This window comes from Ornithorhynchus anatinus, chromosome 1 (genome assembly GCF_004115215.2).
Source record: "Ornithorhynchus anatinus isolate Pmale09 chromosome 1, mOrnAna1.pri.v4, whole genome shotgun sequence".
In the NCBI taxonomy this organism is placed as follows: domain Eukaryota; kingdom Metazoa; phylum Chordata; class Mammalia; order Monotremata; family Ornithorhynchidae; genus Ornithorhynchus; species Ornithorhynchus anatinus.
Window position 1 is genome coordinate 32,647,304 of NC_041728.1, and position 144,179 is coordinate 32,791,482.

Sequence of the window (144,179 nt, forward strand, 5' to 3'; positions counted from 1 at the left end):
CTCTTTCCACTAAGTCATGCTGCTTCTCTTTCTTCATCCCTTTCTTACCCTTAATCACTTAATTATTCTCAACCCCCTCACACCACTTATGTATGGCAAGCAGTATGGCCTACTGGGACGTGCACAGGCCTGGGAGTCATATGAACTGGGTTCTAATAATAATGTTGGTATTTGTTAAGCGCTTACTATGTGCCGAGCACTGTTCTAAGCACTGGGGTAGACACAGGGGAATCAGGTTGTCCCACGTGGGGCTTACAGTCTTAATCCCCATTTTACAGATGAGGTAACTGAGGCACCAAGAAGTTAAGTGACTTCCCCAAAGTCACACAGCTGACAAGTGGCCGAGCCAGGATTCGAACCCATGACCTCTGACTCCAAAGCCCGTGCTCTTTCCCCTGAGCCATGCTGCTTCTCAATAATAATAATGTTATTTAAGTGCTTACTATGTGCAGAGCACTGTTCTAAGCGCTGGGGTAGATACAGGGTATTCAGGTTGTCCCACGTGAGGCTCACAGTTAATCCCCATTTCACAGATGAGGTAACTGAGGCCCAGAGAACTGAGGCCCTAACCCTAACCCTAACCCTAGCCCAGAGAAGTGAAGTGACTTGCCCAAGGTCACACAGCTGACAAGTGGCAGAGCCAGGATTCGAACCCATGACCTCTGACTCCCAAGCCCGGGCTCTTTCCACTGAGCCATGCTTCTAATCCTGCCTCTGCCACTGGCCTGCTTGGAGATCTCGAGCAAATCACTTAACTGCCCTTTGCCTCAGTTACCTCACCTGTAAAATGGAGATTAAATCCTCCTCCCTCTGATTTAGAGTGTGAGCCTCATGTGGGACAGAGACTGGGACCAACCTGATTATCTGCAATCTACCCCAACAGTTAGTACAGTGTTTGACACATAAGAAGTGCTTAAATACAATAATAATAATAGCGTGGCTCAGTGGAAAGAGCCTGGGCTTGGGAGTCAGAGGTCATGGGTTTGACTCCCGGCTCTGCCACTTGTCAGCTGTCTGACTGTGGGCAAGTTACAACTTCTCTGTACCTAAGTTACCTCATCTGTAAAATGAGGATTGACTGTGAGCCTCACGTGGGACGACCTGATTACCCTGTATCTCCCCCAGCTCTTAGAACAGTGCTCTGCACATAGTAAGTGCTTAACAAATACCAACATTATTATAATGATAATAATCAAGACATTATATACATCATTAGTTAAGGACTACCTGGTGAACATATCAACCTTTTTCTTCTTCCTCCTACCTGTAATTTATTTCATGTCTGTCTCCTCGATTAAATTATAAGCTCCTTGAGGGCAGGTATCATATCTATTAGATGTACTCTCCCAGGTGCTTACTTCAGTGTTTTACACCTAGGAGGTGCTCAATACTATTGACTGATGAACCCAGGAAATCAGAGACATTTAACAGCCCCTATTTATTCAGTTGCAATATCAATACCACTCTTGCCAGTGCCCAACATTGGCACATCGATAACTTCAAGCTCTTTCACCGACTTATTTAGGTCAACATATGCCTATAAGACCGTAGAGGCAGGTGAGCTGAGACCTAACAGCAGCACCCACGCTGTTTGGGTCAGCTAAACTCCCCAGAAAAACACTTCGCTCAAGTCTGGATGCATCTACCACAGAGACTGGAAGTCTGCCACTCTGGTTCCCCAGGATCTTAGGAGGGAGGCTGTTTAAGTGTAGCAAAATACCCAACTCCTTCAAGATTGTGCTTCTACCGACCCCTGCCTTCCGAGAAAAAGTGAAGGAAACCTTAAAATAACTCTCACAAAAAGCTTTTAAGATTCGGAAAAAAACCTCATTCAGCATGTCAGCGAGATTAAGCAACAGTTTTGGAAGGTCTCAGAAAGTATTGACTTACTGCGAAATTGCCAGCACTCAGTTTTGATCCACCAGAAATGGCAGGGCAGAGAACAATCCCAGGGGTGAAGAGAGGCTGCTAAATGAAGCTGGCTGCAGAAAAAAAAAAGAAAAAATACACTAAACAAATATCCACCAATGAACGCAGCTTATAAAAAAGCGGGTTAAGGAAAAAGCTGATTTATGTTTGTAGCATTAATTATGAATTGATATATCTAATGCCACACCACACAACTCCAAAAGTCTGGAAAATCAATAGTCACAGCTAGTTTGACACACCATGTAAACCATTTTGGACCTTTTGTGGCACAAGACCATGGATGATACAGTTGTGAATCAATTCACTGGTATAATTTTAAAAGACTTTATAGAGGGTATTCCAGCCACTGTTCTCAGGGTAAACCAACCTTTCAAGATGAGCTTAATCATAGTCAATTAGCCCTATAATCAATCAATGATATGTATTTGTTTTTTAAAGGTATTTGTTAAGCGCTTACTATGTGCCAGGCACTGTACTAAGCACTGGGGTAGATACAAGCTAGTCAGGTTGGACACGGTCCATGTCCCAAATGGGGTTCACAGCATCCCCATTTTACAGATGATGAAACTGAGGGACAGAGAAGTTAAGTGACTTGCACTGTTCTAAATTCTTGTCTTATGCCGTCAAGTCATTTCCGACACATAGCGACACCAAGCACACATCTCTCCCAGAACGGCCTGCTCTCCATCTGCAATCATTCTGGTAGTGTATCCATAGAGTTTTGTTGGTAAAAATACGGAAGTGGTTTTCCATTGCCGCCTTCTGCGCAGGAAATTCCAGTCTCCACCCTCAACTCTCTCGCACGCCGCTGCTGCCCAGCATAGGTAAGTTTTGACTTTTAGCAGATTGCCTCCACTCACTAGCCACTGCCCACGCTAGGAGTGGAATAGGTATGCCTCTGCTTGACTCTCCCTCCTGTAGGTGAGACTGGTAGAGTACTGGAAATTCCCCAGTTGTGACCCTGACAGGGGCCTAAATTCTTAGGAGAGTACCATCCGAGGTGAGGTGGTAGATATGTTCCCTGCCTATTATGAGTTTACAGTTTAGAGCAAAGGAATGGAAAGTCTCACAAAAAAAAACCCAAAACACACCCAAGAAACAAGGTTGCAAACCCAATGGACCAGTTTCTCACTATTTTAGTTTTCCATCAGTCTCTTCTGGGCCAACGGTTCATTCTGAATACAAAATGGCCTACGTTTCTGTACAAGAAACCCCCAATGTACTATGCAGTTTGGTCAGGACGTACCCTGCAGATCTGGGGATGCATGAACCTATAGTATGCTTATTGAAACTTGGTTATTTGGCTAGTGCTTCCTTTAGTTTGCAGAGCTTATAGGGAAACGGGCAAGTAAGCATTGACCTTTTACTCTTATTTCTGCTAAGAGCTCAGGTTCCTGAGTCCAGGGTAACGCCACAGGATCAGAGGTAGCACTACCTAGAAAAAAACAATGTAAGCTTCTTGTGGGCCGGGGGCAGGGGGGAGGAGGACATGTTTACCAACTCCGTTGTTCTTACTCTCCTAAGCTCTTAGTACAAACCTCTGCACACTGTTAAGAGCCCAATAAAGGCCACTGATTAACTTTTTTAGTTAATTTTTTTTTTTGTTAAGCGCTTACTCTGTGCCAGGGACTATACTAAGCTCTGGAGTAGATGCAGGATAATCAGGTTGGGCATAGTCCTTGTCCCATATGGGGCTCACAGTCTTAATCCTCATTTTACAGATGAAGTAAGTGAAGCACAGAGAAGTGAAGAGACTTGCCGAAGGTCATCCAGCAGACAAGCAAAGGAGTCAAGATTAGATCCCATGCTCTCTGATTCCCAGGCCCATGCTCAGTTTATTAAGGTCTTACTCTTACTCTGTGTCAAGCATTGAGCTAGGTGCCAGGGTATGCACAAGCTAAACAGACCAGAGACATTCCCTTTCCTACATGGGATCTATATCCTACACATAGTTTGAGAGGAAAAGCAGATATGCTATCCCCATTTTACTGATTAGGAAACTCAAGCCCAGAGAAATTCAGCAATTTGCCCAGTCTGCCTGTGCAGGAGGTAAATGGCAGAGCCGGAAACCAAATCTCGGTCTGACTTTTAGTCCCATGTTCTTTCCACTAGGCTTCACTGCCTCCTTCGCTCCTCAGAGTCCTTCCACTTATGGCCATTTTAGGCTGGAGTTTAGATGGAGAGGTCACAGCTGAGACCAGGTGGGCCCCTACAAATATGCAGAGGTGTTAGTTTAGACTGATGGAAACACTTGGCAGTGTACAGCAGTACGAGAAGAAATGCCCTGAACTACTTCCTGAGCCCTTTGAGACACTTCCAATTTGGCATGGTACAGGCAGCCCTACTGGATACAGTAATTCTTTAGGTCAGACCAGCACTGGGTCAAGTCAGACCAGGCTGGGACTAAAAGTTTCAAGAGTCTCCCACTGAGGTTCTCAAACACACACACACACACACACATACATACAAACACACTCTCTCTCTCTCTGTCTCTCTCATACCCCTAGCTGGACATTATAATAATATAGCCACAATGTTAGGCAGAAGCTATAGAACATGGCAGGCCAATAAAAAAGCAGAAATAGCAGAAGCAGGTGATGAGAAGTGTGGCCTGGTGGAAAGAGCACAGATCTGGAGTAGTCAGAGCACCTGGAGGACAAAAACCCAGATGATAGCGAACACACAAATTGAAACCGTGTATTATGGAAAACAAAAAAAGACTCAAAGTTACAACACACAGGCATGCTATTGATGGCTTTCATTGCTAAAATAAAAGCTCTGATGCATTGCGCACCTGAATTTGACCCAAATTTTAGATCAAATATTCTCTAGATATTTGATTCAGCTTGGGAGTTGTTCATTTCTTTTCCCCCTGAAATGGACACAGCAAACAAATGAACTGCAGATGTCTCATAGCAAGGCACATTTTGATGCCTCGCTGAAGCACTGGGAGTCTGAAATAGTCCCTCCCAGATTTATCATCTGATAATATTGCAATGGGAAGAACCAAAGAATCAGCTTATCTTATAAAACGATGAATACAGATCTGCAACATACCCTAGTATTTTTCTTGGACAATGAAAATAAAACTTTTTTTCATATCTCTTGGGGAGAATGGGTTAGTTCTAGAAAAGGGTTGAACAAAATTGCCTTCCATCTTGGAAAGGGATTTAATAAGACGAAAGGAGCAAAGAGTTTTGGGAATTTCTGGGACTGCTTTGCAAGGAATCCTTAACTCACCTTCAGGTAGAATGGGCAAAAGAGAGTTACAGAGGGCAAAAACATTATATTTTCCCCAGCAATGGCAGTCAGTGAAAACGACAGATGGCATTCTCCATAGCTCGGCTGAACACGCCTCCTATCTGCAATAATGAATGAGACCTGGTCCTGAGACTTCAGGACCTGCCAATCATAGACCACTAAAGCACAGAGTGTAGCATGCAAACAGTGGGTAGCAGTTCAACGCATATTGTGCAGCGTATGTGTGGTCTTCACCCTTGTGAAGAAACTAGGTCTGATCCCCAGAGCTGGGTTCATAGCGCTTTAATAATTGGAAAGCTCTTACGATCTCTATTATCTGGCTGAGAAGCAAACTGGCATTTCACCAACCTGCCAGCTTCCAACTGACAGACAAATCATAAAATGTAATTCAGAACATGTATGATCAATATATGCCTTCTACTACCTTTGCCAATAAATGCTTAACAGAATGATTCCACTCTTTTGGGTGCTTCTACCTCTATGTTGATTTTAACAACACTGAATCTGGATAGAGTCGAGGGTGATATTTCCTAGGTCCTTAGGCCCTTAGTTCCTGTCATGTACATATGGAGGAAAAATTATGTTGATACTAAGACACAATTAAAGCTTGGAAGTTGAGATCTCACAAGAAACGAAAGCAGAACTAGAACTAAAAACCAGTGCTATGTTCCACTTCTCTTAGCCTCAGCTAGTATTTCTTGTTTGATGATTATTCTTTTATATTCCTGCTATTCAGGAGACAAAGGAAGAAAAGGACCATGACAAAGAGCTTCCGCTATTCACCTAAGTGGTTATTTTCTTTACTAGAAAAAACAGTGAGATACTGCAGCACCTGGACAGTTTTAGAAATTTTAAATAATTAAATTGCCCTAAAGAATGATTTATTTCTAAATAATCTAATCATATTAAAATATGAATTACAGCAAGTCATGGAGGTCAGGACTAACTCCACTCTTATTAAACACCTTCATTAATGATCTGGACAAGAGAATAAATGGCAAACAAATTCAGGGACAACTAAATTAAGCACTACTAAAAACACTTGAAAGGGCAAAGTATTAGTGCCAAAAGGCCCAGGGAGGTTAGAAGCATGGACAAAAATAATAATTATGAAAAGATACTTCTTTTATTCATCTCAATAAATGTCCTGATTTTTAGAAGTTTGCAAAGGGATGAAGTTTAAGATGTTAGTTTTCATATATATATTTACGTGTGGGTGCACATGTGTAGATTAACTCAAAGATGTCTTCTGTCAATGAGGGATACCTTAGAGTCATTTCACACAGTAAGTGCTCAATAAATGTGACTGAATGAATTTTCAGATACAATATTTTCTCATAACCTGACTGACTGGAGTTATGTTATCCTTTGAAACTTGGGAGGGCACCTTTCCAGACTGCAAGTCTCCCTTCATTTCTCTCCCTTAATCTCTCCTGCTGTTGGACCAACAGAAGCAGCATGGCCTAGTGGATAGAGCATGGGATTGGGAGTCAGAAGAAACTGGACTCTAATCCTGCTTCTGCCACTTGTCTGCTGATTGACCATCACTTTTCTGGGCCTCGGTTAACTCAACTGTAAAATGGGGGTTCATTCAATAGTATTTATTGAGTGCTTACTATGTGCAGAGCACTGTACTAAGCGCTTGGAATGAACAAGTCGGCAACAGATAGAGACAGTCCCTGCCATTTGACGGGCTTACAGTCTAATCGGGGGAGACAGACAGACAAGAACAATGGCAATAAATAGAGTCAAGGGGAAGAACATCTCGTAAAAACAATGGCAACTAAATAGAATCAAGGCGATGTACATTTCATTAACAAAAATAAATAGGGTAATGAAAATATATATAGTTGAGCAGAAGACTGTGAGCCCCATGTGGCCAACCTGAATAGCCTATATTTACCTCAAGGCTTAGTATAGTCCCTGGCACACAGTAAGTGTTTAACGAATAACATTAAAAAAAAAAACCCACTCAGAAAGAACAAAGTTCTAGTCCCAGTTTTGGCTCAGGGCATAACAACATGGGTGGGGTCCACACATACACTTTGCCAATCTTATGCCCAAAAGCTAATGGTTTTTCCATCTCTCCATCCAAAAAGCTACTGTCACTTGTCATAGCCCACCTTGATTACTGCATCAATCTCCTCCCTAATCCCCCTGCCTTCAGACGCTCCCCTAACCAGTCCACATTTCAGTCTGGTGTCAGGATCATTTTCCTATAATGTTGTCATGCCCACGTCTCCTCCCCATTCCTCAAAAGCATTCAGTGGCTCCCCACTCCTTTCTGCATTAAGCAGAAATTCTGACTACTGGCAGTCAATCAGCAATCTCTCTCCTCTACTTACCCACCCTCTTCTTGCACACTTTGTTTCACTCAGGATAACCCATTCACAGTACCTCTCTTTCGCCCGCAACCTCTGGCTCATGGCCTCCCTCCTATCTGGACCATCCTTTCCCTTAGATGCAATAGAGCATAGTTAATCCCATCTGTAAAATACTTGTGAAATCCAATTTCACCAGGCCTACTGCAATTAATTTCTCACCTACCGCAATTAATTTCTCTTCTCCGAAAGTTACATCTCCCCAAAAATCACCATGACACTTCTGAGCAAACTTTACTTACGTACTCACAACCACCTGTTGTACTTCCGTAGATACTCACTTATACATCCTTTTACTTAACACTACACCCACTCCCTCACAGAACTCATCACTCCCACGGCTTCAACTACCAGCTCTATGGGGATGATTCTCCAGCCCTGACCTCTCTCCTCCTCTGCAGTCTTGCATTTCCTCCTGCCTTCAGGACATCTCTACTTGGATGTCCCGCTGACACCTCAAACTTAACATACCCAAAACAGAAATCATCTTCCATCCAAACCCTGCCCCCCACCTGTCTGTCCCATCACTGTAAACAACATTACTATCCTCCCTATCTCACAAGCCCATAACACGAACCCACAACCCTGGATCAGCTCCACAGACCGCCCCCTTTGCTCTTGTGCTCGAGTCGCAGAGCACTACCGGCAGAAATCTAAATATCTGGCCAACTTCATCCACTTCAAGTTTGTCCTTGCAAACTTTAACTCTGCCCTCTCCTCTGTCCGGCAAAACTATTGACCCTTATTGACACCCATAGGCTCTCTGTCCCCCCCGCCATCCCTCCACCCCCAATCCATTGCCCCCAGTGACCTGGCCACCTACTTTATGAAGAAAATTGCCACTATCAGTCGTAAGTACCCTAAAATAGCTCCTGCCTTTCCCCAGTCCTTCCCTCTTCTGGCCTCCTCTTCAATTCTCCATTTATTCCCAGAAATATCTCTAAAGGAGATATAATAATGTTGGTATTTGTTAAGTGCTTACTATGTGCAGAGCACTGTTCTAAGCGCTGGGGTAGATACAAGGTAAACAGGTTGTCCCCCATGAGGCTCACAGTCTTAATCCCCATTTTACAGATAAGGGAACTGGGGCACAGAGAAGCTAAGTGACTTGCCCACAGTCACACAGCGGACAAGTGGCAGAGTCGGGATTCGAACCCATGGCTTCTGACTCCCAAGCCCAGGCTCTTTCCACTGAGCCACGCTGATATCCTACCGCCTCTCAAAAACCACCCCCTCCATCTGCAAATCCAACCCCATTCCTTCGCACTTTATCAAAATATTCACATATGAGACCACTATTCTCCCCACCTTCAAAGCCTTATTAAAATGACATCTCCCCTGAGACGTTTTCCATGAATAAGCCCTCATTTCCCCTACTACCCCTACCATCTGCATCGTTCACACACTCAGATCTGTACTCTTTAGGCACCTGATGGTCACTCTACTTTCAGCCCCATTAGCAGTTATGCAAATATCCATAATTTATCTTAGTGTCTGTCTCCTCCTCTAGACTGTAAGCTCCTTGTGGGTAGGGAATGTCTATCGCCTGTTGTAGTGCACTCTCCCAAGGACCTAGTACAGGGCTGTGTACTCAGTGAGCAATCGAATAACTGACTGACTGATTGATCATTCTATTTATCCACTTTTCCTTCGTCGTCCTCCTATATATTATTTTAGGGTCTCTCTCCCCTGCTAGAATTGTAAATTCCTTGGGACCAGGGATTTTGTCTATTATTTTACTCACGCATGTGCTTAGTAAAATGTTCTGCTCACAGCAGATGCTCAGTAAATACTACTGATTAAAGAACAAATAGTATAATAATGATAATGATAGCAATAATGGCATTTGTTAAGTGCTTACTATGTGCCAAGCATTGTTCTAAGCCCTAGAGTAGATACAAGGTAATCAGGTTGTCCCATGTGGGGCTCACAGTTTTAATCCCCATTTTACAGATGAGGTAACTGAGGCTGAGAAGTTAAGTGACGTGCAAAATCACACAGCCAAGTGGTGGAGCCAGGATTAGAACCCATGATCTCTGACTCCCAAGCCTGTGCTCCTTCCGCTAAGCCACGCTGAGACACAATAATAATAATAATAATGGTATTTGTTAAGTCAGGCACTGTATTAAGCACTGGAGTGAATACAAGCTAATCGAGTTGGACAGAGTCCCTATCCCACAGAGGGCTCACAGTCTTCATCTCCATTTTATAGATGAGGTAACTGAGGCACAGAGAGGTGAAATGGCTTGCCCAAGGCCACACAGCAGACAAGTGGTGGAGCCGGGATTAGAACCCATGACCTTCTGACTCCCAGGCCCGCAAGGAGCATACAATCTAGCAGGAGACAGAACACTAAAATGAATTACAGATAGGGGAAGTAATGGAATTTAAATATGTGTACATAAGTGCTGTGATTGAATATTATGACCTTCCAGAAGGCTGCTCCAAGGAATTCTCCTCATGATTAATTTCTGCCTGACAGGCTGACCTGTCTGGCTATTAACTCCTAAATGCCCACTGTTATTCCACATATTTTGAGTTTTTGATGTATTGAAGCTTTAATACTGTACTACACCCCATTTTTTAATGGTATTGGTTAAGCCCTACCATGTGCTAGGCACTGTACTAAGCCCTGGAATAAATACAAGCTAATAGGTTGGACACAGTCCATGTCCCAAGTGGGGCTCACTGCCTTAATCCCCATTTTATAGATGAGACAACTGAGGCCCAGAGAAGTTGAGTGACATGCCTAAGGTCACATGACAGACAAATGGTGGAGCCCAAAAAGATCCCAGGTCCTCCGACTCCCAGGTCCATGCTCTTCCCACTAGGGCACCCTGCTACTTATCTTACCACAGAGCAGTTGCATGAAGTCATCCCACAGCAAAAGAATGTAAGGCAAAACTAATCCAGCTCCTTGTCAGCAGGGAAAGGATCACTTCTTTGTTTTTTGCTTCCCAAGCATCTATTACCTCCTCAACACTTGCTTGGCTTTCTACCTTCTTGCTTACTATCGATTTTGGACAATGTGCTACCAGATGACTAATTTCAGTTACCACATTCAACTCTTATTGCTGTTGAACCTTGGCTGTGGGAGAGCTGGCCAGCTGCAGCCTTATACATAATCTCAACCTTATCTGATTCTAACAAACCATTCTTAACTCATCTGCATGTTTTCTCATGCATATGCTTCCCAATCCACCAGTGGTATGTACTGAGCTCCTACTGTGGACACAGTACTGAACTGGGGTATAGTGTATATGAGGCAAAAGGCATGCTCCTCTTCTTCAGGGGAATTATAATCCAATATGGTAGACAGGCAGACATAAGTAATTTATACACAGATGGAGCAGTGTGGCCTAATAAGGAACAGCTTGGCCCAGTTGAAAGAGCCTGGATCTGGGAGTCAGAGGACCTGGGTTCTACTCCTGGCTCTGCATTTGCCTGCTGTGTGACCTTGGGGAAGTCACTTAAATTCTCTGTGCCTCAATTTCCTCATCTGTATAATGGGGATTCAATGCCTATTCCCTCTCCTACTTAGACTCTGAGCCCCAAGTGGGACAGGGACTAAATCTGACTTGATTAACTTGTATCTACCCTAGTGCTTAGAAAAGTACTTAACACATAGTATTTGTTTAAAAACACAATGAAAATTACAATAATAATAATAAGGATAACAGTATACTAGGCAGTAGCCAAGCATGTCAGGACAAAATAACTGAATAAATAACTGGATAACTGAACATATATACATATATTCACACACACAAGTGAAGTGAGATGATGTGCCCAAGGTCACACAGCAGACAAGCAGAGAAGCTGGGACAGAAGCCAGGTCCTCTGAAATCCCAGCCCATGATCTTACCACTAGGCTATGCTGTTTCTAGCTGTATGAGTGCTTCAAGGACTCTTTATGATGCTCTCAGACTGTTGATTTGAAAGAGTTTTCCAGAATTCCCATACCAGCACCCAACTTCTTTGTTATCTCTTCAAGCATGGCAACAGGAAGAGTTTTTTGAGCATGGACCTAGAAGCTAGACTTGCTTTACTCCATTGGTGATGAGGAAAGGATTCATTCAATCATATTTATTGAGCACTAACTGTGTGCAGAGCACTGTACTAAGCACTTGGAGAGTACAATTGGGCAACAAATACAGACTATCCCTACCCAACAATGGGCTCACAGTCTAGAAGGATCTGATGTCACCAGGCATATTATTGTGGAGTAGTTTCCAGGTCCTGATGTAACTTTTCCATTAGCTGACAGGAACAAAGTCTACTACACGGTGTTACATACTTCTGTGTAGTCTAAATACACACATAAGGATCCTTAGGTTGCTTGTTGCATTTCTGCTGTGGCCCACGTGCAGCAATGTTCATTCCTGCTAGGCCGCTGTAGCCTAAGGCCATAAAAGCAAATATTTTGAAAAAGATCTTCAAAACTTACTGACAGCAAATATCTTGCCTTGAATGTGTTCCTTACATAGAGCAAAGATTTGTCTCGAGAGTATATTCACTTATTCATCCACCTATAATACCAAATACTTTTTCAGTTGGCTTTTCCCTACCCATTTTCATGTGGCACTGAGCTGGGTGAGGATAATGGACCAAACCAGCTGGTTAGGTCAGAGAAGGATATCGCTCTGGTGGGAGGAAAAATTCCCTTTTTTCTGCTCTTTCTTCTCATTGTCGGCACAGTGAAATAGCTGAATCTTGAATAACACACTTAGTTACAGAAGTCATGCCAATTAGCTTCAACCCCACATAACCCAAAGTTGGAAAGCAATAAGGAGGCACATTAAAAAAATGGTTGTGGGAGAGTTAAAATGCCAATAAAAACTGAAATTATAACACACAATTACTGGACTTCTGGCTGCATATAATCACTGTTATAAGGTGTACCATCCCTATGACCTTTCTAGTTATGAGACGGTTCTGAGATAGTGTACTCCGACAATAGATTTTCGCCTGATTTACAAGGTTGAGATAAAATTTTTCCTCCTATTAAAAAGTTGAGAATTGCAAACCAAACTTGTTTTTGAATTTCTTTTTTCATTTAAAGGAAAAATGCCAGTTATAGATGAAAGGCATCTGGGGCCCAAGCAGGATCGACACAAATCTTTACAAAATGGCATGAACCTGAATCAGGTGTAATAACAGAAAGAGATTTGATCATTTTTTTTTGTAAAGGTATTTGTTAAGTGTTTATTAAGCACTGGGGTAGATACAAGTTAATCAGGTCGGACACAGTCTCTGTCCCAAATGAAGCGCAGTCTTAATCCCCATTTTATTCATTCATTCATTCAATAGTATTTATTGAGCGCTTACTATGTGCAGAGCACTGTATTAAGCGCTTGGGATGAACAAGTCGGCAACAGATAGAGACAGTCCCTGCCGTCTGACGGGCTTACAGTCTAATCGGGGGAGACGGACAGACGAGAACAATGGCAATAAACAGAGTCAAGGGGAAGAACATCTTGTAAAAACAATGGCAACTAAATAGAATCAAGGCGATGTACAATTCATTAACAAAATAAATAGGGTAACGAAAATATATACAGTTGAGTGGACGAGTACAGTGCTGTGGGGATGGGAAGGGAGAGGTGGAGGAGCAGAGGGAAAAGGGGAAAATGAGGGTTTAGCTGCGGAGAGGAAAAGGGGGGATGGCAGAGGGAGTAGAGGGAGAAGAGGAGCTCAGTCTGGGAACGCCTCTTGGAGGAGGTGATTTTTAAGTAGGGTTTTGAAGAGGGAAAGAGAATCAGTTTGGCAGAGGTGAGGAGGGAGGGGGTTCCAGGACCGCGGGAGGACGTGACCCAGGGGTCGACGGTGGGATAGGCGAGACCGAGGGACGGTGAGGAGGTGGGCGGCAGAGGAGCGGAGCGTGCGGGGTGGGCGGTAGAAAGAGAGAAGGGAGGAGTGGTAGGAAGGGGCAAGGTGATGGAGAGCCTTGAAGCCTAGAGTGAGGAGTTTTTGTTTGGAGCGGAGGTCGATAGGCAACCACTGGAGCTGTTTAAGAAGGGGAGTGACAGGCCCAGATCGTTTCTGCAGGAAGATGAGCTGGGCAGCGGAGTGAAGAATAGACTGGAGCGGGGCGAGAGAGGAGGAAGGGAGGTCAGAGAGAAGGCTGACACAGTAGTCTAGCCGGGATATAACGAGAGCCCTTAGCAGTAAGGTAGCCGTTTGGGTGGAGAGGAAAGGGCGGATCTTGGCGATATTGTAGAGGTGAAACCGGCAGGTCTCGGTAACGGATAGGATGTGTGGGGTGAACGAGAGAGACGAGTCAAGGATGACACCGAGATTGCGGGCCCGAGAGACGGGAAGGATGGTCGTGCCATCAACGGTGATAGAGAAGTCTGGGAGAGGACCGAGTTTGGGAGGGAAGATGAGGAGCTCAGTCTTGCTCATGTTGAGTTTTAGGTGGCAGGCCGACATCCAGGTGGAGACGTCCTGGAGGCAGGAGGAGATGCGAGCCTGAAGGGAGGGGGAGAGGACAGGGGCGGAGATGTAGATCTGCGTGTCATCTGCGTAGAGATGGTAGTCAAAGCCGTGAGAGCGAATGAGTTCACCGAGGGAGTGAGTGTAAATGGAGAACAGAAGAGGGCCAAGAACTGACCCTTGAGGAACTCCAACAGTTAAAGGATGGGAGGGGGAGGAGGCTCCAGCGAAGGAGACCGAGAATGACCGGCCAGAGAGGTAAGAGGAGAACCAGGAGAGGACAGAGTCCGTGAAGCCAAGGTGAGATAAGGTATGGAGGAGGAGGGGATGGTCGACAGTGTCAAAGGCAGCAGAGAGGTCAAGGAGGATCAGAATGGAGTAGGAGCCATTGGATTTGGCAAGAAGGAGGTCATGGGTGACCTTAGAGTGAGCAGTCTCGGTAGAGTGGAGGGGACGGAAGCCAGATTGGAGGGGGTCTAGGAGAGATTGGGAGTTAAGGAATTCTAAGCATCGATTGTAGACGACTCGTTCTAGGATTTTGGAAAGGAAGGGTAGTAGGGAGATAGGACGATAACTGGAGGGGGAAGATAGGACGATAACTGGAGGGGGAAGTGGGGTCGAGAGCGGGTTTTTTTAGGATGGGGGAGACGTGGGCATGTTTGAAGGCAGAGGGGAAGGAGCCCTTGGAGACTGAGTGGTTAAAAATAAAAGTTAAGGAAGGTAGGAGGGCAGGGGCGATGGTTTTAAGAAGGTGAGAGGGAATGGGGTCCGAGGCGCAGGTGGAGGGGGTGGCACTTGCGAGGAGGGAGGAGATCTCCTCTGAGGATACTGCAGGGAAGGATGGGAAAGTAGGGGAGGGGGTTGGTGGGGGGGAGGGGAGAGGCGGAGGGGTGACTTTGGGGAGCGCAGACCTGATCGTGTTGATTTTCGTGAGGAAATAGGTGGCCAGATCATTGGGGGTGAGAGATGGAGGAGGGGGAGGAACAGGGGGCCTACAGATGACGGAATTGAAGCATAGAGAAGTGAAGTGACTCACCCAAGGTCATAGAGCAGACAAGTGGCGGGGCCGGGATAGAACCCTGGGAGTCCTGAATCTCAGGCTCATGCTCTAATTATCCATTAGACTAGCTCTTATTAAAAAGGGGCTGTCTGTGGACCACAGGTGCCAATCCATGGGGTGATAGAGGAAATAACCTTCAGAGCTCTTTGAGCTACACTCCCAGTCTCCTTCATCCCAGCTCCTTGATAAGACCTGCTATTTTCGCATTTCAGCTGAAAAGATCCAAAATGCTGGTTTTCTGGCCTGTTCACTCTGAAACTTGGGCCGACCCAGTCCTCATTCCCTTACAATCATTCATTCATTCAACTGTATTTATTGAGTGCTTACTGTGTGCAGAGCACTATACTAAGTGCTTGGAAAGTACAATTCGGCAACAGATAGAGACAATCCCTACCCAACAATGGGCTCACAGTCTAGAAGGGGGAGACAGACAACAAAACAAAACAAGTAGACAGGCATCCCCACTTCATTTTCCTCCTCATACTCAATGTGTAGAAGACAAGAAGAAAAAAAGGGTCTGCACCTTCCACTCTGCATTTTGCACTAAATTGCACTAGCACAAGACCACCAAATCAGATAATGACAAGGAAGTCAGAGGGTTGGAAGGAATAATACGGAAATGGGGGGTTGTGCCTAGGTTTGAAGAGATATCAGGGACGAGTGGGAAGGGAGAGATAACTGGGAGTTGGGGTTTATAAAGCGCCCAGAAAATCTGGGAGGTTGGTGGGAGCTGAGAGCGTAAGGAAAAGAATTTCTGAAACTTAACTCAGGCTCCATATGGGCTAGGAAGGAGACCCCAGGCCTGAGCCAGCTAAAATCCAAAATTCTGCACAGGGCTGAGTATGGGGTGGTTAAAGACAAACTTCAAAGGACAGGAAAACCTCCTTAAGAAGTCCTAAGGTCAAAGCCATTTGTATTCCGGATGTCTTGCAGGAAAAGCATCGGTGAGGAAGAGGGCTGGGTAAGGTTCTCAATGTGGTTTCCTCTCTGATAAACAAAGTACATTACTACATGAAAGGTAATTTCATATACTAAATCAAAGCCCAAATTTTTAGCCTCAGGAGTTCTGATGTTCTAAAATGCCAGTGCACATCACTATTCCATTGATGAAGAAAGAGAAAAATGAAGCAATTTAAGTTTCTGATCACATCATCCAAAAAATGTGCCCACCCATAAAAGTGTGGTTCAGAATCAGAGGCAAAATACACATTTGAGCTAAGAATCAGATTCCCAGAAGTGAAAGTGATAAATTTTTCCATGGAAAACAGTAGGCTCCATACAAATAATTGCCTGAGAATCACCCAAGCTAAAATACCCAGATTTCCTATAGATTACACTTAGGAAAATGAGATAAAGTCAGTTCAATCCACTTAGAATACAGATGTCCAGAAAGTAGCAAACATGTCCCCTAAGCTTGTCAACATGCAAAGATTGAGGACACAAAACATACATGCATTGAAAGACAAATTCGAAGAAATAAACAGTAGATTTCTTTCCATAGGAAACCCTGATGAAATGTCTTCATCATTTTTCGAGTTCCTCTTGGCTTGGGAGCCAGATAAAATTTTAAGAATCCAAATGAGAATTTGCAAACACTGAGATATTATATCTCAAATTTTAGATCCTTGCTTTCAAGAGACACAGAGCTCCCATTTCAAAAACCCAATTTCTATATGCCCTTAGCCCTGCTTCTTCCCATTAGTAGTAGTTCCCTATATTGAGCACCTACTGTACTGAGCACTTGGAAATATACAACAGAATAATAATAATAATAATGTTGGTATTTGTTAAGTGCTTAGTATGTGCAGAGCACTGTTCTAAGCAGTGGGGTAGATACAGGGAAATCAGGTTGTCCCACACCTGAGGCTCACAGTTAATCCCCATTTTACAGATGAGGTAACTGAGGCACAGAGAAGTTAAGTGACTTGCCCACAGTCACACAGTTGACAAGTGGCAGAGCCGCGATTCGAACCCATGACCTCTGACTCCAAGCCCAGGCTCTTTCCACTGAGCCACGCTGCTTAGGATGACACATGTTCCAATCAACAAAGAGTTTATAATCTAACAGGGCAGATGGACATAAAAATATTCAACGTGGCTTAATGGAAAGAACCCGGGCTTGGGAGTCAGAGGACGTGGGTTCTAAACCCCGATCTACCACTTGTCAGCTGTGCGGCCTTGGACAAGACACTTAACTGATCTGTGACTCAGTTACCTCATCTATAAAATGGTGATTAAGACTGTGAGCCCCAGGTGGGACAACCTGATTATCTTGTATCTACCCCAACGCTTAGAAAACCTTAGCATATAGTAGGTGCTTAACAAAATACCATAATTATCATGATTATTCATTTGTAGTATCTGAAAATACATATCTAAATAAACATGTCCCTTTTCAGGAAGAAAGTCTTTATTTTGTTCTATAATCACCTCCATCCAAATTGTGCATTAAAGAGTGTGAAGGGAGGGGGTCTGAGAAAAAGATTTTATCTCCTGTAGCTTAAACAATGGCTTCCAGAGGGCATTCGATTGTGGGCAAGGGAATGGGTCTATCAACTCCTGTTATACTGTACTCTCCCAAGCAGTGTGCTCTGCACACTGTAAGTGCTTAACAAGTATGAATGATTGATTGATGAGACCAATAATCCAAGCATGTGGAAACAGAGACAGAAACAGGCAGATGCACAGGCAACAGGAAGACAGATATACAAATACCGGCACAGGCTGTCCTTCTGTTTGATGATAACTCAACTGATGTGAGATTTTAGCAATCAATCAACTGCATTTATTCAGTGCTTATTGTGTGCAGAACATTGCACTAAGTGATTGGAAGAATACAATGCAACAGAGTTGGAAGATACGTTCCCTGGCAACAATGAGCTCAGAGTCTAAAGGGGGAGAAAGATGATAATTCAAATTATGGATATGTACATAAGTGCTGCCCCCTCTCAGACCGCATCTGGAGAGTTTCCGGTCCCTACCGGTCTCGACTAGGGGAGGAAGAGTCAAGCAGAGGTCTAGCCACTCTATTCCTAGCTTGGCCAGTGGCTAGCAAGTGGAAGGCAATCTGCTATAAGTCAAAACTCACCTGTGCTGGGCAGCAGCAGCATGGGCGAGTCGAGGGTGGAGAATCTATGTGACTGCGTGGAAGGGGGCAATGGTAAACCATTTCTGTATGTTTACCAAGAATACTCTTTGGATACACTACCAGAACAATTACAGATGGAGATGGAACGTTCTGGGAGAGATGCGTCCTTGGAGTTGCTGTGGGTCAGAGACAACTAGACAGCATAAGACAAGACATAAGGGTGCTGTGGGGCGGAGGGAGGGGTGACTAAATGGTGCAAATCCAAGTGTAAGGGCAACGCAGAAGGGAGAAAAAAATATCATCCTAATTTTGTAAGGGTGCAAAACTGTGGCTGGCAAAAACCAATGGGGGAACCAGTAATGCCTTCCTCATCATCTGCAATTAAACACTGTACTAATCAATGGTACTGACTAAGCCCCTACTGACTTAAGTGCTGTTGTAAGTACTTGGGAGGGTTTAAGAGAAGCAAGATAATATCTTCCCTACCGTTAAGGATTTTAACAATCCCATGTTCCAGGGTTCTGTTTAACCAGTTTCTGGTGCCATTTTCATTCCTTCCTCTTGGTCTCATAACCTTCCTGAAGCGTCTCCTCCAAGAGTCAACCCACCTCTGACTGCTGAACAGGAAGTCAGCAAGACATTTAAGATGTTTTGAAAAAAGACAAAAGGTATTGCCAGCATTTCTAAATGTTTATCTTGCTTTGGTTTCACAATCCACTGATTTTAAAGTTGACAGTGGTGGCCTGTTTTATTCACCGGATCAAAGACTATACAGGAAGGAGGGTGGAGGGGGAAGCACACAGTAGTTGTGGGGAAATGTGAAAACAATTTTTAAAGCCAGGATGAGGGATGGAAAAAGTTTAAAGAGGGTGGAGGGGTTGAGTTTACAATCTAATGGGAGAGACTGACATAGGCTATTCACAAATAGTTGGAGAAACAGCCCTAGAGTTGCCGATAAAAAAGGATAAATAAATATCTCAGTTCATGTATACGCAAAAGTGTCAGAAGGAAGTGAATAAACAAGTCCTCAAGGAAGCTGGGGAATGGATGTGGTTTGGGAAAGTGGACCAAATTCACAGTAGGCCTCCTGGAGGAGCTTTCCAGGAAAGCTTTGAAGATGTCCTAAACTCTTGTTCTTATTTGGGACCTTTCTTCACAGGAACTCAGAGAAACAGAGCTCCTAATATCCCTACTAAAAGATCTGGGAAGTAGGCAGAGAGCTAGACTCAGCTCCCATTTAAACTCATGATATTCACACTCAACTCAGTGGAGAAGCCTGGATTGCAACCCGATTCTTCTAATTCTAGTAGTCTGAAGCTCCAACTCTCTTGCTGACGAGGACTTTTCCTAAACAGACATTTCCCGAATACAGGCCCAAAGAGAAGAGAATAAAGGGCATCCAGTGACTCGAAAACTGCCCCTTTCATCCTCGGTTCTTTGGTTTCTCAACACTGCTGACCTGGCCTGTGCTTCTCTGTCATCTCTGGAGCACTGATCTAAGACCCTTCTCAGTGGCCCTATCGCTAAAACTAAAGCATAGGTATTCTGGGAAGGGGGGTAAGGGACCGTAGGGAGACTATTACGATGATGAAAAACCTGAAGGTCACAAGGAAAGCAGCAAATCCTGGCACTCACACTGGAAATTTCCATGCAATATTAGATGAACTAGAGAGCAACTTGCCTGTCTCCTTTCCCTGGGCATTTTCTGCCTGTTGCAACAATTCAGCACCCTCATACTTTGGAAGAAAACCAAAACCGAAATGCATACTCACTTGCAATTTTATGTTGAAAAATGGAGGTATAGAAGCACTCAGTGTTTGTCAAATGGAGAAATCACTTGACACTGAACTTTTCAGGAATCTGTAACAAAAGAAATAGGTGAGATCCAGTCCCCTTCCCATTTCAGGGATTTAATTTCCCTCCATTTCTCTTCAGTGGCCATCAGAACTTGTAAGAACCTTCATGATAGTCTGCAATGGTCAGTCTAATCTAGCCTACACATGGAGACAAATGTCATTCACCCTGGCTTCTTCCTCCCAAAAGGGAGACACATTATTAACTTAGTGTCAGTCACTTGTCCGATGAAACGTCTTGGGACAAAACCAATCTCAGGGAGGAGTAGAGAAAAGAAGGTGAGGCCTGGCTAGGGGACAGACACCATGAGAAGGGAACCTCTTGGACCGTTTGGGTCCAAAGGTTTAGGGCCAGGGAGTGAGGCTCAATCACTCAATCAATAAAGTCTCTGGCTGCATCTGCAGAATTGAATGGGGCATCTTAGAAGGGCTGTGATCAGCAGAGGTTCTGAGTTGAATTGGGGGAGGACCAAGTCATCCCCAGGTTGTGAATGAATGGAAGCAGTACCTGGGAGATTCCTTTATTATTCCATCAATCAATTAGTGGTATTTATTGTTTCCCATGTGCACAGCAATATACTAAGAGCTTGGGAGAGTCCCCTATAATATATGTAGTCTATAATATAATAGATGCACTATTTTATATATAATACATATAAGGGAGGGGGCAACTGGAAAGCCATGAGGGTGGGAGGAATTTGTGGGGAAGGAATTCAGGGGTCCTCTGGGGAATTCTATAAAGTCTTCCCTTACCTCAGAAGTAAAAGATAAAGGCCCTGTATCCCTGGGAACACTACCAGGCATCCCAGCTCTCTTTCAAGTAGTTGCAGGGCACTGGGTCAAAATTGGGCTGGAAACCCTCTGAACTGCTTCATGATCAACTTACTGCCTTGGAGTAGGAGTCCCCCATTTTGTAGGATTCTTTAAGGGCTGCTAAAATGAGCCCATTTCTCAAATCCCCTTCAGAGGTCAACCCAGCTATATTTGCTTCACAGATCACAGTTCATCTCATAGCAGATTCCCTGCCAAACATTTTATTCCTTCACTTCCTCCATCCTTTCTCTTGCCAAGTGATCAGGAATGCTTCCTGGGCTAGTTCTCTAAATTTCCTAGCACTGAAAAGGTCTACCATTCCTAATACTAGACAGACTGTCTAAACAAGCCTTTATCTTGGTCCTGTACATAAATCTCTTATGAATACACCTTTGCTGTATTTGCTTAGAGACTTTTACTCAGAACAACATAATAAATTACCTTTAGTATTATTGCTTCAGTGCCATGTGACTATTATCTGTATTAAGATGTCTGGTGTCTGACTAATGACAACATAACAGTGGTGTGCAATTTATATGTTCTAATATAAGAAGTTGCCAAAAATGTTAGGAACATACCAAATTTTTAAGATCATCTGCTCCAAAGGCAACACAAAATCACACTCTGAAAAAATTCACAGATAATTGCTTTGATTTTCGTTTGGGTACCTTAAGAGGCTGGAACTCTCTCAGAATGTAAATATAAAAATAGGAAGCAGCAGCAAAGCCTAGTGGAAAGAGCTTGGGCCTGGGAATCAGAGGACCTGGATTCAAATCCCTGCTCTGCCAATTGTTTGCTGTGACCTTGGGCAAGTCAGTTAACTTCTCTGTACCTCAGTTCCCTCAAGAGTAAAATGGGAATTCAACACCGGCTCTTCCTCCTGCTTAGTCTGTGAGCCCCATGTGGGGTAGAGACTGTCCAACTCATCAACTGGACTTAGAACAGTGTTTGACATATAGTGAGCACTTAACAAATACTATAAAAAAAACCTTTACAACAGATAAACAAATCCTTTTCACTGAAAATTGTCACAACTACAACTGAGAGGAATTTGGATTAATTTGGGGGTGCTTTTTGGGGTTTTTTTTCAGTTTTTATGCAAGGCCAAGATGTAGCAAGGCCTAATGGGAAACAGCATGGTGTAGTAGATAGAGCACGGGCCTGGGAGTCAGAAGGACTTGGGTTCTAAACCTGGATCCTCCACTTGCCTGCTGTGTGGCCCTGGGCAAATCTCCTCACGACTCTGTGCTTCAGTTACGTCACCTGTTAAAATGGGGATTAAGATGGTGAGCCCCATGTGGGACAGGGACTGTGTCAACCCATTTTGCCTGCATCTACCCCAGAGCTCAGAATAGTGCCTGGTACATAGTAAGTACTTAAAAAATACCATTATTATTATTATTATCATTGGAAGGAGCAGTGGCCTGGGAGTCAGAGGACCTAGGAATCAGAGGATCTGGGTTATGAACCCAGCTCCACCACTTGTCTGCTCTGGGACCTTGGTCAAGTCACTAAGCCTTTTGGGTCTCAGGTACCTCATCTGTAAAATCGCCTACCTCTGGCTTAGACTGGGAGCCCTATGTGCCCAACCTGATTATTTTATATCTATCCCAGAACTTAGAACAGTGCTGGACACAAAGTAAGTGCTTAATGCCATTAAAAAAAAAAACATTTGAATCTAATTAAAAAGGAACAGGAAGTTCCTCTGGGATTTAGTTGGTTAGAAGTCCTCTCAAGTCTTTAACCTACCTATATTACTGAGTACTTACTGTGTGCAGAGTACTGTACTAAGAATTTGAAAGATTACAACAGAATTAGTACATGATATCTTCTCAGTGGCCCTATCGCTAAAACTAAAGCATAGAAGTTTTGTCAAGTACACAATCCAAGAAAATTGGCCTTTCTACTTGCAAACTATTATAACAGTAATAATAATAATAATAATTGTGGTACTTATTAAGCATTTATTATTCTTTGCTAAGCATTGTTCTAAGCACTGGGGTAGATACAAGTTAATCAGGTTGGACACAGTCCCTGTCCCCCATCCCATTATAAGGTCACTTATTTTCTAGTTCTTAAAAAGCATTAAGAAAGGTTCAGTCACACGGAATACAGAAGCAGAGCAGCATGGCATAGTGCTCTATCGAGCACGAGCCTGGGAGTCAAAAGGTCATGGGTTCTAATTCCGGCTCCACCATATGTCTGTTGTGTGAACTTGGGCAAATAACTTCTCTGTGCCTCAGTTACTTCATCTGTAAAATGGCATTTAAGCTTGTGAGCCCCATGTGGGACAGGGACTATGCCCAACCCAATTTGCATATATCAACCCCAGCACTTAGTACTTAGCACGTAGTACTTGGCACATAGTAAGCGTTTAACAAATACCACAATTATTATTAGCGTTTTTATTATTATACATACCCCTGCTGTTATTTCTCACTTCTCAGACACTTCTTAGTGTCCCTCTGACCAAACATCTTTCTCCCAATCTCCTTCCTTAATTCTGTTGCTTCTCTCCCCAACCCCTCACTTCCCAGATCTCTGGCCCCACTGCCTTAAGAGGAAATATAGTCAGTGATTACTTTAACAGAGGTGTGCTAGAAATGTTTCTAAATGAACCAGTGGAGCTCCTACACAAACCTGGAAGAATTGGTTTGAAAGGAATCTTAACACATTCATTACACAACCGCTCAGTTAACATTAAAATACAAAAGCAAAAATATCCTATTTTCCAAGTGTTCAACCCAATCAGAAAATCTCTGTTACCCTTCGTCCCAATTCTAAAAGTCTAGACAATGGCAACACATCATTTCCTAAAACAGTTTTAGGTAAACCCTCCATCAAACAAGCTACCGAGAATAAAAGAAAGGAAAAAGAAATGTGCCCTCAAGCTTTTCGATATCAGATGAAAAATACTGATGATCCAATGACACCCTCAACTCCACAAAATGCACAAATCGTTGTGGCTTACTCCTGCTCTGTGCCTATACTAAACAAGACCCCATAATCACGAACACCACTGCTCTTTGTGAATGTGCCAGAGAAAAATCTGGACCTCCAGGACCCAGCATGGCCTAGGGGATGCTGCACGGGCCTGTAAATCAGAAGGATCTGGGTTTTAATCCTGTCTCCACCACTTGTCTGCTATGTGACCTTGGGCATGTCACTTAACTTCTCAATGCCTCAGTTTCCTCATCTTCAAGATGTGGATTCAGATTGTGAGCCTCAGGTAAAATAGGGGCTGTGCCCAAACCTATTTGTTTGTATCCACCCCAGAGCTTAGAATAATGCCTGGTACATCGTAAGTGCTTAACAAATACCATAGTTATTACTAATTCTAGTTATGGCACTGAACTGATCGATAGCAGTTTAACAGCAAGACTTCACTTCTTTGGCTGAGAGTGCTACTCTGATCATCCCCAAGACTTTCCAAACTTCCACTGGCACAAAAGCAAATGGCCATCCAAATTCCCAGATGGTTACACGTTGAAATTCAGGAGGAAAAAGACACATGCAAGACAATTTGGAACTATATCAAAGCAGCCCCATTAAGGCAAGAGGCCCCAATTGATTCTACCAAGGTAACGAACAGTTGGATGAAGAAAAAACAGTAGCCTGGGAGTCAGCAGACCTCACTCAATCAAGCAATCAATGGTATTTATTGAGCGCTTACTGTGTGCAGAGCACTGTACTAAGCACTTGGGAAAGTACAATACAACAGAGTGGGTAGACACATTCCCTGCCCACAATGAGCTTCCAGTCTAGAGAAGGAGATAGACAACATAAATAAATGACAGATATGCACATTAAATGCCATGGGGCCAACGGAGGAGTGAATAAAGACTGCAAATCCAAGTGGAAGGGCAATGCAGAAGGCAGTGGGAGAAGAGGAAATATGAGGTTTAGTTGGGAAAGTCCTCTTGAAGGAGATGTGCTTTTGAGAAGCAGCGTGACTCAGTGGAGAGAGCACGGGCTTGGGAGTCAGAGGTCGTGGCTTCTAATCCCAGCTCCGCCACTTAGCAGCTGTGTGACTTTAGGCAAGTCACTTAACTTCTCTGTGCCTCAGCTACCTCATCTGGAAAATAGGGATTAAAACTGTGAGCCCCACGTGGAAAAACCTGATTACCTTGTACCTACCCAGCACTTAGAACAGTGCTTGGCACACAGTAAGCACTTAACAAATACCACAATTATAATTATAATTATTATTATTAAAAAGGCTGTGTTCTGTTCCGATCATTCCAGCTCTGCCACTTGTTTTCTGTGTGACCATGGGCAAGTCACTCAAATTTTCTTTGCCTCAGTTTCTTCATCTGTAAAATGGGGATTCAATACCTATTCTACTTCCCACTTAGACTGTGAGTTCCATGTGGGACAGGGACTCTAGCTTACCTGATTATTGTGTACCTACCTCAATGCTTAGTGAATAGTAAGTGCTTAACAAATACCATCATCCTTCCTATTATTACCAGGATATCTTTAAGATTCTATACGCTGTCCACCCATCAACCAGAATCATGGGACATTCTGTTCTCGAGCTGCCTCAGCCGAGAAACAGCCATTTTCTTCCCCTTCCCTCTTTCCCTGAGCTAGGATCTGGGTGTGGCCGACTAAACCCCAGGTGACAAAGACCCAGGTTCGGAGAGAAGGCTGCGGTCAGATGGAGGGATTTCAGAGTTGGTGAGTGTAGGGACTGTGCAGTGGTTAGAGACGATGAGATCGAGCGTGTGTCCAAATCAGTGAGTGCAGGAGGTGGGTAAAGCAGGAGGTCAACGGAGTTGAGGAGTGATAGGAGGCGGGCGGAAGAGGGATAATCAGGAATTACTCCACAGAGACCTCTCATCTCCTGACCCCATCCAACTCTCTCAACTCATCATGCCCCACTTCATACCCAATCTACCCACTCTTGATGACCAAATAGACGTTTTCAACATCACCCTCTCTACTGAACTTAACTCACTCGCTCCCTTATCCCTCCGCCACTCTCATACCTCTAATCCACAGCCTTGGATCACCTGCACATTCCGCCTCCTTCACTCTTCTTCTCGAGCTGGCAGAAATCTAAAAATCAGGCAGACTTTGTCCACTTCAAGTTTATCCTGCTTGCTTTAACTCTGCCCTCTCCTCTGCCTGGCAAAACTATTTCTCTTCCTTTATTGACACCCATGCCCATCGCCCAGGCCAGTTGTTCCAGACATTTAATTCCCTCCTCAGGCCCCGTATCACCCCACCTCCCTCATCCCTTGCCCCCAGGGACCTGGCCATCTACTTTCTTAGGAAAACTATCATCAGGTGTGAGCTCCCTAAAACTGCTTACCCCTCCTCAGTCCTTCTCCCGACCCCCTCTTCAACTTTCCTATCCTTCGCAGCAGTATCTCCAGAGGAGATCTCCCACCTCCTCTCAAATGCCACCCCCTCCACATGCTCAACTGACCCCATTCCTTTGCGCCTTATAAAAATGCTCACCCCTCTTCCTTCCCTCCCTAACAGCCATCTTCAACCGTTCACTCTCCAATGGCTTCTTCCCCACTGCCTTCAAACAGGCCCATGTCTCCCCTGTCCTAAAAAAAACACTTCCTTGACCCCACTGCTCCCTCCAGTTATCACCCCATCACCCTCCTATCATTCCTCTCCAAACTCCTTGAGCGAGTCATCTACACCCGCTGTCTCAAATTCCTCTCCTCCAAATCTCTCCTAGACTCCCTCCAATCTGGGTTCCATCCCCTTCACTCCGTTGAAACCACTCTCTCAAAATCACCAATAATCTCCTCTTACCAAATCCAATGGCTTCTACTCCATCATAATCCCCCTCGACCTCTGAGCTGCCTTTGACAATGTGCATATCTCCTTTCTCTTGGAAACTTTATCCAACCGTGGCTTCAGTGGCTCTGTCCTCTCCTGGTTCTCCTTTTAGCTCTCTGGCCTTTGCAGGTTCCTCCTCTGCTTCCTACCCTCTAACTCTGCAGGTCCCTTGAAGTCCAGTTCTAGGTCCCTTTCTATTCTTCATCTACACTCATTGAACATATTATGCATGAAGAGCACTGTCCTAAGCACTTGGGAATGTACAATAATAATAATAATGTTGGTATTTGTTAAGTGCTTACTATGTGCAGAGCACTGTTCTAAGCGCTGGGGTAGACACAGGGGAATCAGGTTGTCCCACGTGGGGCTCACAGTCTTAATCCCCATTTTACAGATGAGGGAACTGAGGCACAGAGAAGTGAAGTGATTTGCCCACAGTCACACAACTGATAAGTGGCAGAGCCGGGATTCGAACTCATGACCTCTGACTCCAAAGCCCGGGCTCTTTCCACTGAGCCACGCTGCTTCTCCAACAGAGCTGATGGACCACAAGGAGCTTACAATCTACAGGGGGAGACAGATGCCGTAATAACTGATGGATACTGGAAATAGAGGCATATAAGGATATGTACATTAAGAGCTATGGGAATGGAGTGAGTGTTAAAGTGAAACCATGAAGAGGGGTCAAGCTCCCAGATCTGGCAGTGAACCTCACAGAGAAGTCCACCCTCTGGGGTAATGGCACTCACCATTCTTTGAGCTGGACTTGCAGCCTCATTCATCCTAGGGTGCTTCTGGTCTGTTTGCTCTTGGAAATCTGCCACCCTTCTGGGTCCTGGGCCCCCCCAAATCCCTGTCCCTAGTACACCCCCACTCTAAAAAAGGGAAAAGTGGCACCTATGATGCCAGTAGGTATTAACAAATCCAAAGTGAATGTTCTGCTCAGTCACCTACATGGGACATGGGAACCTTTTTTTTTTTTTTTTTGCTATTGGTTAAGCACTTACTGTGTGACAGGAACTGCTGTACCGAACGCTGGGGTAAGTACAAGATACTTGGGTTGGACACAGTCCAACGTGGGACTCACAGTCTTAATCCCCATTTTACAGATGAGGTAACAGGGGGTTTCTGCACATTTGCAACAGGGAGGAAATGTCACTGGATTTTGAGGATGTCTCCCATTTTTACCATTTCTAAGAAAGAAAGGGAGAGCTGACTGGAAAAGATCAGGGGCTCTCAGTGCCTTCCAGTGCTGACAGGGCAATAATCAGAGTCTCCCAAGGCTGAGTTCTGAAAAACACCATTAACCACCCATTTCCAGAATCACAGCGTGGTTATAGACACAGAGGAACACTTCAAACACTATCTTTACTGCAAGCTAAGTACAGGAAAATCATTGGAAACAACTTCTCTAGACATATATGTGGTATTTGAAGACCTTACAAAAGTATTTGACACCATTAGCAGAATTGGACTCTAGCAACTAGAAAAGAAGTTTGGTGGTCCTGAAAATTTAATACAGATCCTAAAAGTTCTCCTCAACGACATGGCGGGCTGCATCAGAGTTGGATGGGGTTTTGGGTGTCCTCCTTTCCCGGCTACCACCAAAGTACATCAGGGCTATATATAAGTCCAATCTTACTTAGCAGTCTTATACCGCTACCCTCAAGGACACAATTAAGCAATCTAGAAGCTGGCAAGAATAGGATTTTGATCCCCTGGGGAACTCAACTTAGCCATTTGAGAGAATCATCCTGAATCACACCCTCAGACACTCCAAATGGAAACCCTCATTCCAAAAAAAACATTTCTCAGTTTGTGGAGCAGGTACAGATTTGGATCTTGCCCCAGCTAGGCTATGGCATCAGCCTCCTCACTGGTCTCTCAGCCTCCAGCTTCTCCCCCTTCTAATCTATACTACAGGCTGCCATGACATAGATACTCTACCTACAAAATCAGTTAGCCGGCATCTCTCCTCTCCTCCAAATCTACCCCACTGGCTTCCAGATCTCTCAGCATCAAATAAAAACTCTTCACAACTGACTTCAAGGTCTTTCACCATCTGGCCATTTCCAGGCCCTTCCCCACTATTTCCCAACTCACTGTCTCCATTCCTCCCAAGACGATCTTCTTGCTTTACCTTGATCTCAACTCCCCTTCCTCTATCCCCTCATTCACACTGCTCCTTCAGCTTGGAAATGCCTTCTTTCCCAACTGCAATAGATCCCAGCTCCCTGCACAATCAGAGCCCTCCTAAAATCTCAACCCCTCCAGGAAGTTTTCCCCAATTGATTTCGCAGCCTTCTGAGGTAAATCATCTCTTAAGCAAACTCTAGAGTTCCACTCTCCTTAGTGCATATGTATATATGTGAAGTCAATTATTTATTTTGAGCACTCTAGTATTAAAGATTTTTGTCGGCCTCCCACTGGGTAAAGGCCTTGTGGACAGAGAACTTTTTGCTTCTTTAATTGTGATTTTCCCAAGTGCTGAATACAGTGCATGGCATCAAGTGGATGTTCAGTGTATGTTACTATTACTACTCAGAATCAACAAAAGGTTATAGATGTATAGAACACTGAAGAGATTGGTCAATGGTATTTATTAAGCATAGCACTAAGCACTCAAGAGAGTTCAAAAAAGTTGGCAGACATGATCCCTGCCCACAATAAGCTTATGGTCTAGAGATGCCATAGGATCTATGAAAGAGAGGCAGAATGGCCTAGTGGATAGAGAACAGGCCTGGGAGTCAGAAGGTCATGGGCTCTCACTTCTGCTCTGACACTTGTCTGCTGTGTGACCCTAGGCAAATCACTTCACTTCTCTGTCCCTCAGTTACCTCATCTGTAAAATGGGGATTGAGACTGTGAGTCCCATGTGGGATGGGCATTGTGTTCAACCCGATATGCTTGTATCCACCCCGGTGCTTAGTACAGTGCCTGGCACATAGGAAGTGCTTAACAAATGCTATTATTATTATTAAAGGTGAAAGATAATAATTGGTGTATTTATTAAGCACTTATCTACTCCAAGCACTGCATTAAAACCTAAGCTGGGGTGAATTTACAAGACAATGAGGTCACTCACAATACCTGTTGCACAAAGACTATGGCAATTATGAGGATCCTCACCACTCTCCATTTCTGGCAAGACCCTACTAATTAATCAATCAATGGTACTGACTATTTATTGTGGAAGAATACAATAGCTGCATTTTGCAATTATATATTATAAATTACTGATTTTTATTAATGTCCATCTCCTGTCCACCAACTCTATTGTAAAATAAATACATAAGTGCTGTGAGGCTGAGGATGGGGTGACTACCAAATGCCATCAACAATAAGAGCCATTTATTCTAAGCAGTCATGCTATTTATCTATATTAATGTCTGTCTCTTCCTCTAGACTGAAAGCTCCTTGTGGGCAAGGAATAAGTCTACGAACTCTGCTATACTGTACTCTCCCAAGCACTTAGTACAGTGCTATGCACACAGTAAGAGCTCAGTAAATACCACTGATGATGATGATGATGTTATATTGATATCATTGATGCCTATTTACTTGTTTTGATGTCTGTCTTCCCCTTAAGACTGTGAGCCCATTATGGGCAGGGATTGTTTCTATTCATTGCTGAACTGTACTTTCCAAGCACTTAGTACAGTGCTCTGAACATAGTAAATGCTCAATAAATACAATTGAATGAATGAATGAATGTTAGAGGTCACAACAATAATCTTCACAGATGCTGGATCTGCTTCCACCCCACTAGAACACTCTAACAACACAGTGAGCACAGATGAGGTAACTAAAGCATGAAGAATTTAGGTGACTTGCCCAATGTCACACAGTAGCTGACAGGGCTGAGATAAGAACCCAGGTCCTCTTCTCCCAGGCCTGTGTTTTAGCCCCAAGTCCACACTGCTTCTTACTTTGACTACATTTCACTACACTCTAATGGAATCTATTAAAAATTCAGATTTATTGAACACTTACTATGGGCAGAGCACTCTACTAAGCACTTGGGAGAGTACAGTACAACATAATTAGCAGACATGTTTCCTGCCCATGATGAGTTTACAATCTAGAGGGGGAGGCAGACATTAAAGGGAAGACTGGTCAGTAAACTTCAAACCTAGAAAGCAATTTTTCTTTTATTTGCAGCAAAAACTTCTAAGTGCAGTCTATTTCAAATTTTCTATATCACTGATCATTGTCTAGTCTTCTGGGTTTTCATATGCAGCATTTTCAGTAGCACACATGAATATTCTGTAAATGTTTAAAACCAGAACATTGACTTTGAGCCCGGAGGTGACAATTAGAATGACAAAAGATATTTACTAAACAGAAGTTATGCGAAATGATTTTTTTTAAACAAACTCAATTTAATATGTTCATCTTAAAATGCAATTTTCCCCCACAAAAGAAATTACATTTATGCCAAATACACAGAAAAAATAACAACAAACAGGCAAGTTCAGGTCCTTCTCAGGAGGGAACCAGACTGCCAGTTTAGAAAATTCTGATAATGCCAGTTCAGCAAACCTCTAGACTCCCCTTTCACTCCTCTCACTCTTCTAGCTCTGCTCCCTTCTCTAGCTCTTCTCTACTTCCTCACTCCCTTTCCTCTAACTCACTCCTCTCTCTCAACTCCATTCCTTTCTCTCTTTCTCTTCTTTCCCCATCAACTCTGTAAGCTACCCTTTCTTCTCCAGTCTCTTTCTTTCCCCATTCTCTTCTTCCTTCTTTCTCCTACCCCTCTCCAAGGTCTGGCTCCTCTCCACCTGTCCTAGCCTTTCATCTCCTCCCTAAGCACTTATTACAGTGCTCTGCACACAGTAAGGGCTCAATAAATACGACAGAATGAATACCAACACTACCCTCCTCCATTGCAAATTTGTCAAACAGTCAACGGACCTCCTGCTGTACCCCAGTTCATTCACAAACCAATCTGGAGACACAGTTAATGTCAGCATTAGGAATAGCTGCCCTTATCACTTTCTGTCACTAAGGCCCTATACCCTGATCAAGTATCCCCACCTTGCAAAAACCCTTACAGAGACTGCAAATCTCCAGGCCTCTTCCATTTATGCCAAGCCCTCAAAAGCTCACCTGGACTCCCTTTCAACCTTCCTCTTTTGATGTGGGAATCCATCATCTAACTCAGCCCTTTCTGCCAAACTCTGAAGGAGAAGCAGGCTGGCCTAGGGCCTGGGAGTCAGAGTGACCTGGGTTTCTTTGTTTTATGGTACCTGCTAAGCGCTTACTGTGTCAAACACTGTTCTAAGAACACTGTTCTAGGGTTGGTTCAAGTTAATTAGGTCCAGGAGAGAGTCCCTTTCCCACATGGGGGCTCACAATCTTAAAAAGGAGGGAGAATAGGTATTGAATCCCCATTTTACAGTTGAGGAAAATGATGCACAGAGAAGTTAAGTGACTTACCCAAGGTCACACAGCAAGTAATTAGCAGAGCCAGTATTAGAATCCCAGGTCCTCTGATTTCCAGACCTATGCTCTGTCCACTAGGCCACACTGCTTCTCATATGGATCTAAGGGGCCTCTGAGGAGTTCAAGAGGTCTTGGGGGTGTACACTGAAGAGCTCTGAGGAGTCTGGAGGGGCTCTGAGGAGCCCTGGGGGCACCTCTGAAGAGTCCTGAGGGGTCTGAGGGGCTCTGAGAAATCGTGAGGGGTTTTGGGAGTGATCTGAAGAGTTTTGAGGAGTCTTAGGGGCCCTGTGGGAGGGCCTGAAGGATTTTGAGGGTGCTGAGGAGTCTTAAGGGGACCTAGGGGCCTCTGAGGAGCTCTAATAGGTCTTGGAGAGCTCCAAATTGTCTGGGGTTGTGGGGGGGGGGGGGGCGGTCTCTGGGTTGATAGGAGGGCTCAAGGTGTCTCTATGGAGCAGGTAGAGATTTCCCCTCTGAGAAAGAAAAGGAGTCACAGGCCTGGGTATACCCTGATTCGCCCAGTGAAACAATGCCCAGCCTCTGGCCACTGGCTACCAGTTGCTAGCCAAACAAGCCCTGAGAGGCCAGCCAGGGGTGCCTCTATAAGTCCAGAGAGTCCGTCCCCTGCTCCCTGTCCCCGACCCCACCCCCACCGTGCCGACCTCTGTCACTTGTCTTCTGTGTGACTTTGGGTAAATCACTTCACTTATCTGCCCCTCTTACCTCATCTGTAAAATAGGGATTACTATTAATAATAATAATACTAACAACAACAACAGTACTTGTTAAGCACTTACTATGTGTTCTAAGCACTGGGGTAGATATAAGTGAATCAGATTGGATATAGTCCCTGAGACACAGGAGGCTCACAATCTTAATTCCCATTTTGCAGATGAGGTAATTGAGGCACAGAAAAGTTAAGTGACTTGCCCAAGGACATACAGCAGACAAGTGTCAGAGCGGGTATTAGAACCCAGGTCGTTCTGACTCCCCAGCCTCATGCTCTATACACTAGGGCATGCTGCTTCACTACGCCATTTTGTGGTCCCCACATGGGACATGGACTGTGTCCAACCTGTCCAGCAGAACTCCTCATCTTCCCCACCACTTCCCACCACCATTGACAGCACCACCATCACCCCCCACGCCCCCCCGGTCTCAGAAGGCCGTAACCTCAGCATTATCCTTGACTCATCTCTCTCTTTCGACCCACATATTCGATTTGTCACCAAATCCTTTCAGTTCACCTTTCAAAACATCTCTCAAATCCACCCTTTACTCTCCATCCAAAATGCTACTAGGCTGATCCAAGCACTGCTATCCCACTCTGACTACTGCAACTGCCTTCTGGACTCCCTGCCTCTCACCCCCTTCAAGTCCGTACTTCACTCTGCTACCCAATTCTGGAAAAAAACACACAAAAAAACCCATTCAGTACATATTTCTCCACTTCTCAAGAACCTCCTGTGGTTGCCCATCCACCTCCACATCAAACAGAAATTCCCTACCTTTGGCTTTAAAGCACTCAATCACCTTGTCCCCACCTCTTTTATCTCATTGATTTCCTCCTACAATTCAGCCTGCTCAGTTCACTCCTAATATCATTTTACTCACTACCTCACTTCCGACCTCTCACCCACTTCCTGTCTCTGTAGAGCTCCCTCCTGCTTCATGTCTGACAATAACTCTCCCCACCTTCAAAGACTGATTAAACTCACATGTCCTCCAAGAGGCCTTCCACATCTAAGCTCCCATTTTCTCTTCTCCCTCTCCTTTGTGTGTCATCCTTGCAGTTGGATTTGTACCCTTTATTCACCCCACCCTCAGGTTCACAGCACTTCTGTATATATTGGTAATTAATTTTATCATGTCTCCTCTTCTATCCTGTAAAGCCCCTGTGAGCAGGAAACATGTAAACCAACTCTATGACACTGTATTCTCATAAGTGCTTAGTACTGTGTTCTGCACATAGTAAGCACGCAATTAATAAGCATGATTGATTGAGTACGCCTCTCGTTTCCGATGAACAAAATATTGCTAACTATGTCTGACCACACGCACTTCAGCAAAGGCAGGAATTCACACTCTTTCTTTACTTGGTTTGTCAACGCTGTTACTTAATGTTCAGAATCCCTGGACGTTGTTCTTTTTAACTACCTGTCCTACTTAGATTATTAGCCCTGGGTGGCCAGGGACCGTGACTGACCAAATCTTCCTCTATTTATCCCAGGCTTAGTGCACTATTCAGCATATAATAAACATGTAATAAATATCAGAACCAACCTAAAGGGGATAAACAGTGGGGGTGAGGAACAGAGAGAGAGCCTCCAGGAGCACATTGCGTTTTTCAGAGGGCCAAATCAATCAAGCAATTTTTATTCTGGCCCAACTATTACCAAGCTGATTTTCTATTTCCCTCAGGGACCCTTGTAGTTTTCAAAAATCTTGAAAAAAGTGGATTTATACTTGACAGGGCATATGGTTGATGAAATTTTGATTCCTATAATAGTTGACTATTTTGTTGGTACAGTACCATGCATTTTGGGGTTATTTTCTCAATAATTAATTTTGAATCAAAGCATATTCCCTCTCCAATGAAACTGAAGCCTATTAAAACCAATTTTATGTCACCAAAGCTAATAACTTCTTTCTTTGACTCTCAAAAAGTAAGCAACTTTCATCCTAATTTCATGAATCATAATTTAGTCTCAGAAGTGAAACACAATAATGTAATATCTTGAGCACTTTAAGAAACCAAATATTTCCTTCTATTTTAAGAGGGTAAGCCCTTGTGGAGGAAAAGAATTGTATACCTGAGGCAGTCCACACTTACAGTTGGTGAAAAAATCACAACCATTAGGTCCATTTTTTTTTTCCCTTGGGCAAGTTCTCTACATTCCTATCCTAAATTTCCCCCAAAATCTTTCCCAGCTGCCCTCAGCAATCTGGTAGTATGTTTTGTACAAATCTGAAGTCTCAGCTGAATCTGCCACTACTCCCCACCTCTCCACTTCCAAAAACACTTGCTCCCACTCCTCCTCCTTTCCTGCCATCTCCAGCCTTCCCAAATGCTTAGTACGGGGCTCGGCGTCCAGTAGGCACCCATTAAACACCACTGATGGATTCAGCCAGCCACACTCTGATGGTTTCCTGCCCTACTGTCTTAAAAGAGGCCCCATCTCTTCTATATAAAAGAAACCTTTTTGACGCCACAGCACCTTCTGGCTCTCTTCTCTGGTCAAACCTCTCCACTTTCACAACTTGCCTTCCCCACTCCTCCTTGACCCATGTAATCTGGTTAATTGAGACTGCACTCTCCAAGGCCACCTATAACCTCCTCCTTGCCAAATCCTGAGCTCTCACTTGCCTTTGACACAGTGGATCACTTCCCCCTTTGGATAATGCTACCTCACATAGGCTTCACCAATACTTCTCTCTTACTATTCCTCCTACCTCTCTGACTGCTTTCACTGGCGTCTCTTCCACTCCTCGCCCTCTAATTGTGGGTGTCCCTCACCACTCTATTTTTAGTCCCCTTCTCTTCCTACCTTACATTCACCACCACCACCATCTCCCCACGACTTCAATTAACCACAGTAATAATCAAAATATCGCTAATATGCTTATTACGAGGCAAGCACTGTACTAAACACTGGATAATCAATCAAGATAATCAATCATATTTATGGAGCCTTACTGTGTGCAGGGCACTGTACTAAGCACTTGGGAGAGTACAACACAACAGTATAACACATTCCCTGACCACAATGTGCTTACGGTCTAGAGGGAGAGGCCAGATAGAGTATCTGTCCAAATGGGGCTCATGATTTAAGTCAGAGGTAGAATAGGTATTGAATCCCCATAATACAGATGAGGAAACTGAGGCACAGAGAAGTTAAGTGACTTAACCAATTGACAGAGCTGGGATTAGAACTGAAGCCCTCTGAGTGACTCCCAGGTCCATGGTCTTTCCACTAGGCCATGCTGCTTCCCTATGCAGACGACTATGCAGATGACTCCCAATTTATTTTGCTAGCACCAGTCTCTTCCTAAATCTGAAGTCCCAGATTTGTCTGTAAGACTTCTTCAAATAGATTCCCCCCACACCTCCCCGCAAACTCCGTGGGGGAAAGGAAGAGCAGGTGATGCCATAGCAAGATTGAGAACGAGCCAGCAGACTGCTCAAACACCAAAGCCTGAACCACACTTGGGAGCCACTGGCTTAGCTAAGTAGCTAAACAATTAGGGTGAGGCCGGAGGGTGTGATCCCAACACCCAAAATGGAAAGTAACCACAAATGGCCAAGCACCAGCTCATATTTCCTCCCAGAAACCTGTCCTGATCACATCATTCAAAGAGACAGAAAAGTTTTCTGGGTTTTTATGTTGTGTTTTTTTGGCATCTAGCCACCTTCCTGGCCCTGACAGAATGGCAATATTTTGTACACTGGAATTCCATTTTTTCTTCCCACAGGAGAACAAAAATGATTTTTTTAAAAAAATAGAACCCATCTAAACGAAAGGAAAGGTTCCTTAATAAAAGGTAGACTCTTCACAAGAAGATTACTTTCATTGCCAGCTAAATGAAATATACTGCTTCTTGCCTTAACCATCAAGACTGGGGACAAGTTATTGGGGGGGACTTTTTATATTTCATGATCACCTTGAAATTGGACAAACTTTGAAACATTGTACTTGGATTGTTAACTATGGAGGAAACCCCTTCCTATGGATTTCAGAAAACTCAGCTATAGTGACATCTAATCGTGTTCCTCAATAAGATCATGACATTTTACCATCAGGCTGTGTACACCTGCCAACCCTTACATGTAGACACAGCAAACTTGTTTCAAAAGGAATAATTTGGGTAGAGGCGTACTGAAAAGCTGTTTTGTTTATTTTTGTCAAAGCTGCACAACAAGTGTTTTCAGCTGCTGTAACAACTCCCTCTTAGTGTTTCTTGTGTTGCAAAGCTGCTGAAAGACCACTGCTCTGGGAATCGGGAGCCCTGAGTTCTAGTCTTGTTTCTTCCTGCTGGGCCACTGATATCAGGACTGGCTGGTTTTTATCTGACAAACCACTTGGGCATTCCAAGAGATGGACAGGCCAAGGCAAAGAAATTCTGAAACAAAGCAGTGGGCAGGAGAGATTATAGGAGCTACCCAGGACTGCTGTTTGATCTGTCTGCACCTCAATTTTCTTAACTGGAAAATGGGGATCAAATACCTCCCTCTTAGATTGTGAGGCTCAAATAGAACAGAGACTGCGCCTGACCTCATTATCGTGTACCTATTCCAGTGTTTAATTCAGTATTTAGCTGCTGTAAGTGTTTGACAAATATTACTTTAGAAGCAGTGTGGCTTAATGGAAAGAGAACGGGTTTGGGAGTCAGAGGACAGAGGTTCTAATCCCGCTTCTGCCACTTGTTTGCTGTGTGACCTTGGGCAAGCCACTTAACTTCTCTGTGCCTCATCTGTAGTTCATCTGTAAAAATGGGAATTAAGACTGTTACCTTGTATCTACCCCAGAGCTCAGAACAGTGCTTGGCACAAAGTAAGCGCTTAATAAAGCTACTGAAATTTTCTGACCTGTCATGTGCTCACTCCCAACTGCATGTGATGTTTCTTTGTTTATTTACTTTTAAGCTTCAGAGGGTACCCCCAAACTAAATGTTGTGAGGTTTGGTAAACAGCAATCCTACGTGAACCGCCTCCACAATCACACCCTTAATAATTTTGTAAGCATCCATTATTGTCCTTTCTCAGCCTCTCTCTTTTGGATTGAAGACACAATCTTTAACACTGTCTTTACAAGCAGCTTCAACCTAGTACCAAACCAGGATAATCGTGGTGGGGTTAATCCACATTTCCTGGAGAGGAGCTTCGAGCCATCTAAACATAATCCAGATTAGAGAAGCAGCGTGGCTCAGTTGAAAGAGCACGGGCTTTGGAGTCAGAGATCATGGGTTCGAATCCTGGCTCGGCCACTTGTCAGCTGTGTGACTTTGGGCAAGTCACTTAATTTCTCGGTGCCTCTGTTACCTCATCTGTAAAATGGGGATTAAGACTGTAAGCCCCACGTGGGACAACCTGATTTCCGTGTCTACCCCAGCGCTTAGAACAGTGCTCGGCACATAGTAAGCGCTTAACAAATACCAACATTATTATTATTATTATTACTTCAGTCATTTCTCAAAATGCTAACAATTCCCCATGATATCATACCCAGATAAAAATCTGGTGGTGCTGTTCAGCCATCGTTTAGTTGCTAATGAACAACTTCCTTTAGTTTATACTTAGAAGAGCAAATCAAGTGATTTTAGGACCCAAGGGCAGTCCTAGAATTGTTCCAGTTTACTAGAAGATGGGCCCATAGCTCCACAGGACCCCAGGAGTAGAAGACTACCACAGGACATATTTGCTCACTGGCCATAGTGGATAGAGAACGGGCTTGGGAGTCAGGAGGTCATGGGTTCTAAGTCTGCTCTGCCACTTGTCTGCTGTGTGACCTTGGGTAAGTCACTTCAATTCTCTGCATTAGTTACCTCATCTGTAAATTGGGGATTGAGACTGTGAGCCCCACGTGAGATAAGGACTGTGTCCAACCTGATTTGCTTGTATCCACCCCAGCACTTAGTACAGTATCTGGTATATAGTAAGCACTTAACAAATACCACAATTATTATTATTATTATTAGTTATAATAATAATAATGTTGGTACTTGTTAAGCGCTTACTATGTGCAGAGCACTGTTCTAAGCGCTGGGGTAAACACAGGGGAATCAGGTCGTCCCACGTGGGGCTCACAGTCTTAATCCCCATTTTACAGATGAGGGAACTGAGGCACAGAGAAGTTAAGTGACTTGCCCACAGTCACACAGCTGACAAGTGGCAGAGCTGGGATTCGAACTCATGAGCCCTGACTCCAAAGCCCGTGCTCTTTCCACTGCGCCACGCTGCTTCTCTGTTATGCTACCTCACCTGGCTCTGGGAGGACCTTGATGGGTTTTGCTTGTTTTTTTAAAAAAAATAACTGATTGTAATTTTTTCTTTCCTATAATAAAATAAAAATTAGAGAGTAGCATTTTCCTCAAAAAATTCCAGCTAACATTGGAATCATGACCGCCATTTTGATATTATTACTCTTTGACCTTTAAGCCTCTCCTGCCAGTAGTAATAAAATGAAAACATAGCTTAGAGGCAGCTCTCAAACAGACAGAGTGACGATCATCAGTTCAGATCATCAGAGAAGCAGCGTGGCTCAGTGGAAAGAGCCTGGGCTTCGGAGTCAGAGGTCATGAGTTCGAATCCCGGCTCCACCACTTGTCAGCTGTGTGACTGTGGGCAAGTCACTTAACTTCTCTTTGCATCAGTTCCCTCATCTGTAAAATGGGGATTAAGACTGTGAACCCCACGTGGGACAACCTGATTCCCTTGTGTCTACTCCAGCACTTAGAACAGTGCTTGGCACATAGTAAGTGCTTAATAAATACCAACATTGTTTCCTTTCATACTCAATCCCAAACTGAAGGAAAATAAAATACTCTTTGGCCATTGGGAAGTGACAGTTATGTTTCGGGGTAGATTTTTCCATCGTAAATATCTAATTTGGGAACAAATATACAGGGGGGAAGACAACCCTCCAGCTCCAAATGTTTTGGGGACATGACGCTGTGCAGACAAAACTACTTGGGGAGGTACATTCCAGTGAGCTTGCCTCAACAGTACACCCGAGGCATCTGACCATAGTATGCCCTTTGCAGAGACTAAACCTATTAAGATGAGTTTCCCTGATCTAATTTGGATCTCCATACCATGCCAAGTTCCTGTATGCAAGGAAATGGCGGGGACAGCCCATAATTTATTTTAATGTCTGCCTTCTCCTTCAAGACTCTTTGCTCCCCGTGGGAAGCAAAAGTGTCTACCAACTCTACTGTATTGTCCTCCCATAGTCCAGTGCTCTGCACACAGTAGGCACTCAATTAATACCCTTGATTGATTGACTGAGTGAACTGTTGCCTGTGGAACCCATCTGCTGTCTTGCACTCCTGCGGACTCTCTTTCTCTCATTTCCTTTCTCTTCCTCCTTTGCCTAGCCTTTTCCTTTTCTCCCCCACGCCCCTTTTCTACTGTTTTCAGTCCAACTGGAGCTTGGAAGAGTGGGAAGTGGGAAGGATGAAACTGGAAGCAAAGATACTCCTTCACCAGGCAAAGACAGTGGAGTATGGGACAAGTGTCAAACACCACAGAGAGGAGAACGCTATCCCACAAGAGAAGTACCAAAAACAATGAACATTCTTAGCAAATGTTTCAAATTTAAAATGACCTTACCAGCCACAAGCTCAAACTGGTGATCATTTAGATGATGTCTGGATTAAAGTGCAGTCCCATTACTAGAGTCACATTCTTAGTATGTGAAATACAAAACTCATTTCAAAATATGTTTTTGTTTGTTTGTTTTTTTTTTTTTTTTTAAGTGTGAGGAGATGAGAAGCTTCCCCAACAACAGGCAACGGTAGTCAATCAGGCAGACGCCAGAGCTGATTAGAAGTCAAGCTCTCTGGCAGACTGCAATCAGATGGATTTCAGATGATCCAAAGAAAAAGCCATGAAAATGCATTCAGGATATATAAATATCTGCCTTGGGAAAATATGTACATAGTATTTACCTCTCAAGAGTTCAAAACCCAGTACAAAAATAATACACTCTGAACATTCCCTAGTTTCAGGGAAACTAGGGCACGGTGTGCCGGCTCCCAGACTCTGTTCCCTCCAACGAGCATGGTTACTCAGGCATGCAGGAAGCTGGCAGACATCATAAACTGGTCACCCTAGGAGATGCAACTGAACGGGGCACAAGATCACCAGCCTACTTGGCCCCAGGATTTCTCCAGGCAGTCGGGCACTTTGGTAGCACAGTGCTCCAGCAATGACATGAAAGCCTTACTTCTTCTGCTCAAGTCCCGGTGCCCCCACCTAATAATAATCGTGGCATCTGTTAATTGCCTATTGTGTGCCAAGCACTGTACTAAGTACTGGGATAGATACAAGATGATTAGGTCAGACAGAGTCCCTATCCCACATGGGGTTCCCAGTGTCAATAGAAAGGTGACAAGGTACTGAATCCCCATTTTACAGATAAAGATCCTGAGGCAATGAAAAGTTAAACAACTTGCCCACGATCACACAGCAGGCAAGTGGCAGAGCCGGGATTAGAACCCAGGTATTCTCTTCCTCAGTTAACACTGTGAGTCTCACGTAGGACAGGAACTGTGTCGAATTTTGTGTCTAGTCCAGGGCTTAGTATAATACTTGACACATGGTAAGCACTTGAAAACTATTATTGCTATTATTATTATTTTTAGGTGTTCTGACTCCCAAAACCACTATCTTTCTCCTAGGTCAAGTAGATTCTCAGCTGGAACAAGAATTTAGCAGCATGTTTGCCTTCTGGTCACAAGGTGGAAAAAAAATTATAGAATAGTCCTGGGAAGGCAGATGTAATTGTGAGCTTGGTTTAAGTGTTTAGGAGGAGTGCACTGGTTCTGACACTGACTCCTTTAATTTCCAGCACTCCCGTCAGACCATGCTGCTTTCCCACCCGAATTTGGGTATCAAATCTCGCAACTCTAACTAATCATCCAGATAAATTATGACAAAAATAGTATTTGACCTCAATGACACAGGTATATTGAGTTAAAAAGAACCATTTTGCATAAAGTACCTGAATGATTAATAGAGGCTGAGTATATTCTTTCAGTTGTTTGTCTGGATTAATTGCTACTGAGGATATGGCCTAATCTAAATTTCTTAAACAGGTTCACCCAATATTAATTTTGAGTCTATTCTTTCCTATATTTAAGGTCATCTAAGGCCAGTTGTGTGGGTCGGCAAAGGGGAAAAGGGGTTGCATCTTCCTGCCACCCCTCCCTCAAAACAATCCTGAGATCTATCACTGGCATTTTTGAATTTCTACAGCATGCACAAAGTGCTTGGTAAAATAAAGTAGAGGTAAGCCATGTTTCAGACCTTCAAGAAACATGGGGAAAGTGTCTAGGGTGGGTGTCCCTCAAGATTCTGTTCTGAGTTCCCTTCTATTTTCCATCTACACCCACTCCCTTGGAGAACTCATTCACTCCCATGGCTTCATCTACCACCTCTACATCTATGATACCCAAATCTACATCTCTGTATTCTCGCATTTCTTCTTGCCTTCAAGACATCTCTACCTAGATGTCCTCCTGTCACCTCAAGCTTAACATGTCCAAAACTAAACTCCTTACCTTCCCACCCAAACCCTGTCCTCTCCTTGATTTTCGCATCACTGTAGACAGCACCACCATCCTTCTGGTCTCACAATCCTGTCAGCTTGGCATAATTCTTCAGTCCTCTCTGTCATTCTACCAACAAATTCAATCCCTCACTAAATCCTGTCTGTTCCACCTTCACGACATTGCTAAAATTAGGCCTTTCCGCTACAACTAAACTGTTACCATTTTAATGCAATCATTCATCCTATTCCATCTGGATTGCTGCATCAGCCTCCTTGCTGAATACCCAGTCTCCTGTTTCACCCCACTCCAGTCCATACTTCACTCTGCTGCCCAGATCATTTTCCTACAAAAATGTTCAGGACATGTCACCCCAACTCCTCAAAAAACTCCAGTTGTTTCCCATCCACCCGCAACAAACAAAAACTCCTCACCAATGGATTTAAAGCACTCCACCACCTTGCCCCCTCCTACCTCACCTCACTACTCTCCTTCTATAACCCTGCCTGCACACTTGGCTCCTCTAATGCTAAGCTTCTCAATATACTTCAATCTCGGCTATCTTGCTCCTGATCCCTGCCCACATCCTGCCTCTGGCCTGGAATAACCTCCCTCCTCAAAAGTTACTCTCCCCCCATTCAAAGCCTTATTGAAGGCACATCTCTTCCAAGAAGCCCTCCCTGACTAAGCCCCCACTTTCCTCTTCTCCCACTCCCTTCTGCATCCCTCTGATTTGCTCCCTTTGTTCTATCCCCCTCCCAGTCCCACAGCACTTGTATTGATGTCTTTCACTTCCCCTCTACACAGTAAGATCATTGTGGGCAGGGAATGTGTCTGTTGATTGTTGTATTGTACTCTCTCAAGCATTTAGTACAGTACTCTGCACATAGTAAGCATTCAATAAATATGATTAAATGAATGACTAGATACACATTATTACTACTACAGTTAATAATAACAAGTGAGACATCTGTGAAGTGCTTACCATTTGCCAAACACTGTACTAAGTGCTAGGGTAGATTCAGCATATGCAGATCAGACACAATCCTTCTCCCACATGGGGCTCACCTTCTAAATAGGAGGGGGAATAGGTATTGGATGCCCATTATTTGGATGACAAAACTGAGGCATAGGGTGGTGAAGTGATTTGCCCAAGGTCACACAGCAAGCAAGTGGGTAGAGCAGGGATTAGAACCCAGGACCTTTAGCTCTTTTAGAAGCCCATGCTCTTTCCCCTAGGCCATGCTGCTTCTCAGTTCACGGGGATAGGAGGAAAAATAAAGGTACAACTGGAAATAACAGAAGTATAGCAAGAGACAGAAATGAATTAATAAATAGCATATGTAGACCAATATACACACAAATACTAAGGATGGTTGTCCTGACACAGGTGTTATACTGGCTTTCAGGAAGACCAAGCTTGGGGTCATAGAACTTAATTGGGAATGTGCAAAAGGTATGAAGTAAGCTCCTCATTTCCCTTTTAGCAGAGGCCTGGCTCATGACAAAGTGGCACCGAGCTCCAACTCTATCCAAAATTTCCATCAGGCTCCCTCCTTGCTGGAGAGGGTGAGGATATGAAGGCAAAGGAATTCCCAGCTTACAGACTGTTGAGAGGGCTACCGTAGCTGTGACGACTGAGATTCCTGCAGTCTGGATAGCCCTACCTAAGCCTCAAGGAGTCTGAATTGCATGTTTCTTCTGGCTTTCAGGACACCTCTACTGTGATACTTGGTCAACATCTCAAAGTTAACCTGTCCAAAAGAGAATTCCTCATCTTCACAACCAAACCCTCTCCTCCAACTTTCCCAATTACTGGTAACAATAGTAATAATGATGGTATTTGTTAAGTGCTTTCTATGAGCCAAGCACTGTTCTAAGCTCTGGGGTAGATACAAGGTAATCGGGTTGTCCCACGTGGGGCTCACAGTCATAATCCACATTTTACAGATGAGGTAACTGAGGCAAAGAGAAGTTAAGTGACTTGCCCAAAGTCACACAGCTGGTAAGTGGCAGAGCCGGGATTAGAACCCACAACCTCCAATTCCCAAGCCCGGGCTCTTGCCATTAAGCCACACTGCCACCAACCTCCATGTCTCACAAGCTTGCCCCTCTGGCACTGCCCTTGACTCATCCCTTTGCTTCAACCCTCATATTTAGACACCGAATCATGGTAGTTCTTCCTGAAGTAGCATGGCATGGGCCTGGGAATCAGAGGACCAGGGTTCTAATCCAGCTCCACCAATCAATGGCCCTTATTTCATTCATTCATTCAATAGTATTTATTGAGCACTTACTATGTGCAGAGCACTGTACTAAGCGCTTGGAATGTACAAGTCAGCAACAGATAGAGACAGTCCCTGCCCTTTGACGGGCTTACAGTCTAATCGGGGGAGACAGACAGACGAGAACAATGGCAATAAATAGAGTCAAGGGGAAGAACATCTCATAAAAATAATGGCAACTAAATAGAATCAGGGTGATGTACATCGCATTAAACAAAATTAATAGGGTGATAAAGGAATACACAGTCGAACGGACGAGTACAGTGCTGAGGGGGTGGGACGGGAGAGGGGGAGGAGGAGAGGGAAAGGGGGGAGAAGAGGGTTTAGCTGCGGAGAGGTGAAGGGGGGGTAGAGGGAGCAGAGGGAAAAAGGGGGGAGCTCAGTCTGGGAAGGCCTCTTGGAGGAGGTGAGTTTTAAGTAGGGATTTGAAGAGGGGAAGAGAATTAGATTGTCTGAGGTGAGGAGGGAGGGCATTCCAGGACCGCGGGAGGACGTGGCCCAGGGGTCAATGGCAGGATAGGCGAGACCGAGGGAGGGATAGGCGAGACCGAGGGACAGTGAGGAGGTGGGCGGCAGAGGAGCAGAGCATTCACTATGTGCAGAGCATTAAACGAAGTACTTGGGAGAGTGCACTTCAGACTCATGTGGCTGCAACAGAACAGAATCGTGTTGCCTGCTGTGTGACCTTGGGCAAATCACTTAACTTCTTTTTGTCTCTGTGTCTTTCTCTATAAAATGAAGATTCAATACCTGTTTACCCTTTCCCTCCTACTTAGACTGTAAGCCCCATGTGGGACAGGTACTGTGTGCAACCTGATTAATTTGTATCTACTCCAGTGCTTAGAACAGTGCTTGACACATAGAATATAAATAGGTAGCTAGAAAAGCTTCCGAGACACATAGGTAAATAAATGATTCAGTGCAAGGTCTGTGTTTAGAGCATCGGGTGGATGCTGATTAAGGCAGTAATTCAAAAGCTTGTGGACCAGAGTCGCGGCCTTGCCACTCTCAGGCTGATTGCACTTCTGTGCTCTCTCTTATGTCCTATTATCACTGTTGTTTACATCTGCACAAATCACCCCTTCATCTCCATCCAACTCTGGTCCCAGCATTTGTCCTATTCCCTCTCTACTATGGTGTCAATGGACCTTCCTCACGGACCTTCCTAACTCCAGCGTTCCTCTTCATTGTGATACCCACCTCATTTTCCTAAAAACATTATTCTGCACATATCTCCCCACTCCTCAAAAGCCTCTAATGGTTGCCCATCCACCTCCTATCACCAAGGCTTTAAGACATTCAACCAGTTCTCTCCCCACTTCATATCCTCACTCCTCTCCCACTACAACCCACAAATTGCTCATCTCATGATGACCTGCTCGCTGTGCCTTGCTCGATCTGTTCTCTCTCACCATCAACCTCTTGCTTCTGCTCTTCCGGGATAGAATCTTGTCTCCCTTCAAATCCGACAGCCCGGCACTCTCTTCATCTTTGGAGCCCTACCTAAATCATATCTCCAGGAAGCCTTCCCCGACAAACCTCGCGTTTCCCCACCATAGTCATCTTCCCTGCTGGGTCACTTGGGCCTACCCCAACCCCAACCCCACAGAGCTTATGCACATATGTACTACTCTGCCATTTCCCTATTATTTATTTCCCTATCTGTCTCCCGCACTATAGCGTAAGGTCCTTGAGACCAGGGATACTGTCTACCAACTCTACTGTATTGTACTCAACCAAGAACTTAATACAGTGCTCTGCGCTCAATAAGCGCTCAATAAATAATACTCACTGACTGATATGGATGGTGTCTGCTAACTCTGTTGTACTCCCCAAATGCTTACTGCAGACCTCTGCAGTGAGTGTGTGATTAATAAATACTATTGATTGAAACCCCAAATTGGGTTTTTTTAATTAAAGAGTTGAGAGACAGCATTTTATGTCTGTGAATTTGGTTCCTTTTTCGAAAAGGAAGGAGAAAAGGCGGAATAAAAGATAGTAAGCTCTTTTATTAAAGCCTAGGCAAATAGGTGTCTTTGGAATGGAACATTTTTTTGAAGTTTTCATCTCCAATTACTATGGCAACTTCGCACTTGAGTATTTTTCTATCAGATTTGTGCTTCAGCTTAAAATGGAATCAATTCTAGACTCAGATAAAACAGACTGAAAGTATGAAAATTAACTTTTCACTATGCACATTAGGTGACAAGAACGCTGCAGCAACACTTGGGAACCTATCATTAAGGCAGGACTCATAGGATACTTAGAAAATATACGTGTCCTTGAAAACAAGGTAATTTCTGTCAGGTTCATAGGGGGAGATTATAACAGATATTGTATAACAGTATAACAGATATGGTAGACATGATTCCTGCCCACAAGGATCTTACAGTCTGAACAGGGAAACAGGAATTCAAATTCATTACTAATACATATATAAGTGTTGCGGGGCACAGGGTGAAGTGAATGAAGGACACAAATCCAACTGCAAGGACAACCCACAAGGATGAGGCATAGGGGAAATTACAGCTTAGTCAGGGAAGGCCTCTTGGAGGAGATGTGATTTAACAAGGCTTTGACGATGGAAAGAGTGATCACCTGTCGGATGCAAAGGGGAAGGGAGTTCCAGGCCAGAGGCAGGACATGGGCAAGAGGTCGGTGGCAAGATGTCTGTCTCCCCCCTTCTAAACTGTAAGCCCGGTTTGGGCGGGGACTGTCTCTCTTTATTGCTGAATTGTACTTTCCAAGTGCTTAGCACAGTGCTCGGCACACATTAAGCACTCAATAAATTCTATTTATTGTGATACTGTTGCCTTGCTTTTGTTTTGTTCTGTTTTGCTCTGTCTCCCCCGATTAGACTGTGAGCCCGTCATTGGGCAGGGATTGTTTCCATCTGTTGCCGAATTGTACATTCTAAGTGCTTAGTACAGTGCTCTGCATATAGTAAGCGCTCAATAAATACTACTGAAAGAATGAATAAATAGGACTGAATGAATAAATGAATGATAGACAAGATCGAGGTACAATGAGTAGGCTGGCATTAGACGGGCAGAGTGAGCATGCTGGGTTGCAGGAGGAATTCAGTGAGGTAAAATAGGTGGGGCAAGGTGATTGAGGGCTTTAAAGCCTATGGTAAGGAGTTTTTGATTGATGTGGAGTTGTTGGGCAACCACTTGAGGCTCTTAAGGAAACAATGACAATGTTTATTCAGAAAAATGATCTGGGTGGCAGAATTAAGTATGGACTGGAGAGGGGAGACAGGAGGCAGGGAGGTCAGCGAGGCAGCTGATGCAGTAATCAAGGCAGATATGATGAATGTTTGGAACCGAATGGTTGGAGAGGAAAGGGTGTATTTGAGTGACATAAAAGTAGACCCAACAGGATTTGGAGACACTGAATATGTAGGCTGAATGAGAGAGATGAGTTGAGGATACCGCAAAGGTGTATGGGCTTGTGAGAAAGAAGGATGGTGGTGCTGGCTAGAGTGATGGGAAAGTCCCAGGGAGGGCAGGAACTGGGTGGAAAGATGAGCAGTTCTGTTTTGCTCTATGCAGTTCACACCTTTTATAGGTACCAACATCATCAATTCTCACAATATCCTTATAAGGTGCAGATTTACTGCATCTGTTTTCCAGGCCAAGAAACCAAGGCAGAAAGCAGTCTATTCACTTGCCCAAGTTACCAAATGTACTGATAGACGTAGTTAACAAATGCTCAGGAAAAATACCTAATGGAGTTTAGAGCTCTGGCTTTTTTGTATTAGCTCTTACTTTTGCTGCTACTTCCCATTTAATGGAACTTGTCACTTACTTGTTCTCAACCTCCATTAGAGAATCTCATTTCAAAGCCAGAGCAGGATGATTCATTGACTTAATAATGACAACATTTCGCTCTTCAGAAGGGCCGCAGTGTAACCAGAATTGATGAATTTTATGGAAAGGCTTTGCAGCAATTTCAAATTATAATAATAATGATAATAGCAATGGTATTTGTTAAGCACTTGCTCTGTGTCAAGCACTGTTCTGAGCAGTGGTAGATATAAGATAATCAGGTTGGATAGAGTCCCTGTCTTATATTGGGCTCAGAGTCAAAGTAGGAGGGAAAACAAGCATTCCATTCCCAGCTTTATAGTTGAGGAAACAGAGGCCCAGAGAATGAAGTGACTTGCCCAAGGTCACAAAGCAAGCAAGTGGCAGAGCTGGTATTAGAACCCAGATTGTTTGATTCCCAGGCCATGCTTTTTCCATTAGGTCATGCTGCTTCTCATAACTACAGCCATTTTCTCTGGGAAAAGAGAGAAAAAAGTTCACACACCACAAAGAAAATACAGAAACAGGGAATGATGAATTAGCAAAAAATGATCTAGGGTCACTAAAAGGCCTAATGGGTTATAGGATCTCACAGCCATAAGTTTACCTTAACTCTAGAGGAAGTGGGAAGGCAATTAGAAAGAGGAGGCAAGATGGATTATCATTAAAGGACCGATTATAACGGGTGCCGATTCAGCAGGCATCCAAGGGCCCTGAGTCCTGGTTGGGGTCATTTGCAGAGTTAAGTCTGGGTCAGAGGACATCTGGGCTTTCATTCAGAGGGCCAATGACAGACTGCCTGAGCAAAAGGGAAAGCGATACTTGTACTCTTGGGTCCGTGTCATCTCCAGGCTAATGGACAGGGAGGGCATGTTCTGAAAACAATGAGAAAAAGCTCAACAGTGGGTGGGGACTATGCAGAGAAGCATGCATTATACCAGAAAATGGTAATTTGGAGATTAGTAGGCTTGAAATGGGAGGTTGTTGGTGTACCAAATGAATTAAGATGACAGAAAGAGGAAGAGTGCTTTTGTATCCATTCAGAAAGGCCACTGACAGTGAAGAAAGAACACTGTGAATTGGATAGCGCAAATTCAATGGAAACTTTAAAGAGCAATAAATATTTTATTCCCCCCAGGGTGTTGAGAATGACTATTAAAGCCAACAGGAAAGGAAACAGAGTAAATGGCATGATTAGGCCTATGCATAGTCATGCAGGGCTTAAAAAAAAATCCAACAAAATATGAATGCCCCCATTATCACTTTAAATTCTAACAAAAAAGGGGGAATGTTGCTTCTCTTCATTCATTCAGCTGTATTTATTGAGAGCTTACTGAGTGCACAGCATTGTATTAAATGCTTGGGAGAATATAGTATAACAATAAACAGACATTCCCTGACCACAAGGAGCAGAACATACACATACATATTTCCCTAATCTCCAAAGACCAATAAAACTACTCCAAAGAATTACAGTCAGCTCTGTGATAACTCAGGGATTACATTTGTGAAAAGGGCTTCACCAAAACTCACATTATAATCCACACACCTTGACTGGCATCACGTGCCCTGACCCAACCGCTTCTTTCGCTAAAGCAGTCTAACCAGACAGGACTGCATAGTGACTTAGCGGCTGTGTGTCTGAAATCAAAATACACTAATAGATTTAAGGGGCAATTCAGTAACGGAAAATGGACGGACATAAGCTCTGATCCTACTTCTGAAATTAATGCAAACTGATTTTTTTTCTTAATATTAGCTGCTACCAAAGTACCTTTCGTTACAGCATTTGCAGTTCCCATTTGTTCTTGCTGTTGTTAAATACCTTCAAGGTGTTTCCGACCCATAGCGACTCCATGAACGCATCTTCTTCAAAATATCCCATATTCTGGTTTGTAGTCCATGTCCTTTTCTTGGGAAAAATACGGAAGTAGTTTACCATTGCCTTCTTCTACGTGGTAAAAACTTGAGTCTCTGCCGCTGTCTTTCATCAACATTTTTAATCACTTGATTAATCTGCCTATGACTCTATGACCTCTGCTGCCCAGCATTGGTGAATCAACTTTGCCTGACATTTCGACTTAGACCTTTCCATTATGGGGAACCCTGACAAGAGAATCTCTCATTCATTTATTCATTTAATTGTATTTATCAAGTGCTTACTGTGTGCAGAGCACTGTAATAAGCTCTTGGGAAGGTGCAATACAACAATAAGTGACATTCCCAACCCATAACGAGCTCACAGCCTAGAGGGACTCTCTCAGTGGCATAGCTCTAAACTTCATCAGTTTCACAAACTCTTCTGCCATGATAAGGAGTTGATTCACAAGAGAGCTCCCATTTAGAATGGGAGAAACAAGTATTTTGAGAAGGGTTTATTTTTAACTACAATTATTAAAACCCCCTGCCCCATGTAACCCCCTTCCGAAGACAGATGCAGGATTCCACACTTCAGACAAATCTTTGGGTTCTGACAACATGGTATTTTACCATGAAAAAGTGAAAATTCTTTGAAATCCTAAGGTACCCAGCAAATACCAACTTCACCACCACCCCTGGGTAGCTTTGGGGCTCTCAATGATCACGCTGGGGCCTACATTACAGGGGTTCTAGTTCCAACTAGGCTTCAGCCAATGGCCCCAAAACCCCCGGATGATTAAGGAGGTCTTTGGTGCTGCTTTGAGAAGCTCCAGGAGTTAGGTGGGTATTTTGTTTTGTTTTGCTGTCTGTCTCCTCCTTCTAGACTGTGAGCCAGCTGTTGGGTTGAGTTTGACAGTTGCCGAATTGTACTTTCCAAGCGCTTAGTACAGTGATCTGCACACAGTATGCGCTCAATAAATACTACTGAATAAATGAATGAATAAATACAAATGAATGAGTGAATGAATGTTAAGGGATTTGACTGGAATTGCGATATCCCTAGGACCATCACTCTCAGGCACTTCAGAACCCAAGGATGCCCAAACTGCGTGGAACCTAGACCCCGTGGCCCCTAGGCATGTCTCAACCCCAATCTCCTCATCATAACCAATGCAGGGACAGCTGAGGACTCCCAGAGCCACTTTGGAAACCATCTAATCTGGAAGAACATGGCTGCCTTATTATTATTATATAGAAAATATAGAAAATAGGCACACCAAAATTATTTTCAAAGCCAGGTTATTTCAACACCCTCGATATTGCCCCCACAATGGCCTGCCCATTACCCTATCATGTTCGAAATGAAAAGCGTGTACTTGTGAAGAGAGCTTCTGGAGCTCCCTATTTCCCATATCATGGGGCAGCCCCCTCGGGGTGACCCTCTGCACCACCAAAGTAGGAAACAGTCACAACACCTGCTATGCCCAGCCCAGGCCCCACAACATCCACTGACTGGTGGGTCTGAAGAATTGAATCTGCACCCCTCTCCCTCCCCTCAGTACACACACACAACTCGTCCGCTAGGCAAAGCTGAAGTGACATGTCCCTAACAGCCATTAGTCAATTCATCAATGATTTATTGAGTGCTTGTTCTGTTTAGAGCAATGTACTAACTGCTTAGGAGAGTACAATACAACAGAATTAGTAGACACATTCCCTGCCCATAACGAGTTTACATAACCTCCAGAAATGAGATCCAAAATGTGTGGGGGAGCACGGCACAAGGAGAGGAAAGGGAAGAGCCACAATGACCAAATACATATGGGGCACAGACCCTCTGCCTGCCTGCCAGCCTCCAGTCTCTCCCCTCTCCAGGCCACACTTCACTCTGCTCCCTGGATCACTTTCCTAAAACATTGTTCTGCACTCTCCTCAGAAACCTCCAATGGCTACCCTTTCTTGCAGCATCAAAACAGAAGGTCCTCACCATCACCTTCGAAGTGCTCAATCAGCTCTCTCTCCACTACCCATTCTCATTCCTCTCCCACACACTGAGCTCCATTAACATCAACCTATTCACTCTCATCTCTCTGGCCCCCGACCTCTTCATTCAATCGAATATATTGAGCACTTACTGTGTGCAGAACACTGTACTAAGCACTTGGAAAGTGCTATACAGCAATAGAGAGAGACAATCCCTGCCCACAATGGGCTCACAGTCTAGGCAGGGGAGACAGACATCAGTACAAGTAAACAGGCATCAATATAAATAAATAGAATTAGAGCTATATTCAATATATACATAAGTGGTGTGGGGTGGGTAGAGGGGGGACGAGCAACGGGAGCGATTTAGGGTGATGAGGAAAAGAGTTGCTCACACCTTCCTCCTATCTGGAAGCCCCGCTTCACACCTGGCAGACCACTGCTCTCCCCGATAATCAAACCCCTCTGAAATCACTTTTCCAATGGGAAGCATCAGAAAATGGGAACTATGCAAAGCAGCATGGTGTAGTGGATAGAGCACGGGCCTGGGAGTCAGAAGGTCATGGGTTCTAATCCCAGGTCCATCATTTGTCTGCTGTGTGACCTTGGGCAAGTCACTTTACTTATCTGGGCTTCAGTTACCTCTTCTGTAAAATGGGGATTGAGACTCTAAGCCCCAGGTGGGACAGGGTCTGTGTCTAATCTGATTTGCTTGTATCCACCCCAGCGCTTAGTACAGTGCCTGGAACATAGTAAGTGCTTAACAAATACCACAATTATAATTATTATTATTTTCCTCCAAGAGCTCTTCCCTGATCATCTCCTGGACCCTATTCCCTGCCACTCCAGGGCTCAATCACCCATGCTAATTAACACCCATGCCTAAAGCACATAAAGCTCTTTACTCAGTGGGATGTTATGTTAATGCTATTTGTTCAGCGCTTAATATGTACCATGCACTGTACAAAATGCTGGGGGGTAGATATGAGATAATCAGATTAGACACAGTTCCTGTCCCACATAGGGCTCATAGTCTTAATCCCCAATTTACAGATAACTGAGGCACAGAGACGCGAAGTGACTTGCCCAAGGTTACAAAGAAGGCAAGTGGTAGAGCCAGGATGAGAACCTAGGTCTTCTGACTCCCAGACCCATGCTCTTTCCAATAGGCTATACTGTTTCGCTCCTCCTTCTCTTCCTCTGGTGACTTTTATCCAGCTCCAGGTCAGTAACCACACAGCCCGTTCGTTGCTCGTGGGATCATGGTTACTGGGGTTGCTAACTGTAACTGCAGGCAGATGATTCAGCATCCAGTAAGAGTTGCTGGGGGAGAGGTGGAGAGAGGCAGCTGTGCTTCCGCTCTTTAAATTCTGCAGCTGTGCTTCCGCTCTTTAAATTCCCCGTCTCCCTTCCACCATCCACCACCCCCACCCCATTTCTCACCCTGAATTCTGGGAAGATTGGAGGTGGGGCCCTCTGCATACCACTAAATGCCCAAAACAGCTCTTGGGCCAAAATAATTGTCATTCCTGGATTAAAGATTTGGAGGCCTACCCATCACAAGAAGGAAAAAGTGACATCATACTAAACGCACAATAAAAGTTGCAAGAGTTAACTATCCTGTTCAATCCTGAGTTTTCTCCTTAAAGAAAAGAGGAGGGTAGCCAATTCCCAGACTCACAGAAAGCACCCTTCTTCCAATTGCAACCTCTGCAGTCAGTCTCCATCTGTCTCCAATCCAGGCTCAGAGGGAAATGGGCTACGTGATTTTAGTTTGCTAGGGCTGCTTTTTATATCTGTATTTGATTGCAAGAGTCTATTAAAATCAAGAGACATTACTTTGAACTTACTATTCAATCGAGTAATATTTTCTAATGTTTGCTCAACAGATAACATTCCACTGTACTTTATTTCTTCATATAATTTTCGGCTTCTCTGTGTCTCTTCATTGTTGAAACTCCTATTTCATAGGTGAAAGCGTTCAGTAAAATAATTCAGTCTCCTTGCTGAATTGAAGGATGACCACTTATTACTTGAGCTGTAAAAACCGTCAAACTGAATTATCAAATGAATCTCATCTGAAGATTAATTTTCCCAAATTTCAATTTATTCCCAATTCAAATTCAACGGGTCTGTAAGACACAACAGAAAATTGTGCCAGGCAACATAAAGACATAGTAAAGAAAATGCGTACCAATAAAAAAAGATTGCAAAGACTGAATGAATTAGATACCATATGTGGACACCAGGAAATATTTCATTTTTAGAGGGCTATCCTGCACATCCTATTCAAGGTTTGTTTTCCATCCAGTAGGTCCAGGTGGACCAAGGGTGGCTGGTTTCCCAGAAAGTATGGCTTCTGCAAAGGACAACGAGCTGTCCCCAGGATAGGGGAGCCAGGCCACTTTTATCCTAGACTACCGGCTCCCTGCCCTGCTAGTCCCAGTTAGAATATGACAGCTAGCTTCACGCCAAATCTACTCCTCTGTGCAGAGGCTCAGTCATGAAGTCTCAGGAACCAAGGCTCATCGGTCAGGAGTCACCACCAGACACGATGGTCTGATTCAGTGGGCCCGTCTCTTATCAGGGACTAGTATGGTACTGGGCACTTTGAGTCCAGTATCTTGATTTTCGGAGCCTAGCCTCCCTTCCCGGAGGCTCCAGGTGCCAAGTTCCATATGTTGGTTCCCAGAGTTCTGGGAAGGAGGCGCAATGCTCTGGGACAAGTGGAGGGGTCAGAGATCTCCCCGGAGAACTGCTCTAGGATGGGATGGAAGCAGCAAATAGCAAAATGGTGCTTCTGACACCAACACTTTCTGCTTCATTTCCACTGTGGCACTTGATATGCTCTGGGTCTTCTTGCCCAAGATTGGTGTGGTTCTTCATGGGCCGCCATATATCCGGACTATATGTCCAGGCTGCCCTTTGTCACAGTCAGTGTCCTGACCCAGGACCTTTGGTCTACAAGAAGTTCCCCATTTGGGGCAACTCTGTGGGACTCCTTCAATGCTTGGTTTTGAGTCCTCTTCTATTCTTCATATACAACCCCCCACCTTGAGGAGCCCATCCGCTCCTACAGCTTCAACCTCTATACCCATCACTCCTGAAACTACTCCAGTACCAACCTCTCCCCTTCTCTGCAAATTTGCATTTTCTCCTGCTTTTGGAATATATCTACCTGAATGTCCTGTGATCACCTCAAACTTAACATGTTCCGAACAGAACTTATCTTCCTTCACAAATTCTCTCCTCTCCTTGACTTTCCTAAAACTGCAGACACCACCTCCATCCTTCCTGTCTCACAAGTCCACAACCATGGCAGTATCCTTGACTCATCTCTCTCCATCAACCCAAATATTCAGTCAGTCACTAAATCTTGTTGATTCTACCTCCACAACATCTCCAGGATTCATTCCTTACTCTCCATCTTATAGACTGAGAACACTTTGTGGACAGGGATCGCGTCTACCAGCTCTGTTGTATTATACTTGACTAACAGTGCTCTGCACATAGTAAGTGCTCAATAAATACCATTGAATGAATGAAGTGCTTAGTACAGTGTTCTGCACAAAACAAGTGCTCAATACATAACATTGATAAATTGGTCCAAACTGCCATAGCAGTGACTCAAGTACTTATTTCCCGGCTCAAATACAGAAGAACTTCCTGCCTCCAGTGTCTCCCTTCCCCGGCCTATATTTCACTCTGATGCACACGTCTCCAAAATCCAGTTCCCCGAAAGGTTGCCCAATCAGCTCCGCACCAAGCAGAAACTCCTCACCCTCAGAATCAAGGTGGAAAGAGCATGGGCCTGGGATTTAGAAGGACCTGTGTTCTAATCTCTACTGTGCCATTTTTCTGCTGTATGACTTTGGGAAAGTCACTTAACTTCTCTGAACCTCAGTTACCTCATCTGTAAAATGGGGATTAAGACTGTGAGTCCCATGTGGGGCATGGACTGTGTCCAATCTGTTTAGCTTGTACCTAACCCAGCATTTAGAACAGTATCTGGCACAAAGTAAGCATTTAACAAATACAATTATTAAAAAAATAAAAAGCACTCAATGAGTTCTCTCCCCCTTACCTCTCCTCACTCCTCTCTCCCACCACAACCCAGCCCAGTCCCTTCACTCCTCCAACACCAATCTACTCACAGTTTCTCGCCTTCATCTCACCTCATGGGCCACTGAGACCCCTTCCTCACTCCCATGCCTCCTGCCAGGAATATATATCTGACAGACCAGCATTTTTCCCACCTTCAAAGCCCTCCTGAAATCACATCTCCTCCGGGAAAGTCTTCCCAGACTAAGCTCTCATCTCCTCATCCCCTTTTCCCGCTCCCATGCACTTGAGTCTGTACACCTTAATCACTCCCATCCCCACAGATTTATGTACAAATCCTTACAACTGGTTGCTACCCTTACCCATTTATTTATTTTCTTCTGTCCCCACCCGCTAGACTGTCAGCTCCCTGAGAGCAGGGATTGTGTCTACATTGTATTGTATTGTACCCTCACAAGTACTGAGTAGAATGCATTACACACAGTAAGCACTCAATAAATACCACTGATTGTTTGATTGACTGATTGATCAAAGCACTCTAGAATTTAAACCTGGAATGACTTCTCCACCCAGTGCAGATGGCCCAGGACCTTTCTCCTAAGAGCTGGATGCTGATGGGACCTTGACAGAAGAGACACTTGGCCTTCTTGCAGCATCTATAGGAAATGGTTGGGTCTTTGATCCCCACCTCGTGCTGGATCCTGCTCCACATAGTTCCAGCCCTCTTCCCATTTACTGAGTGCTTACTGTGTCAAGAGCAATTTACTAAGTGCTTGGGAAAGTATAATTCAATAGAGTTAGTGGCTGACACACTATGGTGAGTTTCAAGGATATTAGCTCCCAGGGGAGAAACAGTAACTTTCTGCTGCCCCTGACACACAGACAAACACATACAGACCTCAATTCATCCACTAAACAGCCGACACCTTGTGCTGATACACTACAGATCTGCCGTTAATCTAGTGTCAGAGAACAAACAGCTGTTGAAATAGGCTTTTAATCTCTCTTTTCACTTCCTTCAACTTCTCTAAAGGTTGAACAGGGGTAGAAAAATAAAGTGAGAAAGGAGGGGGATTGTTTGTGCCAAGGTAAACTAACGTGAAGTACCAAGAATGTTCTAAGAAATATAAGAAGTACAATTCAATAGCACTACTGTGAAAGAACCCTAGCTCTAAATAAAGAGGTTATGGCAGGGAAATCCCTGTAGGTTAAAATCCCAAACCCAGCTGAATATCCTACTGCAGTTCAACTATTGAATGCAGTAAACTTTTCTGGCAAATAAATGTACATGAAGTTCCAGAGTCTTAGAGCTGCAATATGTTTAAAAATTTAACACGTTTAAACAAAAATTCCACTTTCAAGGAAAAAACATTATTAGATTCATTTTTAGACAGGGAGCATTCTAGACTGCAAAGTTGCATTGTTAAACCTAAATGTTTTGATTTATCATGCTTTAGATCATGCTTCAGGCAGCTAAGCCATCATTGAACATTCAGTGGATTGTCAAATAAAGTAATAAAATCTGCAGTTTCAAAGTGATAATCTTGAATTTCCTTCATTCATTCATTCATTCAATTGTATTTACTGAATGCTTACTGTGTGCCAAACACTGTACTAAGCTCTTGGGAAAGTAAGGTACAATAACGAACAGTGACATTCCCTATCCACAAGGAGCTCACAGTCTAGAGTGGGAGAGACAGACGTCAAAACATATAAATAAAATTACAGATATGTACATAAGTGTTTTGGGACTGGGAGGGGGAAAGAGCAAAGGGATAAATAAAATCACAGATATGTATGTAAGTGCTTTGGGGCTGTGAGGAGGAAAGAGCAAAGGGAGCAAATCAGGGCAATGCTATGTATACAGCTACAGATGTCTATTACTTATAATTTCCCTAATTTCACATACCTATTCCTTTACTTCATTTTTCCATACTTTTGCTATTAGTGACCATATCTTTGTTCTTCCTACTTGTAGTATTTGTAAAGAATTATCACCTGCCTTCCACATCAGAGTTTAGAGAAGACAACATGGCTTGGAGGAATGGGCACGGATCTGGGAGTCAGAGGACCTTGAGTTTTAATCTCAGCTCTGCCGCTTGTCACTGGCAGATCTGTGTGACCTTAGGCAAGTCACTTCATTTCTCTGGACCTCAGTTTCTTCATCTGTAAATTGGGGATTATAAACCTCTTCTCTCTCTTACTTAGACTGCAAGCCCCATATGGGGCAAGGACTAATTAAGCTCTTAGTACAGTGCTAAGTGCTTAGTACAGTTCTCTGCACACACTAAGTGCTCAATAAATTAAAGTGCTCAAGTCAAGTTCCCCTTGACTATTTATTGCCATTGTTCTTGTCTGTCCGTCTCCCCCGATTAGACTGTAAGCCCGTCAAACGGCAGGGACTGTCTCTATCTGTGGCCGACTTGTTCATCCCAAGCGCTTAGTACAGTGCTCTGCACATAGTAAGTGCTCAATAAATACTATTGAATGAATGAATAAATATGATTGATTGAATGAATAATTACCTTGAAAGTACTCTAGAGCTCAGTACAGTGCTCGGCACATAGTAAGCACTTAAAAAATACCACAATTTTAGTAACAGTATTATTGTTTTAAACTTGAAGGAAAGAAGTCACTTTAGTCAGTCAGACTCTATGGACTGACAAAAAAAATCTTAAGAAAATCTGAGTTAGGTGCCAGCCTAATCCTGGGCAATCCTCTGCACTTTTGAAAAATTTCAATGGCAATTTTATATTGGCAACACCAAAAGCTAATGTTGGTTGTCTAGGCTGTCCAAATACGGAACATTAGCCAAGGAAACTAGACAATCGAAGCTAGGATAGCACACGTTTTGGGGAATTGTTAGAACAGTGGCACTGCGGCATCAAGCTTCACACCAAAATTATTTGAGCAGATTCATTCCTAACCAACAGTGGAAACACACACCCACTAAACCTTAATCCCACAGACTGAAAACAGGTGTTTCATCAGTACATATGATTAGTACTGTCATTTAGCCAGTTTTCACTATTTTTTCTGGAGAGAGCCTGAGAGGAGAATTAAGAAACATTCTTCCAATAATAACTATGGCATTCGTTAAGCAGTTACTATGTGTCCCACACTGTTCTAAGCACTGGGGTAGATTCAAGATAATCAGGTCCCACGTGGATCTCACAGTCTTAAGTGCAATAATATCCATGTGTCTGAGCAGAATGTGGTGCATCTGGTAAACCGTATGTGTACACAGGGCATTGAACACCGGGGAGAGGAGGGGACATGGGGCATTGAGTGCTAAAATTGGAAGCTTGGGGGGGTGCTGGCTGAGGTCGAGCAGAACCCTGCACACCCTGGAGTACTAATGGTGTAGGAAATCTAGACTGCTTTGTTAAAATGTATTTTAATTGTTTTATACCTGCACATCACAGTCTACACCAGGCAAGCTACCTCCTGTAAAAAAAAAGTGGAAACTTCTGAAAGCACTCAGATCTGGAAACGGTTCATGCCTTAGGATTGCTCCTGATGGGAAAGCTATTTAACAAAAGATGGAAGTCACTAAGCTGGTGGTATTAGCTGGAGCCCAGCCAATTAATTTTACGGAAGGAACTGGGCAAGAAGGCACGAAAATTTAATAAAACTTTTTGTGCCTGGAAGTATTATTATTATCATTATGTTAATTAAGCACTTAATTTGTGTCAATCAATTGTATTTACTGTATGCAGACCACCATACTAGGTACTTGGGACAGTAAACAATAAATCAGTTTGTGAGCTTTCTGGGCGCAGACCACTGCACTAAGCTTTTGGGAAAGTATAATATAACAATACAACAGAGTTGGGAGATACATTCCCTCTCCACAACAAGCTTACAGACTAATAATAATAATGTTGGTATTTGTTAAGCGCTTACTATGTGCAGAGCACTGTTCTAAGCGCTGGGGGAGATACAGGGTAATCAGGTTGTCCCACGTGAGGTTCACAGTTAATCCCCATTTTACAGATGAGGTAACTGAGGCCCCAAGAAGTGAAGTGACTTGCCCACAGTCACACAGCTGACAAGTGGCAGAGCTGGGAGTCGAACCCATGACCTCTGACTCCGAAGCCCAGGTTCTTTCCATTGAGCCATGCTGCTTCCCTAGACTAGAAGGGGAGACAGACATTAACATGAATAAATAAGTTACAGATACATACATGTGCTAGGACTGAGGGAGGGATTAATAAAGGGAGCAAATCCAGTGCAAGTGCAACACAGAAGGAAGTGGGAGAAGACAAAATAGTTGGGGAAAGGCTCTTGGAGGAGCTGTGTTTCCAGTAAGGCTTTGAAGGTGGGGAGAGTGATCATCTACTGGATATAAAGATGGACAGCATTCAAAGCCAGAGGCAGGATGTGGGCAAGAGGTAGGCAGTGAGATAGATGAGATGGAGGTGCAATATGTAGGTTGGCATTAGAGGAGTGAAGGGTGCAGGCGGGGCTGCTATAGGAAAGCAGCAAGGCAAGAAAGGAGGGGGCAAGATAATTAATAGCTTTAAAGCCAGTGGTAAAGAATGCACCTGTGCCGGGCAGCAGCTGTCTGGGAGAGTTGAGGGCAGAGACTCAGGTTTACGGCATGGAAGGAGGCAATAGGTACTGCTTCCTATTTTTACCAAGAAAACTCTATGAATACATTACCAGAAAGATTGCAGATGGAGGTGGGGTATTCTGGGAGAGATGTGTCCCTGGCATCGCTATGGGTTGGACACGACTCAACAGCATAAGACAACAACAACAACGAATGTTTGGGGAATGGGGAGGGTCATGTAACTAGCAACGTAACAAAGTTGGTAGACACGTTCCCTGACAACAGGAACTTCACAGTCTTGAGGAGGAGACATAAGCACTGTTCCGGATGCAAATTAATCAGGCAGGACAGAGTCCCTATGTCACATGGCTCTCAGGGTCTAAGTGAAAGGTAGAATAGGTATTTAAACCTCATTTTACAGATGAGGAAACTGGTACACCAAGAAGTGAAATGCTATTGATGCCTGTCTTCTAATAATAATGTTGGTATTTGTTAAGCGCTTACTATGTGCAGAGCACTGTTCTAAGCGCTGGGGTAGACACAGGGGAATCAGGTTGTCCCACGTGAGGCTCACAGTCTTAATCCCCATTTTACAGATGAGGTAACTGAGGTACAGAGAAGTTAAGTGACTTGCCCACAGTCACACAGCTGACAAGTGGCAGAGCCGTGATTCGAACTCATGATCTCTGACTCCAAAGCCCATGCTCTTTCCACTGAGCCACGCTGCTTCTCTAAGCCACTGAGCCACGCTGCTGCTCTGCTTGTTTTGCTGTGTTGTCTGTCTCCCCCTTCTAGACTGTGAGCCCATTGTTGGGGAGGGATTGTCTCTATTGCCAAACTGTATTTTTCAACCACTTAGTACAGAGCTCTGCACCCAATAAGTGCTCAATAAATATCATTGAATGAATGAATGACTTGCCCATGGTCACACAGCAGAGAAGCAGCGGAGCCAGGATAAGAACCCAGGTCCTCTGACTCCCAGGTCCAGGCTCTTTCCACAAAACCATTCTAATTCTCTATGTAAAGGTTAGAGCAGGTCTGCCCCCAGAAGGTCAGGGTGTATGTGAATCTGGCTTTCACCATGAGGCCCCAGTTTACACAGGGTGAACAACCTAGAAAAGACTTGAGGGATTGAGACTGTGAGCCCCATGTGGGACAGGGACTGTGTCCAACCTGATTATTTTGTATCTATCCCAGCTCTTAGAATAATAATAATAATAAATAATTATGCATTTGTTAAGTGTTTACTATGTGCCAAGCACTAGTGCCTGGTACAATGCAAGGGACTTTGTCCCACTGCAACCACCTCTTCCCTTCCCTTCCCTTCCCTGAAGCACGGGCCTATGTCTGAAGTCACAGCCCTTCCCTGCCTGGTTTTACCTGGTCCCCAAGGCCCTGTAATGCACGAAAGGGCAGGGCGGTGCTGAGGGAGTTGTAGCAGGACAAAGACAAAACAGGGATAAGGGGCAGCTGTTATGGGCACAGAACAAGTTTAAATGAAGCTGCCTAAGAATTCATTGGTTTCTTTATTATGGAGCACAATGCATCAAATACTTATTGCATAGAATTTAAGAAAAATAGTCCATACAACATGGGACACATAGACATCCCACTAAGAGGAGCAGAAAATCAACATAATTAGGAGAGAGCTTGGAATTGGGAAGGAACAGACAAAGAAGGACAGAAGAATGAAGACTGGGCTTACAAAATCAAGATAAAGACAGAGGGGAATGTAAAATTCATAGACATTTAACAGGTATCCTAATACTCCATATGATTCCTACTTTGGAAGGCCATGATTCATTTTGAAGATATGACATGCCCCAAATGTTACATATGAATTGATGGCCTTTATGTTTCATTTTCTATCTTGGCATCGGGTAATTTCATAAGGGCACCAAAGAATTTATGGGCTCAGTTATTTCTTGGATTACCTGAATTACGCCAAAGTCTCCTAGATACAAGGTCTTCAATCTTCTAAGGCTTACCAAAAGAAATCAGACTAAAACTAAATGTTTAAACACAAAATACTTTACATTAAAATGTAAATGAACCTACTTAGAACTGTAAATGGGTTGGGTAATTCTGCCTTGGCCATTTCCAAATCCTTCTTTGGGTAAGCAAAGAATCACCTGTTATTAAGCCAGAAAGGGTATGTAAAGTTGAAATTTCTCAGCTGACAGGATGAATAGCCAAGATTTGAAAATTAAAATGTAGGAGGTAAGGTGTGTTGAGGGGGGTGGTGTGGGGGTGGGGTGGGAAGAGAGTACTAGATCACACGCCAAGTCAATTGAAGGTGCATTTCCCAGTCTTTGATTCAACAAAAGGCACCTGCTTTCTTAATTTTAAAAAACCCACCACATTTTCAGTTCTATGAAACTCCATCTGATTTTAAACACTAGCAATTAGCAAAGCTGAAAATGAGATGGGGACAGGAGAGAGGCAGCCTTCTGCTTAAGTTCAGCAGTTATATTGTCTTTTATCTGCAATGAAATAGCCTTTTGATGATTCTATGTTTCTTACCAAGGACTTCCATTCCCAGTATACAAAATGTGATTATTCTAACCTAATGTCACTTGAAGTTATTAGTGCTGCATAAACAAACAGGTATAAATCCTAGGCAGAGAGTTTTGATTTAAAAGACAAGGGGTCTTTTTTCGGGGGTCCACTCAAACACAACTTCCCTCTGTATTGGACAAATCCCCTGGGATTACTTAGTCAATCTTCTCTTGGACTTGATGAGGATAGTTTACAAGCAGACTTCCCTGATACATATAGCATCTCTTTTGAGGAGTCAATCAATCAATCAAATTATTGAGCACTTAATGTGTGCTGAGCACCGCACTTACGGATTGGGAGAGTACAATACAACCGAGTTGGAAAACAAGTTCCCTGGCCATTGCAAGCTTTCAGTCTAGATGGTCCCGGGGGAGAGCTGAGAGATGGTGAGGTCACGTTACTAAATACACAACAGCATCTGGGAGAACTGGGCTCTACTGTACTGCCAAGATGTCACTACCACAGACACTGTTTTCTTTCTGACTTCAAATTCTCACCACGTGGTTCCTCGTGGCACCCCTGTGCTCTATCCCTTCTGCTCAGACACCACGTTATCTTTAACAGGCCCTGTTGGGCAGCTAGCTATAAGTGTTTTTGGTAGCCACCTGCAGTTTATTATCCGTAAAATGCCAACTTGCTATAAACACCAAAGTTTCCTAACCAATTCGCTCTGTGTGAACAGGCAGAAACATTCTCAAAACCAATAGTTTCAACTGGGCACACCAAAAAACAAAGAGCTCACTGGACGAAGCAGGAGATAAAATAAACTCAACTAGCATTCAGAATTAATTATACAGTCAAATCCAGGTATTTGAAATGATTGCAACCCACCCTTTGGTGGGATAATTGGGTTTTCTAGATAAGTGCGGGTCTAGGGATGCTGGGTCTCATTTCCAAAACAAACCACCAGCCCGCCCTTTTCCTGGATTCCAGAAGGCTAAAGATAAGTCACCCAAACATATTTTCTGTGAGCTAGCTTTAACCCTAATAATGGTATTTGTTAAGTGCTCACTATGAGTCAAGCACTCTTTTGAGAGCCGGGGTAGATACAAGATAATCGGGTTTGACATAGTCCCTTGCCTTACATTGGGATTCCCAGTCTAGCCTCTGGTTCCACTCACACAAGATCATTCAGAACAGCTGAGTCTGGAAAAGCTTAAAAATAAGCTCTGAATTATTGGATAAAGGATCAAAATTGGATTATTACAGGTAAAGTTAAGATAGTCAAATGAGACAGTGTGATAGAGGTCAACCACCACAGTGTTCCCCTCAGGATTCTAAATGGCCTGTATCCAAAACAGAACACAATCATGTCTGCTCTGTCATATATTTTTAGTATATGATCTGGATGCGACACAGATGGATTAAGAAACTAGTGTTGTGGATATAAAACTCTCCCCCAGTTAAAACATGGAGGAGGAATGAGTTGTATACACAAGTCTGATGTCAAAGATATGCGGCTGTTAAGACTTTACGGCATTTAATACAGTAAAACTGCAACATGACAATACCTCCTTCTTCATGTTTGTCAGGCTATCACTCTCCCCACCTTCAAAGCCTTATTTAAAGCATATCTCTTCCAAGAGGCCTTCCCCAACTAAGCCCTCATTTCTCCTACTCCGACTCCCTTCTGTGTCGCCCTTGTACGTATGTATATACCCGTAATTTATTTATATTAATGCCAGTCTCTCCCTCTAGACTGTAAGCAGGGAACGTTTCTACCCATGGCTCTGCAAACAGTAAGCACTAAAATAAATACAATTGACTGATCGATTGATAGACCCCAGTAATGCATTTTCTATGTTCCCTTATTCCTCAAAAATATCAACATGTTAAATAGTAATAATGATTGTGGTATTTGTTTTGCATTTATTATGAGCCAAGCAATGTTCTAAAAGAAAGCCAGAACAAACACAGAAAGAAAAACCTGAATGCTGAAATAAGCCAATTACTCCTTAGTTTACTCAACGCCAGGCTTCTCACTAAGAAAAATAAAACTGTCAAGCTAGTTTATACCTAGTTCCCCTCCACCTGCGCCTCCAACCCCATCCCATCACACCTTAACAAAACACATGCCCCTTTTCTTTTTCCCTTCCTGATCACCATCTTCAATTGTTTGCTCTCCAATGGCTTTGTCCCCACCACTTTCAAACATCCTCCTGTTCCCCCATCCTAAAAAATCCTCCCTGTAACCCATGGCTCCCTCCATTTATTGCCCCCTCTCCCTCTTACCATTCCTCTCCAAATTCCTGGAGAAAGTCATCTACACCCACCGTCTCCACTTCCTCTCCTCCAATTCTCTCCTTGATTTCCTCCAATCTGGTTTCTGCTCACTTCACTCCACAGAAACTGCCCTTTCAAAGGTCAGCAATGATTTCCTTCTTGCCAAATTCTCTACTCCCTCCTAATCCTTCTCAATCTCTCAGCTGCCTTCAACTCTGTCAACCACTGCTTTCACCTGGAAATATTATCCAGCCTGGTCTTCACTGGCACTGTCCTCTCCTGTTTCTTCTCCTATCTCTCTGGCTGGCTCCTTCTCTGCCACCCACCCTCTTACAATAAAAGTTCCTCAAGGCTTGGTTCTGGGTTCCCTTCTATTCTCCATCTATGCCCAATCCCATGGAGAACTCATTCACTCCCATGACTTCAACTATCATCTCTATGCAGACGATTCCCAAATCTACATCTCCAGCCTTAATCTCTTTCCTTCTCTGTGGTCTAGCATTTCCTCCTGCCTTTGGTATATCTCTACTTGGATGTCTCGCAGACACCTCAAACAACATATCCCAAACAAAATTCCTTATCTTACCACCCAAACCATGTCTTCCCTGAGCTTCTTGTCACTGTAGACAGCACCACCATCCTCCCTGCTACACAAGCCTATAACCTTGGTGTTATACTCTACTCATCTCTCTCATTCAACCCACACAATCTGTCATCACCCCCATCCCATACTTCACTCTGCTGCCCAGATCATTTTTCCACAGAAATGTTCAGTCCATGTTTACCCACTCCTCAAGAATCTCTAGTGGTTGCCCAGCCACTTTGTCAAACAGAAATTCCTACCATAGGCTTTAAAGCACTCAATCATCTTGCCTGCCTACCTTACCCCCCTGCTTTCCTACTAAAGCCCAGCCTGCACATTTTGCTCCTCTAATGCCAACTTACTCACTATAAACTTGATCTCATCTATCCACCAACTTCTCGCCTACGTGCTGCCTCCGGCCTGGAATGCCCTCCCTCTTGATAATCAGCAGACTATCACTCTCCCTACCTTCATAGCCCTGTTGAAGACATATCTCCTCCAAGAAGTCTTTCCCCATTAGACGCTCATTTCCTCTCCTCCCCCTCCCTCTGTCACCCATTTACTTGGGTTTGTTCCCTTTATTCACCCCTCCCTCAGCCCCACAGCCATTTATGTACATATTCATAATTTACTGTACTTTCCCAGTGCTTAGTATAGTCCTCTGCACACAGTGAGTGCAAAAAAATACGACTGAATCAATGAACAAATGCCTGTCTTTCCTCATAAACTCACTGTAGACAGGGAACTTATCTACCAACTCTGTAATACTGTACTTTCCTAGACACTGAGTACAGTGCTCTGCACATAGTAAGAGCTCAATAAATGCAAATGACTAATTGGCTGACACTAACTTTCTTTCTGGTCTTTGGGCCTCTTTTAGTAATTCAAAAAAGAGTTCTGATATACTGAAATTAACTCTTCAAAATACATGGAAACAACCAGATATGGGCAATTATATTTACATTTTAAGGGAAGCAAGAGTAACTATGTAAAAGAAGCTCAACATAGATGCCAAGTTATATTATGAGAGAATGAAATGTAGAATGCCTAAATATAAACACCATTTAGGAGGCAAAAGATAAGTGGAAACTTGACTAGAACTCCTGAAGGGCCACCAGACCCTTGATTCAAACTATATGCATTAAAATTAATGTGTTGCTCCCCAATTATCATATCCTCAGTTTCAGCAAGAAAAATACCTATTTGGTTTTCTTCCAGTCTGTTGGAGAAAGCTTCCTGAGATCCATAGCACTGAAGGGATTTAAGGTCCTACGCATTAAATCTTTCCAAGTAGTCAAAAGATAATAAAATTGGAAGTAAATTCCCAGCAATAAGAAATCCCCATCTGGCACGTTTAAGTTAGAGACAATTTAATGGTGGATAAATTGAAGCACAACTCTAAAAAAAAAAAAAAAAAATCAAAACAAACTCTCAGGTGCTGTCTTTTTATATTAATATTATAAAAAGTATTTAAAAAATTTTATTGAGAAGAGATCAAGAGTAGGTGTTTAAGCTTTTTCAGAGTAAAGAAGTGGGCAAGCAGCTAAATTTTTATTTCTAGTTTTGGGGTTCTCTATTGTCATCTTAGTCTACACTGTGAGGAACTGTCAGAAGCAAATTCAGCACTTCTAAATTTCATTCCTATCTTCAGAATTTATAGAACTGTAAATGGGTTACACTTGTAGCATCTGAGCAATAATACTTATCAGACTATAAGTGTCAATTTAAATATAAGAATTATTTAAATATAAGAATTATAAATGAATTATACCAATATTCATTTAAAGCAATGTAACCCATTAGTGAACATTTTCTCACTTTCATGTAGGTGTGAGAACCTGTATAAATGTATTTGAGGATGAAGACTGCAAATGGCACATGCCATAAAGTAGACAATTTGTATCCAATGACTAAGAAAGGATTTCAACCAATTTGGGATCATGTTGAATTAATAATCTTAAAGAAGGTGTTACTTCTGATTAATTAGTGCATAGATTGTCTGATTAGTGAAGATACTTCCACACTCTTGCTACCTATCCTATACTCAAGCCCCTTCTTTGGCCTGGAATGCCCTCCCACTTCCTATCTGACAATCCCCCACTCTCCCCCACCTTCAAAATCCTAGTAAAATCACACCTACTCCAAGAGGCCTTATCTAAGCCCTTATTTCCCAAATTCATACTTCCTTCTGTGTTCCCTATCTTGTATCTGTACTCCTTAAACAGTTGATATTCACCCCACCTCCCTCCCAGCTCCACAGCACTGATGTATAAATCCCTAAACTCTTCCTTTTTTTCTATCCGTAACTTATTTTAATGTCTGTTTCTCCCTCTAGCTGTAAGCTCCTTGTTAGGAGAGATCATACCTACATTAAAGTATTGTACTCTCCCAAGCATTTAGTACAGTGCTTTACACTTGGAAAATGCTAATATTTATTCATGGTCTGGAATAGGAAAAAAGGGAATTTAAAGAAAAAATATATCTTGTTGGATGGAGATGCACTAACTTAAAAAACAAATCAGTCCCTTCAATTATTTTTGGACTCATTCATTCACCATCATTGCTGATGGAATTATCAATTGCCTAAGGTGTGCAGAGCACTGTACTAAACATTTGGGAAATTAGGTGTGATGGACACTTCCTCTGCCTTAAGGAGTTTCAATCTAAGGAGGAAAACAAATTATTTACAATTAGTGGGATCAAGGGGAAAAAAGGGGATTCAGCAGAATACAGATAATATGGAAAGATGAATTACTGAATAATCTAAGAATCAAAAGTATTTATTAAGCATTTACTGTGTGCACAGAAATGTGCTAAGCACACAGAAGAGTATAATATGGTTGACAGAAATAATTCCTGTCCATAAGAAATTTACAATCTAGAAGGGGAGTCAGACACCAAAATAAATTCCAGATAGGGGAAGCAACAGGCTACAAGGTTATGTTCATAAATGCTGAAGGGATAGTAGAATGAGTACCAAAGAACTGAGGGAATATAGACCCACTTACACAGATGATGTAGAAGAGAGGGAGGGAGGAAGAGGAGAGTGGGGAGATGGGAAGTTAGTCAGGGAAGACTTCCTGATGGAGATATAATTTAGTAGGGCATTGACGATGTGGAGTACAATGGTCTGTGGGATATGAGTGGCAGGGAGTTACAGGCTGCAGGGAGGCTGTGAGCAAGGGGCTGATGGGGAGAGGGATGAGATCGAGGTATGAAAGGTAAATTGGTGGTAGTGGAATGAAGTGTACAGGCTGGGTTGTAGTGGAAGAGGAGTGAAGATAAGTAGAAGTGAAAGAGCTGATGGAGTACCTTAAAGCTGTTGGCGAGGAATTCCTGCTTGATGTGGAGGTGGATGGACAATCATTGGAGGTTTTTGAGAAGTGGGGAGAAGTGCAAAAACACAGAAAAACATAGGCAACAGAGTAAAATATAGCCTGGGAGAGGCTGGATGCAGGGTGATCACCGAGAGAAGTGGTGAAGTTAAGAGGGGATTCAGCAAGTTCTTGTACCAGCCTCTCTGGACCAAGAGGAAGGGGCAGATTCTGGCAATTTTTTGACAACAGAGCCAATGAAATCTGGTGACAGACTGAACAGGCAGGTTGAGGGAGATGAGTCAAGGATAACGCAAGGTCGCAGGCTTATTCATTCAATAGTATTTACTGAGTGCTTACTATGTGCAGGGCACTGTACTAAGCGATTGGAATGTACAATTCAGCAACAGATAGAGACAATCCCTGCCCAATGACGGGCTCACAGTCTAATCGGGGTAGATAGCAGAGCAAAACAGAACAAAACAAAAACAAGACAACAGTATCATGATAAATAGAATCAAGGGGATGTACACCTCATTAACAAAATAAATAGGGTAATAATATATACCGATGAGATAATATATACAAATGAGATGAGACAGTGAGGATGGTGGAGTTGTCAACAGTGATGGGAAGATCCCGGCTCTGCCACTTGTCTGCTGTGTGACTTTGGGCAAGTCACTTCACTTTCTGTGCCTCAGTTACCACATCTGTAAAACGGGGATTGAGACTGTGAGCCTTATGTGGGAGAGGGACTGTGTCCAACACAATTTGCTTGTATCCAATTCGTATCCACCCCTGCACTTACTAAAGTGCCTGGCATATAGTAAGTGCTTAACAAATACCATAATTTGTATTATTATTATTATTACTATTAAGATCAGGGGAGGAGGAAGTTTGGGAGGAGAAAGTTTGGCAAGATGACGTGTTCAATTATGAACATGCTGAGTTTGAGGCATCGGCAGGACATCCAAGTCAAGATGTCCTGAAAGCAGGAGGAAATGTGAGACTGCAGAGAAGGAGAGAGGTCTGGGCTGGAGAGGTAAATTTGGGAGTCAGACATATATGTATGAGTTAGAGAAGGATGTGGAATTCTAGACTAAATGCCTAGGATGGTTGTATAAGCATAAGTGCTAAATAAAGGTGTTGGGCTGAAACAATTTAGGATGATGGAAATTAATTGGGGAAGGCTTCTTGTAGGAAGTGGAATTTCACGTGGCCTTTAAAAACAGGGAGAGATGTAGGCTGGTGGAGTAGAAGGAGAATGGTTATCAATCAATCATATTTACTGAGCATGTACTGTTTGCAGAGCAGTGTACTAAGCACTTGTACAAGACAGCAGAGTTGGTAGACATATTCCCTGCCCACAACGAGCATAGAGTCTAGGGGGGATTCAGACAGTAATGTAAATTACAGATGGGTACATATGTGTTGTGGGGCTGAAGGAGTAGTGAATAAAGGGAAAATCCAAGTGTGCGGGTAATAATGATAATAATAATAATAATAATGATGGTATTTGTTAAGCACTTACTATGTGCAGAGCACTGTTCTAAGCGCTGGGGTAGACACACGGGAATCAGGTTGTCCCACCTGGGGCTCACAGACTTCATCCCCATTTTACAGATGAGGTAACTGAGGCACAGAGAAGTGAAGCGACTTGCCCACAGTCACACAGCTGGCAAGCGGCAGAGCCGGGATTTGAACTCATGACCTCTGACTCCAAAGCCCGGGTAATGCAAAAGGGAGTATGAGAAGAGGAAATAAAGACTTAGTTGGGGAAGGCCTTATGGAGGAAATGTGCTTTTAATAGGCCTCTGAAGGTGGGGAGAGGGATCGTCTGTCGGATATGACGGGGGAGGGCATTCCAGGACAGAGGAAGGACATGGGCAAGAGGTCGGCAGTGAGATAGATGAGATTAAGGTACAGTGAATAGGCTGGTATTAGAGGAGCACAGTGTGGGCTGGGTTGTAGTAGAAAAGCGGGGGGGGTGGTCAAGGAGGGGGTAAGGTGACTGAGTGCATTAAAGCCAATGGAAAGTTTCTGTATGATGTGGAGGTGGATGGACAACCACTGGAGGTTCTTGAGGAGTAGGGCAACATGGACTGAGCATTTTTGATGAAAAATGATCTGGGGAACAATGTGAAGTAAGGCCTGGAATGGGGAGAGACAGGAGGCAGGGAGGCCAACAAAGAGGCTGATGCAGTAATCAAGGCAGGATAGGATAACTGGATAAACTTGGTAGCCGTTTTGATGGAGAGGAAAGAGCGGAGTTTAACAATGTCGTGAAGGTAGAACCAACAGGATTTAGTGACAGACTGAATATTTGGGTTGAATGAGAGAGATGAGTCAAGTTTTCCAGGCAACGACATTGGCCTGTGCAAGGGGTTGGAGAGAGCAGAGTGAAGAGGGTGCCCACAAAGAACGTGAACCTGGGGTGGGCCAAAGAGAAGGGTGGGAGTAGAAGGTGAGCAGAGAAGATGTGTAAGAGGAAGAATGCTAATGGATAGTATCAATGACAATGATCAGGATTTTGTCTGAGGTGCAGGGAAATGGTGGGCAATTGAAAGTTTCTGAGGAATTGAGAGGCTTGGGCCTCATGTCATAGAAAAATGATCCAGGCAGCAGAATGTCCTATAGTATGAATTTCTTCCTGCCTTCAGGACATCTCTCCCTAGATATAGAGATGCTGACACCTCAAACTAAACATGCCCAAAACAGAACTCCTTACCTTCGCACCCAAATCCTGTCCTTCCTCTGTCTTTCCTGTCACTGTAGGCAACATCCTCCCTATCTCACAAGCCTATGACCTCGGTGTTATTCTCGACTTATCGCTCTCATTCAACCCCCATATTTAGTTTGTCACCCAATCCTGCCGGTTCTACCTTCACATTATCTCTAGCATCCACCCTTTCTTTGCCATCCAAACTGTTACTACGCTCATCCAAGCACTTATCTTACATTACCTTGATGACTACAACTGCTTCCTCCCTGATGTTCCTGCCTCCTATCACTCCTCAATCTATTCCATACTGCACTCTGCTGCCTAGATCACTTTTCTTATAAAGCATTCAGTCTACCTCTCCTCACTGCTCAATAGCCTCCAATGGATGGACGACATCAAACAGAAACTCCTTATCGTAGGCTTTTAAGCACTCACTCAGCTCCCCCCAACCCTACTAATCTCACTGAACTCCTACTATTGCCTAGCACGCACACTTCGCTCCTCTACTACCAACTTGCTCACCATACCCTGATCTATCTCACCCCAACCTCTTTCCCACATCCTCCCTCTAGCCTGCTGCTCCCCTTTCCTCCACATATGCCAGACCACCACTCTCCCCATCTTCTGAGCCTTATTACGGTCACATCTCCTCCAAGAAAACTTCCCTGATTAAGCCTTCTTTTCCCCAATTCCCTCTCCCTTTCTCTGTCCTATGCCCTTGGATCTGGGCCCTTTATCCTAACTTTTATACAATATTAATACAAAAAGGCAACACTTGAGAATTTCTGCTGTGATTTCTTTTTGGAGTCTTGTTTTGATTTATTCACCATTAAATTCTAACTTAAATGTGCCAGATGTGGATTTCTTATTGCTGGGGAATTTACTTCCAATTATATTATCTTTTCCTTGAAAAGATTTCATCCAAAGAACCCAAAATTCCTTCAATGCTGTAAATCTCATGAAGCTTTCCCCAACAGTCTGAAAAGAAACTGAATAGCATTTCTCTTACTGAAAATGAATATGGGGTAATCAGGGAACCACACGTGAATTTTTCTGCATAGGGTTCGAATCAAGTTTCTGGTGGCACTTCAGGAGTTCTAATCAAGTTTACATTTATACTGTGCCTTCTAAATGGTGCCAAAATTTAGGCAGTTTACATTCCCTTCTCTTAGGACATGACACAGAATCTCTGTTGACCTTTCTCTTTTTAATAGTTACTCCTGTTTCGTTTAAAATGGTAATGTACTTGTTCATTTGGGATTGTTTCTATATATTCTAAAAAGTTATTTGTGGGAGGCAGCAGGGCCAAAGCACAGGATTGGGAGTCACAAGGACCTGAATTCTAATACCAGCTTCACCACGTGTCTGCTATGTGACCTTGGGCAAGTTACCTAACTTCTCTATGCCTCAGTTACATTATCTGTAAAATGGGGCCCCACGAGGGACATGGACTGTGTCCAAGCCGATTAGCTTGGATCTACCTCAGAATTTAGTACAGTGCCTGGCACATTGTAAGTGCTTAAATACAAATTAAAAAATTAGATTTTTTTTAAAATAATCCAAAGAGGCACACAAACCGGAAATAAAGCCAGTGTGTAGAAATAGATGCAAACAAGCCTACATGTTTTTATTTCTCTCTGTGAGAAACAAGGGGTTGAATAAAAATTCAGATACATTTTAGTCAATTTCTTCATCAATTTCCAGGAGTTTTCCCCTTTTCCTACATTAGTAGAAAAGAGAATACACAAACAAGATGCTCTCAAAAACTTTCTGTATGCGGCCTTGGTGCTGTATGCAGTTTAAACAAGCAATTCTTTGTGGATATTGAGGTCTGAGTTAAAAGAAAAAAAGGTCACCCAAAGATGCTAAAACCAGTTCAAAACTGGACCAATAAAGAAAATCAATGTATAGAAAGACTGTCAAGCAGTGATGATGATGATGATGATGATGATGGGGTACCCCATGGTTAAACAACGGATGAGCCTCCATCAAATCATGAAGACTTCCAGACTGGGAATGTGCATGAATGAAGGAATTGATTAAAATGCCACTGGTGGTTTGTACAGTATTGTGCCAATATTTAGTACATTGATGCACACAGTAAGTACTTAACTAAAATCACAATTATTATTACTATTACTACTCACACTCTCTCATAATGATAGTATTAATAATAATTGTGGTATTTAAGTAGTTACTACGTGCTAAGCATTGTTCTAAGCACTGTGGTAAATACTCGGTAATTGGAATGGACATGGTCTTTATTCCCATTTTACAGATGAGTGAACTGAGCACTCCCACTGGAACCCTGGATGGAAGGTCCCAAACGCTATTGCCAACCAGTTCTTGATTTCACAATGAATGACACTTAGATTTCTAAATTTACATCCAATTTCAGTTTTACAACACTGATTTCCACTTTACAAGACTACCATTCTTTATGGTGATGGACCCACTTACTATTTTCTTTGGAGGTAAGCTGCATGAATTGATCCTCTCTGGTAATGCTACCTGGCAATCAGGTAAATTCACCTGCCAGTCCAGAAGAGAAACAAGATTGTTTAGAAAATCAAAAAGCAGTACCAGGGGGAGGGACCTCAGGAACAGATGTGGAGGAAGGATTCAGAAGCGGAGAAGCAGCATGGCCTGGTGGAAAGAGCCCACGCCTGAGATTCAGGAGACCTGGATTCTAATCCAGGCCCTGCCACTTATCTGCAGTGGGACCTTGGGCAAGTCACTTCACTTTTCCCTCATCTGGAAAATGGGGTAGAGTACTGGTTCTCTCTCCCGGTTAAATTTTGAGCTCTGTGACGACAGGGGGCTACGTCCAACCAAATTAGCTGGTATCTACTTCAGTGCTTAGTTCAGTCAGGTCATAACAAATACCACAGTTGAGTTAAAATTAGGAGCACCCAAGAATTGCAGGGAAATGGTGAAATGGATAGGAAAGTTTAAGAAAACGAAGCTGTAACAAAAGAGGTCAAGGATGGGGAGGAAGGGAAACAGGATGCCACGAAATGTTACCAAGCTAGGTCAACATATTCATTTCATTTCTAACTAAGCATATCAGCTTCCCTATTGTGCAACCTCTATTACCCAAAATAAATACATCATTTTAGTTATAACCCTCATCTCTAGTTGATGGAGTACATAATTCTGGGCAATTTGGGTAAAAATTAATTATCCGACATGGTTGAGGAATCAATCCCCCCACTTATACCACTGGTCCCATGAGAAAGTGGGTTCCAACTTACATAGGTTTTACACTGAGATGCAGTTGCTAGGAACTAATTATGCCAAGACTTCCAACGTAGCACACCACCATGAACAGAAAAGGAAAAATCAGAGTTCAGACCAGAGATGTAGAGATGTGAGAGCCCAGAAAACCATTTCTACTTGCTAAACTCCTAACTCACTGCTCAATAAATGCTGCTGATGGATCGTTTCTGTTCAGTAAAATCGTTCTATCTGGATATACTTCAGGCTTAAGTGAAATAATTGTTTCCATTCCCATAGTGTGTACGTGCATTTAACATCACATTAGAGAAATTTCTTAAATTAGGCATATGGGCAGTATTTCTATGAGTGCTTTGTCTCAAGAAAGATAATAAAAAATGCATTAACGTGAGCTTTATGATTCACTGCTAGTGTAATTGCAGACCACAAGTATGCAATGTAACAGGTCTGCTGTGTGGCTAATGTAATCGATACCATAAAATTAGAGTCAGGCGGAAGAAAAGGAAGAAGTGGGGAAAGCAATTCACATTATTTCTCTAAAACATTTTTGTCGTAAGGAAAAAAAGTTGCATTTTTGATCACCGCTTAAGAGTTTTCTTGTTTTACTTTACCCTTGCCTGAAGTACATGACAAACAAATGAAGATTAGAAGTCTATTTACAAGCATCTCTCCCCAACAAATGAAATATGAGTTGTAGAAAGCCAGCCCAAGACAATTCCACACCTCGGGAGGAAGGAGTGCTCTACACACAGTAAGTGCTCAATAAATACGACAATGAAAGAATATAACTCTTCCAGACAAACAGTGTAAAATGGCCCAATGAAGGGAAGAAAATAAGTACAGAGGCCTTGCTCACTTTGTGGCTCTGAGCTTACTGAACATGGGTTCTAGGATTACTTTCGTTGTTGTACAAGTCCCTGAGCCAACAGAAAACCAACATAAAGGTAAAAGTAGCTTTGTTGTGACATCTTCTCTGCTGCTCTCTGCTCCCCCAGGAGATGGCTCAGGTCCAGTGTTTCTATGTAGGTGGGAGTATATGAAGTGAAGGCTGAGGGATGAAGGGAGTTGGGGGGGAGGCACTTAGAGCTAAACTTGGAGACCAAAGGTTGACAATCCCTGCTCTAGCCCATAAGCATGCTGTGGTTAGGGAATGTGTCTTCCAATCCTGTTATAGTGTACTCTCCCAAATGCTTAAGACAGTGCTCTATGCAAAGTAGGTGCTCAGTAAATACCAGTGATAAGTGATACCCAGGGAGTAACCTGAAACTCTGGGAAACTGAATTAAGCCTTTAGACATCCTAGGAGTACCATAGTAATAAAAATAGTAATGATGGCATTTGTGAAGCACTTACTATGCCAAGCACTATTCTAAGCACTGGAGTAGGTACAAGGTAATCAGGCTGTCCCACATGGGGCACATAGTGTTAATCCCAATTTTACAGATGAGGTAACTGAGGCAGAGAGAAGTTAAGTGACTTGCCCAAAGTCACACAACTTGACAAGTGGTAGAGGCAAGATTAGAATCCACGACCTCTGACTCCCAAGCCCGAGCTCTTTCACGCTGCTTCTCTGCTTCTCCTACCATTTAAAGTACTGTTTCACTGCCTTAAATATTGCCAAAGGAACTTGCAGTGCCCAAAAGAACCCATTTATTCCCAGGTTATATCTTACCCACTGAGAAATCTAGTTAATCAATTCCTTCCTCAAATGTGTATCTTCCTTGGTTCCCTGCCTCTATTTCTTCAACTTCAACTGAACTAGGGTTCAACTGATTCTTCATCCACATCACTGTTTTTACCACTGTCCAAGTCATATTTCACAAAGTGTCCCAATTTTTAAATAAATTGCTATTGCCACAGATTTTCTTTAGTCTTCTAGACTGGAAGCCCCATGAAGACAAGAATCACGTCTCTCAACTGTGTTATACTGTACTTTCCCAAATGCTTGGTACAATGCTCTATGCGGAGAAAATGCTCAATAAATACCAATGATTGACTCCCTTCAGCACCTGATTTCAGAATGCTAAAGATGTTTTCTAGGCTGCATATCCTACTGAACCCTCTAAGAGCTCAATAAATAATGCCGATGGATTGATTCTAGTTTTTCTGCACACAGCAAGCCCTCAATAAATACGATTACTTGATTGAGTGGAAGGGATGGTGGGAAAACAGTATTGGCTCCAGTTTTGCTTCAGGGCTCTAGTCTGCCTCCGGAGTCCCCTCAGTTCCTCCATGAGAGACACTTCCACACCCTCAACAGCCACAGGGCAACCTGCCTGGGCAACTCACCCTGTAAGAAACATTAGGGAGAGTTGGGAGATGGGAGGGGGCAGAATAATAGTAATAGTATTAAGTTCTTACTGTGTGCAGATCACTGTACGAAGCACTGGGAAGGAGCACATACGTGGCAATTAGACACGGAACCTATCCTTCGAGGGACTCACAACCTATAAGCCAAGGATGGATGTCAGACAGTTTCCTTGCTTACCCTCTTCTGGCCTGGAATGAAAAGCCACAGGCTATACACAGTGCCTTCACTGGGTCGAACCAACTGTCAAACCAGGACATCGAGGAACAGTATGTTGTTTGTACACTTAATGCACAGCTTAATGACTATGGCTAAGCCATTGCCCACCAATAACAACATGGAGCCACAGTAAAATATTCTTTAAAAAACTTCAGTTTAGAGAATGAACTGCAGCTATTTATCCATTTACTTGGTGTTGGGAAGTAAGGATGTTGAGAGAGCAAGGAGACTGAGGCTCAGAAATGGCTGGAAGCAGGGCCCAACCAGAGCAGCAGACTGCTCCTGCCGGTTGGCACGGAAATCCAGCTTTCCCAGCACACTAGGAACTGGGTGCCAGAAATCGCTTGTTTTCCCAACTGGTAGAACACTGGAAGCAGAGGCAGTCTGGAAGCAAAAATTAAGGAAGATCAGTCAATTAATCAATCAATGGTATTTACTGTGTGCTTATGTGCAGGGCACTGTACTAACGCTTTGGTAGAGTACAAGTTCTGCTTCCTATGACTTTTATGCTTTATTCTTTAATTTTAAATGCTCCCATAGCTTGTAATTTATCTTTTGTTTAAATGTTTGCCCTCCCACCTAGATTATCCATCCCATATGGGATACTTACAGTTTATCTTTTAATCACCATGAGCTTTAAGACACTCAATCAGGCCTGTCCATCCTACTTACCTCACTATCTCCTACTGCAAATCAAACCACATACTTCGTTCCTCTAACACCTGTAATTGTACCACCTGTACCTGTCCCTGGGCTCATCTCTATCTTGCCAAAGACCCCCTCACCCATGTCCTCACTCTGGCCTCAAACTCCTTTCCCTTTCATGTCTAACAGTCCACCTTTCTCCCCACCTTCTAAACCCTCTTAATTCACATTTTCTCCAAGAGGCCTCCCCTGACTAAGCTCACTTCCCTTATCCACCCTCCCCCTACTCTTTAAGCACTTTGATATACACACTCCAGCCTCAAAGAATTTACGTAAATACCTCTATACTCTACTACCTCCCCTATCTGTAATAGATTTTAATGTCTGTCTCTGGCTGAAGATGGCATGCTCCTTTGGTCAGGGATCATATCCAACGAATCTATGGTACCTTCCCAAGTGCTATAGTACAGTGTTCTGGCCACAAAAGTGCTTAATAAATGCCACTGGTTGACTGCAATTTACCTTAGCATGCTGGCACTTGATAATAGCTTAACACCAGAACCAACGATTTATCAGACCCTGTTTGGGTCATTTATTTTTATGCACCCACCTACTCACCTTTTTAACTCTTATATAGTTACAACCTATCTCTGTTCATCTTTCCAGTTGAGTGACATACTTCTTCTGCATGCACCCCACACCCCTAGGTCAGTGCTCTGCATCAGTGGGTACACACACTATCAATATAGAATGTAAAGGGATGAATAAGGCCCATTAATGTCAGAGTTTTGAAGGGGAAGAGAACAAAGACTGATGGTGCTTCCCTTCTCCTTACCATTCCCTGAAGCCAGAGAATAGCACAGAACTGAGAGTCCTGTTCTTGTCTCCCTGGTGTCAGTCGAGTCTGAGCATGTTCCAAACAGTGGAAAGGGATGTGTGGAAAGTGCATTTTTATGTAACTCTCTGGCTGGCTTGAGAGGGTGATATTAATCTGTTGCACGAGAGCAAAAACCAGTCATTTCTCATTTCCCCACACCTCTCTCCTACCACATAGTGAGTAATCTTAAACTTGAAAACCCCTTGGGAGGGACAGCCACTCTCACCTTCTCTACCATCCACAGGGGTTTGCTAGGGTAGATAATAATAATAATGATGGTATTTATTAAGCACTTAGTATGTGTCAAGCACTGTTCTAAGCACTGGGGTAGATACAAGCTAATAGGGTTGGACACAGTTCCTGTCCAGCATGGGACTCACAGTCTTAATGCCCATTTTACAGATGAGGTCACTGAGGCCCAGAGAAGTTAAATGACTTTCCGAATGTCACAGAGCAGGGATGTGGCAGAGTGGGATTAGAACCCAGGTCCCTCTGACTACTAGGCCTGTGCTCTATCGACTAGGCCAGACTCCTCTTTTTCTGCATCTTTTGGGCTCCAGTAATGAATCTGCCATTTTAGGCCTCTGCATCTCTGTCAAGACATGGGCTTGCAACCTTCAACCAACCTCTATAAGCTACTAATAGGTGTTTACGAGTTAATGTGTTGATCTGGTATCTTCCTAGATGTCAAAGGCTCTAATTTCCAAAAACACTTTTTTTTCTTATCTTAACAGCATTTGAGCTTTACCTCTCCTGAATGTTCTTAGGAATAAAAATGATAACAACAAGAATAATAATAGCCATATCTGTTAAGCGCTATGTGCCAAGCACTGTACTAAGCACTGGGGTAAAAACAAGATAATCAGGGCCCACATGGGACTCACAGTCTAAATCAGAAGGAGAATAGGTAATTAATCCCCGTTTTGCAGTTGCCGGAAGTGAGGCACAGGGAAGTAAAGTGATTTGCCTATGGTCACACTGCAGGTAAGCGGCAGAACTGGGATTAGAACCCAGTGCCTCTGACTCCCAGGCTTGTTCTTTCCACTAAACCCATGCCACTTCCCAAATCTGTCTTGCACGAAATAGCAATTTGAGCTAACCATCTTACCCAATGCTTCAACTTTTTCTGAAAAAAGTCAGCTATTTAGCCTGCAGGTCGACTTTAATGCATTTGTATTTATGTGAGACTTATCAAAAGTGTCAAGGAACCCTTTCTTAGTTTACCTGACAGCTCCCAAAAAGGAATAGCTCTTCATACAGGAAAAGAAGTCACATCACTATATCTGATACAGACTTCTGTGAAGTCTGGTATATATAAATCTGGTCCCCAGCTCACAGCAGGTGACAGGATATTTCTGCCTAAGAACATCATTCTGATGTATGGAGTCCTTTTGAGATCACTAAAGCCTGTTTCAAGGCTGCTTTGGTAATGCCCACCAAGCCACACTTCGAGGGAGCAAAAACAGGTATAATTAACAGAGTACATGGCTTCGGCTTCCCAGAAAGCAGCAAACCATGCAATCATTTACAAATATAAGGAGAGATTGGGCAGTAAGGATGGAGCATGCCAGAAGAGTTTGATCCCTGGCTCTAAGAAAACCACAGATCATTTGTGCCTTTACAACCTATTTTTCCCTCGTAACCTTTAGGTTGACATTATGATGTTCAAATAAAGTTTGGGTTGTATAGCGTTAGAACCATCTCTTGACTGACCTGAGAAACAACAGGAAGTTCTATTTAATTCTTCATGGGCAAGCTCTGGATGATATCAAAGTCCCACCCATATTGAATGGTGTTAAAATAATTTTCCCCCAAAAAATCTCATTACTCATTATTCAGTCACTGTGGACTACCCACAGGAACATACTAGAAATTGGGTAGAACTGTCTAGCATTTACTTGGAAGGCCAGGAAAATTAATCTTCAAGTGCAGAACAGTACACTGCAGTTACCTAGGACAGTAGGCCTGTGACTACCTAATGACCCACAAGACCTAATCAGAACTTAAGAGGAAGAGCTCAAGCTGCCTTATTGCTAACTCAGCTTTCCTTAAGTTACCCCTATATCTAGAGAAAGCAAACCATGCAGGCATATTGGCACCAGTGCCTAAGGCCAGCTCTAACACAAAAGCAATCTAGACAATCACCCAGGTGCTATTCAGCTGTGGGTTTCTTTTCTCCTTCCAACTCCCACTTCCGTCTTTCATCTCAATCCCTCCCTTTCGCCTAGAGCTCCAAACTGTGTTGAGTTGGCCCTGCTTGTGCCAATAACCCAGCTCCTCAAACAGCGTTCTGTTGTATTAGGAAGGATTTGCAGAGTAAGATTGAGCATAGAACCTGCTCTCCCTTTTAATAAATTGGAGAGAAAACACTCCTAAAGGGCCTCTTTTTTTTAATTGCATTTTTAAAGAACTTACTATTTGCCAGGCACTTAGTAAGGACTGGGTAGATACAAGCTACTTCCATTTTACAAATGAAGCAACTGAGGCACAGAGAATTTAAGTGACTTGCCTAAGGTCGACTCTCTTGGTAGCTCTTCACGTGAACTATTCAGTTCTTTCTGGCTTTATCCTAAAGTACCTAGCTGAGCTTCTCACCGGTCTGGGCTTGACTCATGGGTGCTCTGGAATTCAGGCCCCCAGGATTAGTTTAGGATGGCTATGGTGGCCACCCAGCTGTCCACCTTCCTCTGGATCATTAAGAACAGAAAGTCTGCCCAGCTGGAGGGGACTGAAGCCAAACTGGAAGTTGCCTTGCCTGGACCTCAACTCTGGAGGGAGTAACAGTGCAGAGGTGGACACACAGTCTGCGACCACATCCCGTTTGAGAGTGTCCCCGTTTCCCAGTTGCACTTAATGCCAGGTGGCTCAGACACAGGCAGAGTCTGGTAGTGAAGCAGGCTAGGCCCAGGACGAAGGTACTGACTCTGGATGGGCCCTCAATTTCCAGCCTGTGTAGGCTTAAACACCTACCCTAAGACTTCCCCACTATCATTTCCTTTTCGAACAGTCATTCAATGGTTTGTTTATTGAGCTCCCACTCTATGCAGTGTACTGTACTAAGGACTTGGAAGACTACAATACAACAGCTTTAGCAGGATCACTCGCTGCTTATCCCAATAGCTTTATTCAGGCTCAACAACTTTCCAGATTTTTGTACTGCAAATTTTTAAAGATGAACAAATACTTTGGTCACTGCTTATCAAGACTAAAGATTGCAAAATGATCTTGGATTCAATAATATCTTCAGATTTTATCCTTTTCTAGGGGCAGAAGGAAGAAGATTGAAAGTGGCTAGCCCAAGATTAGGAGGGAATGGGACAGAGCAAGATCACCTATCTCCTGGAGAAAACTCCTTGTCCCTATGGCCACCTCAAAGACCTGTCCAAAAGGTTTTTTATTATTATTACTTGTATTTGTTAAGAGCTTACTATGTGCCAAGCACTGTTCTAATCACTGGGACAGATATAAATTGATCAGGTTGGCCACAATCCCTGCCCCACATAGGGCTCACTGTCCAGGAGGAAAAACAGGCATTGAATGCCCATTTTACAGATGAGAAAACTGAGGCATGGAAAAGTTAAAGTGACTTGCCTAAGGTCACAGCAGGCGAGTGGCAGAACTGGGATTAGAACTCAGGTCCTCTGACTCCCAGGCCCAAGGTCTTTCTACTAGGCAACCCTGCTCCTCAGATGTCAACTCATGCAATGATCATCTGCTCACTGCGTGCAGGGAACGTGGCTACTGACTTTGTTGTTGTGCACTCTCCCAAGTGCTTAGTACAGTGTTCTGGTTACAGTAGATGTTCAGTAAATACCACTGATGATGATCTCACCTTTGAAAAGTATCTTTTCTTTGCCTAGGTTAGACACACATTGAACTTTTCCTTTTCCTCCTCTTGCTACTCTGCCCATTTTCCTTTCTCATCCCTTTCTGGGGCCTAACCTTATTTCCCCTTCTCACTGTACTAACCCTCCTCTCCGAGTGTACCTCTCAACCTTTTCCTTTCTCTGCACACCTTTAAACACTCTGTTCCTTTCAGTTTTTGTTCCTTCTTTGCAGCCTCCCTTCTCTTTCATTCTTCTCCTTCTACTTACCCCTATTGGTCCTTATTCCCGAGTCTTGCTTTTTCCTGTTCTAATTTATGCTTTCACTTTCTCTTTTTTGTTTACTCTATTTTCTCTCTTCACTTGTTCTAACCGCCATTGCAGCGGCTCTTGCCCTACCACTTAACCAACTGAAATTGTTCTTCCCGCCAATCCTATGTTTTTCCTTTCTTTGATGAAACAGCCCTGAGTTGCCACCACTAGGACTCTTTTTCTCGTCTGTTTCCCCCTCACCATTCAGCAGTAAGCTTTAATGAAGTTGTAGTCAAATCAAAGAACAGCAAGGATCTAGGTGGGCTGGAATCCTAATATCCAGTAAAATTGTATAGGTCTACGGAGACCGACAAGAGATTGAATTTAGTCATTTATTAATTCCTGAATATGGATCGGATCTTGTGCCTCCCACATTTGTCTCTTCATCTACCTTGAAAAAAGACCACTTTGGGTGTACTAATATTTCCCCTTCTGAAATAAGCATATACCTTTCAACTTTCTAGTTTGGGGCAGAAATCATTCTCCTGGCTTCTATATACAATCAATCAAAAGCATTTAATGAGAACTTACTGGGTGCAGTACACTGAACTAAGGGCTTAGAACAGTATAGTACAACAGAGTTGGTAGACATATTCCCTGCCCGCAAGGAGCTTACAATAGGAGGAGACAGATATTAATATAAATAAACTAGGCATAAGTATATAAATGCTGTGGGGTCTAAGGTGGGCTGGATATCAAGTGCTTAAAGGGTACAGATCCAAGTGGACATACGATGCAGAAGGGAGCGGGAGTAGGGGAGACGAGGGCTTAGTCGGAGAAGGCCCCTTGAAGGAGACATGATTTTAACAAGGCTTTGTAGGTAGGAAGAGTGGTGGTCTGTCAGGTATAAAGGGGGATGGAGTTAAAGGGCAGAGGAAAGGTGTGAGCGAAGGGGTCAGCAGGGAGATGGACAAGATTCAGGTTCAGTAAGTAGGCATTAGAGGAGTGAAGTGTGCAGACTGGGTTGTAGTAAGAAATCAATGAGGTACGACTGGAGGGGGCAGGGTGATTGAGTGCTTCAATACCAATGGTAAGGAGTTTGATGTAGAGGTGAATAATAACAATAATAATAATAATGATATTTGTTAAGGCCATACTATATGTCAAGCACTGTTCTAAGCACTAGGATAGATACAAGCTAATCAAGTTGGATATAATCCCTGTTCCACGTGGGGCTCACAGTCATAATCCCCATTTTACAGATGAGGTAACTGAGCCACAGAGAAATTAAGGGACTTGCCCAAGGTCACAGAGCAGAAAAGTGGCATAGCCAGGAATAGAACTCAGGTCCTTCCGACTCCAGGTCCATGCTCTATCCACCAGGCAATGCTGTTTCCCTGATTACAATTTATGGACAACTACTGTAGGCTCTTGAGGAGTAGGGAAATGTGGACTAAATGGTTTTTCAGAAAAATGAAGCAGGTAGCACAGTGAGAAATGAACTGCAACAGAGACAGGAGGCAGCAAGGAGATTGATGCGGTGGTCAAGGTGGTATATGACAAGTGTCTGGATCAGGGTAGTAGTTTAGACACAGAAGAAAGGGCAGATTTTAGCAATGTTGTGAAAGAACTGTCAGAATTTGGTGACATACTGAATATGTGGGCTGAATGACAGAGATGAGCCATGGAGAGTACAGTGTTAGAGGCTTTTGAGTCAGGTAGGATGGTGGTGGTGTCTACAGTAATAGTGGTATCTACAGTATTAGGAAAACACTGTAAACTGAAAACACTGAAAACATTGGATAGGAAGATGAAGACTTTTGGTTTGGGCATGTTTAGTTTGTGGTGATGATGGGACAACCATGCACAGATGTCCTGAAGTCAGGAGGAAATGTGAGACTAGAGAATGAAAGGGGTCAGGGCTAAACAATAATAATAATAATAATGTAGAAATGGGCATTGAAGCCACAGGAGCAAATGAGTTCTCCAAGGAAGTGGGTGTAGATGGAGACCAAAAATGAACACAGAATTGAGCCTTAAGTGATTCCAACAGTTAGAAGGTAGAAGACAGAGGAGGAGCCTGCTAAAGAGACTGAGAATGGGCAGTCAAAGAAAAGAAGAACCAGGAGAGGACAGTGTCACTGAGGCCATGGTTGGATAATGTTTCAAAGTGTCAAAGACTGCTAAAAGGCTGAAGAAGATTAGGATATGGTAGAGGATTTGGTAAAAAGGTCACTGGTGACCCTAGAAGGAGAATCTCCATGGAACGAAGGGGGCAGAAACCAAAATGGATGGGGTTGAGGAGAGAACTGGAGGAGAGGAAGTGGATGCAGCAGGTGTAGACAACTCACTCTAGGAGTATGGAGAGGAATGGAAGGAGGGAGATGGGTGATAACTGGAGAGAGCTGTGGGTTCAAGAGAGGGTTTTTGGTGTTTTTTTTTAGGAAAGAGACCAGCTGGGAAGAAGCCATTGGAGAGTGAACAGTTAAAGATACCAGTCAGGGAGGTTAGGAGAGGGAAAGTGTTTTGATGAGGTAGGAAGGAAAGGGGTTGGAAGCAGATTTTGAGAGGAGGCAGATCTCCTCTTGAGATACTGCTGGGGAAGATGGGAGAGTCAAAGAAGGGACAGGAGGGAGGGAAGGACTGGAGAGGGGCAGTTGTCCTTCTGTGTGACCTGGAGAGCAGAGGGGAGTCAATAAGGGGTCAATATACTGAACTTTAAGGGTGCAAGTTTTCTTTCATTCATAAAGCACAGTTTATTGAGCACACTGTAATAATAATTAATAATCATGGTATTTGTTAAACTCTTATTATGTGCAAGGCACTATACTAAGTGCTGAGGTGAATACAAGCAAATCAGGTTGGATACAGTCCCTGTCCCAAAATGGAACTCAGTCTTAATCCCCATTTTACAGATGAGGTAACTAAGGCCCAGAGAAATGAAGTGACTTGGCCAAGGTCACACAACAGACAAATAGCAGAGCTGGGATGAGAACCCAGGACCGGAAGTTCCGACTCCCAGGCCCTTGCCTTATTCTCTAGACCACTCTGTAAATCATTCAGCTAGGACGCTGGCTCCCATGGGGTTCACAGTCTAAGAGTAAGGGGGATGGGACTGGCAAAAGACACATAAAACTGAAATAATACAGAGTGAAACAAGGTAAGAAACAAGATAAACTGCTGAATATAGAGGCTAGAGGAGTGGCTTTTTAGATGTTTTATCACGGGCGGGGCAGTCCAGAGTCCAACAGTTCTAGCAGCCTTTCTTCTAAAACTTTACATGTTGAGTGTACTGTCGCTTCTGCTTCTTCCTGCTCCCTTCCAGCAGGATAGAACAGGACCCCTGGAGCAGCGTGGCTCAGTGGAAAGAGCACGGGCTTTGGAGTCAGAGGTCATGAGTTCGAATCCCAGCTCTGCCACTTGTCAGCTGTGTGACTGTGGGCAAGTCACTTAACTTCTCTGTGCCTCAGTTACCTCATCTGTAAAATGGGGATTAAGACTGTGAGCCCCACGTGGGACATCCTGATTCCCCTGTGTCTACCCCAGCGCTTAGAACAGTGCTCGGCACATAGTAAGCGCTTAACAAATACCAACATTATTATTAACTAGCCTCAGGACTCAGATGGTGGAAGAGCTACTGAGGCCATGTGCTACCAATCAGTCAATTCCAGCAGGACAAGAGGGGATCCTTCTGAGAAGGAGTGGTGGGTGGGCACTGTCTCTCCCCCAAGCATCTGGTCTTTTGAGTCACGCAAACTGAAAGGTCACATTCTAATAAGGAAAAAAGGCCAGCAAAGATGCATTTGTTCCATCCTTAAGATGATGCAGTCACCTTTCCCCGAATTGAGAAGCAAGATGTTGTGTTAATAATGCCCTTTAAACTGGCAGATTCAAAACAATGTATTTCACAAGATCCCATGGATAGTCATGAATTTACAAAAAAAGAAATTGGCTTGACACACCTTCACTATTTCCACAAATTAAGGTTCATTGCTCTGACTGCCCAAAGAAAAAGAGCCCAATCCCATTAGACAATAGGTGATAAATTAGGTAACTAAATCTCTTCAGGTATGAACTCTAGTTGAACTTCCTGGCCTCATATAAATTACTTGGCACACCCTTAAGGCTCCTGTTAAAAATCACTGAAGCTGGCTGAATTTCACTACAAATTACAAAGAAAAAAACACATATCCTCAGAACAGGTATATTGAAATAACAGATATCTTGTCTTCAGCAGACTGACTCCATAGCAGTCTGAAATAATGAATGGTCTGACCTGCTATTTGATAGATGAAGCTAGCCTGTTTTTGTTTGTTTGTTTGTTTTAATCTAGCAAAAGGAGAATTGGGAAATCATGGTTTGGAGTCAGGAAACATTGTGTTGAACTCATGAAGAGGGAGGAACTGAGGTTGGGGCATGTCTTCTCTGTCGCTGTCTCCTGATTAGTTCAGGCCTTCATTTTACCCAAACGGACCACCATTCTACCCACCTTCAAAACCCTCCTAGAATCACATCTCCTCCAAAGGGCCTTCCCCAATTAAGGCCTGTATTTCCCTATCAACCCTGCTCTATGTGTCAACTATGCACTTGGCTGTGTAGCCCCAAAGCACTTGGATACTCATCCTAACCCAGACCCAACACATCTATGAAAAAATCCTTATAAAATTTATAATTTTATTAACCTATTTATAATCTATTTCCCCTGACCATAATCTATTTTAAATGTCTGTCTACCCCTGTTGACTCAGCCCCCTGTGGTCAGGGATCATGTCTACCAAGTTGTTGTATTGTACTTTCCCAAGCACTCAGCACAGTGGTCTGCACACAGTAAGCACTTAATAAATATGAGATTGATTGATTACCCTTACCAAACTGCCTGGACTCTAAGAATGCTGATGTCACCCAGATGGCCACTAGGAAAGAATGAGCCCCACAGTCGAACATGCTCCAACAATCAGGTCAAGAGTTAACAATAATAATAAAAATAGTGATAACATTTATTAAGTGCTTACTATTTGTGAAGCTCTGTTCCTGGCATAGGTTTGGTGACAACTGATGGTGCATGCCTCCACCTAAAATTCATGGCACAATGGGAATGACTGTAGAGTGCAAACTTAAATACCACCCTTAAGCTAGCATAGATGCTCAGGCCATGAAACGATCATGCTTAATCTCTTTTACCTCTATCAAACACAAAGATGTTGGAGGAACACATACAAGAGTGTTTATTTCTCCCATTTAACTGAAAGCTCCTCAGGCACAGGGGCCATTTCATACTCTTCCCATCTTAATACAATGCATTGAACAAAGAAGCCTTAAAAAATACGATCAAGCTTTTAGTATCATGCAAAATATCAAAATCAAAAGTGAAAGGAAATAATGGGATAGAATAACTGTTTTCTGTGTATGTTTTTAAACTGAGTGAGCTGAATGTAGGTGGCTCTTCGGTCTTTTCCTTTAACTCTAAGAGTGAAGATGAAATTTGCCTTTATGAGAGAGAGTGCGTGTTTGTGTGTGTGTGTTTGTGTGAATGAGAGAGAGAGAGACAAAAGGCCACTGTGGGACCCATAGACTCAGACATATTGCACACACAAAAAGGTGTCCCTTGTGTTGACAATCACATTTAATATTTGCCTGGCATTGTTTTCTCCTCAACTGCCTTGCCTCTCTTTTCTTAGGTTTCTGCTTGAAGACAGACACTCCTTTCTTGAAAGCAACAGAACAGCATGCTCCTCAGCAACTGTCTCAGTTTTCAGCTAAAATGTAGCATTGTCTGAGGCTTTATTTAACTATTTCCTTAAAACCATTTTCCACCCCCTCCTTACTTTTGGCTCCCCAATTTCGGCTCCATCTACAGCAGTTGCTTGGGAATCCTGCTGTCACTCATGCTCTTCAAATATCTTATCCAGCATAGCTGGGTAAAAGTGAGCAGAGCTTTGATGCAAGAAAACTGACTGCATTCCACATCTTGATTAACCATGATCTTGTCTTGCTAATAATAATGGTGGTTATGTACTATATAACCAAAACTGTACAAATGCTGGGGTAGATACAAGATAATCAGGTCAGACACTGTTCCTACCCCACATAAGGCTCACAGTATTAGGGGGAGGAAGAACAGGTATTGAATCCCCATTTTCCAGATGACGAAATTGAGGCCCAAAGAAATCAAGTGACTTTCCCAAGGTCACACAACAGGCAAGTGGCAGAGCCAGGATTAGAACTCCTCGAGAACCTCCAGCGGTTGCCCATCCACTTCTGCATCAAACAGAAACTCTTTAACATTGGCACTAAAGTATTCGATCAGCTTGCCCCTTTCTACTTCACCTCACTAATCTCCTACTACGGTCCAACCTGCATACTCTTCTGTTCTCCATCTACACTCACTCCCTTGGTGAACTCATTCACTCTCACAGCTTCAACTATCATCTCTATGCAAATGACACACAAATCTACATCTCTGCCCGTCCTCTCCCCGTCCCTTCAAACTCATATCTTCTCCTGCCTCCAGGACGTCTCTTCCTGGATGTCTGCCCACCACCTAAAACTCAACATGTCCAAAACTGAGCTTATCTTCCCTCCCAAGCCCTGTCCTCTTCCTGACTTCCCTGTCACTGTGGAGGGTATGACCATCCTTCTCATCTCTCAAGCCCGCAACCTCAGTGTCGTCTTTGACTCGGCTCTCTCGTTCACCCCACACATCCAATCGGTCACCAATACCTGCTGGTCTCACCTTTATTTATCGCCAAGATCCACCCTTTCCTCTCCACCCAAACGGCTATCTTACTGGTACGGGCTCTCATAATATCCTGGCTGGATTATTGTGTCGGCCTTCTCTCCGATCTCACTTCCACCCGTCTCTCCCCGCTCCAGTCAATTCTTCATTCCACTGCCCAGATCATCTTCCTGCAGAAATGCTCTGGGAATGTCACTCCCCTTCTTAAAATCCTCCAGTGGTTGCCTATAAACCTCCGCACGAAACAAAAACTTCTCTCTCTGGGCTACAAGGCTCTCCATCACCTTACCCCCTCCTACCTCTCCTCCCTTCTCTTTCTACTGCCCACCCCGCACGCTCCGCTCCTCTGCCACCCACCTCCTCACCATCCCCCGTTCTCACCTATCCTGCCGTCGACCCCTGGGCCACGTCCTCCCACTGTCCTGGAATGCCTTCCTTCCTCACCTCCGCCAAACTAATTCTCTTCCCCTCTTCAAAGCCCTACTGAGAGCTCACCTCCTCAAAGAGGCCTTCCCAGACTGACCTTCCCCTTTTCCCTCTGCTCCCTCTACTGCCTCTCTACCTCCCCCTTCACCTCCCCTCAGCTAAGCCCCCTTTTTCTCCCCTTTCCCTCTGCTCCTCCCCACTCCCTTCCTCTCCCCTCAGCACTGTGCTCGTCTGCTCATTTGTATATATTTTTATTACCCTATTTATTTTGTTAATGAGATGTACATCACCTTGATTCTATTTATTGCTATTGTTTTAATAAGATGTACATCCCCTTGATTCTATTTATTGCTACTGCTTTTGTCTGTCTCCCCCAATTAGATTGTAAGCCCATCAATGGGCAGGGACTGTCTATCTGTTGCCGATATGTACATTCCAAGCGCTTAGTACAGTGCTCTGCATATAGTAAGCACTCAAATACTATTGAATGAATGAATGAATACTCTGCTCCTCTACTGCGAGCTTCCCCAGTGTGCACCGATTTCATCTATCTCGCCGCTGTACCCTTTCCCACGTCCTCAGGCTAGTCTGGAACACTCTCCCCCTCCATATATGCCAGACCACGACTTTCTCCACCTTAAAAGCATTATTAAGGTCGCTACTTCTCCAAGATGTCTTCCCCAATTAAGCCCTCCTCTCCTGGGCTTCCTCTCCCACGTCATCTATGTGCTTCAATCTGTGCCCTTTGGGCATTTGATATTCACACCACCCCCAAAGCACTTATGTACATATCTTTAAATTAAATTATAAATTATGTATATATCTGCCTCCCCCTCTAGATTGTAAGCTCATTATGGGTAGAGAAAGTGTCTGCTAATTCTGTTGACTTGTACTCTCCCAAGTACTTAGTACAGTGTTCTGCACATAGTAAGCACTCAATACCATTAATAGGCACACAGACTATAACTCAAATATTTAGAACTAATAAGGTCAAAAATAAATAAAACATATACAATGAGTGCTAAGGAGAGCATAAATATGGTTCGAGGTTCTGGGAAATTAATTGGGGAAACTTTGTTAGGCAAGCTTATTGGGATTTTAAGAGGGATCTGAATATGGGGAGAGATGTGACCTGCCTGACATGGGAATCGGGATTTCTATACTGGGTAATCAGTGTGCATGAGAGGAGGCGAGAGAATGGAGAATGAGGTATAGCAAGAATGTTGGCTTTAAAGAGAAGCAGCATGGCTCAGTAGAAAGAGTCCGGGCTTGGGAGTCTGAGGTGGTGGGTTCGAATCCCAGCTCTGCCACTTAGCTGTGTGACTGTGAGCAAGTCACTTCACTTCTCTGGGCCTCAGTGACTTCAGCTGTAAAATGGGGATGAAGACTGTGAGCCTCACGTGGGACAACCTGATTACCTTGTACCACCCCCCAGTGCTTAGAACAGTGCTTTGCACACAGTAAGTGCTTAAGAAATACCAACATTATTTCAGAAGCAGCATGGCTCAGTGGAAAAAGCCCGGGCTTGGGAGTCAGAGGTCATGGGTTCTAATCCCGGCTCGGCCACTTGTCAGCTGTGTGACCGTGGGCAAGTCATTTCACTTCTCTGTGCCTCAGTTACCTCATCTGCAAAATGGGGATGAAGACCGTGAGCCTCATGTGGGACAACCTGATGAACCTTGCATCTACCCCAGAGCTTAGAACAGTGCTCTGCACATAGTAAGCACTTAAATACCAACATTATTATTATTAAGGAATGAGGACAATGGGTTGAGGAATAGTGGGAGAAGAATTATACAATGGAGTCAGATGATGGAGAAATTTTTGTTTGATGCTAAGAGATGTGGGGAGTGGTAAAGGGCACTGAGGCACAGCAATTCTCCTGGGAAATGATCCGAACAGCAGTATATACCATAGATTGGAACAGAGAGAGGCTGGTAGACCAGCAAAGAGGCTAGGTCAACTGTCTAGCTGTTGGGCTAGGTCAACTGTCTAGCTGTTGCAAGACTATACAGTCAAGGTGGGAGAAGTTTGTGTAGAAGAGAAGGGGCGGATCAGGAGATGCTAAACAGAAAAAAAGGCAGGATTTGGTAGTGAACTGAATGTGACAGGTGAAGGATAGTGAAAAGTTGAAGATGACACCAAGATTGTGGGTTTCTGGGAAGCGGAGTATGGTGGTGTCATTAACTCAGATGGGAAAAAAATAGGCTGGGGAATGGGCTTGGAGGGAAAAATGAGAAGCACGGCTTCTGACGTATTAGGTTTGAGGTACAGTGTTCAATTTGGGCATCCATGTGGAGATGTCCGGGAGGCATGAGGAGATGCTGAATTTCAAGTCAGATAAGTGGTCAGCGCTAGAGAAGTTGATCTGAGAATTATCTACACAGTGATGGCAGCGGAAGCCATGTGAGCAGATGAGTTCCCTGAGAGACCAAATGTAAAGCAAGAGGAGAAAGAGATCCAGAATACAGCTTTGTGGGCCACCCACAAGAGGATGAAAGACAAAAATAGAATTCCGCATTTTCCCACCCTAAGTCAGTCCTCCCACTGACTTTCCCATCACTGTAGACAACCTCACCATCCTCCTGTCTCATAGGTCCATGAGTTTGGCATTACCCTTCATTCATTCAATTGTACTTATTGAGCACTTACTGTGAGCAGAGCACTGGACTAAGAGCTTGGAATGTCTAAATCAGCAACAGATAGGGACAATCCCTGCCCAACAACCGGCTCACAGTCTACAAGGGGGAGACAGACAGCAAAACAAAACTAGTAGTCAGGCATCAATACCATCAAAATAAACAGAATCATAGATACACAGCATTGATAGAATAAAGTAATAAATAATATGTTAATGAATAATATGTACCAATAGACACAAGTGCTGTGGGGAGGGGAAGGGGGTAGAGCGGGAGGGAGGGAGTTGGGGCAATGGGGAGGGAAGAAGGGGCGGAGGAAAAGGGAGGGCTCACTCCTTGACTCATCCCTCTCTTTCAACCCACAAAATCAATCTCAGCTCCCTGCCTCCTATCTCTCCCCACCCCAGATCTTACTTCATTCTGCTACCCAGGTCATTTTCCCTCAAAAAAGTTCAGCCCTTGCTTCTCTATTACTCAAAAACCTCCAGTGGTTGCCCATCCACATCCAACAGAAACGCCTTACCATCGGTTTTAAAACACTCAATCAGCTCTCTCTTCCTACCCTACTTCACTGATCACCTATGACAAACCAACTTGCACACTTCACTTTTCATAATGCTAACCTACTGACTGTACCTCAGTCTCATCTCTCTTGCAACCCACCCCTTGCTTAGGTCCTCCCTCTAGCCTAGAACTCCCTCCACCTTCATATCCAACAGGCCACTACTCTTCCCTCCATCCAAGCCATCCTCTGCCCTCTGCTCCTTTCCCCTTCCCCCATTCACCTCACCTCAGCTAAGACCCCTTTCCCTCTCCTCCTTCCCCTCTCCCTTCCCCTCCGCACTGTGCTCATTTGTATATATTTTTATTACTGTATTTATTTTATTAATGAGGTGTACATCACCTTGATTCTATTTATTGTGATTATGTTGTCCTGTTTTTGTCCGTCTATCTCCCCCAATTAGACTGTGAGCCCGTCACTGGGCAGGGATTGTGTCTATCTGTTGCCGAATTGTACATTCCAAGCGCTTAGTACAGTGCTCTGCACATAGTAAGCGCTCAATAAATACTATTGAATGAATGAATGAATGAATGAATGAATGACATCTCCTCCAAGAGGGCTCCCTCAAGTAACCTCTCATTTTCCCCACAGGCTCTCTCTTTTACATTGCCTAAAGGAGCCAAGGGGTTGAAAGCCAGACCACAAGGGGGTTGTAAAGAGAGTAAGTAGAGAGCAAATTAGGGGAATGATATGTACAACCCATTCTAGGAGTTTGGATCAAACTAGAAGGAGGGAGATGGGGCGACAGCTGGAGGGGAATGAAGAGCCTTTTTTAAAAATGGGGGAGATGTACGTGTGCCTTTGCATTATACATTACAGACAAATGGAGAGAAGAACAGGAGGGTCTTAGAAAGAAGTCTGCCCACAACAAACTTGTTCTGCTTGTTTTCCTGACTTCTGCTGCCACCTCCACTCAGGGGCTTAGGAAAAAGTTAACATACCTGCCCAAAAAAAGAAAATAAAATTACAGAATGGCTAGCCAGCTGAGGAAATTAAAGTAAAAGACTATTCATCTAAATCATTCAAACAGGCAGGCAGGAGTTCTGATTCAGGTTTAACCCTTTAAAAACTGTACGCTCGCTGTGGGCAGGAAACATGTCTGCCAACTCTGCTTATTGTTCTCTTCCAAGCGTTTACTACAGTGCTCTGCACATAATAAATGCTCAATACCATGGACTGATTAAAGAGTCTCGAGTCAGTTGCAAGTTACTAGTTACAAGAAGTGATTAGGTTTGAGAAAAGAGCCAAAATGAGAACGTTTTAGATCATATGCTAAGGGCTTACAATATGTCAGCACTGTTCTAAGCCCTGGGATAGACACAAGATAATCAGGTTGAACATAGTCCCTGTCCCTTGTGGGATTCACAGTCTAAAACAGAGAGAGGAGGATTTAGTCCCCATTTTACAGACTGAAGCACAGAGAAGTTAAGTGACTTGCCCAAGGTCACAAAGCAGATAAGTGGTCAAGCTAGGATTAGAACCCAAATGCTCTGTCTTCCAGGCCCGTGGTTCTTTCCAATAGGCCATACTGCTTCTCTAAGATCCTTTCTTCTTTAGTGTCAAAATCAAGTTACGGCAAGCAGAAATACCTGGGCTGGCCAAGGCCACCACTCAAGGGGTCCCTGCATCATGCTAAGGAGCCCCAGTTATTGTAGAGTTACAAGGTGCTTGCCCACTCTTTGAAGAACCAGCCCTAGCCTTCCACTTGAATGATGCATCAGCTTGCACAGTATAACTGGTACCTGTGGGTAGAATCATGCTGAGCTCAGTTAATACAGTTAAAACACCATTACACAGAGGTGTTGGGAGTTCTGTCCAGTATAATCCCCATCGGACAAAACCCTGCTCATGAAGTATATTTTCCAAAAGAACCAGAAGCATTTAAGGCCCCCTCATTTCACAGGTCTTACACTCAACAGCATAATGCAGCAAATAGAAAACCAAATCAAGAACTCTACCTTCCGAATCCACAGACCATTGCAAAATGCCCTGCCTTTTTCCTCCATCTTATAACTGTGGTATTTGATGATGGCCTTTGTTAAGCACTTACTATGTGCAAAGCACTGTTCAAAGCACTGTTCTAAGCACTGGAGAGGATACAAGGTGATCAGGTTGTCTCACATGGGGCTCAGAGTCTTAATCCCCATTTTACAGATAATGTAACTGAGGCACAGAGCAGCGTGGCTCAGTGGAAAGAGCCCGGGCTCGGGGGTCAGAGGTCATGGGTCGAATCCCAGCTCAGCCACTTATCAGCTGTGTGACTGTGGGCAAGTCACTTCACTTCTTTGTGCCTCAGTAACCTCATCTGTAAAATGGGGATTAAAACTGTGAGCCCCACGTGGGACAATCTGATCACCCTGTACCTACCCCAGCACTTAGAACAGTGCTCTGCACATAGTAAGTGCTTAACAAATACCAACATTATTATTGACTTGCCCAAAGTCACACAGCTGACAAACGACTGAGTTGGCATTGGAACCCTTGACCTCTGACTCCCAAGCCCATGCTCTTTCCACTGAGCCACGCTGCTTCTCTAAGCACTTTCTCTATGAGAAGTATTATACTAAGTCATTCATTCATTCAATAGTATTTATTGAGCGCTTACTATGTGCAGAGCACTGTACTAAGCGCTTGGGATGAACAAGTCGGCAACAGATAGAGACAGTCCCTGCCGTTTGATGGGCTTACAGTCTAATTGGGGGAGACGGAAGTCCTGGGGTCAATACAAAGATAATCAGATTGGCCACAGTTGCGGTCCCACATGGGGCTCGAGTCTAAATGGAGGGAGAACAGGCCCTGAATCCTCATTTTAATGATGAGGAAACTGAGGCCCAGAGAAGTAAAGTGACTTGTTCAAGGTTATACAGCAGGCAAGAAGCAGCGTGGCTCAGTGGAAAGAGCATGGGCTTTGGAGTCAGGGCTCATGAGTTCGAATCCCAGCTCTGCCACTTGTCGGCTGTGTGACTGTGGGCAAGTCACTTAACTTCTCTGTGCCTCAGTTCCCTCATCTGTAAAATGGGGATTAAGACTGTGAGCCCCACGTGGGACAACCTGATTCCCCTATGTCTACCCCAGCGCTTAGAACAGTGCTCGGCACATAGTAAGCGCTTAACAAATACCAACATTAAGTAGCTGAGCCAGAATTAGAACCCAGGTCCTCTTTCCACAAGGCTACAACTGTCTCTCTATATACTGCCTTAGTGCCATCAATGACCACACTGTATCTACCTGTTATTCCAGCACACCCCAGCCACAAATAATATGGTCAAGAAAACATAGAAAATCTCCAGTGTAATTAATATAGAACTTTCTCTCTAGTGTCTTAACCCTGAAGTAAATTGAGGGGGAAAAGTGATGCTTTTAGTTATTTTGCTGCATTTTTAAGCCCTTGTGAACCCTATCAAATCGGTTGCTCATATTAGACCCACTGGGTAAATGAAATGGCCATTCATCAAAAAGATAAGTATTGTAAAACCACATGTTTAAATCCTGAAGAGAGAATGATACAAACTTAGAGACTCACTTGTTCATGCAAGTCACGGAAAGTATGATACAATAGAGCTTTATAATCTGCACTGGATATATATTTGCTTCAAGGACAAGCCAAGGAATTGGGATACTTGAAAATACTAAATCCTAAATGGCTACAGTATTATTTTCCTTTCAGATAGAAGATAATAAGCAGGGAGACAATCAAAACTGAGAGCAAACCGTATGCTCCCAGTTAGTCTTCAGATTTATATCAAGGGGAAACCAGAAGGCACCTTCTGTAGAGGCCTGCTTTTTTGGAAATTTCTCTTCATCCCAGTACACCAAACTTCAGTTTATTTTTCTTGAGCGCAGAGAACAAAATGCCCTTTTGAAAGGCCACCAGGGTACCTCAGTGGATAAATACAAAATTAAAATTCTTTGCATAATTCATGGCTTTAAAATAACAGGCTCACTAACGCCATTTGGAGACAAGGCTGGAGTGGAGGTAGGGCAGAAGCAAAAGACTGATTCTGCCCGTAATAAGGCCTGCTGCCTCTCTAATTCCCTTCAAACATCACTTCGATAATAACAATAATAATAATAAAGGGATAACCGTGTTGACTGTTGCCCAGGGAATGATTCCCATCACAAAGGCATAAGCCTGTGGCAAAGGGAGAAAAAGGACAGGGCAAACTGAGGTAGGAGGAAGGTGTTGAGGAATGCACTTTCCAGGGGCCCTCCTTCACCTGCTCACTGTGGCATCTCTGGAAGGGAAGAACAGATGGATGAGGAAGAGGAGGACATAGTCACCTATTTTGCAGGATTTCTGCTGGGCCTGTTCACCTCATGGAATACCCCAGGCAGTCCTTCAGTCAGAAATACTCACCACTGATGTCATATCCCCAGGAGGCAGAACTGGGACCAAAACCCAGATGACCTGGCTCCCAGAGCCTTGTTCCTTCCACTGGACTAACACACAAGCCAATATTAAGAGTGATAGAGCAGTTAATTAAAAGAAGTGAAGAAGTACCTTTACATCCTGGCAAATACTTATTGGGGGGTGTTCTGTGAACCAAAGGTTGTTTTAAAACAACTGTCTTAAAAATGCAATAAATATTTGAGGGAAGACATTTATCTGATCATATGTGCTTATATATTATACATGCATACTATATCTAGATATGCACGTATATACAAATGCTATCTGTCAACGGTGATGGAAAATACTCACCGGAAACCAAATTTTTCTATGCCAGTAAAAAAGAGGTTTATTGCACTTCATTTCCTGTGATAAGAAAGAGAAAGTTATGAGCTGGTAAGTTTTTGTACTCAGCTCAAAATGTTGAGGACCTGGGCTCTAAACCCTGCTTTGCCACTTGCCTGCTGTGTGACCTTGGGCAAGTCACTTAGCTTCTCTGTGTTTGTAAAATGGAGGTTAAATCTTCCTCTCTCCAACTTAGACTGTGAGCTCCTTGTGAGCAGGGACTGTGTCCAGCCTGATTATTTTGTTTCTTCCTTAAGGCTTAGTTTAGTGCTTGGCTCCTTAAAAAGTACTATAAGAAAAGGGATTGGAGCAATGTTTACACACCTCAAAAATATTCTGCAATTAGATATCATACTTAAATATAGGAAAGGGATTTTAAGGATCTAAAGCAAGCAATTATCTACCTCAATCCTTTGCTGATACTTACACAGGAAGGATGTTAGTTGGTTGTCTGAAACTCCTAGGTATGATTTAAGAAATTAAACAGGTTTTGGGGAAGAGTCACTGAGGGGTCAGGGGAACCCCACCCATCAGGAGCCAAGGAGACAGTTCTCAGAGCCAGAGCCAGGACTGTCATCAGCTTCAGGCCGGTCTTCCCTGAAGCTCCTGGGAAGCCTACTCTTTGGATGCCCCTGTCGCTAGACACTGTCAGTCCATCAAGGTTCCCCACCTACTTTTATTTCCTGCCAGACCCAGATCTGAATTGTGGAAAGACAGGTTTATGGCTTTATCTTCAAGGGTCATGTCTTTCCATTGGCTTGGACTAGAAAATTGAGACTTCTGGGGACACTTAGTCCCCTCTCCTTAGCCTCCCACCTAACCTAGAATAGAGTGAGCAGTTTGTGACCCATATTTTATTATCTTCCATTCCAGTTCTTCACAGCACACATCTGGTAACCCCATATCTGACCCCCTTTGGTCTCCAACGCTTCATACAGACCGAGTAGGGTCACAGCACGGTCTGCACTAAATGCGGCCAAGAGAGATAAATTCTGTTTCCCAGCCTCAGAAAGCCCTTTGGTTTCTCAGTGGAAATCCCAGCAACTGGTACAGTTGATGCAAATTTCTCAAAAAACAATGGAATGAAAAGCCTGATGAGGGCACAGCAGAATCTGCTGTTGAGAGGTATTCTTTCCCAGGGCCACCAGCTGCACTCACACCCTACTGACCATCTTGCGATGCACGCTCCTGGCTTGAGGGGAATAGGATAATAATAATAATGATGGTATTTGCTCAGCGCTTGTTATGCGCCAAGCACTATTCTAAGCGCTGGGGGTAAATACAAGGTAATCAGGTTGTCCCACATGAGGCTCACAGTTTTGATCCCCATTATACAGATGAAGTCACTGAGGCCCAGAGAAGTGAATAAAGTCACACAGCTGACAAGTGGTGTAGCCAGAATTAGAACCAATAACCTCTGACTCCCAAGCCCATGCTCTTCCCACTAAGCCACGCTGCTCCTCCTAGGAGAGAATGTGAGGGACCACACAGAATCCATCAACACTTATGCAAGACAACTTGAGTGCACCCCCTACTAATGGTGAGATTATCCCTACACCTTGGCCATGTGTGCAAACTTCACGATCGGTGGCATTTCTTCATGGACAAAGGGCAATAATATATTAGACAAAGTGCTTACATTCCTTCACTCTTGAGTGTCAGGGTTAAACCAAAGAGCACGGTCTACTGGAAAGAGCTCAGACCTGGGAGTCAGAGGAACTGGACTACCGACTCCACCTTTTGCCTGTTTTGGGACCTTGAGCAAGTCACTTAAACTTCTGTGCCTCAGTTACTACATCTGTAAAATAAGAGATTGAATTCTCTGGCTCACAGACTGTGAGCCCCATGGGAACCAGGAACAGTGTCCAACCTGATAATCTTGGATCTATTCCAGCACTTGAGTGCCTAACAAAAAGTGCTTAAATAACATTAAAAAAATTACAACAAAAGTCATCAGTGCCTGAGCACGCATGCACATATACACGCATACGCACATACACAAATGCTACAGCAAACCTGGGCCCAAAAACTTTCAGCAAAAGAGCCAGAAGAAATAAATATTGTTCCTCCAGTTACTGGAAGTATTGAACTGCTATTTACCATGGCAAGATTGGACCCTTGAGCACCGGGGGACCAGAATAGTGGGGAAAAAGAAGATGACATTTTTCTTTCAGAATTTCCGACCCTAATGATTGTTTCATTGTGTTTTAAACCGAGAAAGGACCCTAATGTTTAATTCAGAAGAATTTTGTTTTTACGGTGGCTGCTACAGATTGTAAACTGAAGTTAAAAGGAATGTTTTCTGTGATCCTTGTAATAAGTAATAGGTACATATAATCAGCCAATGGCATTTATTGAGCACTTACTCTGTGCAGAGCGCTTTATTAAGTGGTTGGGAGAGTATAATACTACAGAGTTGGTAGACTCATTCCCTGCTCACAACTCAATAGTGAATACAAATTCACTACTCATTAAGAAGTTGATGAGGAAATTAATGTTAAAGTAAAACTCTATGAACAAAATTGACTAGTCTAAAACCACATAAAATATGACATAGAGGGTCTAGCAAATTTTATGCAACAGTGTTTGACTTATGACACAAAATTTCACATACTGACAGTCCCCACTATTCTGTCTCTCCCACTATGTTGTTTACACCTTTAAAAAATAAGCTTTTCACTTGAGAAATAGTCCAAGAACCACACTCACAAATTGAGAACACTCACCACTGTTCCAATGTTTCTAAATGCATACAGAATACTTGGGAATTTTGATATCAGCATGTAGGTACTGATTTAGAGAATATGAGCTGTGACAAATAAAGATTCATTCTTTCTTTCAATCATATTTAATGAGCGCTTGCTGGGTGCAGAGCACTGTATTAAGCAAGTGCTTGGGAAAGTACAATACAATAATAGACATTCCCTACCCTGCCCACAACTAGCTTACTTAATTGATTATAGTCCATAAATCTAAATACAAATAGGCTGTAAAAAACACAATAAGCTGCTTCAAGTTCTAAGGAACCAAGCCAATTCAGTGGGCCAGTTGGCAACTCACTGGGCTACACTGCAGGAGGCAGCACTTGGAAAGTGACCTTGGGATTCCTACTCTCTGGTGTCAGAAGGGTCCCAGTTCCTTTATTAAAAAACAAAACAAAAAACAAAAAAACCCAATCACAGTACCTGAGAGCAAATATGCTCAGTACCCTGCCTTGGGTGTGGCTTCACTGAGCTGTGGACGCTGCCAACTGGACTCTTTTAAAGAAAGGAAATTTTGAAGATGCAAAATGAACTAAGTGGAATTCTATCTTTCTCCACCCAACTCTTCTTGCTACTCTGTACCATATAAGTAACCTAGCTTGACAAAATAATATCTCACACTCAATACTGCACAACGCAGCCACAAAAAGATATTTTAAATGAGAAGCAAAATGCTTAAGGCAATTATTGGCAGCCTCTACTTTTTAAAGCATTAAAAATGTCAATCCTACACTGCATACCATGTAGTGTAATCAGTAGCCACAAATACATAGTTATATATAACCATGCATATGATTTCTTTCCCTCCCTTTTAGTACTAGTGATGCTTACCCCAGGCACCGGGAAATCTGGTTTAAGGATTTTTAAAAGTTCTGGCACATATTAAGCTATACTTTGCTTTGTCGCTAGCTCCCCCTCCAGTTAAGCCTACCGATGTTGTAACTGCATTTAAAAAATAAATTATACAACTAGGGCTTAAATGCTCAAATTCCACACTTTTCAGAGAGCTATCAAGAAAGAGCAACTAAAAATGTGGGCTTAAATTCAAATCGATCTCAAGGAAGGATTATTTTTAGTGCATTTGAAATGTTCTCCATCTAAAACCGTCATACAGGCAATGTCTTATTCGATGGATGAGAAATTAAATAAAAAAAGGGACTTGGGTTAAATTTTACTGCTGTGTATTTAATTTTCCTGTAAGTAATTTAAAAAACCATATCACACTTATAGAATGAAAGAAAACCTTACGCATTCTGTACTACTCTCTGTGCTTGTTTACTAATTTGTTATTTGATCAAAAAAACCTCAACATTCTCTCCATCAGGTTTCTTTCCAGCATTTTAGTCTCCCACCCTGGCAGAACTCACAATTTAAGAAACAAAACGGCAGTACCTTTAAATTGACTGTCAATATTTTGGGTGGCCTTTTCCATTTCAATTGCCCAGGTTCCCTGGATACTGAACCTGCATGATTCACCTCTCGGGTTTTAGATTATCATCTAACTCTACTGGATACCTCAAAACAAATACAGTAATTAAGAATCCTTTCGTCATAAGCACTAGAGAGCACAGAGTTAACAGTACACAGAGCTTTCCAGTAACAGAGAATTTTTTCAGGTGAAGATTTTCAATGTCACCACAACTTTTTTCCCCATTAAACATGGCCCAGCAGTGTTCAGTCAGATTGGCAATTGTGTCCCTGGCTTGGTTTTTTTTGTTTTTTTTTTCTCCTGGAGAGAGCTAGTAGTTGCATTACATCTGAGCAATAATGTTTAATTCACACCTCTGTATACTTTCCCAGCATTTAGGACAGGAGTTCTGCACACAGTAGGTGCTTAACAAATACAATGACTATTTAAGGATGCATTACTCAACTCGATTGATTCAAGGATCCAGAAAAAACTGCTTTACACACAGAAACCAAATCAAGTCTCACTACCAAAACACGATACAATACAAGTGTTCATTCATTCATTCCATCGTACTTATTGAGTGCTGTGTGCAGAGCACTGTACTAAGCGCTTGGAAAGTACAATTCTGCAACAAAGAGACACGATCCCTGCCCACAGCGGGATGGGCACTTCGAGCCACAAATTGTCATCACTGTGCATCTAAAATCATGAATCCATACTGCATGAAATCATCCCACACAAGCAGCGCTTAGAACAGTGCTTGGCACATAGTAAGCATTTAACCAACATTATTATTTAACAAATACCATTATTACGATTTATCGGTAAGTTAGTGGGCATATCTTTAACTCGAACCTAGAGGTCCAAGAAGGGTCTCGCAACAAAATTAAGCCAACGGGGTTGAGTGGCAAGAGCCCGGGTTTGGGAGTCAGAGAACATGGGCTCTCATCTCGACACCGCCACTTGACTGCTGTGTGACTTTGGGCAGGTCACTTCACTTCTCTGGGCCTCAGTTACCTCATCTGTAAAATGGGGATTAAGACTGTGAGCCCCACGTGGGACAATCTGATTATCTTGTATCCTCCCTGCCCGCCCCCCACCCCAGGCTTAAAACAGTGCTTTGCACATAGTAAGCGCTTAAATACCATCATTACTATTATTACCATTCTAACCTGTGAGCCTCAAGGGGGACAACCTGATTACCCTGTATCTACCCCAGCATTTAGAACAGTGCTCAGCACGCAGTAAGCACTTAACAAATGCCATTATTATTACTATTACTATTCTAAGCTGTGAACCTCACGTGGGAAAATCTGATTAACCTGTATCTACCCCAGCACTTAGAACAGTGCTAGGCACCTAGTAAGTGCTTAACAAATACCATCATCATTATTATTATTCTAAGCTGTGAGCCCCACAGGGCTTAGAACAGTGCTCGGCATCCTCGTAAGCACTTAAATACCATCATCATCATTATTATTATTATTCCAAGCTGTAAGCCCCACGTGGGACAGCCTGATTACCTTGTATCTACCCCAGCGTTTAGAACAGTGCTCGGCACATAGCAGGCCCTGAACAAATGCCATCATTATTATTCTAAGCTGTGAGCCTCACGTGGGACAACCTGATTACCTTGTATCTACCCCAGCGCTTAGAACAGTGCTCGGCACATAGCAAGCGCTTGAGAAATGCCATCATTATTATTATTCTAAGCTGTGAGCCCCACGTGGGACAACCTGATTACCTTGCATCTACCCCTGCGCTTAGAACAGTGCTTGACACCTAGTAAGCGCTTAGCAAATATTATCATCAAAGACCCAATGGGTGGGAAAGTTGGGGTGGGGGCGGTCCTGGGGACACCTTAGATCGTTGGCTTGGGTTTCGATGGCTCCTGGGGAAAGGGTGGCGGCTTCTCCGCCGATCTGAATTCGAAGCCGCATCCCCAGGTGGACGGGGAGCGAAGGAAGCAAGTGTCCCTGCCTCCCCTAGCAGCGGACAGAGGGGCAGGCCGTGCATCCGAGGGATGGAGGGATGGAGGGATGGATGCACGGATGGGCGAGCGGCAGGTCCTTCCAAGCGTCCACCCCTGGCCCGGCCGGCTGGGACCCCCCTCCCCGGGCTGGCTCACTCCCAGACACATACACAGACCCACACAGACCCACACACACACACACACACACACACACACACACACACGCTTTGCAGGGATGCTGGGGTGGAGGGGCCGGGCGCGAGCAGCTGCACCGGGACCCGTCCCCACTCCTTCCGGAGCAGCAGCAGGGCCAGGGTCGCCTGGGCCTCCCCTGCACACACACACACACACATATGCATGCATGCACACACACACATATGCATGCATGCATGCACGCGCGCCGCCGCCCCCTTACCCACCGGAGGGAGGGAGGCGGCCCCGTGCCCCCAGCCGCCGCTGGCCGGGTGGAGGATGCTGCTCCCGGCCGAAAGCAGAGGAAGAAGCGGAAACAGGAACCGCCGCCGCCGCCGCCGTTTAACGGAGCCTCGGGCGCCGCGGGGTTGGGGCGAGCGCGGGGCGGCCCGAGCCGGGCAGCCGCTGACAGCGCGGGACCGAGCGGGCGCCGGGCACGGGGCGCGCGACCCCGAGCAGCGCGAGCCCCATTCCCCGGGCGGGGGCGGGGGCGGGGCCAGAGCGCGGCCCACACGAGCGCGGGGACACGGGCGCACGCCGAGAGAGAGAGAGAGAGAGAGAGAGAGAGAGAGAGAGAGAGAGAGAGAGAGAGAGAGAGAGAGAGAGAGGGAAAGGGAGCGCGCGCACGCGCCGCAGGGCCCGAGCACGCGCGCGGGCGGAGCCGGCCGGGGAGGGCGGGGGCGCGCGCGCGCGCGAGCCCACGGAGAACGCGCCCCGGCCGCGCTAGTCTCCAGGCGGGGGGTGAGGTGCGCATGCGCCCCCCCCCCTCCCGCGGCCGCCGCCGCCGCCGCCGCCTACAGCCACCCACCCACCCACCCAGGCGCGTGCCCGCTTTTCCTTTCGGCGCCCCTCCAAAGCCATGAAATAAAGTCGTCGCAGGCAGGGGGTGGCAGCCCTCGAAATGAATTCAGCAGCAGCGGGGCCGCTCGTATTGATAAGGGCGAGGGTATTTGTTAAGGGCTTACGATGGGCCGAGCACTGTGCTAAGCGCTGGGGGAGATACAAGGTCATCGGGTGGTCCCCCCGTGGGGCTCCCAGTCTTGCTTCCCATTTGACAGAGGAGGTCACTGAGGGCACAGAGAAGGGAAGTGACTCGCCCAGAGTCACACGGCGGATAAGTGGCGGAGCCGGGATTAGAACCCAGGCCATACAAGCCACATAATAATAATAATAATGGTATTTGTTAAGCGCTTGCTACGGGCCAAGCACTGTTCTAAGCGCTGAGGGTGATACAAGGTCATCGGGTGGGGTCCCATGTGGGGCTCACAGTCTTCCTCCCCATTTGACAGATGAGGTCACTGAGGACACAGAGAAGTGAAGTGACTCGCCCAAAGTCACACGGCTAAGGGGCAGATCCGGAATGAGAACCCAGGCCATACAAGCCACATAACAATAATAATAATAATAATAATAATAATGGTACTTGTTAAGCGCTTGCTATGGGTCAAGCACTGTGCTAAGTGCTGGGAGAGATACAAGGTCTTCGGGTGGTCCCGTGTGGGGCTCCCCATCTTCCTCCCCATTTGACAGATGAGGTCACTGAGAGCACAGAGGAAGTGAAATGACTTGCCCAAAGTCACACGGCTGATAAGTGGCGGAGCCAGGTTTAGAACCCCAGCCATACAAACCACATAATAATAATAATAATAACAATAATGGTATTTGTTAAGCACTTACTATGGGCCAAGCACTGTGCTAAGCGCTGGGGGAGATACAAGGTAATCAGGTTATTCCACGTGGGGCTCACAGTCTTCATCCCCATCCATTTTACAGAGGAGGTAACTGAGGGCACAGAAAAGTGAAGTGATTCGGCCAAAGTCACACAGCTGATAAGTGGTGGAGCCGGGATTAGAACCCCGGCTATACAAGCCACATAATAATAATAATGATGGTATTTGTTAAGCGCTTACTATGGGCCAAGCACTGTTCTAAGCGCTGGGGTAGATATAAGGTAAGCAGGTTTGATCCACGTGGGGCTCACAGCCTAAATCTCCCATTTACCAATGAGGTAACTGAGGCCGAGAGAAGTGCTCCTGGTGGGCAGGGAATGTGTCTGTTGTTGTACTGTACTCTCCTAAGTGCTTAGTACACTGCTTTGCACACAGTAAGTGCTCAGTAAATACGATCGAATGAATGAATGAAGTGGCTTGCCCCAAGTACACAGCAAACAAGTGGTGGAACCGGCTGAACATGCATTTCGGTCTTTCCAGGCCTGTGAGGAGAACAACAGTAATAATAGTGTGTATTATTATTATTATAATTATTGCACTGTTATTTTATTGTAATATTATTAGGGTGTATTATGTGCTTCATTCATTTGATCGTGTTTATTGAGTGCTTACTGTATGCAGAACACTGTACTAAGTGCTTGGAAAGTACAATACAGCAATAAAGAGAGATAATCCCTGCCCACAGCGAGTTTACTGTGTGCAAAACACTGTCCTAAGGTCTGGGACAGGATACACAGGTGGGAATTAGACAGGGTCCCTGTCCTCCCGGTGGCTTACAGTCTAAAAGTTGAAGTGGGGAGAAAGGATTGGAGGCAGGCACCAGGAATGATAAAACAATCATCGATTGAACAATCAAAAGTTAATAGGGGAGAGTATAACAGAATTGTTACCCATGTTCCCCACCCTCAAGGTCCTTACACTATAGATGGAGACAAAGATTAAAATAACTAAAACAAATTACAGCAAGGTGGTGATAATGGAGTTTAAAATTAAATACAAAGGTGTTGAGGGGAGGAGCCAGGGGTTCCCAAGTGCTTGGGGTATAAGAACTGAAGTGGCAGTAAGAGGGATAATCATAATTATGGTATTTGTTAAGTGCTTACTATGTGCCAGGCACTGTACTAAGCACTAGGGTGGTTACAAGCAAATCGGGTTGGGCACAGTCCCTGTCCCACAATGGGCTCACAGTCGCAATCCCCTTTTTACAGGTGAGGTAACTGAGGCACAGAGAAGTGAGGTGACTTTCCCAAGGTCACATGACAGACAAGTGGCAGAGCCGGGATTAGAACCTATGACCTTCTGACTCCCAGACCCGGATCTATCCACTGTGCCATGTTGCTTCCCGAAGGCGAGGGAGATTAAAAATTAATTGGGGAAGCCCTTCTGGTGGAGATGCAATTTCAGAAGGACTTTGAAGGTAGAGAAAGACTTGATCTGTCTGATATGAAGGGACAAGGAGTATCTGGGGCCAGCGAGGATGTGAGCAAGAAAACCAGGCACAATAAGTAAGTTAGCTTGAGTGAAGGCACAAAGCATGAGAGCTGGGATGGCAGAGGGAAATGATTGGTTTTATAAGTGTTGGGGAGAGACCTGATTGAGGGCCTTAGAGTCAGTGGTCAGGAGTTTCTGCTCACTGTGAAGAGGGATGAGGAGATTGTGCAGAACAAAATTTTAGGGAAAAAAAAATCCCCCGAGCCACAGAATGAAGTATGAGGGGAGAGAATTCAGGTGGGATATGACAAAGCTGTGGACCAGAGTGGAGGCAGCATTGATGGGATTTGTTGACAGATTGAATATGAGAGTTGAAATAAAAGGGTAAAGGATAATGTCAAGGCTTTAGTGAAGGGGAGAATGATAAAGTCAACTGAGATAGGAAAATCAGGTGGAAGAGAGGGTTTGGGGTAGAGACAGGAGAAAATTCAGATTTCAGGACTGCTGCCCAGCCCAACCTGCTGGCTCTCTGTTATGTTAGATGGGTTTAGAGTCCCTAAGTATCTTTGTGAAAAATGGAATGTTATCAGTCCTTTATCAGTTTATTTATTTAATCACTTAGAGCTACCTGTTTGTTGTTGTTAATAATAATAATATATCTGTTAAGCACTTACTATGTGTCAAGCACTGTACTTATCGCTGGGGTAGATACAAGATAATCAGCCCCACATGGGTCTCACAGTCTGAGAAGGAGAGAGAACAGGCATTGAATCTTCCTTTTGTAGATGAGGGATTGAGGGACAGAGAAGTAAAGTGACTGGCCCAAGGTCACACTGCAGCCAAGTGGTGGATCTGGGATTAGAACGCAGGTCTTCTGACTGCCAGACCTGTGCTCTTTCCATTAGGCCATGCTGCTTCTCTAATGATTGTTGATTTTGTTAAGCATTTACTAACTGATTGCTGTGGTAGATACAAGTCAATCAGATTGGACATAGTCTCTTTCCCACATGGGGCTCACAATCTTAATTCCCATTTGACTGATTAAGTTAACAGACACAGAGAAGTGAAATGACTTGCCGAAGGTCACAGAACAGACAAATGGAGAAGCGGGGATTAGAATCCAGGCTCTTCTGACCCCCAGACCTGTGCTCTAACCACTAGTCCATGCTGCTTCTTCCAATTACCCTACAACAATAATAAAAATAATAATAATAATAATAATAATGGTACCTGTTAAGCACTTACTATGTGCCAAGCACTATTTTAAGCACAGGGGTAGATACAAGGTAATCAGGTTGGACACAGTCCCTGTCCCACACAGGGCTCACAGTTTTAATCCCCATTTTACAGATGAGGGAACTGGGGCCCAGAGAAGTTAAATGATTTGCCCCAGACCACACAGCAGACATGTGGCAGGGCCGGGATTAGAACCCATGACTTTCTGACTCCCAGGCCTGTGATCTATCCATTGAGCCACACTACTTCTCCCAACAGGATCCTGCAAGATCATTCACTGTCCCATTTTATAGGAGAAGCTGAGAAAGGAAATTGCAGGACTTACTTAAAGTCATCCAGTGAAACTACAGAACACTTTCTCCCAATTCATGCTGATCCCCCAGAGATCTTTTCTGAACTTCCAGGGCAGAAGGGCCACCATATTCTGGCATCCCCACCCTTTCCTTCCACCCCCCATCCCTGTACCTCCGAGGCCCAATGTCTCAATTCTTGCATTTCAGGAATTCCAGTCCTTCAAAGTCTGAAGACATCAGAGCTTTCCAGAGCTCGGTCCCAGCTCCTCTGGTCTTGCGACTTTACCTGATCGAATCAAGCAATCAGTGACGTATACTGAGCATCTACTGTGTCCAGAGCTCTATGCTAAGCACCTGGGGAGTGCAGAAGAGTTGGTAGGCATGATACCTGTCCCCAAGGAACTTTCAGTCTTGCAGAGACATGGACATTAAAATCAGTTACAGATAGGGGAAGCGGCAGAGCATAACGTTAGTGCTGGGGTGTGAATATCAAACTGCTTAATAGGTGCCTAAACCATGGGACTATTGCTGCTTCCATTAGCTCAGGTCCTCTTTCATTATAACTAAGAATTCATGAGGTGGGGTGGAGAGGAGGGGTATGAGTGAAGAAAGTGATTGATCCCATACCATTTTGCTTACAAGTTCCACCTGGGAAGGCGTGTGACAACACTGACAAGGTAAGAACTCTAGGGAGCTCAACAGGGAAAGGAGCAAGAGCAGCAGAAGTGAGCCCACTCCCCTCCACTGCCGATGAGGCAGCGGGGTCATTTTTTCTATAAAAACGTTCAGGATGTATCACCCCACTCCTCAAAACACTCCAGTGGTTGCCCATCCACCTCCACAACAAACAAAAACTCCTCACCAGTGGCTTTAAAGTACTCCACCACTTGTGCCCTCCTATCTCACCTTGTTTCTCTCCTTTTACAACCCAGCCCACACACTTTGCTCCTCTAGTGCTGCCCGTCTCACTCTGCCTCCATCTCACCTGTCTCAGCGCTGACCCCTAGCCCACATCCTGTCTCTGGCCTGGAATGCCTCCCTCCTCAAATCCAACAGACAGTTACTCTCCCCCCAGCCCTACCCTCAAAGCCTTATTGAAGGCACATCTTCTCTAAGAGGTCATCCCAGACTAAGTCCCACTTTTCCTCATCTCCCATTCCCTCCTGCATCATCCCTTTGTTCTTCCCCACTCCTAGCCACACAGCACTTACGTACATATCTGTAATTTTATTTCATTTATTTGTATTGATGTCTGTCTCCCCCCCCCAGACTGCAAGCTCGTTGTGGGCTGTTTACTGTTGTAATGTACTTTCCCAAGTGCTTAGTTCAGTGCTCTGCACACAGTAAACACTCAAGAAATACAAATGAATGAATGAATGAATGAATGAATGAATGAATGAATGAATGAATGAATAAGACAGTATCCAGCAAGCACAGGGACCATGATGGAGGCTAGGTAGGTGGGGAGGAAGAGACAGATCCTGAAAAAAGTTGTGAGAGGGCTGACAGAACTGAAGGACAGCCCCTCTGCTAATGTAAAAACAAGGGTTGAAAGAGAAGTCAAGGATAATTCCAAGGTCAAGGGCTTCGGATACAGGGGAGAGTGGTGGTGGTGGTGTCAACTGTGAAGGGAAAGCTAGGGGAGGGAGTGGATTTGGAAGAGAAAATGAGAGCTGAGTTTTAGATCTATCCATCTTGAGGTACCAATGAGACATCAGCTGTAGAGTTCTTCTAGTGACAAGAGGAAATGTGAGATTCCAAAGGAGGAGAAAAATTGGGATAGCAAGATAGATTTGAAGACCTTGTTTCTCTTCTTTCTCAAGTCAAATGCCTGAAAGAGATAATGCCCTAAAGGGGCTCTTTTAAAAAGAAGCCTGGGGTAAATCGGGCTTTCCTCTTAATGAGCCTGGCTCAGTCTATTTTCCTCTATCCTCAATTCAACCAAGTCAGAATTAATTGTCCATTTCAATTAATGCATTTTTAATAGCTTCAAATGATAAGAGCAGATCCTCCATTTCAGAGGCCCGATGGGAAGGCTGATTCTCAGGAAGAGGAAAAAAGCCTTGATGACTAATCTCTAACCTTTTTTTTTTATTGCTCTAAGGCTTACATTTGATGAATGAGGCTATACTCCCCACCCTTTGGATGAGCCCCACCCAAATGTAATTGCCTATTTTGGAATCTTTTCCTAAAACTTTCAGCCAGAGGCCTATGCAGAAGGTAGACTTTTGTTATATTAAAGCAGACTTTTTTAAAAAAATAAACCTGAAGATAAGGTTGTGTTAACCATCGTACTTCAACCTGACAGTTTGCCTCCCAGCTAAAACCTGGCAAACAAGGTCTCAGTCCAGGAATTATTTTTGAATTATTTTACTTGGTATTGCCATCACCATACTATTATTTTCTCTGCCTCAGTTATGGTGAGGGGTGATTATTTATTCTCATTTATACTTTTAGTTATTATTTCATCTGAAGAATACAGTCCCATTTCTCTTTATTTTTATTTTGTATTTAAGCACATACTAGATGTCAAGAACTGTTCTAAGCCCTGGGGTAGAAACAGGATAATCAGGATAATCAGTTCCTGTCCCACATGGGGCTCACAGAGCAAGTAGGAGGGAAAACTGGCATTGAAACACCATGAGGAGACTGAGGCACAGAGAAGTTAAGTGCTCTCTAATTAAAACAATTCCAAATCTCCCTTCTTGACCCCTGATAACAGAATGCCACAGTTTCCACCAGACTTGTATCCTTTACTAGATTTGGTGATAAATTGCTAACATTTCAAGATGAAAAGCCTTAATTTTCCATGTACACTGTAAGCTCCTTGTGGGATGGGATCTTGTCTACTACCTCTATTGTACTGTACTTTCCCAAAGGCTTAGTACAGTGCTCTGCATATAGTAAGTGCTCAATAAATACCACTGGTTGATTGATTCCAGTAGGCAGAGAACCATTTCCTGTCCTCTGGATTAGAAACCCAGGTCCTTCTGACTCCCAGACCTATACTCTATCCACTAGGACACACTGCTTCTCTACTTATTGAGGCAGAGCTGCAACAGCCTCCGCATCAATGCCCCAGGGACATCCCCTGGACATCCAAGGGGTTTCCCTATGTCTCCCATCGTCAGCCAACAGAACTGCCTCCATTCCCTGCGCTTATCCCGCACCTCCTATAGCTGCTAAACTGCAACAAAAGGACTATTTGGTATACAAGGTTGGGAAGGTAGGGCTGTTCGTTCATTCATTCAATCATATTACTGAGCACTTATTGTGTGCAAAGCACTTGGGAGAGTACAATATAACAAAAACAGACATTCCTGAGCACAGTTAGCTCACAGTTTAGAAGGGGAGACAGACATTAATATAAATAAACAGGTAAATAAGTTACAGATGTATACATATATGCTGTGGGGATGGGAGGGAGGATGAATGAAGGAGCAAGTAAGAGTGGCACAGAAGCGAGTGGGAGAAGAGGAGAGGAGAGCTTAGTCAGGGAAGGCTTCTTAGAGCATATGTGTCTTCAAAAAGGTTTTGAAGTGGGGAAGAGCAATTATCTGTCCGATTTGAGGAGGGAGGACATTCCAGACCAGAGGTAGGATGTGAGCCAGAAGTTGGCAGCAAGATAGATGAGACTGAGGTATAGTGAGTTCATGAACTCTGGGGCTGATAATGATAATAATGGTGTTTAAGTGCTTATTATGTGCCAGTGCTATATTAGATAGGAGATAATCGCCTCAGACAGAGTCCATGCTCGACACAGGGCTCACAGTCTAAATAGGAGGGAGAATAGGTCATTGAATCCCTATTTGACAGATGAGGAAACTGAGACCCAGAGAAGCAACGTGGCCTAGTTGGAAAAAACATGGACATGGGCATCAGAGGACCTGGATTCTAATCCCAGGTATGCTACTTGTCATCTGTGTGACCTTAGGCAAGGCACTTCATTTCTCTGGGCCTTGGTTACCTCATCTGTAAAATGGGGATTAAAACTGTGAGACCCATGTGGAACAGGGACCACTTCCAATCTGATTATCTTCAATCTACCTCAACTCCTGGTACAGTGACTGGCACATAGTAAGCGCTTAACGGATACCATTAGAAAGCAACTTAAGTGATTTTGGCGTGGGAACACTAGAGTCCTATTCTTCTCCTTCCCATTCACCTTCACCATTCCCTTTCTCCTGTTTGTTCTCCTTCTCTTCCCTCTTTCTCTCCTTTCTCCTCTTTGTCCTCCTTCTCCTCCTCTTCCTTCCCCTCCTCCTTCTCCTCCTCCACCTCTTTCTTCTCCTTCTTCTCCTTCATCAATAGCATTTATTGAGCATCTACAGTACAGCACACTGTAATGACTTCCTAGAAAAATGCGAAAGTTGGAAGACATAATTTCCACCCTCAAGGAGCTCACAATCTAGGGGGTAAGAAAGTCACTTAAATGACAAATGGGCATGTAATAGAGTATATAAGAAACATACATAAGTTCTACTTTCTAATTCCTCCCTACGTATTTTTTTCTCAGCTCTCAGAACAGTGCTCAGCACACATTAAGTGAATAAACACTATCACTTTCTACTACTTCAGGAGTTGTGAAAATGCAGGGCTGAGGTGGCAGTTGTGGGGAAAGTGGAAAGGTTAAAGACTCCTCAGGAAAGGGCTCCTGGGGCGGACTCTGCAGAAAATTTCTCTGAGTGAATTGTTTGACTCCATTGGCTTTTATGAGTGTGTATAACTGGGTAAGAGGAGGAAGGCTGTTGTCTGCGTTTGTCTGTTTTTCTGTCCTCAAGTCTTTATCTTGGACTGTCTGATTCGTCATACCTGGCTTCCTTATCCACCTAATGTGATTCTAAATCGCCATCTTCTTGGAAGCCCCTGAAATCCCAACCGATTTTCCCGACTTTTGCCTTAGAAAACATAGCAACTTTAATTTTGATTTCAACTTAATAGTAATTTTTTCAAACCATTGAGAAACTACAGCCCAGAAACAGCTCTTTATGGCTGAAGGTTCCCACTTGTCCAGCTTTGTAGTTTCAAACATTTCACCAGGTTCTAAACATGGAGGCAGGATTCTGTCCACCTCCCTGTTCCAGAGGATGGCAGGGGAGAGAGAAGGAACTCTAGGCCACAGGGTACAGGCTTCTGCCCATCTCTTTGTTCCAGAGGTGGATAAGGGAAGGAGGGGGAAGGTACTTTAGGCTTCAGTGTAGAGACTTTGGCCCAACTCCCTGCTCCAGAGGGTGGGGGTGGGGGGAAGGAGAGAGAAGAAACACTAAGCTTCAGGTTACAGACTTCTTCTGCTTCCATGACCCAGAATGTGGTGGGGGAAGAAGAGAAAAGGAACTCTAAGGCTCAGGGGGTGAGTTTCTACCTTCCTCCCTGCTCTAGAGGGTGGTGGGGGAAAGGAGGGGAAAGGAATCCTAGCCCTCAGGGGGCGAGTTTCTACCTGCATCCCTGCTCCAGAGGGTGGTGGAGAAAGGAGAGGAAAGGAACTCTTGGCCTCAGGGTGCAGGCTTCTAACCATCTCCATGTTCCAAACAATAGTGGGGGAAGGAAAAGAAAAGAACTCTAGACCACAGGTGTAGGCTTCTGCCCACCTACCTGGTGCAGATAGTCGGAGGGGAGGGACAGGGAATCTCGCTGTGAGTAGGGAATTGTCTCTATTGTATTGTACTCTTCCAACCACTTAGTGCAGAGCTCTGCACATAGTAAGCGCTCAGTAAATACAATTGAATGAATGAGGGAACATAGGCCTTAGGGTGCAGACTTATGCCCACCTACATGCTCCAGGGGGTGGTGGGAGAAGGAGAGAGAAAGAACTCTAGGCCTCAGGATGCAGGCTTCTGCCTGCTTTTCTGCTCCAAATGAGGGATCCAGAATGGATGGGAAACTGAGGCTGCCTGGAGCCTGAGGTCATTCAAGCTGTCAGGTTCTGAGACTGTTCCCATGTGTTGGGAATCTGTTCTGTGTCCACCATTGTCCCCTAGAAACATGCAGCAGTTTGGCCTATAGCTATTTAGAGAAGTTAGACCATTTAGGACAGACCGCAAGGAACAAATTAGGAGCCGTGTTGCCTAATGGAAAGAGCATGTGCCTAGGAATCAGAAAACCTGGGTTCTAATTTTGGCTCTGTCATTTAACCTCTGAGTGACCTTGGGCAAGTTAATTGACTATTCTGTGGTCCAGTTTCCTCATCTGCAATATGGGAATTCAGTACCTGTTCTCTCCCCTACTTAGACTGTGCGAACTGATTATTTTGTATCTACCCCAGTGTTTAGTCCAGTGGTTGACACATAACCCGTCATTTAGACTATGAGCCCATTATTGGGCAGGGATTGTCTCTATCTGTTGCCCACTTGTACATTACAAGCACTTAGTACGGTGCTCTGCACATAGTAAGCACTCAATAAATACTATTGAATGAATGAAGTGCTTAATAAATGCCATAATTATTATTATTAATATGAATAAATTTAGAAAATGCTGGGTGCTTTCCTCTCCCAGAATACAGAAACTTCCTCCTTTTTACCCACTCTCACCCAATGCAGCATTTAATTTTTTTTTCTGGGGTTGATATTGCAGCAACAAAATGAAATAGCAATAAACAAATACCTAGGAACATTTCTAATAGCTACAAGGGACCTGGCGACACTTTATAATCCATTCATCAAAGTGCTAGTAGTTTCCAGTTTGAGTTACAAGAAGCGAACAATAAATATTGCAAAAGTGTTTCAATAAATTTGGCATTAAATAGGAGGGCAGATCAAGCTAACTCTTCCCAGTTCCTGCCTCCATGTTATGTTATAACAGCATAAGGAAATGAGGAGAGGAAAAATGGTCACCAGACCCTCAATATTAGTGAAATATGGACAGAGTTAGACCAGTCTGATAATGTGGTGGGGATTATTAAAAGAATAACATTTTTGTTCATAGGCTTAGTGGAAAGATCACGGGCTTGCGAGTTGAAGGATGTGGGTTCTAATCCCGGCTCCACCACTAATCTGCTGTGTGACCTTGGGCAAACCACTTCACTTCTCCGGGCCTGAGTTACCTATCCGAGAAATGGGGATGAAGACTGTGCGCCCCACGTGGGATGACAGTGGACAGTGGATGACACTGCTTAGAGAAGCAGTGTGGCTCAGTGGAAAGAACATGGGCTTTGGAGTCAGAGGTCATGAGTTCGAATCCCAGATCTGCCACTTGTCAACTGTGTGACTGTGGGCAAGTCACTTAACTTCTCTGAGCCTCAGTTACCTCATCTGTAAAATGGGGATTAAGAGTGTCAGCCCCACGTGGGACAACCTGATTCCCCTGTGTCTACCCCAGCACTTAGAACAGTGCTCTGCACATAGTAAGCGCTTAACAGATACCAACATTATTATTATTATTATGACAGACTTGCCTTGTATCTACCCCAGCGCTTAAAACAGTGCTTGGCACATAGTAAGTGCTTAACAAATACCATCATTATTATTTATTTATAAGAATATAAAAAGATTAGAAATACCATTCCTGGGCCAGACCAATAATCCCAATATTTTGTTTTTGATGGTGGCCACAGGATGCTTGGAGGTGCAGTGTGAGGTTGCTTTCAATTGATTGATTAACGTCCATTCCAGTAGGAAGTACCCTTCACATCTCTAATAAGAATAATAGTAATAATGTATTTGTTAAGAGCTTATTATGTGTCAAACACTCTTCTAACTGCTGGGATACATATGTTAATCAGTTCCTGTTTTACTGGGGACTCAGAATCTAAGTAGTAGGGAGAAGCAGTATTGGATCCCCACTTTACAAATGAGAAAACTGATGCATAGAGAGATTAAAGAGATAGGATTATAACCCAGGTCCTCTGGTGCTTAGACCCATGCTTTTTCTCCACTAGACCACTCTGCTTCTTTAGAAAACGAACCCTGGAAGCCACTGGAATGCCTAGGCATTTGTGGGGGATGACAGAGTTAGCTGGGGTCTTGGTGGGTTTTTTTTTAAATTATTATTTTTTCATTCTAAACCCCTACTCTACTAACTAACTCTACTAACACATTGGTCTTATGTTTTCTTCTCCTTTATGCAGAAATCAGATTAGCCATAGATAGGTGGGTTGTTTTTGTTTTTTCTCAGAGTCAATTTCTTCCTGCTCAACATCTAATCCATGAGCCTGAGAGTGGGTAGAGCAGTGCCAGGGATTATCTGAAACATGCAGCCTGTGTGTGCATGAGCCCAAATGGTGTACAATTTAATATGGAAAGTGGCACTCTCCCTACTCATTCCCTGAGCACGCATGGGACCGGGAGGGTGGAGCAAGTTGGCGATTGCAAGATAAATCACCATCTCTACTGACTCCTGGAGTCACCTGTTCTCCATATCATCGTGATTGCCCACTTTGGAACATCAGGCATCAAACGTCAGGCCTATTTTCAGAATTTGGATTCTTTGAAAAGCTCTCATTTTTATTTTTTGTTTCATATATTTGCCCTTGTCTTTCAAGCTGCTTTAATGTTTCATTGTTTCACTGCTCCCGATGTGACTCTTTCCAGTCCTCTTCCCCACCTACATTCATGGATTGTGAGCCCCTTATGGGACAGGGACCGTGTCTACTTCCTCCCTGTGTACTCTTTCCCAGCAATTAATACTGTGCTGTGCACACTTTAAGCTCTTAATACATATTATTACATATTATTACTACTGTTATTGCTACTAGGGGCATAGGATGTGCACACAAGTGTCCCCTCAAAATGAGGGGAGGCCCTGGGAGAGCCCAGCCTGCTATCCTCTGGCCCCAACTCTCTTCTGCAGGCACAGTGGTTCTGCCTCTGATTTTTCTTGTCATAATTGTAATGATCATGCTATTTGTTAAGTGTATACTGTGGCCAAGCACATTTCTAAGTGCTAGAGCAGATACAAGGTAATCAGGTTATCCTACGTGGTGCTCACAGTCTTAATCCCCATTTTACTGAGTCTCTGAGAAGTTAAGTGGCTTGCCGAAGGTCACAGAGCAGACAGTGGAGGAGATGAGATTGGAACCCACGTCCTCTGACTCCCAAGCCCGTGCTCTTTATAACCCATTTGGACCTCTGTTCCGCACATTTATCCAAGCGCCTGTTGATTCTGCTTATATATTTGACTACAGAACTTCCTGAGGTAACGAATGCAATGTTTACCACCTGCTGGTAAAGAAAGAGTTCATTTTGTTCGTGATAAATCTACAACGTTCAAACTTTACTTGATACCCCCCATCCTGATATGAGTGAACAAGAATTCCAGATGTGCCCCACCCCTACCCTTCAGGATTTTCTAGACTCCATTCATGCTTTCTCTCTCTCTCTGTCTTTCTGTCTCTACAGTTTGGAAACTACTAAGCTTTCAGTCTTTCAGTTATTATTCTTATCATCATCTTATTATGCTATCTATTAAGCGCTTACTAACTGTCAAGCACTATTCTAAACACTGGGATAGATGCACTTTAGGTTAGACACAGTCCTTATCCCACACGGGACTCATAGTCTAAGTAGGAGTGAGGGCAGGCATTGAATTCCCATTTTACAGATGAGGAAACTACAGTCCAGAGAACTTAAACCACTTGCCCAAGGTCCCACAGCAAGCAAGTGACAGAGCTGAAATTAGAACCCAGGCCCTCTGAAGTCCATGTTCTTTCCAGTAGGCCATGATGCACCTCAGTTTACCTTTACAAAATATACCATTTCTCCTACATATTCTCAATTTTTTTTTTGTTTTTTTCTGGTCTTTTTAAAAAATTATAATTGTTAAGCACTTACTGTGGGCTAGGCACTATACTAAACTCTGGGGTAGATACAAGATAATCGGGTGTGACAGTCCTTGTCCCAGCATAGGGCTCACAATGTTAATCCCTAGGTTACAGTTGTGGTGACTGAGGCACAGAGAAGTTAAGTGACTTTCCCAAGTGGCAGAGCCAGGATTAAAACCCGGGTCCTCTGACTCCCAGGCCCATGCATTTTCCACTAGGCCATGCTGATTCCCAAAGGAGCAGGGGTCTGTCACTTGTGTTGACACCCCTCACTTTGATTTTCTCTCTCACACCCCCAGCAAATTTAAGATTTACAGTCTTCAGCAGCACTCCCCAGCACAGAGGTTCCCCAGGGGAGTTGAGGGGCTCGTCTCTGTCAGCACAGTCACATGGAAATTGGCCAAGCACCTGCTCCCTAATAGTGCTGAGTCTGAAAGCCCCACAGTTACTGCCCTCACCTTCAGCTTCTCCCTTCCCCCAGCACACAGATGGCCTGGCTCTGGCCTCTGCGAAGCCTGACCTTGGGGATGAGATTCCCAGTGCTTTTCAGGCTCCCTCCTGACCCTTGGAATTCACCAGGCACACAAAAATGGGAAACAGGGTGTTCTAATGGATAGAGCAGGGGCATGGAAGTCAGAAGAACCTGGGTTCGAATCTGGTTCTGCTACTAGTCTGCTGCACGACCTTGGACAAGTCACTTCACTTTTCTGTGCCTCTATTACCTCCTCTGTAAAATGGGGATGGAACCTGTAAAATGGGGATGGAAGACTGTGAGTCACTTGTGGGACAGGGATTGTAACTACCACAGCTCTTACTATAGTTCCTGGCATATAGTAAACACTTACCGAATACCATACAAAAAATATGTTATTAAATCACAACCACAGAGACGATTTCACTGTCCTGATTGTTTCAGTGCGATTTCTGGCCAGCTGAGACCTCAAAACAACAGAATGGAAACTGTTTGAACCAGACAACTAGTGGAAAACAAACCAAGGGTTTCCAAATGGCCCATCCTAGTGAGAAATTAACTGCCAGAGAAATCAATAAGATCATCTATCTGAAGTTCTTTTGCACTTCTTGAAGGGAAAGTGCCATATAAATTCACAGTTTTCTTATGACCATCAATAATCGCTGTTGTTCCTCCTAATAATAATTCTACTACTATTACTTTTACTCATAACTATAGTTCCCCTGGGATGGAACGCGGAATCATTTAGGGGTTCCCCAGGCCAACCAAACCGAGACTTAACCAGGAGATACTCACGGCTACTCCGATCCCTTGTGCTGCCACCCATAGGAGAAACACTCTTCCAGAGTAGTCCCGAGAGAAATGATAATTATAGTATTTGGTAAGCACTTAACCAAATGCCAGGTATCGTACTAAGCTCTGGGATGGATACTTGCAGATCGGGTTGGACACAGTCCCTGTTCCACGTGGGGCTCACAGTCTCAATTCCCATTTTCAGATGAGGTCACTGAGGCCCAGAGAAGTGAAGTGACTTGCCCAAGGTGATACAGCAGACAAGTGGCAGAGCCAGTATTAGAACCCATGACCTCCTGACTCCCAGGCCCGTGCTTTATCCACTATGCCACGCTGCTACTCAACGAAGTTCACCATGGGCAGGGAATGTGTCTACCAACTCTGTTGTACTCTCCCAAGTGCTTAGTCCAGTGCTCTGCATACAATAAGTTCTCAGTGAATACCATCGATGATGATAAGGTGCATATTGGGATTGGACCAGGCCTCAAGAATGTGGTGAGCTGAGCTCAGCGGACATGTGACTCTTACCTGAACTTCCACTCCCCCAGCACCTTTAGCATGAGGTTTAAAACTCCATGGACAGTAGCCTGGCTCCAAGTTCTGATTGCCTGAGGGAAGCTGGCTCGTCCAATGGCCCAGTGGCCAGTGGGCTAGGGAAAGGCTGGAGGTGTGATTAGAGCCAAGGGTAGATCTGGAGGGACAGGAGCAAGTTTGCCAAAAATTAAAATAATGTGGAACTGGGAAATAAGCTGAGGGACTTTGCTTTCAGGCCCATTCCTGAAATTTTCCTTTCATAATAATAGCTGTGGTATTTGTTACTAGGTGCCAGACACTATGCTAAGAACTAGGAAAGATACAAAATAATCAGGTTAGACAGTATCTGAATTGAATCACTATTTTACAGATGAGGGAATGGACCCCGAAAAATTTAGCGACTTGCCCAAGGTCACAGAGCAGGGAAGCGGAGCGGAGATTAGAACTCAAACCTTTTGACTTGCAAACCAGTACTCTTTCCACTAGGCCATACTGCTTCTCTTTCATCAGACTGTTGCTTGCAACTGATTAATAATGTGGGACTGGTCTATCCTGACTCAATCTAAGCCAAGACCAGAATTGTAAAGTTTGTTCTAGGCCTGACCCTGATCACATGCACCCTCGTTTTCAGCACAGGGAGGCCATATGTGAGATGCATGTGAGAAACAGCATGGTTTAGAGGAAAGAGTGCGGGCTTGGGAGTCAGAGGTCATGGGATTTAATCCCAACTCTGCCACTTGCCAGTTGTGTGACCTTGGGCAAGTCACATAACTTCTCTGTGTCTCAGTTCCCTCACCTGTAAAGTGGAGATTAAGACTGTGAGCCCCACGTGAGATGACCTGATTACCTTGTATTCATTCATTCATTCATTCATTCATTCAATAGTATTTATTGAGCGCTTACTATATGCAGAGCACTGTACTAAGCACTTGGAATGTACAAATCAGTAACAGACAGTCTTTGACGGGCTTAAGTCTAATCGGTCTAATTGTATCTACCCCAGTGCTTTAGAACAGTGCTTGGCACATAGTAAGCACTTAACAAATACCACTATTATTATAATTATTATTATACTTGTGCAATGAGCCCCAGAGAAATTGTTCCCTGGGTAGCTGCTAGGATCTAGCGTTCCTAGAGGTGGATGGGCCTGACCACAACTGCAGCCCCAGGAACCTCTTGATAGTGATGATGATAATGGTATTTAAGTGTTTACTAGATCTGCCGAGCACTGTATTTAGCACTGGTGGATACAAAGTAGGAAGGACAGACACAGTTCCTGTTCCACATGGGGATCACAGTCTAAAGGAGAGAATCACAGCCATTTGCTGAGATGACCATTCCTCTCAAGTCCAAAAGACCCCAAAGGGGAAGACAGAACAAGCAAGTAATCCTGGTGAAATGACTGCTGGTTGGATTAGAGATAATTAATGTGATCATTAAGGCAAAAGTTTGTTTAAATAGTGTGGTGGGGCCTCAATTTACACAGAGATCGTTTGCTGGAGAGAATACAAAGCAAATAGATGCCAAAGATCTAGAAGAGATAGAGGATTAGGTTCCTGCTCATGTGACCGGTCACACCCTGGTCAGGTATAACAAGCTTAACTCACTAGCTGGCAGAGATAGGCACCATTAATGATAATAATAATAATAGTTATTATTATTATATTTGTTAACAGAGGTGCAGAGAAGTTAAGTGACTTGCCCAAGGTCACAAAGCAGACAAGTGGCGGAGCCGAGATTAGAACCCTCATCCTCTGACTTCCAAGCTCATGCTCTTTCCACTAGGCCTTGTTGCTTCTCTAATACTTTCCACTTTCCACGCCTACCAGTGCTACCGACCCCATAGGGACTGGGTGAGCAGTAAGGCTGATCGATTAGACCCAAAATGAGTAAATTCCGACGAGTCTTGTCCCAAGATCCTTTTCCCCGCCAAATATAGCCAATGGGAGGGAAGAGGATTGGGAAGTAACAAGGTGTAACTGGGGAGGGGCCCTCCAAGAACTCTAGGTAGTAGGTTGAAACTCTGTCCCACCAACATGGCAAGCCGCCTCTACCCAGAGTCAGGGATATCCACTCTGTCAGACCCCATATGGTGCCAAGTGAGCGATCACACCTCCATGCTGGAGCTAGGAGAAGTGAGTATTTCCCCTTGGGAACTTGATTCCTGGGTTATATGAAAGATAGCACATGTTGGAGAGATTTGAAAAGTAGCCCATGTTGGGATGATCTAAAAGGTAGCCCCTGGAGACAACTGGTCCCTCCTTCCCATATTTACCAGCTCCTAGAAGCTGGGTACCAAGTTGATCAGTCTGCTTACTGCTTATTAGTTTAGGAATAGCTTTGCTCCTGAGGATAATGTATCACGGATTCTTTGTGCTAACATCTCAATATTCTGGCTTTTGTTACTCATTAGCCCTCTGATCTGTGAGTCCATATAATAATAGTAATGATAATAATAATGATTTGTTAAGTGCTTACTATGTGCCAAGCACTGTTCTAAGAGGTAAATACAAGGTAATCAGCTTGTCCCAGGTGGGGCTCACAGTCTTAATCCCCATTTTACAGATGAACTGAGGCACAGAGAAGTTAAGTGACTTGCCCAAAGTCACACAGCTGGCAAGTGGCAGAGTTGGGATTAGCACCCACAACCTCTGACTCTCAAGTCCGTGCTCTTTCCACTAAGCCGCACTGCTTCATATCCAATTCCCCAATCTGTGAACTCATGAGTTATCCCGCTCCTGGTTCCACCCCGTGACAACTCACAAGATGACTCTCTGATTTTTCCAATTCAGGTGATACTTCTCTTTGCCCTTGAGCACACAGAGTTCTGGGTTCAGTAAAATAACATTGATTTTCCTTAACCAACCATTTTCTTTCCAAGCACTGAGATGGGTCAATCCATCTTCCGCAATTTTTTTTTATGGTCTTTGTTAAGCACTTACTATGTCCCAGCGCTGGGATAGGACACAGTCCTTGTCTCATATGGGGCTCAAAGTCTTAATCCCCATTTTCCAGATGAGGTTATTGAGGCACAGAGAAGTTAAGTCACTTGCCCAAGGTCACACAGCAGACACATGGCAGAGTCGGATTAGAGCTTTGAAACCAGAAGTTTATTTCTTATTTTGGAAAGAAAGTTTCTCTCTCAGTCTCATCTCCATTAAAAACTTGCTCGGTTTATCATCTTTCTCTTCACTGAGTTTGGCCAGCTATGGCTCCATATGGCTCCAATCCTATTTGCTGATTACTGGTTGCATAAACCTCACTGCACTAAACCGTTGGGAGACTTCAGTAGAATTTGTGGATCTAGTCTTTACCAGCTTTACCTACCATGCAGCTTGTACCAAAATTAGGAGTTTTCAAACCAGCACTTGATGTCTATCTAAGTAAATAATAATTGTGGTATTTGTTAAACACTTTCTGTGAGTCAAACACTGGGATAGATAAAATGCATCTTTTTTTAAAATGGTATTTGTTAAGCACTTACCATGTGCCAGGCACCTTACTAAGTACTGGGGCAGATACAAGCTAATTGGGTCTGACACAGTCCATGTCCCGCATGGAGCTCACAGTCTTAATCTCCATTTTCCAGATGAGGTAACTCAGGCCCAGAGATTTGCCCAAGATCACACAGCAGACAAGTGGCAGAGTCAGAATTAGAACCCAGGTTCTCGGACTCCCAGGCCCGTGCTCTTTCTACTAGGTCACACTGGTTCTGATCAGATACAACTTTGTCCATCAATGAACTCCCAGTCTATGCGGGAGAGAGAACAGGTGTTGACCCCCTATTTTATGGATGAGGATCGGAAAAATTAAGTGACTTGCATAAGGTCAGATAGGCAAGTGGCAGAGCCGGGATTAGAATCCAGGTCTCCTGACTCCCAGGCCCTTGCTCTTTACACTACACAGTTTCCTCAAGATCCCAAAGTGGTTTTATGTGATCACATTAGTTTTTAGTTTTTTTTCCAATCCTGCCCTGTTCAGTTGGAATGCTTTTGGGAGGTTTGATCCTCAATCTTCAGGATCTTTTTGCTTATAGTTTTTTGGGTATGGCTCCTTTAGGTGCAGTTTAGAATTAGCCATTTCCTACTATCACTATCAAGTGAGCATCTACAATGCCTGTAACACCACATGAAGTGATTGGGAATATATATAGAAAAGCAGAATTAAAGCCAGCCCTTGTCTACTATCTAGGTGGGAGACAAACCCAGGAGCAGTGACCATTTCACCATTAAACACATAGCTATTTAAACCAGTGTCACTCAGCAAAATTTCCTAGACCAGCAGAGCAATTCCCCACTTTGTCCTCATTCCCCTTTTCTCCCTCCCTGGTTCAACAAGCAGAGATTCAAACAGCCTCAGTTCTCTGAAGATGGTTCTCCTCCACTTTTCCACTGCTTTTGCAGGTGGATGTCAGGGCTGCGGTGATGGGAGGAGTGGCTGAGTCCCAGCTTCTCATGTTGTGCGTGACTAGTTCTCTGCACCCATGAGCTCTGCCATAGAGGAAATATCATCACCCCCTAGTTACGTGTTCACTTTCGGTACTGGGTGATCTAGGGTCAGTCACTGAATTTCCCTGAGCCTCCATTTTCTCATCTGTTAAATGGAGATATAATACTTTCTCTTCCTACTTGCAGGTCCTGTGGGGGACAGAGACTGTGTCTTTATTCGCTTAATGTCCGACTTCCACCCCCGCAGATTTTAAGCTCCCTGAAGGCTGGAATCATGCCTGCTTTCTCTATTGTACTCAACCATGTGCTTAGTACAGTGCTCATTAAATGCCCATGGTGTCCCACTTGATTATCTTGTGTCTACCCAGTACTTAGGATGTAGTAAATACTTAATAAATGCTATAACTGTAATTATTAAGGAAGTCATTTTTTTTCCTGTTTCTTCACATGAAATATCACTTTGTGAATTATTTTCCATTTCCTCTTGGAGTTCATAGTAAATACTTACCAGCGATGAGTAGAGGGTAAGAGCAAACAGGGTGATATTTACAGAGCGATATCTGATCATTCCGAAAACTGGCCTGGCAGAGATGAGGCAGAAAGTGATCTTCTTATTCTAGGTGCCTTTGGTTGCCTTATGACATCATAGGGCTGGAAATCCTTCCTGGGTACAAAAATAAAACCTCATAATTCATTGGTGATGCATTAACTGAAACAATGGAAAAATATACTTAGTAAATCAAGGCCCATTTGGCCAGACACTATTCGTGGAAGGGAAAATATGTGATCTTTCCAGGATGCACAATTTTTTTCCATTCTTTAGTGGAAACTATTTTTAATTAAAGTATAAGAGGGAAGAAAACCACAAATGGAAAAATCGAGTTCCTGTTCTTATGGGTCCAGGGTACCTGCTAAATGCAATCAATCAGTTGATATAGTAAGTGCATGGGAGAGTACAATACAGACGACTTGGCCTAGTGGATAGCTCCTGGGCCTGGGAGTCAGAAGGACCTGGGTTTTAATCCCAGCTCTGCCACTTGTCTGCTCTGTGACCCTGGGCAAGTCACTTAACTTTTCTGTGCCTGAATGACCTCATCTGTGAAATGGGGATTAAGATTGTGAACCCCAGGTGGAACAGGGACCCTGTCCAACCTAATTTGCTTTTATCCATCCCAGCATTTAGTACAGTGCCTGGTACATAGTAAATGCTTGACAAATACCATAATTATTATTATTGTTAGTTGGTAGACATGGTCCCTGCCCACAGGAAACTGGTTGATGGTAGGGAATTTTTAATCCCGTGCCACTGTACTTTTGTAAGGAAGGGACAAAGATTATAACATCTAAAGAAGACTTCCAAAATGATTAGGGCAAAAGAGGCAGTTGTAGACATTTCTGTTTAACCATAGCAATTAGATTGTTGCTTTTCCTAATGTGATCATAAGTCCTCAAACTGCAAGGGATTTGAAAGAGAGCTTTTTCTCCTCATCTCCAAACCCTGCCGAGAATCAAGAGTAAGGAAGAACAAATCCCAGCAGACTTTCTTTAGGGTCAGTGTGAGATTTTGTGTAGATCCTTCACATGTAAATACATGCCGATATGTAACAGGTAACAAATCACTGTTAAAGATTCCCTGAGAAATAGACATTTTTAACTGTCTTGGAAGCCAATTCCAGGGCCTAAGATTTCAGCCTTTGAGCTAACATTTCATTCACGTCTACCCTCAATCCCCATTGCTGCAGTTATAATCTTCTTTCGTCTATGCTAGATACACTCAGGAGGCCCCCACATCAGTCACTCACATGGCACTCCATGCCCCAGCGGGGACATGACTGGCAGGGCAAAGAAATCACAAGTGACACTACGCAAACCAATTGCACTCTAATCAATTCTTTTGGGTAGTTTCCAATGCTCATCTATCATTCCTGACAGGGGCTCCATCCATCCCACTCCTTCAGCAGTCTGGAAAGTTGTCTCCTTGTGCTGACTCTACCTTCTTCAGCAGAGAAAGAAGCAAGTTTATACTCCTGGGGAAAATTAGAAGCTTCCACAATCACAGAGCCAAAAACCAACACTCAGAACCTAAAAGCAGACTTTCCAAGAATACCAAGTTGTCAGAACCACATGTCTATTTCCTGCCCAGCAACCCCTAGGTGATGTAACATAACTGGGTAGAAAATACTGTTGTTGTCCTCCTTGCTTGGACAAGATTTCACCAATGGTGAAATTCACCAACAGTTAATGTGTGACTGAAAAAGCCAATGCAGGACCCAACCCCAGTCTGCAGACACAAAGACTGATCTTTGTTGTGCTGTCATGTACGTTGTTTGCCTGTGCCTGGCACGGTTTTCACTTTTGCCTTCTTGTTTCACAATCATTATTGCGATCCTAACCCAGTAATAGTGTTCCATGCTGTTCTATCTGCAGCAATTGACTCCCCTGGGCTGCATCCTTGCCAGAGGCTTTGCTCCACTGTGTCCTCCTGGCTCCTTGGTTTTAGTTTCCTGGTTTCAGTCCTCCTTAGAGCAACTCTTTTGGTGTCCTGCTGCCATTGATTTCCCTCCCTGATCCCACTCTAGCACAGTTGTGTTGTGGTGACACTGACTTCATTTTAGGACTTGGTTGCTTGTGATCTTGTTCTGCCACTTGATGTTGAGGGAAGCCTGGGTAGCCTGGATATAGCTGTGCATATATATATATATATATATAATTTTTTATTCATTTATATTAATGTCTGTCTTCCCCTTTAGACTGTGAGCTCACTGTAGGCAGGCTTGTGTCTGTTGTTATATTGTACTCTCCCAAGTACTTTATACAGTGCTTTGCACACAGTAAGCGCTTAATAAACATGATTAAATGAATGAATGATGTTTTACAGATGGAACTACTCAAGGAGTTGGATGTGGTATCTCTGGAGAGTCAGATCAAGCAACCATGGGAAAGGTTGGAGCACACTACAGTTCTTTAGGCCTTTGGTTTGGTCTGGAACCTGAAACCTAATCATGCCACTTTGAATGACAGTCTCCCAAAAGATGCCTTAACCCCTATGGATACCATTTTCTACTTTTTTGTGTTTGTGCTATTTGTTAAGTGCTTACTCTGTGCCAGGAACTGTACTAAGCATTGGGGTAGATACAGCCTAATCAGGTTGGACACAATCCACGTCCCACTTGGGGCTCACAGTCTTAATCCCCATTTTACAGATGAGGGAACTGAGGCTCAGAGATATTAAGTGACTTAGTGGATTTCGAATGACGAACACTCAATCAATCAACCAAATCAATGGTTTTTATTAAGTGCTTACTGTGTACTTGGGAGAATACAATAGAGTTGGTAGGCACCTTCTCTGACCACAAGACACTTACAGTATATAAAGGGGAGACTTTAAATTTCGGATATATACATAAGTGCTTTGGGGCTGAGGGTGGGGTGAATATCAATATCAAGTTCAAGGACAATGCAGAAAGGAGAGTAAGGGAGATTGCGAGTTTAGTTGGGGAAGGCTTCTTGGAGGAGATGTAATTTTAATAAGGCCTTGAAGCTGGAGAAAGTGGAGGTCTGTCAATTATGGAAGGAGAGGGAGTTCAAGGCAAGAGGGAGGACATGAGCAAGGAGTCAGTGGCGAGAGCAGCAAGATAGATGAGATTGAGGTATGGTGAGTAGGTTGGCATTAGAAGAGCAAAGTGTGTGGGCTGGGTTGTAGGAGGGAATCAGCGAGGTAAGGTAGGAGGGGATGAGAGGATAAGGTAAAATGATCAAAGGTGGTTAAATTGGAAGAGTTTCCAGGAGGAAGAGCAGAAACTTTAGCTAATATCTTCATCCCAGGCCCTTCTTGCATCTTCAAATATTGCTGCATCAAATAAATTGAACAGGACCAGGCCATCTTTGCATCCCTGCTGAATTCATTGCTGTTGGGAATGTATCAGTGAGGTTACCTCAGTTCCAACCCAGCCGGCCTTGCCACATATTCAGGGCAGTTGAATATGCTAAGTCATTTCCAGAGTCCAGACCTATCGATGGTATCAATTACTTTTGCATGGCCTATGAAAACTGTGTATGGACCTCAAAGCTGCTCCCTGCATTTTTCCTATATCTGACCTGCTGCAGGCAGAGATCACGTCCACTCGGAAACCACGCTGTGGTCCGAAGGCACATTCTGGAAGCTTTCAGTCAACAAAATTCCTCAGTACTACTAGCCAGAAGTGCGCTGACGAGCTTCTTGGTGGCAAAGAAGAATAACGAGATACCTCGAAAATTGGCACAATCTGATTTTTCCTTTCTTCTTGAAGATGGTGACATTTTTGAGACCTTTTGGTATCTAGTCAAGTGTTCTTTCTGTGGTATAAAAATTTCTAGAACTGTGTAGATAGAGTTTTTTGTCATTCTGGTAGATCTCAGTGGCTATGCCATCAGCCCCACATGCTTATCATTTTTCATAACTCTGCCTTACTGCAGTGACATCCTGCAGTGTCCCAAACAAAAACTCCTCACTCTAGGCTTCAAGGCTCTCCATCACCTTGCCCCCTCCTACCTCTCCTCCCTTCTCTCTTTCTACCGCCCACCCCACACGCTCCGCTCCTCTGCCGCCCACCTCCTCGCCGTCCCTCGGTCTCGCCTATCCCGCCGTCGACCCCTGGGTCACGTCCTCCCGCGGTCCTGGAACGCCCTCCCTCCTCACCTCCGCCAAACTGATTCTCTTTCCCTCTTCAAAACCTTACTTAAAAATCACCTCCTCCAAGAGGCGTTCCCAGACTGAGCTCCTCTTCCCCCTCTACTCCCTCTGCCATCCCCCCTTTACCTCTCCGCAGCTAAAGCCTCATTTTCCCCTTTTCCCTCTGCTCCTCCACCTCTCCCTTCCCATCCCCACAGCACTGTACTCGTCCGCTCAACTGTATGTATTTTCGTTACCCTATTTATTTTGTTAATGAATTGTACATCGCCTTGATTCTATTTAGTTGCCATTGTTTTTACGAGATGTTCTTCCCCTTGACGCTGTTTAGTGCCATTGTTCTTGTCTGTCCGTCTCCCCCGATTAGACTGTAAGCCCGTCAAACGGCAGGGACTGTCTCTATCTGTTGCCGACTTGTTCATCCCAAGCGCTTAGTACAGTGCTCTGCACATAGTAAGCGCTCAATAAATACTATTGAATGAATGAATGAATCTTTACATGTTGGAAAGTTTTATATGCTTTCAAGTTCCATGTCTTCAGTTAGTAGAAGCTGCACTGAGGAGAACATGTCAATGTTGATGCCATCTCTTTAGAATTCTCTCCTTGTCTGGGAGGAGAATGGAAGTGCTGCGATGGCATGAGGAGAAAGGTCTTGATTTCATGATAGTCTGCATAGCCTGTACTATTAAACAGCATATTGTCAAGCACTCAAAGATGCCCCCAGGTCTCATACAGTTTTCCTGGCTGAATTCCCCCAACAATGGAGCAAACCCACTTCTGAACGTCTTTCCAAAAGTCAACATTCCAGGATCCCCTTAAAATTAGGAAGTTTGGTTCCCTGTTGTTGCTATGTCACCTTCTTGTCAAACGTGGTAATTTGCACATGGCCCGTAGCACTTTACACCTACTAACTGTTGTTGTAAAAGAACCTCCTGTAAATTAGGAAGCGTTTCTGCACTGCCCTCCTCCATGCCCAATGCACTGGGCTCCTCTCAGGACATCAAATCTTTCAAGGGGAAACCATGGAGATGCGAGGTTAGGTTATAATGGATAATAAGACCATTACATGTCAGCATCTCACCGGAAACAAATTCCCTTGAGCTTTTGTTTTTGGTTTTTGGGAAGAGGACCGACCGAATGTTTTGTTTCCAGTAAGGGTTTCCTAAATCACAAATCCAGGTACTGTCCTAAAGGTTCCAATCACACACCAAAACTCTTCCTTTTCCACCCACCTAACCCCTCAAAAACATAAACTATTAAACTGTCCTATTTAGGTTTTCTGCCCCAAAGAACTAAGAGGTATCAGTGGAATCTCTAGACTGTAAGTTCGTTATGGGCAGGAAACGTGACTGCTAATTCTGTTGGACTCTCCCAAGAGCTTAGTACAGTGCTCTGCATATAGAAAGTGCTCAATAAATATGATTGATTGATTGAATGATTGAATCAACCTGAAATAAAGACAATGTAAAGAGATCAGGCAGTTCCCTACACATTTTTGCACTGAGATATATCCCTCTGATTTGGATACACAAATGAAAAGGAAAATTTAGGCAAAATGAAATAGTCCAATCCCAACCATGCATACAATTTGCATATGTAAGAATCTTGCTGGATTCCGCTGCTCTTCCTCCCAGGAATGCAAGTTTTGAAGGGAGACTGAAAAATCCTCAAGTCTTAGAACCAAAACATTGCTTTCCTACATTCCTTTCAATATCCACTGGACACAAGTTTATGGAATAGCCCCCCTAAGGGAGATCCCTGCCCACTAAGAGCTAACAACCTAATAAGGGAGACGGACATAAAATAATTTACAAATAGGAGGAAGAAGGGCTCAAATTGTAAAGTAGGGAAATTGGCACATTCCATCCGGTTGTACTTTTGTACATATCAAAGTGCTGAGGTGATGGTACAAAGGATGTAACTGGTGAGGAGAAAAATGAATTGAGGAAAGCTTCCTGGAGGAGGTGGGATTTCAGAAGGGCTCTGGAGAGCAGAGGTCAGGTGGACTGGAATGGAGATGGGTTTTAGGTTGGGGGAAGGGCATGAGCCAAGAATCTGAGACTGGAGAGTTGGAAATGAGTTGCAGGGAGAAAGTGAGCTTGGAATAATGATGATGATGATGATAGTAATAATGGTAGTATTCGTTAGTGCTTATTATGTGACAAACACTGCTCTAAGCACTGGGAAAGATACTAGATAATAAGGTCAGACACAGTATGCCTTCTTGCCAGATCCAGTGGCTTCTACTCCATCCTTATCCTCCTTGACCTCTTAACTGCCTTCTCCTGGAAACATTATCCGACCTTGGCTTCACTGACTCTGTCCTCTCCTGATTTTCCTCTTCTTTCTGGCTGTTCATTCTCAGTCTCTTCTGCAGGCTCCTCCTCTGCCCCCCACCCCCTAACTGGGGGTCCCTCAAGCTTCAGTGCTGGGTCCCCTTCAATTCTCCATCTACACCCACTCCCTTGGAGAACTTATTCACTCCTTCGGCTTCAACTACCACCTCTATGCAGATGATACCCAAAGCTACATCTTCAGCTCAGATCTCTCTCCCTCTCTGCAGTCTTGCATTTCCTCCTGCCTTCAAGACATCTCCACTTGGATGTCCTCCCATCACTTCAAGCTTAATGTGTCTAAAACAGAACTCTTTATCTTCCCACCCAAACCCTGTCCTCCCCTGACTTTCCCATCACTGTATATGGCACCACCATCCTTCCTGTCTCTTAAGTCCATAACCTTGGTGTTATCCTTGAGTCCTCTCTCTCATTCAACCCACAAATTCAATCCATCACCAAATGCGGTCGGTTCTACCTTCACCACCTCGCTAAAATGTGCCCTTTTCTCTCCATCCAAACTGCTACCATGATAATATGGTCACTCATCCTATCCCACCTGGATTACTGCATCAGCCTCCTTGCTGACCTCCCAGCCTCCTGCCTCTCCCCACTCCAGTCCCTAGTACACTCTGCTGCCAGGATCATTTTTCTACAAAAACTTTCAGGACATGTCACTCCACACCTCAAAAAACTACAGTGGCTATCCATCCACCTCTGCATCAAACAAAAACTCCTTACCATTGGCTTTAAAGCACTCAATCACCTTCCCAGCTCCTATGTCCCCTCCCTACTCTCCTATTACAACTCAACCCACACACTTCACTCTTCTACTGCTAACCTTCTCACTGTGCCTCCATCTCATCTATCTCACCACTAACACCTTGCCCATCTCCTGCCTCTGACCTGTAATGCTCTCCATCCTCAAATCCAACAGATAATTACTCTCCCCTCTTTAGGGCCTTATTGAAGGCACATCTGTAAGAGGCCTTCCCTTATTAAACTCCCCTTTCCTCTTCTCCCTTCTGCATCATCCTGACTTGCTCCCTTTGTTCAGCCCCCTCCCAGCCCCACAGCACTTATGTACATAAGTGTGATTTATTTATTTATATTATTCATTCATCCATTCAATCATATTTATTGAGCACTTAGGGTGTGCAGAGCACTGTACTACGTGCTTGGAAAGCACAGTTAAGCAACACATGGAGACAATCCCTTCCCACAGCGGCCTCACAGTCTAGGAGGGGGGAGACAGGCATTCATTCATTCATTCATTCAATAGTATTTATTGAGCACTTACTATGTGCAGAGCACTGTACTAAGCATTTGGAATGTACAATTTGGCAACAGATAGAGACAATCCCTGCCCACTGACTGCCTTACAGTCTAATCGGGGGAGTCAGACAGACAAAACAATAGCAATAAATAGAATCAAGGGGATGTACATCTCATTAAAACAGTAGCAATAAATAGAATCAAGGGGATGTACATCTCACTAACAAAATAAATAGGGTAATAAAAATATATACAAATGAGTGGATGAGCACAGTGTTGAGGGGAGGGTAAGGGAGAGGGGGAGGAGCAGAGGGAAAGTGGGGGAAAGGGGGCTTAGCTGAGGGGAGGTGAAGGGGGGGCAGAGAGGCAGCAGAGGGAGCAGAGGGAAAAAGGATGCTCAGTCTGGGAAGGCCTCTTGGAGGAGGTGATCTCTCAGTAGGGCTTTGAAGAGGGGAAGAGAGTTAATTTGGCAGAGGTGAGGAGGGAGGTCCAGGACAGCGGGAGGATGTGGCCCAGGGGTCAACGGTGGGATAGGCGAGAACAGGTGAGGAGGTGAGGAGGTGAGCGGCAGAGGAGTGGAGCGTGTGGGGTGGGCAGTAGAAAGAGAGAAGGGAGGAGAGTTAGGAGGGGGCAAGGTGATGGAGAGCCTTGAAGCCTAGAGTGAGAAGTTTTTGTTTCGTGCGGTGGTTGATAGGCAGCCACTGGAGGTTTTTAAGAAGGGGAGTGACATGCCCAGAGCGTTTCTGCAGGAAGATGAGCTGGGCAGTGAAATGAAGAATAGGCTGGACAGGGGAGAGACAGGAGGAAGGGAGATTAGAGAGAAGGCTGACACAATAATCCAGCCAGGATATTATGAGAGCCTGTACCAGTAAGATAGCCGTTTGGGTGGAGAGGAAAGGGAGTATCTTGACGATATTATAAAGGTGAGACCAGCAGGTCTTGGTGACGGATTGGATGTGTGGGGTGAATGAGAGAGCTGAGTCAAAGATGACACCGAGGTTGCACGCTTGAGAGACGGGAAGGATGGTCGTACCATCCACAGTGATAGGGAAGTCACGAAGAGGACAGGGCTTGGATGGGAAGATAAGGAGGTTGGTGCTTAGTTAGTGTTTAATAAACACCACAATTATTTATGTAGAAATATTTGCGTAGCTATATTTTGCATAGTAGACCTTGTCCAACAGAAAAGATTATGGGAAGGAAGGGGATTGCAACTTGTAGTTCAGAGAAGACTTTACAATTTAATTTGCAGTTTGAGCTGGTAAACTTCTCTTTTGAAAGGGGGAGAGCAGAAAGGGTTTTGAGCAAGTGGAAAAGTCAAACAACCACTAAACAAGTAAACAGTAAATATTAATGTCTGTCTCCCCCGGCTCTAGACTGTAAGCTTGTTATGGGCAGGAAATGTGAATGTGTCTGTTTATTGTCGAATTGTACTCTCCCAAATGGGTAGTACAGTGCTCTGCACACAGTAAGTGCTCAATAAATGTGATGGAATGAATGAATGAATGAATGAATGAATGAATGAAAGAAGAAGGGAGAACAGATGTTAAATCCCCATTTTACAGGTGAGGAAATGGAGGCACAGATAATTTAAGTGTCTTGTCCAAGGTCACAGAGGAGCAACGTGGCTTAGTGGAAGGAGCACAGGCTTGGGAGTCAGAGAACATGGGTTCTAATCCCAGCTCTGCCACTTGTCTGCTGTGTGACCTTGGGCAAGCCACTTTACTTCTCTGTGCTTCAGTTTTCTCATCTGTAAAATGGGGATAAAGACCATGAGCCCCACGTGGACCAACCTGATTACCTTGTATCTATCCCAGCACTTAGAACAGTGGTTGGCACATATTAAACACTTAATAAATACCATCATTATTATCATTATTAAGTGGCAGAGCTGGGATTAAAACCCAAGCCTATGGTCTGGAATGGAAAGTGTAAACTGGAATGTAGAAAGAGAAGAGAGGGGATGGGGATGGGGAAAAAGTCGATGGAGTGCCTTAAAACCAAAGGATGGCCATTTCTGCTTGACGTGGAGAGGAATGCAGAAGAAAGCACCATTGAAGGTGTTTGACGGGTGGAGACGTGTGTAGAATGAAGTTTCAAGAAATAGCCTGAGCTGGAGAATGAAGTGTAGTTGGGCTGTGGAAGAGGCCGGAGGCAGGGAGGCCATTGAGGAGGTCGATATTTTGGGTTACGATGAGCACCTGGCCCAGAGTGGTGGGTGTTTGGGTCAAGGGGATGGGGTGGATCTGGGAGTACAGATTCTTCAGTTATTCTTATCTGGCTCATGAAAGACTGTAGGAGAAATAATTGGAACACCACCAACTCTTTCCCAACCTCTGCCTGGATGTATTTATTCTGGATTCATGATAATATCAGCCATGATGACACCTAAGCTGTAATAACAATAATAATAATAGTAATAAACAATTTTATAGAGGATCTCTCAAATAGATTATTTTACAAATCACTTCACCAACGTAATAATAGAGTTCCAGAATTCTATGGCAGCATTACTAATGAAAAAATAAAGAAGAGTGATCCTGATAGTTAGCTTAAATTATGGGCTGCTGGGATTGTCACACTCAGGACAACTCGCCATCTGTCTACTCTGTCCACCTCCTCTCAGACAGTTAACATTGGAGTGGGAAGACTGAGGCAGAGGAGATAAATGTGGCATCATAAGGGGCAGATTTATAGAACTGGGGCTAAATCTGCTTGGACAGGGACTGTGTTGGATACCCAAGATATATCTTTGACCACCCCCCGACCAGTGAACTCTCCAAGCAGTTAATGCAGGGCTCTTCTCATAATAGATGCTCAAAAAATGCTTTTTATTGGAGCCCAGATTCATTTTATGCCATTATTATCATATTTATTATTACATTAGTTAAGCATTTAGTATGTGCCAAGCACTGTAGTAGGCTTTGGGGTAAATAAAAGATAATCAAGGTAAGATACGCAAACACAGTCCCTGATCGACAGTGGGCTCACAGTCTAAGTATTATTTTATTATTTCTTAAAAGTGATTACTTTGCCATTTATCACAACGATAGGGCATCAAGCCAAAAAAAAAAAAAAAGCAGAAAAACCAAAGCGTGCTCAGACACTTCATGGTTTCTGGGCTCAAAATATGTCAGTCATGCCACTCTGCCTCCAGGCAGGATTACCCCAGCTCTATCACCTGTGGAAACTTAAGAGCAGAGAGGCAGCCTAGCCTAGTGAGAAGCAGTGTGGCCTGGTGGAAAGTACATAAGTGCCAGAGGATCTGGGTTCTAATCCCAGTTTGTTGTGTGAATTTGGACAAGTCATATGTTCTCTGTACCTCCATTTCTTTATCTGTAAAATGGGAATTAAATACCTGCTTTCACTTCCTCAGATTGTGAGTCCCATATAGGACAGGGACTGTTGGACCTGATTAACCTGTACCCTCCCTCAGCTCCACAACACTTATACCCATATCCATAATTTATCTATTCATATTATTGTCTTCATCTCCCTCCAGACTGTAAGCTCACTTCTGGGCAGTAAGCATGTCTACTGATTCTCTTATATTGTAGTCTCCCAAGTGCTTAGCACACTGCTGTGCACACAGTACGTGCTCAACAAATGTGATTGATTGATACCTACTCCTGTACTTAGTAATAATAATGATGGTATTTGTTTAGTGCTTACTATGTTCTAAGAACTGTTCTAAGTGCTGGAGTAGACACAAGGTAATCAGGTTGTCCCACGTGGGGCTCACAATCTTAACCCCTATTTTACAGATGAGGTAACTGAGGCACAGATAAGTTAAGTGGCTTGCCCAAAGTCACACAGCAGACAAGTGGCGGAGCTGGGACTAGAACCCGTGACTTCTGACTCCCAAATCTGGGCTCTTTCCACTAAGCCAGGCTGTGCTGGGTATATAAAACACATCTAACAAGGACCATGATTATCACTATTGTTATTACCAATAACAATGTTAATAATAGTAATAACTGTAAGAGGAGTTGGACTTTACAAGGCCTAGTGGGATTTTTGCTTCCTACCTACAGAGAAAGAACAGTGCTCTCACTGATTCCTTGAAGAGGAGTGGAGTGCATTCATAAAGAGAGCTTGTCAGGAAATACCAGCACTACTAGGGAATTAAGAGTTCAGGCTCCTTTCTTGGCTAAATCACCAACTCAGAGCACGGGCTTGGGAGTCAGAGGTCATGGGTTTGAATCCCGGCTCTGTCACTTGTCAGCTGTGTGACTGTGGGCAAGTCACTTAACTTCTCTGTGCCTCAGTTACCTCATCTGTACAATGAGGATTAAGACTGTGAGCCTCACGTGGGGCAACCTGATTACCCTGTATCTTCCCCAGCGCTTAGAACAGTGCTCTGCACATAGTAAGCGCTTAACAAATACCAACATTATTAAACCCTCTTCTCTGCACCTGCAATTCCCCTCCTGTGGAAGAGACAGAATCTCTCTTGCCCCTACCTTTCCCTGGGATTGTAGGTGGGTTGATTAGAAGACGAATGTTGGGGAAATCACACTGAAAAAGTTTCTGACTTTAAACCTTCCAACCTGAGCTCTGCTTTTGCATCACCAACATGTCATTCTTTAAATATCTTCCTTCTTCCCCCACCCTTCCCTCCCAGAGTGCAGTAACAAGCAGCCTGTACTCCATATTCTGGTGTTTGTCACTGGGCACACCTTTCTTTTTTTTTATGAAAATTGAAGGGAAGAGGTATAGCCTAGGGAAAATAGCACAGGCCTGGGAGTCAGAGGACCTGGGTTCTAACTACCATTTTCCTGCTATGTCACCTTAGGCAAGTCACCTAATATTCAATACCTCAGTTTCCTTATCTGTAAAAAGGGTGTTCATTACCTCTTCTCCTTCCTCCTTAGATTGTGAGCCCCATGTGGGTCAGGGATAGTGTCTGTCCTAATTATCATGTGTCTTGGCACTTTGGAAGTGCTTGACAAATACCACAATTATTATTGTTGTGCAGACCAGGGAAACATTTTAAATATCCTATCCAAGTCAAAAGGAAATTGAACCCAAAGAAGTGGATGGAGAGTAGAGGATGAGAGGCTGCCTCAGACCTGACATCTCTCAGTTCAGAATATAACAGTAATCCAGGGGTTCCTTACCCTCTTCCATATCAGAACTGCTGAACAGAGATCCCCCATCAGAGGATGATGATGATGAACAGAGATTCCGCCCTTTCAAAGCCCTATTGGAGGCACACCTCTTCCAAGAGTCCTTCCCAGATAAACCCCACTTTTCCTCAGCTCCTGCTCTCTTCCACATCACCCCAACTCTCTTCCTTTGTTCTTCCTCCTCTCACCACCACACAGCACTTATGTGTATATGTATATATCCATAATTCTATTTATTTATAATGATGCCTATTTACTTGTATTGATGTCTGTCTCCCCAGCCAGACTGTGAACCTGTTGTGGGCAGGGATTGTCTCTCTTTTTTGCTTTACTGTACTTTCCAACCTCCTTAGCACAGTGCTCTGCACACAGTAAGCGCTCAATAAATATGTTTGAATCACTGAATGAATGACATCAAGTACCTTGGGAGGCAGAAACTCCTCAAATCCTAGTAAACTCCTCTGTAAACCAAAAAGGATTTTCTAGAGAGACTAGTCTTAACTTTCTGTGAATTAAGTGTGAGAAAGAGCATGGCCTTGTGGATAGAGCACAGCCCTGGGAGTCAGAACAACCTGGGCTCTTATCTTGGCTCTGCCACTTGTCTGCTGTGTGATCTTGGGCAAGTCACTTTGCTTTTCTGTGCCTCAGTTACCTAGTAATATCGATAATAATAATTATGATATTTGTTAAGCACTTACTATGTGCCAGGCACTGGCCTAAGCACTGGGTTAGATATAAGATAATCAGGTCAGGCACAGTCCCTCTCCCTCATAGGACTCACAGTCTTTGTCCCCATTGTACAGATGAGGTAACTCAGGCACAGAGAAGTTCAGTGGCTTGCCCAAGACCACAAAACAGCAGACAAGTGGTAGAGCCAGAATTAGAATCCAGTCCTTCTGACTCCCAGGCCCATGCTCTGTCCAGTAGGTCACACTGCTTTCCTGTCCTGTCCTCCTCCTGTCTTTCCCATCACCCTAACCCTCACCCATAACCTTGGTGTTATCCTTATTCCAACCCACAGATTCAATCTGTCACCAAATCCTGTCTGTTCTACCTTCACAACATCACTAAAATCCACCCTTTCCACTTCATCCAAACTGCTATTATGATTATTACTTATCCTATCCATCCTTGATTACTGCATCAGCTTCCTTGCTGACCTTCCTGCCTCTTATCTCTCTCCACTCTAGTCCATACTTCACTCTGCTGCCTGGATCATTTTTCCTAAAAAAACATTCAATCCATGTTTTCTGACTCCTCAAGAACCTGCAGTGGTTGCCCATCCACCTCCACGTCAAACAGAAACTCCTCACCATTGGCTTTAAAGTAGTTCACTCCCTCCTATCTCACCCTCTCCTATCTCACCTCACTGATTTCCTATGACAATCCTGTGGCACGCTTTGCTCCTCCAATGCCAACTTACTCACTGTATCTCTATCTTGTCTATCTCACCACGGACCCCTTGACCACATCCTCCCTCTCACCTGAAATTCCCTTCCCCCCGATATCTGACAGACCTCCACTCTCCCCACCTTCAAAACTTTATTAAAATCAGATCTTCAAAACTCCTTTCCTGATAAAGCCCCCTTTCCCCTACTCCCTCTTTCTTCTTGTTCACCTAACAGTCTGTCCCCTTTTAGCACTTGATATTCACCCCACCCTTAATCCCTCAGCATTTATGTAAATATCCATAGTTTACATTAGTGTCTCTCTAGCCCTCTAGACTGTAAGCTTGTTGTGGGCAGAGAATGCATCTACCAACTCTGTTGTATCTTACTCTCCCATGCACTCACTACAGTGCTCTTCACACAGTAAGCACTCAATAAGTACTATTGATAGAATGATGGATTGATCGATAGAAAATGACCCTGGGAGGATGATGAGAAGAGGAACCAGTGACTTAAGGAATCTCTGAATTGGCAGAGGTTTCTGCCCAGCAAGTTTTGTAAGAATTCCCAGCAGGGAGACAAGAAACTGGGGATTCCTGAATGACGACGTGACGGAGCCCAAACAGGATCTCAGTTGCCATTGATCAAGGCTTCAGATGCTCATGGAATGGTGAGATGGAACTCCCAAGTTTTCCCCAACAGATGCTGACCACTTAATCGTCAACTCTATCTCTCCTGCGCAGGTGGTAGGGAATGGAATGAGCTGAGGCTGAACTTGCCAGTGATTTATGAGAGGGAGAAGCTCATGATGAACAGAATCAATGCAGAGCAGAACTGCAGTCTCTTCTCCCTGCTGTTTCTAAAGAATGCTAATTCCTAGCCAAGTCTAAATCTCTTGCATATTGGGATCCACCCCTCAACTGCTGACTGCCCATGTGACTCAGAAGCCCAACTGGCCCAATCTTCAGTGGTCCAATTCACCTAGAAGCCGAATTGCAGAACAGTCACCAAAAACTGTGGTGAAATCTGAGGGCGATGTTTATAATCCCATCTAATGTAACAAGCTGATGTAACAAGCCAGGTTACCCCTTAATTTAAGAAACAAGTAATAATTCATAATAACTGTGGTATTTGTTAAGTGTTCCCTGTTTGTCGAGGACTGTTCTAAGCATGGGGCAGATATGAAATAAACTGGTTAGGCACAGTCCCTGTCCCACATGGGGCTCCCAGTCTGAGTAGAAGGAAGAATAGGTATTGAATCCCCATTGTACAGATGAGGAAACTAAGGACCAAAGAAACGAAGTGACCAGAGGAAAGTTGTGCAGTCACAGCACCCTTCAGCCTGAGGGGAGTCTTTCCTGCATGCTCTGAGCATAGCTTGGGGCTTGGCGGGAGTTCTGTCCAGGAAGAATGGTGAGGAACAGATTCTGACCTCCAGTGCAAATAAAACTTTCTGTGCCTCTCTTCTTATTTATCAGGCAGCTTATCGGTGTTTTCACTCCCCAAGTTAAAGGGGAGGCCATATTATTACACCTTTGCAAGCTCAAATATACCTAAATGCTAACAAGATCAGTGCTCTGTGCCTGGCACCAAGATCTCCTTGGCTCCAACCAAAGGAATTAGAAGGTCAAGTGAGGAGAAAGAGACCATCTAGGGCTGATAGAACCATACCCCAAGTATACCCACTTCAGGTGGTAGTCAATGGACAGGAGGGACCCTGGTACTTAACACTAAAAACATCTGGTTCCTGAGGGGTACCCCAATGAAATGGAATCTGGCAGGATGCAGACTCATGCCCAGTCCAAATGACATCAGAAACTCAGGTTACACACCAGGTTACACACCCAGGTATCTCTTCGGTAGATTGCAATCCGTGCAGCTTTCCTCCCTGGATAAATTTGATCCTGTTTCCAAGCTTTCAGAAAAATTTCTTGGGGGAATTTTGGCAATCAGGAAATCAATGAGAGAAGTTGTATTGTCTAGTGGAAAGAATACAATTCTGGGAGAAAGAGGGTCTAGGTTCTAATCCAGGCTCTGCCACTTGTCTGCATTGTGACCTTGGGTAAGTCACTTTACTTCTCTGGGTCTCAGTATCTCACCTGAAATATGAGGTATTACAGATGAGATACAAATATCTGTAATTAAGACTGTGAGTCTCATGTGGGAGATGAACTGTGTTTAATCTGATTGTCTTGTCCCTACCCCAGTACTTAGTACAGTGTCTGGCACATAGTAAGGACTTTACAAACACAATTTAAAAAGCAAGGCAAATAAAAATAAAAAATCCCAAAGGTGAACAACTTCTAGGAACCCTGTGAGGGGTCCTGGCAGTGTGAGTTTGGGCGATCACCCCCCCACAACTGACAGGAAATCCTGCAGACTTCAACTTTCTAACAGAAAGAGGCAGATTCCTGCTTTGGCCTGTTCATCTAAATGTATTCCAGGTGGCTCACGCCTGAGCAGTCCCCACGTACCACGCAGTTCCCATTGCCCCACAAGAGATTTCCTTGTGCTCCGATGAATGTTGCCATAGTAAGCGCTCATTAATACGATTGAATGAATAATAATAGGGAAATTCAAAGTGTGACAATTCTCTCATTCTTGCCTCCAAAGTGTCTTCTGAAATGCTGAGAAAATCAGGTTCAGAGACATGGGGCCTAGTGGAAAGAGTTTGCAAGTCAGGAGAAATGGATTGTAATCACAGTCCTGTCCCTGATATGCTGTGTGACCTTGAGCAAGTCATTTAAACCTTTGTGCCTCAGTTCCCTCATGATGATGATGGTGGTATTTGTTTAGCTCTTACTATATGCCAAACACTGTCCTAAGTGCTGAGGTGGATACATGTAAATTGGGTTGGATATGGTTTCTGTCCCAAGTGTGGCTCACAGTCTCAATTCCCATTTTAATAATAATAATGTTGGTATTTGTTAAGGGCTTACTATGTGCAGAGCACTGTTCTAGGCACCGGGGGAGATACGGGGTAATCAGGTTGTTCCACGTGAGGCTCACAATCTTAATCCCCATTTTACAGATGAGGTAACTGAGGCCCAGAGAGGTGAAGTAACTTGCTCAAGGTCATAGAGCAGAGTGGCAGAGCTGGAATTAGAACCCAGGTTCTTCTGGCTCTCAGACCTAGGCTTTATCCACTAGGCTGTGCTGCTTCCTTATCAGAGAAGCACCATGGCTCCGTGGAAAGAGCCTGGGCTTGGGAGCTAGAGGTCATAGGTTCGAATCCCAGAGCTGCCACTTGTCAGCTGTGTGACTGTGGGCAAGTCACTTCACTTCTCTGTGCCTCAGTTACCTCATCTGGAAAATGGAGAATAACTGTGAGACTCACGTGGGACAACCTGATTACCCCGTATCTACCCCAGCGCTTAGAATAGTGCTCTGCACATAGTAAGTGCTTAACAAATACCAACATTATTATTATTATCTGTAAAAATGGGCATCACATACCCATTCTCCCTCCCTCTTTGTCTCTGATTGAATTGAATGGTTCACAGTCTGTCTGATCTGGTGATCTTGTTCCTAGTCCAGTGCTTAGCGCATAGGTAGCACTTAATATATTACAGAACTAGCATAATAACAATAGAACAAGTCCTGTGTAG

The 144,179-nt window shown here is 44.0% G+C and overlaps 1 long non-coding RNA gene across 1 annotated transcript; it reads right to left on the reverse strand.

The window, feature by feature from the left end:
* Positions 1-1,893: 1,893 nt before the first annotated feature.
* LOC120638325 lies at positions 1,894-105,641 on the reverse strand. The gene is made up of 3 exons (XR_005659926.1): positions 105,312-105,641; positions 19,927-20,014; positions 1,894-1,982 (listed from the first exon to the last, which is right to left on the reverse strand). It is a non-coding gene; the product is annotated as an uncharacterized LOC120638325 (long non-coding RNA).
* Positions 105,642-144,179: the final 38,538 nt, after the last annotated feature.